The sequence below is a fragment of the Lampetra planeri genome, chromosome 60 (genome assembly GCF_965212315.1).
Source record: "Lampetra planeri chromosome 60, kcLamPlan1.2.h2, whole genome shotgun sequence".
Classification (NCBI taxonomy): domain Eukaryota; kingdom Metazoa; phylum Chordata; class Hyperoartia; order Petromyzontiformes; family Petromyzontidae; genus Lampetra; species Lampetra planeri.
The window spans coordinates 916,663-1,039,580 of record NC_136166.1 but is presented as its reverse complement, the minus strand read 5'-3'; the positions used below and the strand labels follow the sequence as shown (position 1 = coordinate 1,039,580).

At 48.5% G+C, this 122,918-nt stretch overlaps 2 protein-coding genes across 9 annotated transcripts; both read right to left on the bottom strand.

Annotated features, from left to right (window-relative positions):
- Nucleotides 1-2,123: 2,123 nt before the first annotated feature.
- Nucleotides 2,124-30,866, bottom strand: LOC144736313 (uncharacterized). The gene is made up of 7 exons (XM_078618961.1): nt 29,157-30,866; nt 25,187-25,583; nt 24,562-24,722; nt 21,782-22,000; nt 11,709-12,033; nt 11,122-11,255; nt 2,124-2,573 (listed from the first exon to the last, which is right to left on the bottom strand). Exons 1-7 carry the CDS (start codon nt 29,343-29,345, stop codon nt 2,295-2,297), a joined length of 1,704 nt encoding a protein of 567 aa, XP_078475087.1. The 5' UTR covers nt 29,346-30,866; the 3' UTR covers nt 2,124-2,294.
- Nucleotides 30,867-31,009: 143 nt separating this feature from the next.
- LOC144736314 (putative bifunctional dTTP/UTP pyrophosphatase/methyltransferase protein) lies at nt 31,010-65,993 on the bottom strand. Of its 8 annotated transcripts, none has more exons than XM_078618963.1 (10): nt 65,764-65,989; nt 63,035-63,141; nt 61,221-61,312; nt 59,199-59,330; nt 55,459-55,506; nt 52,394-52,458; nt 44,773-44,837; nt 44,092-44,197; nt 32,185-32,329; nt 31,010-31,371 (listed from the first exon to the last, which is right to left on the bottom strand). In XM_078618963.1, exons 2-10 carry the CDS (start codon nt 63,096-63,098, stop codon nt 31,234-31,236), a joined length of 855 nt encoding a protein of 284 aa, XP_078475089.1. In that variant the 5' UTR covers nt 63,099-63,141; nt 65,764-65,989; the 3' UTR covers nt 31,010-31,233. The 8 variants fall into 8 exon arrangements, with proteins under 8 accessions (XP_078475089.1, XP_078475095.1, XP_078475088.1 ...); XM_078618969.1 differs by lacking the exon at nt 63,035-63,141 and adding an exon at nt 63,396-63,483 and having other exon boundaries at nt 65,764-65,986; XM_078618962.1 differs by lacking the exon at nt 52,394-52,458 and having other exon boundaries at nt 65,764-65,993.
- Nucleotides 65,994-122,918: the final 56,925 nt, after the last annotated feature.

Here is a 122,918-nt window from a genome sequence, read left to right as displayed (position 1 = left end):
GGGTAATTGTTTGTGTTTGATACGTTTGCTTAATACAGAACTTTTCAGAAACACATCTATTCCCGTTAAACGAGGACTTACTTTACTTAGATGGATGAAGATTTGAGAATTAAACCTAGCATTCAATCTAGGCTGTTTTTCCTTCTGTAGTGTGTCAATTCAGAGACATTAATAATAGGAGGCATACACGTTAATTCTACACTTCCCACAGTATAGAGAATAACTATATACGGGTCAGGAAAGCCGGCACGCTGCCTGACCCAACACCGACGAGGAGGTGAAGACTTGTGAAGACGACGGGTTCCATTCCCAAACTGCAGCAGCCTCGAACCACAATCGGGGCCTCCCTTTTATCCTCCCCAGCGTGGCCTGGCTCCGCTCTCGGCCAAGCCCCCTTCTGGAACCCACCAGAAGGCTCTGGCTCTGCCCCACATTCCCTATGTCACCTTTACCCTACATCCGTGCCTATCACGTGACCTACTGGCAGACCGGCCACTGTATCCTTAAATGCCCTTCACTGCCAGCAACCGGCGCGACGTGCTCCAGTGGCACACTTCACCTGCCCTGCTGGTAGACCGGGCTATTACATTTATTTTACCAGGTAAGGCCCAGTTAGCGACATATCTATTTTTCAGAAGCGACCTGGCCACAAATGATAGCTCAACGAAGCGGCTTATAATGTGTAGCAGCTAAATACTAAGTGCATGTTGTTCAATGTGAAAGGAAAAACCAGAGGACCCAGAGAAAAATCCATGCGACCAAGATGTCAGGGTCGGGATCGAACCCACGACCTCATTCATACCAGGCAAGGTAGTTAACACCTCGAAATCATGCCGCCACTTCACCTTTCCGGACAGTGGTGGTTCGTGAAGGGTCATACCCAGGAGTGCTTTAGCTATCACCCGCACACCGATGTTAGCAATGGCCGGGAAATAAACTTAGGTTGGCGCTGGGTTCACAACTCAGTGCGCTAACCACTGTCACCGCTTTATCTAAAACATGAGCATATGTGTATTTTAAAAATAAAAAAACACTAATATGGAGCTGGGCAAAAAATCAGATAACTGCCAAGCTAAATCAACAAAGGAATAGAGATCGAGACCGTGGAAGCCCGATGCTTAAGTACCCGGTTTCATCAAGGGCAGCTGATTTCAATAATCAAACCAAAGATTCAATGGTGCCAGCTTGGCTCTCTGACATCTAAACCACCGGTCTCGATAAGGATCAATGTTACTCGACGGATTGATGGTTTGCTACAAGCCCAGTATAACAGCCACATGGATGCACTTGGCAGTGTCAACTGAAGCCAGGACTCTCTCGATGAAACCATCAATTGTGTTTTTCTTGTCATTTCCTCCCCAATTTTATCATGATTATGCCATAGGCTCTAGCACAGCAGTGCGGCCCGCTGTGTTAGAGAACAGCACAGGGTAGTAATAATAATTTACATTTGTAACGGCGGCACGAGGAACCAGACAAGCAGGAAGGCAGTCAAGCTGTGAGCCAGCGCCAAGCTCTGCTGCTAAGACCGCATATCCTCCACATACTAAGGTAAAACATAATTAGTGTTTACATGTGGGAATAAACCAAAGCACCCGGAGAGAACCCACGCATGCCAGGGGAAAACACTCCATTACATACAGATGGATCAGATGCAGTCCACATTTTGCTCTACGGCCTTCTCCTGGCGAGCCAGGCATTGACCCCTTGACGCCCATGGGAAGGAAGTTCTGCAACATTTGCGTGACGCACCGACCCTCGTCTTCAGTGCCGGACTGCAGGCCACGTGCTTAGCCACAACCGCCCAGCTGGCGGACATCCCAGAGCTATCCCTGAGATAATTGCAAGTAGAGGCCGACCGAAACTGAATTTCTAGTTTTGGCCGAAACCGAAAGTAAACCGAAAGTTAAAAATTGACTTTCGGCCAAAACCCGAAAGTTAAAAATTGACTTTCGGCCAAAACCGAAACAATGCCAAACGAGGCCATTTGCCAACTTTCGGCGCCGAAACCGAAACCGAATTTCGGTCGGCCTCTAATTGTAAATGACCTCTGGGGCAGCACTTTCCTATGTTGCACGACAGTCAAACCAATATTGCAATTTTCAGACCTGTAGTTCACCAAGTTGACCAGAGAGACACATTTAATGTGAAGCGCCAATTCTACTTCACAAATCTATTAACAGTTACAATCCACGCGCAACTCCCACACCCACGCACCTGGCCATCAAAGCGTCGACTGTCACTGATTCATCGTGATGTACTTCTTTCACACCTTATGTAGCCAACTATGCTTATCAGAGGTTACAGCAAGACCCACATGCCCGGGCACGCACCTGGCAGTAAGCACGCAGTGAGACGATGCCCGCCTCAATGAGCGGGCGGATCTGCCCGTAGGCCTCGGGCGTGACCGCTCCGCCCTTGCGTGCCTGGCGGATCATGTCGAGGCGGCGGCGAGGGCCGCGCTCCGCATAGAACTGGCGCAGGAAGGGCAACCCGTCGAGACGCACGCCGTGCTCGCGGTGAGCATAGCGCCCCACCAGCGTCTCCACATCGCCCACGTCGAACTGCTTCACCTGCAAATATGGGGACAGGGAAGACGAGGGTAAGAGGCGTGTCCGATTTGACAGACGAACGGGAGACGAGGCCGCGACACAAATCACAGAAATGCAAAAGCAGATCAATAAATGGATGCACATGTTTCTTAATACTGTACCGACAGAAAGTTCAACAGATGGGATTAGAGACACTGTACGGACTGTGCAGAAAAGCAGGCTTGTGCACGACATGCCACGAGAAGGGACAATGGCTGGTGGCCACACAGTAGCAGCCAAAGAAGGGAACATATCAGGGAAGATTTTCAACTTTTGAGATGGAGCGATTCTACTCTATTATTGCGTATGTCAGTAATATGTACAGGAACTAAATACCAATGTTGAAGTCTGATAGCCACAAGAGGGCTTCAGGAGAGAGCCTGTGTAGTTTTACCATCCTACTGTTGAATGAGCGCAGACTAAAGTGGTTTACTACATGGTCTAAAGTTCATAGCCACAATCGCAAAGCAGCGATGAAATCTTACACAGGAAGATGATCGTGACTGAGCCTAATTCTGAAGATGGTCTACGTGGGCTAAAGTGCTGATATTTGGCAGAGATAAAATAAAGGTGTAGTTCTAGATTTGAAGCTTTCGTGACTGCAAGGATTCATATTCTTAGGTTTTTTCGGTAAAGTCACGTAGGTAAAACATTAAATTAATAAAAGTAAAATAAAATAAAAAATAAAAATCACGACGTTTCGGAGGCAACACAAGCTTCCGTCTTCAGGTGGAACCGTCACAGCCACGACAGCTGTATCAAGTAAATGAGAGATTGCAGGAGCTACCACTCCGTTTATATAATGGTTGGAGGGGGGGGGGAAGGGCCAAGTAAAGCACACTTTTTATTCATATGGTAAGGTGAGGCTTAAGAGGGTGAGCCTTTGTTATGGAGAGGTACGGTTTGTGACTCAACCTGTGACAAGGAGACAACAACTAAACATGGTAAACCTGTAACAGTTGTCTGTCAAATAAGATTGGCCAAATAAGTGTAGTTAAATCTTTTTTGCATGGTTAATCACATCTTTCCAATGATTACTCAGCTTGTAACCATCATCACGGTTGAAATTATGTCGGTGTTTGTATATTTGTATGGCTTCGTGTACAAACCTTTGATTGTAGCCCATAGGTACCCCTATGGGCTCCCCCTTGTCACCAGTTATAGCCAACATGTTCATGGAAAAGTTTGAATCAGACGCCATCCAGACATCCACCCTGCGTCCTTCCCTGTGGGAGAGGTATGTGGATGACACTTTCGTCATCTGGCCACATGGCCTCCCAGCATTGAACCACTTCTCGGACCACATAAATTCTAGACACCCATCCATCAGATTCACCATGGAAGTGGAGAAAGACGGTAAACTACCATTCTTGGATATTCTGTTTGAGAGGAGGCCTGACGGATCCTTGGGACATTCTGTCTACAGGAAAGCCACCCATACAGATTCCTACTTGAAACCGGATTCCCACCACCACCCATCTCAAAAGAATTCTCTCATCAAAACGCTATACCACAGAGCCCATGGCATTTCTGACCAACACCACCTGGCCGGTGAATTAAGACATGTACATCGGGCCCTCAGGATGAACGGATACTCTGACCGCACTATCCGCCAAGCTGTTTCTCCCACCACACAGAAACAGCCACTTGAAACTCCGACCAAAACTATCACGTTACCATACATAGCAGGCGTGACCAAAAAGATCTCCAAAATTCTAAACAAACATAAGATCCAAGTCCGATTCAGTACAGTGCATAAAATCCGTGATCTGATTCCATCTGTGAAGGATTTCGTTCCTGACTCACAGTATCCTGGAGTCTACAAATTGAGTTGCATTTGTGGTGATTGCTACATTGGAGAAACGAAACGTCATGTTTCTGATCGTGTCCGCGAGCACAAGTCAGATCTGAAACACGGCAGAAGTGATTCTTCGGCCGTTGCCGATCATTGCTACAACTCGGTGGGCTCTCATGAAATTGTCTTTTCCGAGACCAAGGTTCTCTGCAAACCTCCTGGCTACCATCAAAGGTTTGTACACGAAGCCATACAAATATACAAACACAGACATAATTTCAACCGTGATGATGGTTACAAACTGAGTAATCATTGGAAAGATGTGATTAACCATGCAAAAAAGATTTAACTACACTTATTTGGCCAATCTTATTTGACAGACAACTGTTACAGGTTTACCATGTTTAGTTGTTGTCTCCTTGTCACAGGTTGAGTCACAAACCATACCTCTCCATAACAAAGGCTCACCCTCTTAAGCCTCACCTTACCATATGAATAAAAAGTGTGCTTTACTTGGCCCTTTCCCCCCCCCTCTCCAACCATTATATAAACGGAGTGGTAGCTCCTGCAATCTCTCATTTACTTGATACAGCTGTCATGGCTGTGACGGTTCCACCTGAAGACGGAAGCTTGTGTTGCCTCCGAAACGTCGTGATTTTAATTTTTTATTTTATTTTACTTTTATTAATTTTAATGTTTTACCTACGTGACTTTACCGAAAAAACCTAAGAATATAAAGGTGTAGTGTTGTTAATACAGTCACTACTGTTAGTACTGTCTACGCTCCGGAAGTGTTACCGAGCGCCGGAAGCTGGAGGGACACGTCATGGTGAGCCAGGGACTCCTGATTGGCTGAAGAGTGATCGTGGCCGACCCGAGGGGGAGACGACATCCAGGGGATAAAGGGAAGGGGGGCCCGAGGGGGTTCGTGGCTCGTCTCGGGGAGGAGTGCTGGGGTTCCAGGCTCTTCGTGCTCCGCTCTGGGGGCTTCGTCTTGGCATCGGGGATCAGCAGCGTGTGTGCTGACTGACCCGTCCGTTGATGGCTAAACCGCTCTCACATAGCGATAGCATAGCAACACATAACTATAGTACCCGAGGCAGTTACATAACATTTCGATATTTTGCTAGGTTATTAAATTAGTGTGTTCTTTCTCCCTCTCTCCTAATGTTCAAGCCTGCGTACTTTACAACGCGTTCTTCGTACTCATTGACATGTTAATTTTTTCTCTAACCCCTCCCTCTCTCTGCCTTCGCCCCCCTCTGTCTATTTAAGGCAACGCCACAGAGACGATCTCCCTCTCTGTACCTGTGTTACCCTCTCTATGTATCTTGGTGATATGTCTGCTTATATGTCTGTCTATAGTTTTCTGGTTGGATTTTTTGTTGCCATTTCATTTATACCTGATGATGATTGCTTGTGTTGCAATCGAAACATCGTATGCTATTATTTAATTTATTATTTTATCTTTATACGTGACTTTACCGAAAGAACCAAAGAATAGTGTTACCCCGTTGGGATCTTATATATAAAAGTGTTGACTCCAAGATTAGTGTGCCTCTGTACACCACACTACAACTGGTGTCAGATTGAAACAAATAGTTTGCGTTAGGCTACAGCGAGTATGTTGACTAGGCGGAAGATGCTCAACAAGTCGTCTTCAGACGAAGAGGAGGATGAGGGTGTCATCCCTCAGACGGCCCCGGGTGCTGGAGCCCGAGAGGGAGCATGGGGACGTCCTGCCAGCGGCGCAGCGTCGGGACCCGGAGCTTGCTTCGCCGCCGCCGCCAGGAGGAGAGCGTCGGGCAGGCTACGGACAACGGGACGCCGACACCACATTTCCCGCGCGCGGGAAACGCTGTCGCAACTCTCGCCGCCGTCCTACAGGCCGAGACGCCGCGTCTGTGGACCTCTACACATGCTGCTTCCCGCGTGCGGGAAACTACAGATGCGAGCGCTGCACGGGAGCCGCCAATTTTTCAAAAGCGCAGGAAGACGCTCCTACCAAATCGGACCTCTCGCCACCAGAGCTGATCCCCGCCGCCCACGGGTTGAAGTCGAGACCCCCCCATGTCCAGGAGTTCGCGGCGGTGGGTGGCGACTCGGAGTCATTTCGCCGCCGCTTCATCGCAGCCTGCAAGCTCGCGGAGTAGGCGGAGGAGGCGCTGCAGGCACTGCCCATGGCACTCGACGATGACGCGCTGGTGGCGTTCGATGCAATCCACGACACCAAAAAGGCAACCCTGACCCAAGCCCTGGCACAGATGGGGGCGATCTTTGCCCCACCGTCCACCAAGCGCCACAGATTTGCAACGCGTAGGCGAGGGGAGACTGAGGTGCCTCTCGCCTACCGCATCACACTCCAGGCGCTTGCGAAGTCGGCGTTTCCCGACATGGACAAGGTGGGGCGGGATTTCCTCATCTTGGAGAAACTACTGTCGCTGGCCCAGGAGCTTTAGGTCGTTCTGCCCGCCATAGAGGACGACGACCCGACATCCCTCAAGATCGCTCGGTGCCTGGAGGCACATCTAAACATCCGGCGGCAAGCCAGCATTGTGGCGAGCACGGGACCGTCCACGGAGGTGGGAGCAACCGCGGCCAAGCAGCACCTGCAGGCCGCTGTTGCTCGTCCCGCCACACAGTGGACGAGGGCCGAGGGAGACTGTCAGGTCGGGAGAGATGGCCCGATCCGGTGTTTCAAGTGCAACCTGCCGTGGGGTGCCGCGCTCCACAAGGAAGAGCCTCCACATCGGCGCAATCGGCGGATCGTCGCTCCTTCACTTCGCTGGGTCCTCAGGCAAGTCGCGGTGCACTTAACACACAGCCCTCTATTGCATCTCACCCATCGGATTTGGAGTCGTGTGCCGGGGATTTTTGTCGGGGTTCGTCGCGTACTGATCGGGTCCTTGCGGGCGACGGTTGGACGCGGCGTCCCATGCAACTATCGGCCCTGGCACGCCGCATAATCGTTGCAGCGGCAAGATCATCGGCCATTATCGGGACCGTCGTGGGGGTCGACGTGCGCATTCTGGTTGATACGGGTGCATCAGCAACTGTCATTTCGGAAGTTACTTTTGATAGCTTGCCGCCTAAATCGCGCACCATTTCGCCACCAACGGACAGTCCTTGGGGATTATTGGCCAATTATCAGCGACAGTATGTATTGGCGACATTCAATTGATGGGCCCGATCCTCGTTTTTAAACCCCTAGCCGTACCCTGCCTGCTCGGGAAGGATTTTCTCGGAAAAATGCCACTAAAAATCCTGGTGGATCAGGGATGCATAGAGTTACCATCTGGCCGCCGAATGGCATTTTTGTCATCGGCCACTCTATTTCGCACAGCGAACGCATCGGTCCTGGCTATGGCCAATCAATCTATTAAAATTCCCCCCGGTGCACAGATGCTCAACCCTTACGCCTGAAAAAACAACTCAACCCCAATTCGATCAAAGGGAGAATGATATTAGCCCCCTCTACCAAGGCGATCCGTGGCCATAATTTGCTGTACGCGCAGACGTTGGTGGCAGGCGATCAAAAACCCTTCATCCAAGTTTTGAATGTCGGTTCTGAGGCATCCGTGATACAAGAGGGCACCGTATTGGCTCACGCATCTTCCGCGTGTTATCAGGGGGAAAATTCTGAGACCATGGGTGTTGCTGCGTCTGTGGGGCAGGGAGAAAATGCGCGCAAGAGTGAGGATGGGGATGAGTCGTGGTTGGACAAGCTCTGCGTCGAGAGCAATGATTTATCTGTACCACAGACTCGAGTTACGCGCCCTTTTGAAGGAGTTCTCCGACGTTTTTAGCAAAACGAAATTCGATATTGGCTGCACGCCGCTTTTACACCACCACATCGATACGGGAGACTCCGCCCCCATTCGGCAAAACCTGTATCGCTTGAGTCCTACGGAGAAGGACCATGTAGGCCACGCGGTGGGCGAGATGTTGGCCGCTGATATTATTTATCCGTCCAATAGTCCGTGGGGGGCGCCCATTGTGCTTGTTAAAAAGTAGGACGGGAGTTTGAGATTTTGCGTGGATTTCCGCAAACTCAACAAATTCTCCGTGGCTGATGCGTATCCGCTCCCATAGATGGACAACTCGTTGGATGCTTTGTCAGGGGCGCGATTCTTCTCCACATTGAATTTGCTGTCGGGATTTTGGCAGTTGCCCTTGGACGACAGCTCTAGACCAAATACTGTGTTCCGCACACACCAAGGGCTCTTTGAGTTTAACTGGCTCCCGATGGGATTACACTCAGCCCCGGCCACTTTTCAGCGCCTGATGGAATTGGTATTGCCGGACCTACAATGGGACGTGTGCTTGATTTAGCTCGACGACGTTATTGTCTTTGGACGTACATTTAAGGAGCACCTACAGAGGTTGCGGGTAGTTTTTCTCAAAATGCAGGCAGCAAAACTTAATTTCAAACCACAGAAATGTCATCTTTTGCAAAGAGTGGTCTGATACCTAGGCCATATCGTTGGAAAATCCGGGATATCGACGGACCCAGACAAAACTGCGTGCGTGCGTACGTGGCCACGTGAAGTGCGTAGTTTTGTCGGGTTCACCTCATAATTATTGTCCCCGGGTTTGCCACGATTGCTAAGCCTCTCCATGTTCTCACGGCCAAAGGACAGAAATTTCAGTGGGGAAAGGAGGCGGCTGCGTTTACCACGCTCCGAGACGGCCTGGTCAATGCGCCTCCGCTGCGGTACCGATTTTTCTCTACCTTTCATCCTCGACACGGACACCAGCAACACGGGTATTGGCACTGTATTATCGCAGGTCATAGGAGGAGTCGAGTGTGTGGTTGTTTAAGGGAGCAGGGTGCTGTCTCCAGCAGAGCAGCGCTAATGCGTTACGCGCTGAGAGTTGCTGCCAATAGTTTACTTCGTCCAGCAAATATCATCCCTACCTCTATGGATGCAAATTTGAGGTGCGCTCCAATCTTGCGGCTCTGCAGTACGAGCTGCGTGTTGAAAAACCGTCAGGTCAGCTTCCCCGTTGGCTTGACGTCCTTCAGGACTATGTATTCGTAGTTTCCTATAGGAAAGGCGTTCGGCACATAAACGCTGACGCACTGTCACGATTGCCACCCAGTGCACATGCATTTCGGGCGCGGGACGATGCAAACCTGCTGGTACAGTACCGCCCCGGTCTGTCGTTGCTGCAGCTGACACTGCACACATCAACATGGCTGATATGCGGGATCACATGCTCGGTCTCACCAACACCGAGTGGAGGTGACTCCAGGTGGAGGACACCTCTCTACTCCCAATCAGACGCCGTGTTAAGGATTCCGAGGATGGCGGCAAACTGCGGGTCTTATCCTCGGTGATCCTCCGGGAGGGCCTACTCATGAAATGGGACAGGAAACTGCAAAAACACAATGTGGTCGTTCACACCATTTTGCGGGGCAAATTGACCTGGGTGACACACGAACGGTTGATGCACCTTGGGGTCCAAAAGACCTTCGCCTCAACTTTTTCTGGCCTGGGATGGCAGATGTGCAAAATATGTTGAGGGGATGTACTGAATGCGCTCGCCGAAAAATGGGTTGTCCCCCATTGCAATCGATTTCAGTTTCCCAGGTGAATGAGCTCGTCGCTCTCGACATGCTCGGTCCCTTTCCCACCACACCACGGGGAAATAAATATTTGTTGGTGGGTGTGGAATATCTGTCACGGTGGCCAATGACCTGGCCGGTGCCGGATCAGTCGGCTGCGACCATCGCGGACGTTTTCCTCCACGGGTACATCTTGGATAAGGGAGCCCCGGAATGCCTTCTCACAGATCAGGGCCAAAATTTTTAATCTAAATTGCTCAAAGAAGTGTCTGACCGGTTGGGTACCAAGAAGGGCTGCACCTCGCCCGATCACCCGCAAACTGACGGCATGGTGGAACGCCTCAACAGGACCCTGACATCAATGTTATGTCAGCAGGTTAATGCGGAACACACCGACTGGGACTTGCACATCCCTGGTGTTCTTGCTGCGTACCAGTTGGCCCCTCACGCTTCCACCGGGTTGGCTGGATATTATAAAGGGGGGGTAGTATAGTGTCGTTAATATAGCCACTACTGTAAGTACTTTCTACGCTCCGGAAGTGCTACTAAGCGCCGGAAGCTGGAGGGACACGTCATGGTGAGCCAGGGACTCCTAATTGGCTGAAGTGTGGACGTGGCCCACCCGAGGGGGAGGCGACGGCCAGGGGATAAAGGGAGGGGGGGCCCGAGGGGGTTCGTGGCTCGTCTGGGGGATCGGTGCTGGGGTTCCAGGCTCTTCTTGCTCTGCTCTGGGGGCTTCGTTTTGGCATCGGGGATCAGCAGCGTGTGTGCTGGCTGACCCGTCCGTTGATGGCTAAACCGCTCTCACATAGCAATAGCATAGCAACACATAACTATAGAACCCGAGGCAGTTAGTGTTACCCCGTTGGGATTTATTAATAAAAGTGTTGCCTCCAAGTTTAGTGTGCGTGTGCCTCTGTACACATTACAAAGGTAAGAAAAGTATATGAAAGAAAAGTAGACTTAGGCATGACACATTGCAAGAAGGGCTGATGGTCAGAGACACAGCGTTGAGATCAGCTGGTTTGCAAGGAGCTAGAATGTTGCATGGTAGATCATGTGAGATGGTGGCAGTTCAGGGAGATCTTCTTTCAGCAGTGGATAGATCATGGCCGAAGACATCCTATGAGCAGAACCCCTGCATATGCGGAGGGTGCAGTGCACACCTGCAGGTGTTTGCGCATGACCCAGGTGACGCTGCTGGCACCCGCCTCCACGGCCAGCAGGACCATGTGGGCACTGCTGAGGCCTCCACCTACCACCAGCACTTGCTCGTTCGGCTCGCTCACCACGTTCGCCACTGGGGTAGGGGGGAGGGAGGGGCCGCGTACAGCAGGGGTGCTCATCAGCAACAGTCTTCCACACGCAATACAAATATCCCCTGTTTAGCCTTCAACAGGCTGTCGGGAAAAATGCTATTAGCGAGCACATATTAACACACAAAGGGGTGGGTGGACAACACTACGCCCAGCCGCATTTGCCTCCCTGGTACTGATGTTTATACATCAGATTAGGTACTCATGTTTAAGGCTTAATTGACCTTGGGGTGGGCCAGGACCAGTTCATAAACTCTACACTTTTATTGAACGTGAAAGGGAATCAAACTCGGGTCTCTGGGTTCATAGCGCAATGCCACTACTCCCCACTACACAATGCACTCGCACATGCAAATAATATTCATAATATAATATAGCGGAGGCCCTTCCACCCTATGAATTGATTTCAATGGACTCGTCGCTCACGTTCTGCTCACCGGACCCGCCGGCGCGGCTGATGAACTCTGTGGTGTGGAGGAGCCGGTCCTCGGGAAATCGCTCCCCGATGGAGGACACCCAGTCTGGAACCACGGCCATGGCGGCACGTGTCGGGCCAGCCGCCAACACCACGTGGTGGGCGCGCACTGTTGAGCCGCCCTTCAGTGTCACGCGGAAGTAGTCGACGATGGGACCGCCTTTACCACCGCCGGCAGCACCGCCGGCAGCACCGCCGCCACCAGCAACACCAGCAGCAGCCAGGACAGGCAAGATCGCATCCACGGTGCCCGCCGTCACAGCGCCCGCCAGAGAGTAGTGCTCGATCTGGGAGGCAAGAGTGCGGCTAGCATGTGTTACCAACTGGCGGCGAAGTATGGTTAAACAACCAGCATGGTTGAAATATGCTCAAACAAGAAAACAACCGACGTGGTTGTAGTGTGGTAAATCAACCACTATGACGGGCCTGGCTTGACCAAGGCATACATTTAGCCGTGGCTGGACAAAGGGCTGCCATATGTGTGGTGTACATGCAAAGGCCCTTTTGTCAATCCAGAGCTTCCAAATACCATGCGGGTCTCATGAGGGTTATTTCACCGAAACGTCCCATGCTGATCAGTGTGGGCTGGTGAAGCCTGGGAAACATAGACATCAGGATACAGTATAGTATAGGAAACTCTTGAATATTGCAGGGGTTATGTTTTTTGAAAGTGCTGTGAAAGCCAAAACGGAGATGTTAAATATTTAAGCCTTACCTAAATAATGGGGTTCGGTACAAGGCAATCAAAATTAAAACACATCACAATTGAAACAAGTATTGTACTGTATTGCAAAAAAACTAAATAATTTTAATGAACATGTAAAAACCCTATAAAAAATATTCCCAGACAATAGTAGTATAACTACTGAATAAATACTATACTCACTGATGATGATCCAAAACGGGTGTTTGTCCGTGACGGTTAGCATACTGCGCTACGAACCCGGCGACCCGAATTCGATCCCTCTCACTACCAACCACCAGTGAAGATTATCTGAACCGGTTTGGGGCCTTCCCTAGGTCTACTCAACCTTAAACGACCACCTTGGGGAGACAAAGGCGGCCGGTCGTGGTGCTGGCCCTCCATTCCCTCGTTTGCCACGCCGGCCTTCATAGGTGCTCGCTAACAGCACTTTCCCCAACAGTCGGGTTAGGTTATATGGAGGATGTCTTTTTGTCCGCAAGATGCTTGCATAGCAATGATTGAGGTGCGACTGGCTGCCTCACGTCCCTTGGCCACCCCGCACCACGGTACCAGCCACGCAGTACTGTCACATGAGAAGCTTCTCAAGTGACGGTGCTTTTCGAGTGACGGTGCTGTGTGGCTGGTATCACTGGAGAAGCTTCGAGTGATACTTCCGTGTATACCCGTGAAAGGTCAAAACTAACTTCTGCGATAACTAAATTGGTATACATAGAGGTTGCACAATAAAACCGCGAACAATAAACCCGCAAAGGCCAAGGGTTTGCTGTACCATGGATTTTGCTGCGTGTGAAAACGCAGTGGCCCATAGTGTAATAAAGGACTCTTAGGCGATGTTGGTCTCCGTCTGTCCTTTATTGGGTTCTTGTCTCGCACCCCGCGATGTCCCTGGTCGGACCCGCACCTCTTCCGTCGCGTGCTCCCCCGCAAGCCGTTCGAGTCCTCCGCTCTCTCTGCAGCCACACCGCTGCCCGTGTGCCCCGCACACTCTGCAGCCACCCCGCTGCTCCGTGTGACTCCGCACACTCTGCAGCCACTCCGCTGCTCCGTGTGCCCCGCACACTCTGCAGCCACTCTGCTGCTCCGTGTGCCCCGCACACTCTGCAGCCACTCTGCTGCTCCGTGTGCCCCGCACACTCTCCAGCCACTCTGCTGCTCCGTGTGCTCCCGCACACTCTGCAGCCACTCCGCTGCTCCACGTACACCGCTGGCCGACGGTGCCATGACTCCAACCACGTGGCAATTCGTGCCACTCCTCTGCCAGCACCCCGCGTGGCTTCTCCTATCTTCACTCTCTCTTGACTCCCGATCCCCTTCCGGTTCTCACCCTATATCCTCCTCCTCACATGACCCTGACTCCTCCTCCTCACGTGACCCTGACTCCGCCCCCACTCACCCCGACGACCAGGCTCCACCTCCCCTAATACTCCGGCCCGTGTGAGTGGTGAAGGCAGCGCCCACCCTTTCCTTGCTCGCATTACAATAGCACCTATTACATGTGTAATGACTCTCGGACAACACGAACTGTTGCCTCCGAAACGTCATGATTTTTATTTTATTTTACTTTTATTAATTTTAATGTTTTACCTACGTGACTTTACCGAAAACACCTAAGAATATGAATCCTTGCAGTCACGAAAGCTTCAAATCTAGAACGAACTGTAGAGATTTCTCTCTGCGTCACGCAGATAACTTGGGCCAGGAATGGCACGCAAGTGGCGATGGCGTGAAGACAGCGACGACCCAAGGACAGCGACGGCATGAACAGTCAGCACCGATCATATGGCAGCCCCGAACCTTGCCTCTCGCCTAGTTTTATTCCCGGCATGGCCCTCAACCCGCCCCCGGCCTCGCCGACTTTCTCGAATTCTCTAGCTCATTCCTGAACTTTCCAGATGGATCCGCCTCCGTAATTACCCCTCGTGACCACTGGGCCATGAACTGTTTCCTGCACCCGCACTGTCTCCACATCACCCCCCCCCGCCCCGCCTCGAGAAAATCAGCCGTTTCGGCTCATATTGACAGTGTACCGCATCAGGGCCGAAGAACTGCATAAAGAAATAAATAAATGCAAAAAACCAGCGTCCGATGAACATTAGGGCAGACGAACTGCATAAATCCGCTTTAGCGGAATCGTAAACACTTTGACCGGGTCCTTGACGCTGGATGGATTTCTGTGCCTCTCCGGGCAACGGGGGCTTGCACAAAAGCCTTGAAGAGGAAGGCTCATCCCCTGGACTCTTCGGAGGAATTTGACCGGGCTCCAGCCAGCGGTCCATCGTACGTGGCAGCTTCTTGAGGTTCCCCGGACTTCAAGGACTTGGAAACTGTGGGCGGCACAATGCATTTTTCGTGAGGCACCTTTTCCTTCGCAGATTGCTCCGGCTCATCGGATACACCAGACATTGGCCGCACAGGGCTTGGGGGTGAGCTGTCTATAGGGGGATGAACATATGGTTTCAGGCGTGATGGGTGAACGAACCAACAATTTTCACACACTGTGGCCTCCTGACTTACACCACCTCGACGGGACCTTGCCATGGCCGATGTAACTTGGGGAACGTACCCAGCGGCACCTGTGGGAAATGCAACCAGGCCCTGTCCCCGATTGCCCATGGAAGCACGTGCTCAAGCCGCCCCGCGTTCTTTTCGTTAGCAGCTTGCACCTTGGCAGTGTTTTCTCTGGCCGCTTCACGAGCTTCAGAGCTATGATCCAGCGTGACCTGGATCAGGGGAACGGGCATGGCTGCTCTTTTCCTCCCCAAGGCAATACCCAATTGTGCCTCAATGGGGGGTTTGTTTTCCTTCCTGTAGATGAAAAAAAACAGGGAGAATCCCATGGAGGCATGTGGGGCCATCTTGTACGCTGTCAAGACTCCCGCAACGTGCAAATCCCAATCTGTCTGCATCTCATTAACTGCCTGACAGAGCATCGATGTTAAGGTTCTGTGCAGGCGTTCCACCATACCATCTGTTTGGGGATGGTATGACGACGTTCTAATCTTTTTAAACCCAGCACTTCGCACACTTAGCGGAGCAGCTTGGACGAGAAATTCCGATCCTGATCCGTGAGAAGCTGCTCGGGGGCCCCCTTTTATCCATCATGTAGCAGTACAAAAATGCATCGGCTATGGATGCAGCCGTTTGGTCGGGCAATGGTCAAGCCATTGGTCACTGGGAAAAATACTCAACCCCGACTAGGAGAAATTTATTCCCCTTTTGCGAAGCCGGAAAGGGCCCCAGGATGTCAAGCGCAACCAATTCATAAATTTGGGACACCGTGATGGACTGTTTCGATGGCAGCTTGCGGCACGCACAATCAGTGCAACCTTTGATAAAAATGGAAGACATCGTTTGACATTCCCGGCCAATAAAAGTCTCGCTGAAAGGTTAACAAAGTTTTCCGATGCCTGTGGTGCATCAACTTATTTTCGTGCACTGCCTGTGTTAATCTACCTCGCAGGGAGGTGGGGACCATAATGCCTAGATGTTGTAAAACCTCCTGCCACCTCATCAGCAGGCCTTCCTGAAGGACGAACTGGGAGACTCCCTTAGGCCCGGGGTTCATGTGGTCAGTTTCTGCACAGCGTCGCAAGTTCAACATGGAGACATCCGCCATCTGTAGCTGGCCCCATTCAGTATGTGTGAGGCCTAACGTGTTGTGTCCACCCCGGCTGGTGGCGGGTCACTCAAAGCCGCTACAAGCCCCGGTACTTAAACTGCAGGCTGTTTACACCGGCATGCGCCCGACGAGCATGCGCAACGTCTGTTCAGCAGCAAGCGAGATAATGCATTGGCATTAGAGTGCCTCACACCCTTGCGGTAAATTACTCGAAATGAATACTCTTGGGTGTACTTCTAACCAGCGTGAGAACTGGCCAAAAGGTTGGTCCACGCTCAGAGAGTCCTGGAGGGCCACATGGTCCGTGCGGACGACAAAGTCTCTGCCATAAAGATAAGGCCTGTTGGATGAAGTACACTATGGCCAACAGGTCCCTGTGGGTAACAAAGTACCGCTGCTCAGCGGTTGACAGGATACGTCTTCTGTCTGCGATCACCCTTTCCACCCCATTCTTCACCTGGGACACGACAGCCTCTATGTCCATCTCACTAGCATCAGTGCCCAGTATGCACGGCAGGGAAAAATACGTATAGTCAAGAGGATGCGCGTTGTAAAGGCGATCTCGCAGTGCAGCGTACGCGGCCTCCTCCTCCTGGCCCCATTTAAACTTCTGGTTTTTACCCGTCAAGGCATGTAAGAGTTTTGCAACCGTCGCAAACTGCGGAACAAACCTTCGGTAGTACGGCGCAAACCCGACGAAACTGCGTACTTCACCAACCGACTTGGGGGTTGGCCAATCGCATACGCACGCTGTTTTGTCTGGATCCGTAGCTATTCATTTAGCACTAACAATGTGGCCCAAATATCACACTGAGGTTTGTGGCAAATGGAATTCAGCGGGTTTCAATTTGAGATTAGTCCACCGTACCCTGGAGAACACTGCCCGCAACCTCTGCAAATACTCCTCAAATGTGCGGCCAAACACGATATCATCTAAGTAAATGAGGCAGGAGTCCCACTGGAGTCCTGCCAGGACCAACTATAAGTCGTTGGAAAGTGGCCGGTGCCAAATGAAATCCTATCGGGAGACAATTAAACTAGAACAGTCTGGGGTGCTCGGAACGCTGTTTTTCGGTTTGGATAACTCATCCAGGGTCTAACGTGGAAAAGAACCAAGCGCCCGACAATGCGTCCAGGAAATCGTCTATACGTGGCAGCGGGTAAGCGTCTGCCGAGACTTTGTTTAATTTACGGAAGTCAATGCAAACTGTAAGTTTCCATCCTGTTTCTTGACCAACACCACAGGGGCTCCCCAATGGCTGGTTAACGGTGAAATTATATCCGCTGCCAACATTTCCTCCACCGCCTGCTCTACATGTTCCTTTTCGACAGGACTCAACCGATGAGTTCTGCCGAATAGGAGCTGCGTCACCCGTATCGATGTGGTGTTGCAGCAAAGAAGTATGCCCAATATCAAATTATCCTTGACTAAATGTCAGAAAACTCCCTTAGCAACAATTGCAGTTCATTCCGTTGCGCCTGGGATAAATTTGGGTTCTCCTCACACAATTTATCCGCCCATGTCCCATCCGACTCAGCTCTTAGTTGCACCGCGTCTATGACAACCCCCGCGTCAGAGTCGACAACCTCACAACATGCCGATATCACATGAGCCAACACCATACCCACCTATACCACAGCCGTTCCCAGACCTACATGCAGGACCTGTAAAAACGGTTCCTGATTCACCCTAAGGGCTGTCTGTGTCCCCACTAGCGCGAGCCCACGGGTCGCTGTGTTAGATGGTGTAAGGTGGACTCCCGCCTCGGGGTCAGTTAACTGAAGGCGTTTGCAGGAGCACAAGCAAACTAACATTTGCATACCTAGCGGAATCTCTATAGATTCCCTTGCCAAGGCCTGAACTTTAACGTTCGCCACAGTGTTGCTATACAGGGAATCCAAAAATAACAATCGTTGTCCCGACGGCATCTCGAAAGATTCTTGATTCGTCATAATCTTCCAAGGAATCCTGCTAAATAAATCGGTCCCCAAGAGGCAAGGCACCGCCAGCGTCTTCGAAATAAAAACGGACCCCGACATCTCAATTTTCCCCACACTTACGCATGACTCTCTGCCCCACAATGCCCATCCTCCCCGTTAGCCACAACACACGCAAGCCGTATTGGCATAACGCAACGATTCCTTAAGGGCAACAAATTATAAATGACGTCCAAGATAATAGTAGCCAAGGACCGTTTGTCAATCAAGACAAGTACCTCTACAACCCTGGATGGAACAAACTCCTGCCGACGAACCTGCCGCGGCTGCTATCACTCGGCATGCCAATTTCCTCCACTGTGCTAGAATTTGGCCACCCATCTGTGGTCTGAACCCACTGTTCGCGCTCCCCAACCGGGGGGGTGGGGGGGGTGGGAATGACAGAAGGAATGCGTGAAGGCCTAGATGCGCGAGGCGGTGGTGGTTGGGCTGAGCTTCCAGTGTGTCGCGACTTGCCTGTTGGGGATGGGAAGTGGTCGTCGGCGGGATGGGGGATGTCGGCGAGGTTGTCGATGGCTGGGCGTCGTCCTGGCGTCCCTGCACAATGTGTCACGGCTGTCCACACCGGAAACAGGAGATGGAGGGTCCGTGTGGTGGAGGGGTCGCCTCTCCCCTTGGACCTCAACCTCAAGGCCGTCACGAGATGTCCCCTCGATGTCGAGGCCACCCTTGCACCGCTGCCATCTCCCTCCCGAGCTCTGGACCCTCTTCTGCCGGCCTTGCGTCGCTCCTTTTTGACCGGGTGGCCTAAGTGTCGCCTGACTCGGGCTCATCTGACCACGTCATTACCTGGGTCCACCTGTTCATGTTCTCGTGGGCCTGCAGGCATCTGGCCACCCACATGGACATCTGTGTCTCCTCCTCTACGACGGGCAGCACGATCCCCATCTCTTGTGCTAGCACCAACAACTTTTCCATCGTCAGGGAGTCTATTGCCGCTTGATCCATTCGTGAGCACGCTGCCTGCCCAAGCGCCATCAGTGCACTGCGGTAAGCGAGGGGTGTCTCGGCCTCCTCTCACCTTCGCTGTAGGAACTTCCTCTGCGCGTTGGATGGAGGATCAAAGACGGCCAACATCTCTCCGTACGGTTGTTGAAGAGTGGCCCGTTTTTCTGCTGGCATGGTTCGAAACGCTGAGAGAGCATCATCATCGAGAGCCGTCGGTAAGGCCCGCAGAGCATCATCTTCTGTCCATGCGACGGACAGGTATGCCGCCTCAAATCGGATGAAGGCGGCCCAATCGCCCCCCGCTGCCACGAACTCCCTGATGGGAGGCAACCACCTTGGCCGGTCTGCTGCTCATCCTCTCCTTCGTCCGAGGTCAATGCAGATGGGTTTTTCTTTCTTGAATATCTTGACATACTTCTGACACCAGTTGTAATGACTCTCGGTCAACACGAACTGTAGAGGTTTCTTTATTTCTTATATAGGGCGCTTCACGCAGGTAACTTGGTCAGAGATGACACGTATATAACTTGGTCAGGGATGACGCACAGATAACTTGGGCCAGATATGACGCACAGATAACTTGGGCCAGGGATGGCACGTAAGTGGCGATGGTATGAAGACAGGGACGACACGAAGACAGCAATGGAGTGAAGACAGTGATGGCGTGAAGACAGTCAACCCCGATCCCATGGTAGCCCTTCACTCCACCCCCGGCCACGCCCCCTTTCTCGAAATCTCAAGCCCATTCCCGAACTTCCCAGATGGTTCCCCCTCCGTAATTACCCCTCATGACCACTGGGCCACGTACTGTTCCTGCACCCGCACTGTCTCCACCCACGCACTGTCTCTATACATGGATGGTGATCACCCAATAAAGCATGGTCCAGATTCCAAATCCTGTTTAGCTTCCTAGGTATTACCGGTTGCGTTTTGGTCATCGGCATTAATGCTTATTTGTTACCTTACCAATGCGAAGCACAAGACATTTCATTCGTGTCAACCAAACCTGATAAATAAATGGCATGCTCCCCTGATGTGGCAGGCCGGGACACCAGCTGTGTTGCTCCAACTGTGGAATTCCTGGCTGGCCTGTGTGAGGGGCATCTGTTCTTTCAAGCATTCACCACGCACCACTGCGGGCATCTTCAGAAGTGGATTAATCTCACCTGGTCTCTGCCCTTCAAAGGGGTCTGTTTTTCTTAATGGTCGTTTGTCCAGACAACATATTGTTGCATACTTTATTTGGCCAGGAGATAAAATAAACCCCAATGAGATGAGTAAAACAGCAATGCCTAACTTACAAGTCCAACAAAATAAGACATACAATGCTAGACCAGTGGTAAAGTGCTTAACACGCTGTCTTATGTTGCCTGGTGAAGGCTGACATCATATTCTTGGTTCGTTCGGTAAAGTCACATAGATAGAAAAATAATAATACAAATAAAGTGAATACAAAATAAAAAAATAAAAATAAACACTAATGTAGACTGTGGCTTGGTTCTTAAGTATGGTGAGTGTACTGGCAGTCTATAATGTAGACTGTAGCAATCGTTATTAAGCTGGGTGAGTATACTGGCACTCTATAATGTAGACTATAGCCTGGTTTTAAGCTAGTGAGCATATTGGCAGTCTATAATTTCGACTGTAGCAATGGTTATTAAACCGAGTTAGCGCTATGGCAGTCTATAATGTCGACTTATTCTGGTTCTTTCGGTAATACAAATAAAATAAATTCAATAAAAACAACAAACCATGACGTTTCGATCGCAACACAAGCGGCCGTCATCAGGAAAAGAGGGGTTTAGCCTCTAAAGGAAAACTGTTTATAAAGGTTTAGAGATGGGCGTAACCCAAGTGTGTCAGCAGCATGGGCGGGGCAGCTGTTAATGTAGGAGAAAACAACGGATCCTGCGGCAGGTCTCCATCAATCAAAGGGCCGCCAGGCAATCATTATACCTCGCTTATTTTGATATTATTTGTATTACCGAAAGAACCAGAATAAGTCTACATTATAGACTGGCATAGCGCTCACTCAGTTTCATAACCATTGCTACAGTCTACAATATAGACTGCCAATACGCTCACTAGCTTAAAAATCAGACTACAGTCTACATTATAGACTGCCAATACGCTCACCGAGGTTATGAACCAGGCTACAGTCTTCATTATAGACTGCCAGTACACTCACCATACTTAATAACCAGGCTACAGTCGACATTATAGACTGCCAGTACACATACTCCGATTAAGAACCAAGCTACAGTTTACATTAGTGTTTTTTTTTTTTTAATAACTTTTTAAAAATTCTTTTTCCATCTACGTGACTTTACCGAAAGAACCAAGAATATGAATTCCTGCAGTCACGAAAGTTATAAGTCAAAATTTAAGGCTGACATCAGTTGAGTAATATCAGAACCGGTCTGGCACTCTGCCCGATTCCCCAATGTTCATCGACTAATATGGTGAAGTGTTATCAAAACACCCTCATAACCGACATCGCATTGGGAGACCTTTCATCTATTGCTGGACTGAGAATGCCTGAAGTGTATATTTAATTTCTAACGGCGAAGACCAGTTAAGTATGTGGCGAAATGGGGAGAGAACGCAGCAGGCTTGAGGATGTGGCCCAATCCGGGAGACCGCACCGCGTAGGCGTGAGCACCGATCCGGGAGACATTGTGTAGCCATGAGCACCGAACTGGGAGACCACATCGTGTAACCGCGACCACCGACGCAGACCGCGTGCGCCGCTCTCTGCACACACCTGGTGCGTGAAGAAGTCGCGAACGAGCCGCGTGCTGGGCAGTGTGAAGTAGAGCTCGTTCTGCCTGGCGCAACCACCCGCCGACAGCAGCCGGCGCTCGCGCTTGCCCACGCGCCCGTCGTTGAAGAAGGCGTTCTCGTCCAGGATGTGGAGCCGCCGGGGCAGCGCTCGCAGCTCCCCCTCCCTGTGTCGCTGCGTCGCAAACACCTGCAGTGCTCGCTGGAGCCGGGGGGGTGGGGGGCGGCAGTGTGAGCGTGTCGGCCGTTTAACTCACAAGGCTCTGTGATTAGGGGAAAAGAATCGTCAAGATGCAATAATCACGATTGAATAACCTTGGCTGGCAACGCGCCGCCGCATAGCGTTCGCTCACTCTTAGAGACGATGACTCATGAGGCGCTGGGGACCACAGACAAGCGGGTAGGCAGCAGCCACACATTGAGCTGGTGCCAACAATTGCCTGAGCTCTCTGTGGTCCTCTATAGCCAGGGGAAAGCACTTTGACACCCACAGGGAGTTTCTCACCATGTGTGATCCAACAACCCTCGCTGTCTCCACAGTGCTGAATTACAGTTGTGTAGCGCCACCGCAGCCCAGTGGCCAGGTGGCTCAAGAGATTGGAGGTGAGGTGGCACCAGTGAGATCCAGGGTTCAAAGTCAGGCATCCGCCCGTGATTAAACCAGACTCAAGTAACTTATATACAGACTCAGACTCACATGGAGACTCTCACAGAGCCCTACATACTCCTAAATACTAAGTTATTAAACCGAGTTCTCAAGTGTAGCGAGTTTATTATCTTAGCTCAGTCGCCAATGACTGCACAAGGAATTGTTTTCGAATGAGGGGAAGGTAGAAATCCCAAAACATATGGCATAGTTAGCTACGTGCATAAGAAGTTCAACGTACATACATATGGCCAACGGTCACAAGAGGCCTACTACTCTAAAGCGGCCCAATAACTGATATCCTTCCATTGCTGCAAGCATCTTAGCCACACCAATCGGGTGCTAGAGGAGAAAATGTTTGACCTGGCAACAATGCCGTGTTTAATCTATCACTATGTAGAGACATAAAGAGGTCTCTGCGTTGTTGTGCCAGCCACAGTTCTGGAAGAGCTCGGAGCGCCGGAAGCCTCCATTGGATGATTGAAGGACACGTGACCGGGAGTGGGGAGCCCCTTTCTTGATACAGCAGGGGGCGTGGCAGAGGGCAGGGTGAGGCAGCGGCCAAGGGATAAAGGGGGAGCGCCGAGGGGATTCGGGGCTCATTTTCGGATCAACTCAAGGGGTCGCTGCTCTTCGGTCTTCGTGCTTTGCTTGTCGTTCGCTGTAGAGTCTTAGCTGGGGATTGAGGGTCAGGCAGCATATATGCTGGCTGGCCCGTTCGTACAACTAATTCACACAAACATAGCGAACAGTCTAGGAACAGTATAGCCACAAATTATTACTTAAAGCTTTCGTGACTGCAGGAATACATAGTCTATGGGTCCTTCGGTAAAGCCACGTAGATATAATAAAATAAAAAATCACGACGTTTCGATCGCAACACAAGCAGTCGTGTTCAGGTGATTGAAGACGATTGCTTGTGTTGCGTTCGAAACGTCGTGATATTTTTATAATTTTCCTATCTACGTGGCTTTACCGAAAGACCCATAGAATAAGTACAGGTAGTCCCCGAGTTACGATGGTCCGACTTATGATATTTTGATCTTACGATGGCGATCGCGATACGACAAAATTTCCATCAACAACCTAACATCGTTCAAGTATACAGACGACGGACAGAATCTTGGCGAGTACAGTACAATATGAAACGTTATGATACGTTCAATACATGTATGATACGTAGCTTTAGCGATTTCATTTTAAGGTTACCATGATACAATACGTTCAATGCATGTTAAAAGTTTTTTTTTATAGCAGATAGGATTGTTTCCTGAAAAAACTTTCTATTAAATTGCAGTTCATATAGGTAGGCTAAGAATTTACCTTATTTTTTTTACTTCACATTTTACTGTGCAATACAGTATTGTAATTAATAAATACATACAGTATATAGTTTATACAGTACGGTACTGTAAATTGCTCTGTTTTGCTAAATTATCACCATTCTTTAAGACTCCAGGCTAGGCCATCTTCGACTTATGATATTTTCGACTTACGATGGGGTCGTCGTAACGCATCTCCATCGTAAGTAGAGGACTACCTGATAGCCACACTTAACTAAACGTGTTGCCTCCACCAAATAGTGTGTGCGCCTCTGTAATAACACACAACTACACTCAGACGTTGCAAGGTTTTTAGTTTACATAATTATTTAATTACGCTGAGGTATGCAATTTTATCTGGCCCACCAGTTTCCCTACCCCTTATATAAAGAATTTAAAATAAAGAAAATTGTACGTTTTGTCTGCTGATCCTGCTGTGGTGGAGTGGTGAGCACACTGGACATGCAATCCAGTTCGATCTCCCAGTGCGGCAGTTGAAACAATGGGGCCAGTTTCTTAAATTCCCCTGCCTCTGCTCAAGCAGCAGTACCACCAATGGATACTCGGCAGTTAGTCCATTGGCAGGTCCTGTGTGGTAGGGTAAAGTGTGGGTGACTCCCACCTCTTCAAAAACATCTAACCAACGTAGAATAGGACAAAAATACACCTTTAGAGGGTCTCTCTAGAGCCCGGAGCTCCTCCTAGCGGAGGCCCTTTCTCCGCAGATGGCACGAGCAAGCCATTACATGCGCTGAACCCTTACCGCCTTGCACCCCTGATCCTCACGATCCTGACCTTGTCAAAGGGGTCGGTGTGGACGAGCGCGTGCGAGCGTAGGTGCGGGATGTTGAGGGCCGTGAACTGCTTGTCCCACTGCACCAGCCACTGCCCGTACGTGTCCACCACCATGACCTCCAGCAGCTGCGGGCCACGCGGGGTCTCCTCTCCGTCCTCGGCTAAGGAGGCACCCGCATCAAAGCACACCCGGGGGTCAAACGCCAGGTCCACCGCTCAACGTGTAATGCTAAGATGGAATGGTTTGTGCACTCAACCCGGCATGGGTTACAAGTTAATATCAAGACTCAGGGGGCCAAGATGCAGCCAATGTTAAATAAACTTTCAATAAATGTTAACCGCTGAACAGAATGATGTTTGTATATGGCCAGTGGTGGCGCACACCTTCACCCGTCTACATTTCACTGCCATGTACTCATTTCTAAACCAACATTAAATTGGCCGCTCCATCTCCAAACCTCCAGTGCTTCCCCTAACCCTGGAAGTGGTCATCGAGTCCCAAGCGACAGTTCTTCCTTCGTCGTGAACCAGCCCACGTCTCGCCCGCTAGAGACAGTGGAAACGCGGCGGACATCCCCGTGGTGTGTGCGGGTTCCCATCTCGCTCCGCCTGCCTCGCCCCGCACCTGCCTTCTCCTCCAGGCCCAAGGAGGCCAACGCCGGCTCCACCTCTTCAGATCGCCCATCCGCAGCAGTCCCACGACTACCCCCCGCCTCCTCCATCTCCTTCACGGCCCCGGGCCCACGGCTCCTGCCGCCCGCCCTCCTGCCACCGCCGCCGCCTCGACCCTTGGCGGCGGCGCTGAGCTTCAGGCCCCCGAAGAGGCCGCTGAGCGAGTCCCAGGGCCGCGAGTCCGGGTTTCGCAGCAGCGTGAGCAGCGTGAGGGCGTGCGGGCCACTGCCCACGATCAGCACGTCCACGTCCCGCTCACTGTCGCCCATGGCCGCGTTTGCTCTCCGTCTCGGCTCCCTCTCTCGCCGTCTCGGCTCTCTCGCTCTCCGTCTCTTTCTCGGCTCCCTCTCCTAGAGGACCAACACGCGGCGGAGTCCTCGACTTGAAGCGACGCGCCCCCCCCCGCGCCCCCCCCCCCCGCGCCCCCCCCCCCCGCGCCTCCCCCCTCCCCCCCCTTGACCCCCCTCCCCCCCCTTGACCCCCCTCCTACCCCCCGCGCCCCCCCTAATCCCCCCTCCCCCGCGCCTCCCCCCCCCTCCCCCCCCCGCGTCCCCCCCCCCCCGCGCCCCCCCCCCCCCCCGCGCCCCCCCCCCCCCCCGCGCCTCCCCCCCCCGCCTCCCCCCCCCCTCCCCCCGCGCCTCCCCCCCTCCCCCCCGCGCCTCCCCCCCTCCCTCTCCTCCTCCCCCCCGCGCCTCCCCCCCTTGCTCCCCCTCCTCCCCCCCCGCGCCCCTCTCCTCCCCCCCCGCGCCCCCCTCCTCTCCCCCCGCGCCCCCCTCCTCTCCCCCGCGCTCCCCCTCATCCCCCCTCCCCCGCGCCTAACCCCCCTCCTCCCCGCGTCTCCCCCCCGCGCCTCCCCCCCTCCCCCCCCGCCCCCCCGCGCCTCCCCCCCGCCCCCCCGCGCCTCCCCCCCGCCCCCCCGCGCCTCCCCCCCGCCCCCCCGCGCCTCCCCCCCTTGACCCCCCTCCTCCCCCCCGCGCCTCCCCTCCTCCCCCCCGCACCGCCCCCCCGCGCCTCCCCCCCTCCCCCCCGCGCCTCCACCCCTCCCCCCCGCGCCTCCCCCCCTCCCCCCCGCGCCTCCCTCCCCCCCGCGCCTCCCCCCCTTGACCCCCTCCTCACCCCCGCGCCTCCCCTCCTCTCCCCCGCGCCTCCCCCCCGCGCCTCCCCCCTCCCCCCCGCGCCTCCCCCCTCCCCCCCGCGCCTCCTCGCCTCCCCCCCGCGCCTCCCCCCCTCCCCCCCGCGCCTCCCCCCCTCCCCCCCGCGCCTCCCCCCCTCCCTCTCCTCCTCCCCCCCGCGCCTCCCCCCCTTGCTCCCCCTCCTCCCCCCCCGCGCCCCTCTCCTCCCCCCCCGCGCCCCCCTCCTCCCCCCCGCGCTCCCCCTCATCCCCCCTCCCCCGCGCCTCCCACCCCCGGTCGGTGTCTTTTTATGATTTAGTAAAAGCAAATCGGTTCTTAGGTTCATAATGCTTTTCCGAAGTGATGTTCACACAGAGCTGTCATTGCAGCGACACTTTATATATTGTAGTGTAGACAGATCTCCCGTTCTGTAGCCTTGGACTGCTGGGGCAAGCGCTGTCAGCGGGCAGCGCCTATGAAGGCCGGCACGGCACACAAGGGGTGGGTGGCCAGCACCATGCCCGGCCGCCTTTGTCTCCCTAGTGGCGATGTTTACACACCGCACCAGGTACTCACTTCAGACTGAGTCGACCTAGAGGAGGTCCAGATAGTCGTCACTGGTGTTGGTGGCTGTGAGTGGGGGAATAGAGCTTGGGTGCCGGGTTCGTAGCGCAGCGCGCCCATTGCTGCACTACCGCATGGGCAAAGGCGCAACCCTGCAAGTGCCTTGCTCTCACAACTGCTGACAAAAGGGCCTCCACCGGAGGAAGCACGAGACACCCTCGCTTGGTGATTGGCCTACTCTTCTACGCTGGACGGGGCCTGGGAAGAAGTGGGAGTTACCTACACTTTATCCCACCATACGCGGCCTTCCGTCCCGATTGGTAATCTATGAAAGCAAAAAGTAACATTTTTATTGGACATGCGAGGATGGGCGAGGGCCTCTCCACACTGTTGACCCCACAGGACATTAGTTGACCATACTTCACCACGCTGGTCAATGCGGTGGACTGGGAGCAGAGATATAAACCTCCGATTAGCACGGTTGATTACGTGCGGTGCGAAAGAAGTTAATGTACAATGGATACTACTTCACTGTCCTCTGCTGCCACCACGTAGACCCGCAATACAAGGCTCCGTTTGCCATAACAACGTCCGTCAACAGCACTGGCCTTTAGAGGAAAAAATAAGACTTTTCAGGCGATTGCCCTTCTTCATAGCACATAGGCTAGAAGATAGACCACCAGGCTTGATGAGAATTATATTTTAACAATGTTTTAACACTTTTTAAATTGGCATGCAAAGTTCCCTATTGGCAGATGAGTTTTAATTATGGTTCCTTTAGTCTGTATGGTGATCATCCTTCCATGGACTATCCAGGATCAACTTTGCTTAGCTGCTGACACGAACGGGCGAATGAATCCAGGTGATTTCATCATCGGCATTTTTAAAATATAATTCAGTAAATAGTAAAACACAATACGCTTTATCTTCTTGGTTCTTTCGGTAAAGTCAACGAGCCGTCTTCAGATGGAGAAGAGGTCTGTCGAGAAAGCAGAGTCTGAATGCCTTCTCGACAGACCTGTTCTCCACCTGAAGACGGCTGCTTGCGTTGTGGCCGAAACGTCGTGAGAATTATTTAATTATGTTTTATTTTTATTATTTTATTATTTTCCTTCTACGTTACTTTACCGAAAGAACCAAGAAGATGAACCCCTGCAGTCACGAAAGCTTGAAATCGAAAAATACAATACGCTTTATTTAACCAGGAATGCTTCACCGAGTCTCAAGACTCTCTTTCAGGAGGCTCCTGCGTCAATGAGGAGTTTGACCAAGTTATCTCTCCAGCATTGGTTTGACTTTTTAGGATTGAAGGGGAAACCAGAGAATCCCCCTCCCCAATCAATGGTGTGCGAGCTCCACGTGTTTTACAAAAATAAATGCACCCTCATATAACCAGGATTATATTTTAATTGATACAGGTAAAAATTAATTACAATCAGGCTCGTATAGCTGTGGAATTGTACTGCCTGTGATTTGATTCTGTAACACCAAGCTCGATATCAGTATTCCTGCATTGAAATGGCTCTTCACAACATTTAAACTTAAAACTGTAAAACTGGTTATGCCCTTCTTCCAGACAGACTCAACTCCGCTTTGTGGGTAGGCTGATTGGCAGAGATACACAGGTGAACCACTCACTGCACACGTGCGGTACTTCCACCGAAGATGGTCTAAGCAAGTTTCCCAAAGAGGGAGCGACACTCAGGCACGCGGCAAGGATCGTGCAGCCCTCGCCACGTGGCCAAATATTTTGGTGTGGTGAGCCAAACCAAAGGTCCCTACCGAGATTTAGAATACCATACGACTACACTACAGTGAAACGCAGAAGAGAAAACTATTACAATACACAGGCTACAACCACTTACAAGCACAGCCTCGGACCATGAATTTCAAATGAAACCTCATGCAGGGTTCTTAAACTGGGGACCTACGAGACAAATTCAGGTCGTGAATACTCTTGGAGTCACCCGCCGAGAGATCTTGGTCGCTGACGTATCAAGAGAATACAGAGAGCTGTGAGATGAGAGACCTGGATATGGCATAAAGAAGAGATGAAGACACCTGGATACAGGAGGTACAGATTAGTGGTCACATGTACATGTGTCACGACGCCACGATGCCACGTAACATAATAACGTCTGTTGCAGTGATGCGTGACATCACATAGCCTTCACAAAACTTGAAACTGGCAGCGCATGCAAATTTGGTTACGTGACCCGCTGTTAAATCTACTTCAAGAACCCTGACCTTGAGGAGGCCGTGATGGCGTGGAGGCCGTGATGGCGTGGAGGAGACCGTGATGGCGTGGAGAAGGCCGTGATGGCGTGGAGAAGGCGGTGATGGCGTGGAGGAGGCCGTGATGGCGTGGAGGAGGCCGTGATGGCGGGGAGGAGGCCGTGATGGCGGGGAGGATGCCGTGATACACTCACTCATCATACGCCGACTCGCACATCATACACTCACTCACACTACCACTGACTCACTCATCATACGCTGACTCACAACATCATACACTCACTCACACTACCACTGCCTCACTCACACATCATACAATGGGAGTGTCATGCTGCCAGCTGTGGCTGCAAGTTTGGTCGTACATGTTATGTATATCGTTTATTGTTACATTTGAATCACAGTTCCTATGATTACTGTTGTTACATTGTCTTTATAGCTATATTTTGGTGATTTCGAAAACATATGGTTAAGCCATGTTTCTTGCGGAAGTGCGGAGTTGGCCTGATAAATTAAATCTAAATTGTCTTATGGTTCATCTTCTTGGTTCTTTCGGTAAAGTCAAGAAGATGAATCCCTGCAGTCACGAAAGCTTTAAATCGAAATGTCTTATGGTTGTTATTGTTTGACTTGCATCATACTGGGATTTTTGCACACAGCGTTGTAATACGGTGTATTTTTTTCTGGAGGATTTCCTGGTTTATCCAGGATGTTTCTGTTGCGCGTCGTCGCTTTAAGATGTTCTCTGTTCATATTTTGTTTGTTGCGGTTGCACCCGACTCAAGAGCCGCATGGCTCACAGGGCTATACCTAATAAATTAAACTTGAAAAACACGTCAACAGACACCAACATTACAACTATTAACAGGTAGTGGGTTCTGCTCACTCCTCATCAGCTTAATGGTCACAACTCCACCAGAGGCATATTATTTGTTTCACTGATGATTGTAATTGTATATTTTTTTTATTGTCTTGAGCGAGGCCAAAAGCAATGTCAAACGTTCAGGCTGATCCAGCCCTGCATAAAAGCAGGTTAATTCAGGCCATATTTTTTTGGGAGCTGAAATAACTTAAAACTAAACAAAAAAATGTTGCGTTTCAAAATTTCTTGATATATTATCTTCGAATCACTTATACTATTACCGTCGTCACCAGCCTTGATCAATCTACTGTTGAATGAAGATCTCCCCAAACTATTGCCATCTTTCCCGGCCTACTTTGTTTTTCTGTCATCTGTGTCAAAGGTCAGCGTCTCCCTGTGCAAACAAAATTAGGGCGGCACTCATTTCGATTGACAACCCTGAGCCATTCATGATTAATCCCACATTCCCATGGCAGGGGCTAATCTCTCTATAGAAGAACCTACTGTTAATTTCCCACAAACTATAGAGACCACATGCGGATTCACTCTGCAATTGGAATTTGGACTCGCTACATCCCAACTGTGAGTTGAGCTTTCTTAACTGCTGTACCACATGGCTGGACTGCGGTTGGTGTAAGTGATTATGATGGTGTTGTGTTTTGGGCCTATATTCCAAGATTTGACGCCGAAGAATTCTGCCACTTCGATTTGATGGCAGGAGATCACTTGAGACCTTTACAATTTAACCAATGGCCCTTTTTACATGAAATAATATGAATCGATTTAAAACAAGTTTTTTTTTTAAAATAAAACCTTAAAATAGTGATATCAATCATAATAATAATACCCTTTAGGAAGCATGTTCAAGAGGACCCTCTGAAGGAATATTTGGCCAATTCCATTTGTTTGGCCTGTGAGCAGACACTAATGTTCTCATAATCATGAGTTAATTTGGTATTTGCGCTGTTCTAATAACACAAGGCAATCAGCAAGCATTAGGCAAGTGCAGTGTTTAACGACTTTACTTGCATTTTACACGGATGGACACTGGCAGACACAGAAAGGTGGGGCATGGTGGATTTTCCAGGACTGCAGTTTGGGAAACCCTGGTTCAGCCTAATCAGCTGAACTGAATTGATTTCAACTTCATGCAAAAAGGACTTAATGATAATGGGGCGCCATATGCCGGAAGGCAGCACGACGATGACCCAACATCGGCCGGGTCGGTGCTCAGATAGACGTAGCCGTTGCCTCTGCTTGCGCCGCTGCTAGCGTTCGCCGGGCCGTCCCCTTTTTGTCTCCTCCCCCACACACGGCAGCGCCATTGGGCACGGCAGAGACAGGCCCAGCAGGATCGCCAACTAAGGGCTGCGTCAACACAATTGCACAATCAGCACTGTCAGCAGAGTCGTTGCAATACAACCACCAGAGCCAAGCACCGGTCAAAAGTACAATTCCTTTGCCACAGCAATCGAGTTTATTTCCACGGGTCCTCGCCATTATGTGAAATGCAAGACCCGTGTTTAAATGCAACTGTGGCTGTGGCATTTGAGATGCGGTTGCATCTGGATGCTGTTTAATTCCAAACTGTATTGTACACCATTAAAGTAAATTAACAAACTACAGCCCTTTATCAATTCGCTGCTGCTGGTTTAAGGCCTCCCAACTATCGGTCGTGAGGTTTGACCATACTTCACCACACTGGTCGATGCGGGTTGGTGAAAACCAGAGCCAGGACCAGTTCAAACTGTCACCGAGTTCATAGCACAATGTCTAACCAGCTTTGTTAATTATTAAAATGTACTGGGCAGATCGTTCAAGGAATGGCATGTCACTCACACATGGCATGATTCAGTCATAAATATAACTTGGACTACCATGCGAGAAACGTTGTTCTGAAACAGGGTAGATGTGAAAGTGCTGTCCCCCCACACCGTTGAATTAAGATCACTTGAAGGGATTTCAGAGGTAGCTCTGGCATGCCAAGTTCTACACAACCCACTACAGAGGTATCATGTCAGCACCACGTCCCAATACGTAGAATCCATTTGGAAATCTCACCAAGCAGTACACCCCAGTGCACTGGCCCTGGAAGAAATTTTTCACAGAGGACCTCTCCCAAAAATTCCTTCCAGGTTTATATTTGTAGTGGGCCGCGTGAAACTGGGGTGCGTTACTCACTGTGGCAGCTTCGCAGTTGTAGAGCTCTCCGAACTTGCGGAAGACGTGGTGGAGGGGCAACCCCACCACATTGAGGAAATCTCCGTGGATACTCTCCACGAACATCCCGCCCAGCGCCTGGATTCCATATCCGCCCGCCTTGTCCCTTGACAAGAAAAAACACGCATATCCATCACGTACAGGAATCATCCACTACAAATTATTGCAATTACGGAACATATTTCCTTATAAGTGTACCGTTTCGAATATGCGTTTTTTTTTTACTCGTAACGTACGCAATAAAAGCGGACTATTTTTCGATGCAATACCAACTGTTTTCAATTAGCGAGTACCACTGAAAATCCCTCTGCCACGTGGAGGACAATCCATCCATGTGGCAGAGTAAAGTTGGAGCTGGCAATGTCAAGAAGTCGGACATCATAGGGTTGCTCGAGTTCCACGGCGAGGATCTGTCAAATGAGGATCTGAAACGACCTCATTTCCTCCCCTGACATCATGATATTCTGAAGCAGAAGATTCATGCTGGATACAGCCACATTTGCCAATGTGATTTGTAAATTTTACTCTTAACAATGTATCGATAGTTAAATGTTTATGTACAATTTCATTGAGGGATTGTGTTGTCTTGGTGTGGTCAAGGACTGTTTTTGCTATTGTTTTACTGCCTTTACCAAGCTTTGGAATTGATGTACTGATGCAATTTGCTATGGTGGTGTGATGTTATGTTCCTCTCCTTGTATACAGGTCGAGAGTCCAATCCTGACCCTGACGCCTGCTCTCCCCATGGTCGCGTGGATTTTTTCTCCGGGTCCTCCGGTTTTTATAAATATGCATATAGATTATTTTGCTGCTATAAATTTCCACATGATAAACCACTTCGTTGAGCTATTACTTGTGGCCAGGTCGCTTTTGAAAGAGAAGCCAATAGCTCTGGGCTTTACCTGGTAAAATAAAAGTTTAGTTTTATTTGTATATTTTTTCAAAGTGAGTTGTTTACCTTTCCTACACTCCTTCTGTGTTTTTGTCTTATTTGTTGTAACATTCTGACCTGCCCTTACTGGACGTCTGTGTAAAAGAGCTTTATAGCTCATCGGATTCCTCCTGTATAAATATTTTGAATTATTTTTATGCAGTTGGGACAAGTACGAGCTGAGGAAGAGGACAATAAAACGACATCACCACCACCAAAAATATTAACTTTAAAAAGATTATCAGGAGGCTTTTATTTATTTATTTGGAAGCAGCAATAGACACCTTCAGAGAGGATGATCCAGAGAACGCAGCTCTAGAGTTAACAGGACATTGACCAGTAGCTTTCACTGCTAAAAGGAGCTGTGCCAACAGCAGAACAAACATTCTGTCCCAGCTGTCTTTGGATGGATTTGTAAACGTTCTGCAATCGAGCCAGAAGGGCCAGAGGAGAGCACAGAAGAGAGGCAGCTACCGTTGGTGAACAATCCTGTAGCTCCAGCTTAATCGTCAGATGAAGAGGCAGCTGATCCCACCCCTTAGTTTGCATAACTCCAGCATTGCTCACCCCAAGAGGCCTCAATTAGCAAGCTCTTCAACCATCTCGATTTGTATTTATTAAAATCACATGCATTTTTGTACACCGACATTTATTCACGTTTTTTTCCCACAGAAATTTCAGATAGGAACATAACCACTGATTTTAACATGATGTATATGGGAAAATCAGTGTAATTTAGAATCGGAACACAACAATGCACTACTAAAATTCCGATAAGGCGCCGTCCATAAATGACGTCATGCACCTGGGGGGGGGGGGGTCAGACATTCGTGACGATGTGACGAGGGGGGGTTTGAGAAATGTGACGTCACATCAAAATGTGCAACTTTAAATATAGACAACACGTTCTACTTAATTAAATAGACTTTTTAATAAATGTTTTCTCCTACAACATCAGGGTGCAGCGGCACATTAAATATGCACTACAATGACAATAGTTTAAAGCGATTTGAAGCATGTTTTATTTTTGGGGGGGGGGGGCAGCGTTTTGTGACGTCATATTTGTGGGGGGGTCTGACTTTTGTGACGCCGTGTGACGAAGCGGGGGGGGGGGGTCAAAAATCGTGTGACGTCATTTATGGACGACCCCTAAGGTCAGTGTCATGAAATGTGTTAAGGTTTAACACAAAGGGAAGCATTGTTACACTCATAATTAAGAAATATTGTAGATTTACATGCAACGCTGTAAAAAAAATACTGCTAGCTTGTCGGACAACAAGCTAGTCACCACAATTATACACACAGACACGGGGCACGCGCGCACACAGACACACACACACACAAAGACGCACACAATGATCTCCCGTGTAGCCTTAACAGGCTGTTGAGGCAAGCTGTTTGCGAGCAGCGCTGATGAAGGCCGGCACAGCACATGAGGGGGTGAATGGCCAACGCCATGCCTGGCCGCCTTTGTCTCCCCAGTGATGATGTTTACGCACCACACCAGGTACTGGTGCTGGCCATGAGCAAGAATTGAACTCGGGTCGCCGCTTTCGTAGCGCAGCACGCTAACCGCTACACTACCGCTTCGCACACAATCACACTTTCACACACGCGTAAACACTCCCAGTGCGAGGCCGACTCATTACACCTCATGGAGGATCGCTCCTCTGAACAAAATAGTTCCGAAGTTCAGTTTGGAATTGCGAGTTCGCGTTTCAAGTCAATGTTATATTTTTTATATTTCATGGAAGCTGGTTTGTAAGTACAGACGTTCATAAATGAAGCGTTCGTAAGTCGAGGACTGTCTGTAACATTTCCCAGGTACACATCCCTTATGTATAGCAGAGAATCCTGTACATATATATAATTCAGCTCAAGCATCTTCTTGGTTTTTTCGGTAAAGTCACGTAGAAGGGAAGTAATAAAATAATAAAAATAAAACATAATAAAATGAAACAATTATGTTTTATTTTTATTATTTTATTACTTCCCTTCTACGTGACTTTACCGAAAAAACCAAGAAGATGAATCCCTGCAGTCACGAAAGCTTTAAATCGAAATTCAGCTCAAGCATTCCTGAAATCTCGGGACTTGTATATGGCCACCCCTCCTCTCTGAATCCATCCTCGCTGCTCCCTGTAAAGACAGCTTGCTCCTTCCTTCTCTCTCCCCCCTCTCTTCCGATTCATATCATCACCACCATCACATCGTCAGTGACAACTTGGCCCAGTCATTCCTTCTCCCCTCCTCCTCTTCCTGCCTCGTGCTCCTTTGTCTGTCTTGGGGACTTCCATCCTGACGTCCGTTCCTCTTGCTTTCTCTGTAAATTATATCGACTCTACTCCCCTTCCCGTGGTGTGCCGTGGGTAAATTTTTTTAATGGATTCTAAAATGCTATCCATGACGAGTTACAACGCAAGATGACATCACACATGATGACATAGTCACACTGGCCAGCAAGGCGAATACATTTCGTGCTGTTTTCTATCTCCAAAGTTTGGCAACGCTTTGATAAGTTTGACCAGATTTCTACAACAAATTTGCTTGACAAAAGGTTTAAAGTAAAAAAAATCATGCTCGCAATACATGCCGCATTACATTGTTTAAGAACTGATTATTCACAATTTGTACAAATGAAGTACCGTTGATGACTCTTGGACACCGTTGGTGAGGCACACGTATTTATTCCGTACAAGTAGTCACAACTGTGGACATACAATACTAGAGGGGGTATCGGCCCCCTCACCCGGCTAGCTGGGAATACACTGCTAGCTATCTCTGACCTACCTCCTAGTCCTCCACTAACGGGCTAGGGGAGGCTGTCTGGCCCGACACTGGTAAGTCGGGCTACGGTACCCGGAGTCCCAGAGCACTAGCTCTGGTTCTCGGGACCACGCCGCTGGCTCAGTCCTGCGCGGCCCTGACAAGGGCGGCGTCCCAGGGGAGTCCAGGGCTCTAGCTAGACGATCTTCGGTCTTCACTGGTTTAGCTTTAACATTCTGCCCCGAGCCCTCTGACACATCCCCCTTTATACTCCACCCCCGCTGAGGGGTGGGGCCCCGGGCTGCCTGGTGCGGACGTCGTTGAGAGCACCCCCCCCGTGCACTCACGTAGCCCCGCCCACTGTGTTTGTTTCCCATAAGCTGCCATGCATAACGGCTCTCTCTCTAACACCCCTACATCACCCCCCCCGCATAGCTTGCAGCCGTCCCGGCTGCCAACATACAAAAAAAACGACAATAAAAGCGCATTTACCCCCTGACCGCGCGTGTGCCTCACTATTTTTCAACATAACGCGAAGAGAACAACAAGAACCAGAAAACCCAGAAGGGAAAACAACCCGACGCACCCCCCCCGAATAAATACGAATTCCGTAAAAGCAACGTATATACAAATCGCAAGGAACCCCCAACACACACACAACACAACACAATGTGCCAGGAGCACACCACCGACGCAGCGCACAGTAACCATACACGTGAAAATAAAAAATAAAATTCTTCTTTTTGTGCATCACAAGAGTCTGCGCATTCTTGCGCGCGTCCTTGCCGCAGGCCCGTCACACGGGGCAACCCCGGATGGCGGACCATCCGGTGGCAGCTGTCCATTTCGAAGTGAGTCTGCGCTTGATGTTGCGAGACCCTCGGCATCCCCCGTAGGGGTTGTTGGGCGGGAGCCCGTCATTCCTGGTGCACCTGGGGGCGGGACAGCCGGCAACACGTCAGGCGAGAGCAGCAGAGACGGACCCTTTGAGTCGGCCGACCCCCCACATGTTTGGCCACGCGTGTGTGGAGTGGGGCCTCGCACCGCAACGAAGGGTTTCAGCCTAGAGGGGTGCACAAACCACCGGCGCTTCCCCCATTTGATGCGAACGCACTGAGGCCGCAAAACCTCGACCACCTCGACGGGGCCCCGCCACGGCCGCACCAGTTTTGAGGAGGTCGCGAGTGGTACCTGGGGACAGTGCAGCCATGCCCTGTCCCCCGGCTTCCACTGTAGCACGTGCGCGCGACCCAGTCTGAGGCGCTCATTCGCTTTCTGACGCCTGTTGGAATTTAGCATGGCAGCATCCCGTGCCTCAGTCAATTTCGCAAGGTTAAATTTAACATGGTGGGCCAATTTAGTTTTTCCCAGCGGCGCGGGGATCTGCAGCTGTGCCCGAACAGGTGGGTCAGGTTCGCGGCCAGACATGAGGAAGAAGGGTGAAAATCCCGTCGCAGCATGGGGGGCCAATCTGTATGCTGCCAGGACCCCTTGAATTTGCAAGTCCCAATCGGTCTGTGAGTCCGAAACCTGCTGCGACAACATAGACGTGATGGTTCGATGCAGACGCTCGACCATCCCGTCAGTTTGCGGGTGATAGGGAGAGGTACAAATTTTTTTCGTTCCCAGGAGCTCACAGACCTGTTGGAGGAGTTTGCCGGAAAAATGTTTTCCCTGGTCGGTCAGCAGCCGCTCCGGAGCACCTTTGTCCATGACGTAACCTTGGACAAAGGCCTCCACGATGGCTGCTGCCGACTGGTTGGCCAGGGGCCAGGCCATACGCCAGCGCGTAAAGTATTCCACCCCGGTCAACAAATATCTATTGCCCCTAGGGGTGGCGGGAAATGGCCCCAGAATATCCAGCGCGACAAGTTCGTTCACTCTGGAGACTCTGATAGACTGCAAAGGCGGGTTTGACTCCCGTGCTGGTGGTTTTCGCTGCGCACACCGAGGGCATGATGCCAACAGATCTGCGACATCCCTCGTCATGCCTGGCCAAAAAAAATCAAGCTGGAGCAAGGCGAGGGTCTTTTGGGTACCCAGGTGGAGGAGGCGCTCATGAGCAGCCCACACCACCCTACCCCGTAACCCAGAAGGGACCACCAGCCGGTGTCGATGGGATTTCCCGTCCCAATGCATCAGCAACCCCGCGTGCATTTCCCATGCGTCGGCATCACCCGTCCCCCGCCCCGCCTCCCCGGCGCGACGACGCGACGCGAGGAGGGAGGTATCCTCCATCTGGAGGCGCCCCCATTCATTAACAGGCAAACCCAGCAGGGAATCTTTTCCCTGTTGTGCGATAGAATTTGGAAGCAATGTTTCGTCGGCGGCGGCGGCCGCCAGGACCGGAACCGGCATGTCCCCTGCTGGCTTGCAACGTCCCGACCCCAGGAGGCATGCACATTCGGAGGTGGTTGGCATGCGCGACAGAGCGTCCGCGTTGGTGTGGCGAACGCCCTTACGGTAGGTGGTTTCGAAATCAAAATCCTGGAGGATCTCCAACCATCGGGACAATTGTCCCGATGGCTGTTGAACTCGCAGGGCGTACTGCAGTGCCGCATGATCTGTGCGGACGGTGAAATGCCGACCGTACAGATATGGGCGATACTGTTGGATGAAATAGACAATTGCCAACAGTTCCCTACGGGTGACACAATATCTTTGCTCCGCTGGAGACAACACCCGACTGCCGTACGCAACCACCCGTTCCACGCCGTCAACCACCTGGGAAAGCACGCCCCCAATACCCGTGTTGCTCGCATCGGTGTCGAGCAAAAATGGTTCCGAAAAATCGGGGTAAATCAAGGGAGGAGCTTTTACCAGGGCGTCCCGAAGGGAGCAGAAAGCAGCCTCCTCCTCCTGACCCCAGTGGAACCGAACCCCTTTTGATGTTAAAGCGTGTCGGGGTTTGGCAATCGTCGCAAAATCAGCGACGAACCGTCGGTAATACGACGCGAAGCCAATGAAACTCCTGACCTCTCCCACCGAGGTGGGAGTCGGCCAGGAGCTGACACACTGCGTTTTGGCGGGATCGGTAGCAATACCTGAGCGCCCCACGATGTGCCCCAAATAACACACCGAATCGCGTAACAAATGACATTTTTGGGGTTTGAATTTCAAATTAGCAGCCCGCATCTTTAGGAAAACCGCCCGCAACCTCTGGAGATGTTCGTCAAAAGTTTTACTAAAGACGATAACGTCATCCAAATAAATCAGGCACGACTCCCATTGCAATCCAGCCAAAACCAATTCCATCAAACGCTGGAAAGTTGCCGGCGCTGAGTGTAAGCCCATCGGCAACCGGTTGAATTGGAATAGGCCGTGCGGTGTACGGAAAGCAGTTTTAGGCTTTGAATCATCGTCCAGAGGAAGCTGCCAGAATCCCGAAAGTAAATCCAGTGTGGAGAAGAATCGCGCTCCCGCCAAGGCGTCCAGCGATTCGTCCATCCGTGGGAGCGGGTATGCGTCGGCAACCGAAATTTTGTTAAGGCGCCGAAAATCAACGCAAAACCGCAACGAGCCGTCCTGCTTTTTAACCAGGACAATCGGCGCTCCCCAAGGGCTGGTGGAAGGAGAAATGATGTCGGTGGCTAACATGTCATCAATAGCCGATTTGACATGGTCCTTTTCGGCGGGACTTAACCGAAACGGATTCTGGCGTATTGGCGCGCTGTCACCCGTGTCAATATGGTGACGCAGCAGATGAGTGCAACCCAAATCGTATTTGTCCCGACTGAAAACGTCGGAAAATTCCCGCAGTAGCGTTCTAAGCTGTTGGCGCTCTGAATTTGACAGGTCCGTCGATCCCGCACAAAGCGCATCGAGCCACCCTCCATCGCTGTCCGAATGTGGGTGCGGCCGGGGAGCAGTGCCGACGTGATTCGCAACAGGTTCCTCGCAGGGCACCGGCGTCGCGTGAGCAAGCACCGTCCCTTGAGGAACTACCACTGTCTACGACCCCACATTGAGGACCGCGATGAAAGGGTCCCCGTCCCCTCTTACGACGGTCTGGGCCGGAATCAAATGAGGTCCACTAACCCCGGCCCTAGATGGTCCCAGCAGAATTCCCTGGTCCCCGTAACTCGGCTGCGCTTCGGCGCGAACGGCAGATGGTATCGCCTGTCGCAGCCGTGATGACGCTCCCTCCGCTGGCGGTGACGCGGCAGCCCCAGCGAGAGCGATGTTGGACCCGAGGTTCAGGCCGGCCACGCCCTCAGCAGCTGCTGCGGCGATGGCGGGAGATTCAAAGTTTGAATCCGTTGAGATGGCGGGAAGGCGCATCGGACGTCGGTTCTCCTCGCCCCGTGGTGGTCCACCAGCCCCCAGCCGCGTGATGTGTTCGAGTGTGGCGGCAGCGGCGTAAAGCAGCTCCGCCAGCCTCGCGTGAGCCAGCCTCAGCCCTTCTGATGGCGGCTCCTCTTCATCCTGATGCCCCGGTAAGAATGCGTCCGGCCCCGGCTACACGATGTCTTGTTGAGCCGTCTCGGGCTCGACAATTTCAGCGGTGTCCTCCACCTGCGGTACTCCGGCTCGAGCTGTCTGGCGCGTGTCCATGTTCGTAGTTGTTCTGACACCAGATGAAGTACCGTTGATGACTCTTGGACACCGTTGGTGAGGCACACGTATTTATTCCGTACAAGTAGTCACAACTGTGGACATACAATACTAGAGGGGGTATCGGCCCCCTCACCCGGCTAGCTGGGAATACACTGCTAGCTATCTCTGACCTACCTCCTAGTCCTCCACTAACGGGCTAGGGGAGGCTGTCTGGCCCGACACTGGTAAGTCGGGCTACGGTACCCGGAGTCCCAGAGCACTAGCTCTGGTTCTCGGGACCACGCCGCTGGCTCGGTCCTGCGCGGCCCTGACAAGGGCGGCGTCCCAGGGGAGTCCAGGGCTCTAGCTAGACGATCTTCGGTCTTCACTGGTTTAGCTTTAACATTCTGCCCCGAGCCCTTTGACACATCCCCCTTTATACTTCACCCCCGCTGAGGGGTGGGGCCCCGGGCTGCCTGGTGCGGACGTCGTTGAGAGCACCCCCCCCGTGCACTCACGTAGCCCCGCCCACTGTGTTTGTTTCCCATAAGCTGCCATGCATAACGGTTCTCTCTCTAACACCCCTACACAAATAATATAGCAGTGGTAAAATCGTAATACATGACACCATGTCATGAGATGGAGAATCCACGTGGGGATCTGACTCAGCACTGCACTCCTGTGATAGAACAACCCTTTTGCAGGGTGCCCAGGGTGCCGAATGGTGCGTGCATAGCAAAAACGTAACGAATTATGTACCCAATAATTTTAAAACTATAACTTATAAATAGGAAAATAACCCAGCAAACACATGTTGGGCCCACATCATGTGGTTGAAACGGTTGGACAAACGTTATATGTTTACTGGGAAGCTGAAACAAATGAGACAACATAAGAGTCAGACAATACAAATGAGATGGCACACATGCGACAAAACATAATAGATTATAAAATGAATAGCAACCCCAAATTGTTATGGTTCTCCGAATCGAGGTGAAGAATAATTGGGTTGTGGCTATTGCTGATACTGGACTTTTAACACAAAACATATTTTGCTCACACTACGTCACATGACAATCCAAGTTAACATACTTTGATCACACTAGGGATCAGAGTTCATGGGATGGTTTGGTAACCTAACATTTGGTAATGCTTAAAATCTGTGCATTGCATCTCACTGTATAAAGGTGAGGGGGCTTATGAGTCTGGTTACGCTACTGGCCAAGAGAAATGTAATACGATATCACTGTCCCATTGAACACTGACCCACGGTTGTTGTTAATGATAAACAGACGCACGCAATGATAACTCGGCTGAGAGTTACATGATAATGAAAATAAACATAACCAATGCCTATGTTTAAATAAAACTCAGAATCTAGTTTAGTTTTACTTTGGTTAATTGCATCATGCGAGCTGTCTGGGAAAACGGCATATCGATGTGCGTGCAGAACTTTTTCAGTGAGCGCATACTGCCAGCCATGACGCATGGATCAGAGGCATCGATACTGCAGGAAAATTAAATGAATGCAGGAAATGAAATTAAGTGAGGAGAGATGCGTGCTTGGAATTAGGGAAAGACAGAAGAAGTAAAATGAGTATCAGGGAACTCAAATACGAGAGATGCATCACGTTGACTATGAAGAGAAGTGAATGGGCCTGGGTAGGACGCGTAGCAGGATTGACTAATGGCCGACAAACAAGACCGGTGACCATGGAAGCCACGCAGAGAGAACGCATCCAAGGGGACGACCGCCGCTGAGATGGAGCGATGAGATCAGTTCTCATGTCGGGGTCAGATGGATAGTAAAGCAGTGCTGGATTGTAAAGGATGGCGATAGCACCGGGAAAGCCTTAATCCAGCAGTGCTAAAACAATGGCTGTCGATTAGGAATGACTGGGCCAGTAATAACTCGTTTATGAATAGAGGTATTATTCTGGACTTTAGTCCAATTATGCTATCGTAGTCACGACTTGAAACAAAGTCTACTTTCAGAACTCTTGCAATGCTCAACCCTGTGTGTGTTAGGGCTTGGCCTGCAGAAGGTGAAACCACAAAAGTACAATCAAGTGACCTCTGGTATACATAGCAGGGACCAGAGTACTTGGCAGTGAAACCTACGGTGGGGATTTAGCCAAAGTTAAGTGCAGATTCACCTGTAGTAAGCAAACTGCCCCCGGAGTTGCCATCGCAAAACCACTTCTGAGATCCTTCAAGGGTCTTCCTATCCAAACTAAGGGTGGTGCACCTTACCACATGCCGTGCAGTATGGATGATTGTTGTATGGCCGTAAAACCGAAATGTTGCAAAATGGAAAAATATAATCGTGCGGTGATTAGTTATTACGCTGAGACCACAGGTGCACTATACTTCAGAAGAACCTGGTTTAAACACAGGCAGTGGCTGAATTCGAACCCAGGATCTCAGTGGTGCCAGCCCAGCGCTCTAAACTCTGAGTCACCCAGTCACCTCAACTGTCCTGAATGTGAACAATACTTCATAATCATGTCCAACAGTCTGGGACACAGCCAATGTATGTATCTCCAAGATAATGATTGTGTTTCAGTTTCAAATTCAAACTGTCTATCGACAGTCGTCTAGGCTGTTCAAATGAGCAATAGTAGAACACTGCTCTCCGTGAGTGGCTCTGACCAGCGGTGGAAATGCCGTGTTTTTTTGGCGACAACAAACCTGACAATAGCCACCGATGACTTACTACAAAGTGGTATTTATTTTAATAACTTCAGAGGGATGATGGGCCGGAGCGGATACCCAAATGGGAATTTAACTAGCATGCTTCTGATTGCAAGTTGCGTGCTCTATCCAATACACCAGGCCAAACTGCTTTAACATAAGGGGTGATAATTTACAATTGGGTAAGTTGGTCAAAAGCAACTCTTGCCAGATGTAGGAAGCCAAGCAGGTTCAGCCTGGGAAGTGCTTGAATGGGCGACCACGATGTACAGCAGGTTGGCATAGGATGATGTGGGGCTACGATGTGGGCAGCAGAGGGCAGTGGAGACAACTATTAGATCTTTTAAAAGACTTCGAGACAAGAAGGCTCATCTGATCGAGTCACTCACTTTTCTGAAGAGATCTGCTGCTGTCACTTCTCCGAATGCTAAACGGATCTTGTTCAGGGCCGGCCTAGCCCTGATCTCAGAGAGAATAAGATTGCTCCGATTTGAACTAGGACAAGACTCTCTTGCAATCACATTTAACATTGACAGAAAAAATGTAAACATCTGATTTGGACCATGTAGATAACATGACAGCCTCTTCAGCTGCCACGTTAGATAAATGCAAAGATAACCTGTTTTTCTAGTTCAACCTCCTTTCCAAGAAGCCTGATTCACCTGATGACGATTGCTTGTGTTGCAATCTAAACGTATACATTTTCTATCTACGTGGTTTTACACAAAGACCCAAAGAATATGAAAGCCACTGTTCTGTATTCCTATGCTCACGTGTGTGCTCCCTACCTTCACCAACCAGCATGACAGAATCGCTGGGTGAAGCTACGTTGTTAAACACACCAACATTGAGCCAACATTTACATGTGGTTGAAACTGTTGGACCGTATTGGCCCAAAGTTCCAAATTTTATGTGTAATCACTACAGGCCTACTCGCTCACATTGGTTCTCCGCTGTCGATGTACTCCCAAAGCAACTCTTCCGAGAGCTCTGCAAACTTCACTCGCGTCTCCTCGTGAAACTGCACTACGCTGGTCTGTAACTTGCCTGCACACACGCACAGAAACACATCGGCACAAATGCACAACTGCCGCCACTCACCACTAAGCCACGGTGACATAACAAAGATTGTGGCAATTTACGTGCAACTTTGAGACCACGTGAAGTGTGGAAGATGTGCTGGCTGGAGATCATGGGAGAGACCCGGGTGTTATGGGTTAACAGAGATAGCAGACAGACCCACTACGCTTGGCATGGGCCAAGTAGTAGTGATGAACTGGCACCCCTTGGCCACCTTCCACCCCCTCTTAAACTGGTGCCTCGGTCCCTCCCGAATGAATGCGCGATGGAAATGCTTAATTGTCAGTATTGGAATTTAATTTAATTAAGTGAAAACCCGATTTTTTTTAATCTGCATTCATCTGTTTAGCGGCTGAGACTATCGGCTCACAAAACTTGATAACTTGCTTTCATCACAGGCGAATTAAGCCTAGATTCGAACCCAGGATCTCTGTGGTGCCGGCTTAGGGCCCCAACTGCTGAACCACCTGGCCACATCTTCTATGATACATTGTCCTGGACTGTCTGGCCAGCCTAGGAGAAACGGTCATGTTACGCCTTACCCTCGCGAACGCAGCACTCGACCAACGCCACGCCGGTGAACACGCTGTGCTCTCGCCCGCTGAGCCTGCCACATGCACGCATACAAACATAACAGACATCGAGTTGAGTGGACTTGGGATTTGAAATGCGGGTGTTATCAGTTGCTTAAGTAATTGATTACAAGTATAATGACCGAAATTAGGAAGCACTGACCCAAAGCAAATGTTCAGCCAAACGGACTTCCTACTGGCGTAGAGAGGCCCCCTACCTGGTTGATTATGTTCTTCCAAAGATTGCTAAATTTGAGAGAGAGACAAAACACAGACACAGAGACGCATAGACAGACACATAAGCAGAGAGAGATAACACAGAGACACAGAGAGAGAGAGACACACACATAGGCACACAGAGAAACAACGCCTCTGTGTCGAGGCCTTAGAGAGAGAGGGGGGCAAAGAGAGGGGGGGGTAGAGAAATTAGCATGTCATTGAGAGATTTGGAACTTTCGTGACTGCAGGAAATAAGAGCAACAATACGAGGACACACAGAGAGAGAGAAAACACACTTAATCAAACTTTGGAAATGTAATGCAATGCAACACAGAGAGTCGGTCAACACACAATTAACGCATAGCCTGGTTGATTACGTTCTTCCAAAGATTGCTAAATTAAAAGTTAAGTGTGAAATTTGAGAGAGTAATTCCTGCAGTCACGAAAGCTCCAAATCAAGTTTAGACAAGGGAAGTTGGTTAACAAAGTGACAGAGATAGGAGTGCCTACAACTGGTGCGAGAGAGTAATAAAGTGCAAGCAGGTGACTTGGATCAACGTGTCCGACTGAGTGATTCTACACGACACTACATTTGGTGTTAGAAGTGCCCACGAACCTGCGTCATGTCCAAGTCGGCGTCGAAATGAAGAAACCCACCTGCTGCGTCGTCGGACGATGAAGCGGAGCAGGACGTCGTCCCTCCAATGGCTCCGGTTGCCGGGGCTTCAAGCGGCCGCTCCGACGACGTGCTGCAGTCGGCGCAGGAGACTGTGGCGAGTCTAGCCCTGCCGCCTCCTCCGCAGAGCTGGCTGGACATTGCCGGTCATCTGGGGAGGCTGTTGTTGGCCGCCGCTCACCTGTTCGAGCGAATTACGGCTGCGTCGACCACCGGTCTCCAAGGCCTGCTTTCCGCCACTGTCGGGCCCGAGGCGTCGGGAGCGCCGGACTCGTCCGCCATTTCGGAGGCTGCAGCGGGGCTCCACGCGTCTGCCATTTTGCACGAGTGGCCCATGCCGCAGCAGCCGTTGCCGTCTCCCAAGCTGGAGGACGCCTCCAGGCTTTGACGACTGCTGCCGGTGCGACAGTTCGTAGCTGCGGAGGGCGATTGGCCTTTCGTCGTCGGCTCGAGGCTGCCTACGTCTCGGTAGGATGGACGCCCGGCGAAGTGCTCCGAGCTCTTCCCATGGCCCTCGACGACGACTCGCTTGCCGCCTTCTTCGCCATTCCTGAGGCGGATATGGCGATCCTCACACGCGCCTACACCGAGATGGCCGCTATCTACGACCCCCCGTCGAATGTGCATCGAAGATTCCGCCTGGGACGACAGGGCAAGAACGAGACGCCATTGGCGTTTCACAGTGCTCTCCTCACTCGGGGGCACGCGGCTTTTCCGAAAATGGACAGCCAAGCGCTGGCCTCTCTCGCCTTGGAGCGGTGACGGAGGACGACAACATCACCTCCCTGCAAGTGGCCCTCGGCATCCAGACACACCTCGACCTCAATGACCGGCTGGCAGTGGCGGCCACCAGCGCATCGGGGCCGGACGCGGATGCGCTCGGGGGTGCTTCCTTCGACCGTGGGTTGGAGAGGGGTACCGCACAGCACCCGCAAGTGCAGGAATGGTGCCCCAGGCTGCGCCAACCGACCGGTCGCCCCTACTGTACCTGCTACAAATGTGGCTGTGCGGGACACATCGCCATCGACTGCCGCCGCGGTACCAAGAGGGTCCCGCTGCATCCATCCTACAGCTTCAACGACTCCTCTTCCCGCAACGTACAGGCGAGTCCGGTTGCATCCGACACACGGCCGTCCTTTTCCCATCATCCATCTAGTATAGGTCGCGTGCGGCATCAGTCTGTAACATCTCATCCCGTCGCGAGTTGTACACGGAGTGTGCGTTTGTTCATGTGTTGGCCACGCGCCGCCGATCAGTGGGACGCACTAGCTCATCGTGTTATGGCCGCTGCGGCGGGTTCTTCAACAATTGAGGGGCTGATTCAGGGGATTCGAGTTTGGTTGTTGGTTGACACGGGAGCCGTTGTGAGGCCGTGTTCCACACGTTGCCTTCGTCATGCGATCCTCTTGCCCCCGTGGAGAACACTTGTGCTGCGGCTAACGGGGGGAGCCTGGATATTCTGGGGCAAATGTCGGTCACTGTTCAAATCGGGGAGGGTCAAATTTTGGTGTCACGAACGTTGACCGTGCCCTGTTTGTTGGGCACCGATTTTCTGAGCTGTTGACGAGATGCTAGCAGCAGACATTATTGCTTCGTCGAACAGCCCGTGGGGAGCGCCCATTGTCCTAGTGAAGAAGCATGATGGAAATTTGAGATTTTGCGTTGACTTTCGCAAATTAAATCAAATATCGGTTGCGGATGCGTACCCTCTACCTCGTATGGATGACTCGCTCGATGCATTGTCGGACAAGTCGATACCAAAGAACGCTTTTCGTATGCCCCAAGGCCTTTATCACTTTCATTGCCTTCTGATGGGATTGAATTCAGCGCCAGCCACCTTTCAGTGGTTAATGGAGTTGGTCCTAGCGGGGTTGCAATGGGATTCTTGCCTCATATATTTTTAGCAAAACCTTTGACGAACATTTGCAGCGATTGCGCTCGGTCTTCTAGAGAGTGCGTGCAGCCAAATTGCAATTCAAGCCACAAAAATGCCATTTGCTTCAGACGTTGGTTAAGTACTTGGGGCATGTAATTAGTGCGGCCGGTGTCTCCATAGATCCAGAAAAGACTGTGTGTGCGCACGTGGAAGGCGCCTAAATTGGTAGCAGACGTCCACAGTTTAGTTGGATTCACTCTTACTACTGGCGGTTAATTAAATATTTTGCCACCAATGCTAAACCACTCCATGCCCTTACGGCCAAGGGCCAGAGATTTTGGTGGGATAGGACTGAAGAGGATTCCTTCCTCGCCCTCCGCTCTGCCCTTGCCGATGCCCCCCCACTCGCGTACCCTAATTTCACTAAACCCTTCGTTTTGGACACCTGATGCCAGCGACACTGGCATTGGGGCGGTCCTTTCCCAGCTTATCGAGGGAATGAAGAGAGTGGTTGCTTACGAAAGTCGAGTTCTGTGTCCTGCCGAGTAGCGCTATTGCATCATGCGCAAGGAGCTCCTGGCTATGGTCTACTTTATTCAGCTCTATCATCCTTATTTGTACGGACGAGACTTTGTAGTCCACACGGACCATGCGGCCCTCCAGTATTCCCTGCGCATTGACCAGCCGTCTGGCCAGTTGTCCCAATGGCTTGAGATCCTCCAGGGATTCTCGTTCACGGTGGTGCACAGAAAGGGCACCCGGCACGTCAACGCTGACGCCTTGTCCAGGCCGCCTCCCCATGCCGGGGAGGCAGCCTGGAGGCGCCCATGGTGCTCGCGGCAGCAGGGACAATGCGGAATGAGGGCGCTCAGTCGCCATGTGATTCTATTCTAAATCTCAATCATGAGACGTGGGCTAAGCTGCAGTTTGATGATACTTCGTTGTTGACGTTGCGCCGGCAATGCTTCTCGGAGCCCGGGTCATGCGGTTCGCCCTTCCATCGTGCTGCGGGAAGGACTCCTCATGAGGTGGGAGGGGGAGTCCCAGCGATATTCTCTGATCGTACCCAGGGTCCGTAGGGGGAAACTTGCAAAGGCCGTACACGAAAAGTTAATGAATTTGGGTGTGCATAAAACGTTGACGACGTTGAAAAAGGACTTTTACTGGCCCGGAATGGAGAGTGATGTCCTCCTCCTGATTAAAAGTTGTGTCGATTGTGCATGCCGGAAATCTCCTGCCACGCAACCGCAGATTCCGCTACAGTCTATTGTTGTGTCACGGGTGAATGAATTGGTTACCCTGAACATTTTGGGTCCCTTCCCAATCTCCCGGAGAGGGCACAAGTACCTCCTCGTGGGGGTCGAATATCTGACTTGTTGGCCTATGGCCTGGCCCTTGGCTGACCAGTCAGCTGCATCTATAACCGACGCCTTTGTGAACGGCTATGTTCTGGATAAGGGAGCCCCGGAGCAACTGCTCACGGATCAAGATAGGAATTTCTCCTCCAAATTGCTCCAGGTGTGCGAGTCCTTGGGTACACAGAAAATACGCACCTCATCGTATCATCCGCAGACTGACGGGATAGTGGAGCGGTTGCATAGAACCCTCACCACTATGCTATACCAGCAAGTGACTGAGGGACAGTCGGATTGGGATCTGAACATCCTGGGGGTACTTGCGGCTTATAGGCTTACTCCCCATGCCTCGACGGGGTTCTCACCGTTTTATTTGATGTATGGGAGGGAGCCCAAACCCTCTGTGCAAATTCAATTGGGACTGAGTCCCCCGCGGAAAAGTTCGGCAGTGCCTGACCCCATGTTGAATACACTGGAGAAGTTGTGGTTGGCCAGTGAAGCCGCTAGGGTCAACTCGGCCCGCAGACAGGCCTGTAACGAGTGGCTGAAGGATCATGAAGGGCCCGGAATACCGTGGCAAGTGGGGGACAAGGCTTGGCTACATTGCCCCCAGGTGCCTGTGGCCACATCCTCGAAACTGTACCGTCCCTGGCACGGGCCCGTCGAAATCATTGAGGTTCGGCGGTCACAGTGTGTGCGTATCCGTTTGGGCCGGCGGTGCTTATTTGTGCATCCTTCGTGGTTAAAAACATACATTCCGTCCGGTCCAGTCGATTCATCCCCACATCCCTGCCGGCCGGTGTCTGATGCATTCGGTAAGCGGACCGCCACGCCTAAAGTAACAGGCCGTGAGGAGGAATGTTCTGTACCACCTGCAGGGCCGGAGGACCTAAGGACCATGGACGGAGCGTTGTGGACTTCCTCATCGGACTGCTTATCACACTCAAGCAGACCCGTCTCTACCCGCGGGGACGGGCGTTCTGCACATACCCGTTCGCGACGCGTCGTTTTTCGTTACTTCCCCATTCCCTTGTTCTTGTTATTTTTCATGGTCACTGCTTATGATTGTCTTGTAGTTAGGGGTCGGTCACTGGTCACTATAGAGTTGTGTTAGGGGTTGTCACGTTGTGTGCGCACGAGGGATATATATTACAGCCGGGACGGCTGCGTTTTTATCCGTGGGGGGGGGATGATGTAGTGTGGTAAAACACACGGTGCGCACTGCTGCCCGAGGGCAACCGAGGGCAGGCAGGTACGCGTGTGCAACATAAGGTTGCACGTGCAAACCGCCACCTCTTTAACAGGAGATTCGGTTGCAGACTGGGTTGGTCCGGGGTCGTACGCGGACACCAGAGGTGTCGCCTTGGAGATGTCCGATAATGAGTGATTGATGGCCTGGCAGGCACCAGCCTGCCAGCAGTCCTCTGCCTACAATGACGACGGCATCCACCTTTTCATCATCGGATGCTACATGACAAAACCAGGCGAGTCGTGACACCCCAGACACCCGGCTAGTGAACCCACCTCACTTTTCACAATACAAAAATAACAGAACATAAATATTAAAACTATTGAATAAGAAGAATTTTTTCTTGCCAGAAAGGGGAAAAACATATTAACATAATTTAATACTGGCAAAGGAGGTCCCATGATATAGCTGCTCGCGCCGAGTTCTCAATGTCCTGATAGTGCGTTGTCTTTGTGCTGTTCGCCTTTTGGCGTCCTCTGGTCTAACACCGTTTGAGACTAGGCTCTAAAGAAAGCTGTCTCTGGTGTGGACCAATCAGTTTCAAAGACAATGCACATACTGTCAGAGAATGTTTTTTGTTTGTTTGCATGTTCACCACAAGTATATGTGGTTAATGCAGTCATGATTCCTTGCAAAGGTTTCAGTTTGGTGTTTAAACATCTTAACACCTGTTTTATTGCCAGAAAGGGGAAAAACCTATTATCATAATATAATACTGGCAAAGGAGGTCCCATGATATTGAATAATAAACTTTTTTACCTTTTCAGGGAACTCACAAGAAGATCTGCTGCATGTTTGAATGACTAGCAAGGCGATGCGTAGGCGTTACTTTTGCACTGCAGGGGACACCGTGACGACGCAGCATCCCGGGTGCTTCTTATTTGATGATTTTGTGGCGTGTGGCCATAGTGAAATTTCGTTAATGCGGAAATTCGATTTTGTTAAAAAAAATGTGTCCGTAATTTGTCAATTGCGTTCACACTAAATTAATAAACCAACCGTTCGTAAATCGAGGGATACCTGTACTCTACCAATTGTCTGTATCAATACTCGACTATTCGGATAGCATGAACGTGGTTGGACATAATCAGAACCTGGAGTGTATTTCCCACTGAGTAAAACCCATTGAGCTAAGAAGCACTTTTTCAGGGCCGACTCTGCCAGCAGACATAAAAGCAATAAACAGCCTCCCTTGCCACATGTACTGCTGGACGTGAGGTGATGAGCGGGGCTTCCTGACAGAACTGGCCGCATTACGCTGGGCGTGGCTTCTGGCACGAGAACAAGTTTCCATAAAAACGAATGACACGATATACATGGCAGTGTATAATAATTATCTAAAAACGCCATGAGTCCAGCATTTTCTATTGAGTGGCGGGGTAGGTAGTGCTGTGATAACACTCGTTCATGTCTCACAGCAAGAAAGGCCTGGATTCAATTCCCAACTCAGGTGTCTTTCTGTGTGGCGTTTGTATTTTCTGCTCCTATTCTGCATAGTGTGTGAGTGGGGAGCGGTAGTGTAGCAATTAGCGCACTGCGATACGAACCTGCCGATCCGAGTTCGATTCCCGCTCACGGCCAACACCAGTGACAATTATCTGGTCGACTCAACCTCAAATGAATACCTGGTGCGGTATATAAAGCATCACCACTCGGATGCCAAAGGTGACCAGGCGTGGTGTTGGCCACCCACCCCCTCGTGTGCCGTACCGGCCTTCATAGGTGCTCGCTAACATCACTTGCCCCAACTGTCTGTTCAGGCTTTACGGGGGATCTTTGTTGTGTGTGAGTGAGACTGTGTAGGTGTGTGGAGTTTGTGTTTCTCCCTCTGATCTGCATGGGAGTCTTATGGGTTGTTTGGTTTCCTCCAATAGCTAAAACAAGCTATGTAACTGGCATTGGCTACACATTCCAAAGTGAAAAAATTACCTGCAAATTACTCAATTGGGAATACACTTAACATCACCCCATCCTGCCAAAACTTTGTAGAACCCTCCTAAAAAGGTGTCTAGAGACTCCGTGAGGCTTTTTTGGGTAAACAAGCATAATAAAAAAAATAAACAACAAGTTGGCAAGGTTATGGGATTGAGTGTTCATTGCATCAATGTACTGCAATATACCTTCGAGCGCTATTTGGCGAAGTGCGTCTGCGCGTGTTTTGTGTAAATCCTTTACACTGCAGCGACACTGCTGTAGAGTGGACCAGCGTTCTTTACCTTGACAGCATCCTGTATGCATCCGGTTTGTCTGCGGGCTTCTCCAGAATATCGCCATCAATCGCCTGAAAGCAGCAAATGTGTCACTATTATTGTTATTATTACTGTGCTTGTTTACCCAGGCAAACCTCCACCTCCATGCGTCTCAAGACTCTTTATCAGGCAGGTCCTGCTAAGTTTTTGTAGCAGGCTGCGATGTTGCTGTATGTAATCCCATGAGTAATTTGCAGGTATTTTTTTTTGCATTGAGAGGAAATCGAAGAAATTGGAGAAACCGGAGGAAACGCGTGCAGAACAGGGGGAGAACAGACAAACTCCACACAGAAAGCCGTCTGTATTGGGAGTTGAACCCAGGAATGTATTGCTGTGCAGCACAAATGTTATCATCGCACCACCCTGCTGTCTTGGCTAAGCCATTAACAGGAATATACAGCAATCTCTTGCCAACTGTGGACTTGCCAACCACGGAATTCATGTATGCACGATTTATTACCTGTATACCAATTTACCAAAAGTGGTCTGGGAATTTTGAGTATCCACGGGTAAGCACCGATCCCGAACACACGGTTCTCCTCCGCACCACCACACCACCCATGGTGCTGCGTAGCTTATCAGTTATCCATCTATTTGGTTGTGATTCTCGCAGCGCATAGAACGTGCCACATCGTAACCATACAGGAAGGTGTACCAGGACTTACACAAAAATACTGCAGCAGCCATCCATCCTAATTTTTTTAAAGAAAAAGAAGCTGCACCACTGGTCCAGCCAGCAGCACCACTGATCCAGCCAGCAGCACCACTGATCCAGCCACCAGCACCACTGTGCCTGCCTCTGTGCCTACCTCCTTACCTAATCACTCATGTGTCTTTGATGACCCAGTGGAAGAAGGTGGGCTGAGACCCTCCTCCTTCTATCCACCCCTTCCCCCATCATCTCATTGTCATCATCGTCGTCATCATAATAATAGACTTCTACCCTCAATATTAAAGGTATGTAAAGTAAATGTAGTGTTTATTTATGTTTTATTATGTTATTTTGTAATGTGCTGTATTTTATGCAGTGTTTAGTTAATACACAGGCAACTTAGTTAAGCTGTGATGAGAATTACCGCGGCCATGGTTCCTCTACCCCCTATTTCCCCTGTACTTTATCAACTCCAGATTTGCCTACCACGGCCTTTTCCAGGAACATAACCCCTGTGGTTGGCGAGGGATTGCTGTATAGTCCTGTCACCTTTAATGAGCAATGTGGGAGTATGTGTGGGGAGTGGTGGCATGGTTGTTAGTGTACTACTATATGAACCCAGCAATCCGAATTTGATTCCTGGGCACGGCTAACATCAGTGGCGCACAATATCTGAACCAGTTCTGGGCTTCCCTTAGGTCGATGTTTTTACGTGTGTTTGTTCGCATGTTTACACGTGTGGACCGGAAGTTTAGTGGTAAGAGCACTGTGCTACGAACACAGCCACCCAAGTTCAAGGCCCGCTCATGGATAACATCAATGACGAATATTTGAGCCCGTTCTGGGCCTTTCCTAGGTAGCCTTAAATGAGTGTGTACCGTATTTTCCCACATATAACCCGCAGGGTATACCACTTTTTACAAACAAAACAAGACCCTGTGGGGTATATGGAGGTGTGGGCTATCCCAAAAATATTTGACACGTGTGACATGTCATGTTTTCATGGTAGGACTATCCACTATGCAACACTTACCTTTGACTAAAGCACTGCTCAATAAACCACTCACACTAAAATTGCACGTGTTATTACGTTTTAAATTACTCGAATTGTTTGTACAATGAAAAGACAATGTTTGAAGTGGGCGCACTTTGTTTACCGTAATACTTTCAGTGGCTGTAGGGGGGTGTAAAAGTTTCAGCTGATTCTATGGATTGCATAATGGGAAGGGCCTTAACAAGCGTGTACCAGACGCGGAATCATAATTGCTGAGTCCCTTAGGCCGATGCTATTAGCTGAGCACTATACAGTCACGACCATGAGCTTTATTTCAAACTTCCAATGGCTTTGTTGCCAGGATGCAATGGCGGTACCGTAGTGCCGCTATTGTCTGCGCAGTGCGCAAACTACCAGTGTTAAAACTGTACAGGGGTAACTACTGGTCCAGTAGCTGTAATATGATGAGGTAGAATGCTGGTAAGCCTAACAGTATCTTACTTACAGTACTTATCTACCAGTTATGTGTTACTTATTTATTGGATATTTACTTTTGTTACTTATTTACTGTTTTAAGTTCACTCGTTTCCGGTTAGTTTGTTTTCTTTGTGCACGTTATGATGTTAATGTTAACAATTGATAGTGGAATGTATTACAAATGTAAACTTTGTATTAATATGATGGATTTAAGCTGCGGTAACGAGGTTAAAGATATGAATGCATGCGGGGTATATGGAGGTGCGGGCTATCTGAAATTAGTTTTACACAAAACGCTATTTTTGCGGGGTATATGTGTTTGCGGGTTATATGCGTATGCGGGCTATATGCGGGAAAATACGGTAAATATCAGCACCTGAGAGGCAAGTGGCCGGGGGCAGTGCTCGCCACACACGTCTGTCTCTCTTGTGCATCACTAATAGCACTTGCCCCAACAGCATGTATAGGCTATCTTTGTGTTTGTGTCAAACATGAACATGCTTAGTGGATATATGGCAACAAATTGATTCATCGACTTACACCGATTCTTAAGCTCATGATGCAGGATTTAGATCGCATGCATGAGAATCGATTGTTTATGAGCTACGCGTGTTACGGCGACGTCACGCTTAGGCTAATGGAGCGAACGAAACCATCCCGAAGAGACGGAAGAAAAGAGAAACAATACAAATGAGACGGTGAAAGCGAGTGCTGCAATGATTCACCTCACCAGCTGGGATTAGATAAATTGTTGACTCATACCTACAAAACTGAATACATGTGTCGCGAGCGTAAGAAACAAAATTAAGAAATTCATGCATTCATCAATCCATGTCTAATGTCCCAATGCTGAATTACACAAGAAAACAAATTGTAAGCGCATGTCTAACGATTGGCGTTTTAACTTACCACTACTGTGTCAGCTCCGATCACCAAGTCTGGTGTTTTCTGATGTCTCTGTTTAAATAAAACACACGCAGAACCTTGTTTAGTTTTTTTTGTCGCGAATTGCATCTCAGAAAGCTGTTGGGAAAGTGGTGTACCGATGTGTGTGAAGTATTCACTCAGTGCGTACTGCCAGGCATGACACATGGATCAGAGACATCAGCACTGACAAAGAGAATCAAACAAGAGCTGAAGAGGGAATTCCTCATCACGACCCATGGGCAGATAACCCATAGGTGTCCACTACACATTTTGTCATTTGTTTCACTTTACTGTCTTATTCTATGCATAACCTTCATAATTACATTTTGGGTCAGATCGTGCAAGTAAAATGTGTGTCGTAGCGCACACGCCGCTGAGCATATAGGCGGGTGTGCCAACAGGACGGAGGAACTAGGGCAAGGGTCATGGTCGACCTCGTGTGGAAGCCCCTGGAATCCTCTGGAAGGTTCCAGAAGGGAGGCCCGGCTAGGGCGGAGCCAAGCCGCGCCGAGGGGGATAAAAGCAGCAGAGAGCGAGAGCTCCGGGCTGCCGGTTCTGGTATTGGACTCGTCTCATCGTCGTCGTCGCCGCCCCCGTCGCTGCCGCTTTCGCCCAATCATTGCATGGCCGGACAGTAGTTGGCTGTCCCGGTCGATGCCGTTGGTGCAACGCAGACAGGGTTGTGTCTGGGACGTGTGTGGGAGAGAGAGGGGGCCCGAGTGGTGGCATGAGCTCGGCTCATGCCTCCTGCGACCACCTCGTCTCTGGCTGACTGTGTGTGCGACGCATGCCACCCGCACGCACAGACGACACTACATATGTATGTATAACTTCTTTTGTACGGTACGTTTGCTAACCATGCTAATCGGAGGTGCGGGGCAAGGACAAACTAAAAAAAAACGCATTTCTAAAGAAAAACATTTTCAATCTAGATTTAAAAATGCATATCTCCAGTGGCTTCCTAATATCGGAAGGAAGAGTGTTCTAGACGGCCGCAGAAGCGCATTTGAAAGTGCACAATGCAGTGACCGTGTTATTCGATGGCTAGCCAAAAGCTGCGGCAAGGATGACTGGAGTTAGCGTGATGGTTTATGCTCTTTGACAAGATCAGCAAGGTATTGTGGTTCATTTGTGGCAAGCACTTTGTGTGTAATGAGTGCGACCTTATAATGTGTTCGTTCGGCAACTGGACACCAATGCAGCACAGTGAGAACTGGACGGACATGATCGGATCTTGTAGTACCCATCACAAAAAGTGCCAGATCATTTTTTTGTATACACTGCAGCTTGGTCATGTTTCTGCCACACTTCCCGTAGAGTAGTGAGTTGCAATAATTGAGCCTTATCGATACTATGCCATGCTAATGTACATCGGACCCTCAGGATGAACGGATACTCTGACCGCACCATCCGCCAAGCTGTTTCTCCCACCATACAGAAACAGCCACATGAAACTCCGACCAAAACTATCACGTTACCATACATAGCAGGCGTGACCAAAAAGATCTCCAAAATTCTAAACAAACATAAGATCCAAGTCTGATTCAGTACAGTGCATAAAATCCGTGATCTGATTCCATCTGTGAAGGATGTCGTTCCTGACTTACAGTATCCTGGAGTCTGCAAACTGAGTTGCAGTTGTGGTGATTGCTACATTGGAGAAACGAAACGTCATGTTTCTGATCGTGTCCGCGAGCACAAGTCAGATCTGAAACACGGCAGAACTGATTCTTCGCCCGTTGCCGATCATTGCTACAACTCTGTGGGCTCTCATGAAATTGTCTTTTCCGAGACCAAGGTGCTCTGCAAACTTCCTGGCTACCATCAAAGGTTTGTACATGAAGCCATACAAATATACAAACACAGACATAATTTCAACCGTGATGATGGGTACAAACTGAGTAATCATTGGAAAGATGTGATTAACCATGCAAAAAAGATTTAACTACACTTATTTGGACCATCTTATTTGACAGACAACTATTACAGGTTATTGATAGACAGCCAGTATTGTTTTACCAGGTTTAGTTTTTTCTTTTTTCCCACTTTTGTTATGTAGGCTAGGCGTAGTCACAAACCGCACCTCTCCATAACAAAGGCTCAGTCTTTTGTTATGCAGTCTATTCTTAGTCTTAAGCCTCACCTTACCAATTCTAGATTTGAAGCTTTCGTGACTGCAAGGAATCATCTTCTTAGGTTTTTTCGGTAAAGTCACGTAGAAAGTAAAATAAAATAAAAAACAAAAATCACGACGTTTCGTGATTTTTGTTTTTTATTTTATTTTACTTTCTACGTGACTTTACCGAAAAAAACCTAAGAAGATGACTCACCTTACCATATTAATAAAAAGTGTGCCGTACTTGGCCCTTCCCCTCTTCAACCATTATATATACGGAGTGGTAGCTCTTGTAATCTCTCATTTACTTGATACAGCTGTCGTGGCTGTGACGGTTCCACCTGAAGACGGAAGCTTGTGTTGCCTCCGAAACGTCGTGATTTTTATTTTATTTTACTTTTATTAATTTTAATTTTTTACCTACGTGACTTTACCGAAAAAACCTAATTATATGAATCCTTGCAGTCACGAAAGCTTCAAATCTAGAACTATGCTACACGCCAAAATGGTGGCTATGTAACGACTCAACAGTAGTCGAATGTGTCGTAGAGCCCTGATATGAATATATTTTTAATGTGGTGATCAAACGACATATTCTGGTCGAGTATGGTACCGAGGCTCTTTAGAGGAGTAGAAAACTGAATTCTGAAGTCTGCCACACCTGATCCTCCCACACAATTTTTCGCCTGAGTACTAACCAGCAGAACTTCCTATTTTTTGGATTAAGCAGCATTTTGTTTCGTGCAAACCACACGTGCACCACTCGCGTACAATCTTCAAGATTACCGAGGCTTTCCATGTCTAACTTTGACTTCACTGCGGTGTACAATTGTGTATCATCAGTATATAATTTAAATGTCTGTCATGCGTTGAAATGATATCGGCGATCTGAGAGGCATATGTTGACAAAAGGAAAGGCGTGAAGATGGATCCCTGTGGTCCGCCAACGAGCCACGGCATAGGCGATGACTGTTTGTCTCCCAGCTTGACAAACTGTAATCAACCATAAAGGTATGACTTAATCCACCGCAGTGCTGTACCCGGTATACCGAACCTTAATCTTAGCCACCCGATAAGTATCTCATTGTTAATAGTATTGAAGGCGGCTGAGATATCGAGGCCAACCAAATCTGTGGCGTCCCTGTCATCCATGATCTTGTAGAGGTCATCTGTGGTCTTTAGTAGAGCCGTCTCAGTGCTGTGGAGCTTCTGGTACGCCGACTGCAATGGGTTGAATCGTCACAACAGTGTGGGGATGTAATCGCTTCAGACACAGGGACTTTATGCCCTTTGAAATTATACTCAGGATTTGAACTCGGGCAATAGTTTGCGGGGTCACTATGGCTCAAGCCAACTTTTTTCAGGAGCGGTGTTTCCTGCGTCATTTTTAACTGGTCTGGAAAACAGCCCTTGCCAAACGAAAGATTTGCCAAGTGGACAATCAGTGGCGCAAGCAAATCTGAGCATGATTTGACAATCAACGTGTGGATCTAGTTGAACGGCGATGTCTTATTTGGCAGCCGTGCAATGAACATTGACACCTCTGCCACCAACGTTGGTGCCAGGGTCTGGATATCCTGCCAGCCAGCCTGCGGCGGTACCCTACCTCGTGCATGCGCTTCGCCACCTCCAGGGCCTTGCGCACGGCAGTCTCAGTCGCGTATGCGTACGGCGCCGGGTACTCAGCCTTGCTCAGGTCCTCCGAGTACCATGATGGGACCACCTCAAACTTCAACCCCTGCAAACAGCAATCCACGACAACAGTCAGTCAAAAGGCAACCTTGCTGAGCCATGCTGATTATCCATACAGAAAGTGAAACCCAAAAACCTAGCTCAAGACAAAGAAGATCTTCGGCGTAGCCTTGATCTTCAGTGTAGCTGTCAGCAAGCACCAACCTTACCCTCTCTTATTAGGCCAAGCGTATTGGCCCTTATGGCCCATGGGCCCCGGTGCAGTTTCACCACCTGTGCACACAATAACTTCACCACTGGTTCCTATGCTAGTCTATGGGTTGTGATCATCTATAGGTGTTACGTATTTATATTATGGATCTCTATGAGAGTCTACGGGTAACTGAGTCTCAGACTTCTTTCGTATGGCAAATGCAAAGCAACAACTTCAATTTCACATTCAAGTGGTCAAGCCAGATAACCGCATCAAGAGCAGCAGAGTGTATCGCTGTAATGTCTCCTTCGTATATGTGGATCTGGCATTGTGTCGTTCTATGTTGTATGGTCTGTTCTGGATGACCACAGTCGCACACTGGAGAGTTTGACATTTTCCATCTGTGCGTCAGGTATCCGCATCTGCCATAGTTTATGTGGATGTGATTTAGGGTGCGCCATGAGCTTCGTGGAAGATCAAACCCAGGGATCTTCTGTATTGGATCTTTCATACCGAGGTGTTTGTGAGTTCTTTTGAATATCCATTCAGCTCTCCAAGCTTTATCAGGTTGAATTCTGATTGTTTAAGGTTAAGTGCATGGGTCCAAAAGGGCTTGTGTGACTTCAAGCGATAGGGAGGGATGTTATTGAGGTCCTGATGAATGGGAAGGTGACTGCTTTCCTTGATTTTCAGGATTTCCCAGAGTGTTACAGCATCATCGCAGATGGGTGGGGGAGAGATGTGTAATAGGACGGGCAGCTGGTGTGTTGGGGTTGACTTGAGAGTTCCAGTGATACACCGCATTGCATTGTTCAGCTGGGCATCAACAAGTCGAGTGGCTACTTCTGATACATAATGGCACACAGTATTCGGCCACAGAGTACACAAGGGTCATTGTTGATGTCTCAATGGCATAGCATGAATGCAATGGACTATGGTGCAAGGAATGAAATGGGGCACTCTATGCAACGCACCACCTCTCCGAAGCCCCACTTGCATACTCACCATTACACTGTGGTGGATTTCTAGTTTAGCAATGACCATTCCTCAGTGCTCGACAGACAAGAAGTGGCAGTGATGGATTGCTTGTGAATTCAAGGGTCGTGTGTGTCCAGGGTCAAAAGCGACCACAGTCAGCCAAACTCTGTTAAAAGTGCTGTGCTGTGCTTAGTTTAAGGACACACAGTTGATTCCTATTTACTTTGGAGAGTTGTGCACAAGAGGGATGGAGAGACAGACACAAATGTGGGGAGTGTGTGAGCAGTACTTGTAGTCTCGTTCATCTTATCAGTATTTTAATGCTTTATTTCCCTACCAATTTCTAGATCACACTCACTATCTTAAAGATTCCCCATAGAGTAGCTGCTACCTACCCCTCTCTTCAACGTTCGGAGCAATGCTTTTGCTGTAGCAAAACACCGCAAAGCAGGACCCTGACCCTCCTGAAAATGCGTGGCAAGCCTCAGCAAGGCTGTACTGGGTGGGATGACACTTCAAAAATATCATAGTTTCCCATTTCACTTATTCACCCAGGAAATCCTCACTGAGACTCATGCCTCTTTTTAAAGAGGGTCCACACCGTGGGCTATGCTTTGCGAATGACGTCACATGATCTTTAGCGTGAAGCAGTTAATATACCCCGTAGTAACAACCAGGGCAGCCACTGCATTAGAACCATAAACCTCTGCGGCAAGCAGCAAACACACTCTCTCTTGCTAGGCCGCGGCACCGACCAACACGTACAATGTTGGTGAGGATGTCCCGTCTGCGTGGAGAGGCACTGGCCAGCACCACGCACTTTCCGGTCAACTTGGCCACAACCGGCTTTAGCATTGCTACAGAGGGGGTGACAAAGACAGAGATGGTGCGGGGGTAACTGTCAGACCCCACATATATACACGTTACAACACATTCAAGCCAATACATACACATGTGAGCACACACACAAATGGCACAGACAAGAGATGGCCTGTCAGCCAACAGGAATGCACCTGAACACACAACCACAACCTCCATCCATCACAGAAATTCCTACATAAAAAAGTGGGTATAGTTAGTGGTGTTACAGGGACTTTAGGCTGGATGGCAACCTTTTTAACATCAGGAGGCTCCGAGTAGTCACGAAAAATAACATCTGCGCCTATCATCGAGCTGCAGTATGTTGATGACTGTGCGCTCGTGGCCCACACACCAGAGGCCCTGCAAGCTACCCTTGAAGCTGCTGTAAGTGTGTATGACAGATTGTGTCTCTAAGTGGACATAATAAAGACTGAGTAGTATGCCAGTGGGCATCTACTAATCCACCTTATTCACCCACCTTCACCGTCTTTGAGAAACCACTCACTATAGTGAAATCCTTTAAGCACATGGGCAGCTGTCGGGCGACTGCAGCATTAAAAGGGAAGTACAAAACCAAGTAAAGCAGGCGTCATCCATGTGGCAGTCAGAGAGGGATAGCTTTGGGGGGGGAGAAGGAGCGAGGGATGCGCGGGGCAGCATTGTGCGAAAGTGTTTGCAGGTGTGCGATTTGATCAGCTCGTGAGCATGATGGATTGGACTAATTTGAGCACGCTGCGCTAACCCATTTAGAGAACAAAGGGCTTCAACTCAATAAAGGGGCCCGCCGCGGAGACTGCCGGGGTCTTGACCGACGCGTCCGCTGTGCTGCAGACTTGAGACCACGCTGACCACGTGAAACTCCGCCTCGTTCACGGCAGGAAAGTCAGCCGTGTCGGTGTGTCATCCCAGCAACCATCATTTTGGAGCCAGGAGTGTTGGTGACAACTTGCTGCCCTGTGAGCGCGATCGACTGGGGTTCTGCTGTTGACTGCTGGTCTGTTCTCCAGTGTGTCATCCCAGCAACCCTCGTTGTGCAGCCAAGAGTGGATTGTCACAGAAAACCACCTGCAGCTGCCATGAAAATAGCCCTCCGCGAATGCTGAAGCCTGCGGGGCGTCGGCAGCTGGGACACTCACGGGGAATTAGGGAGGTGACCACCTGAGGGCTGTGAAGTTGTCCTTGGAACGTTAAATTTAATCTGTTCCAGAACTGGCGAACACTTCATACAAACCCTGGATGGTTGCTCCGCAGCTGTCTCCCGTCAGTGTTCGTATTTGAATAAATCCGTGAAACCGGTATTGTCGGGTCGTTGTATGATTGTATTATTTGTTGTTGCTGTTATGAGGGTGATTTGGGTTGCTATAATTGCTGGTGATATGTTCACTCCCCCAGAGAAGTAGCAAACTTGTTACCATTAAACAATTTAATGACTATAAAAATGTTTTATTCAAAGTAAATGCCATTATTTTGCAGTATACTGGCAGTGATCCTTCTTATACTCCGCACACGGTCATCGGGTGTGTCGCGTGAAACAGGGGCCCAACCATAAACTAAACCACAGTGGTGCGAGTACTGAGAGCTAGGATTTCAGTTATAGACCGAAACCTCCAAAGCTCACGTCGCAAAAATACACACCGTTACAATCCTTTTTTGGCATGCTCAGAAAAAGGGTATTCCAGAACAAGGACCTCAGCCTACATACTAAAACATCTGCTTACCAGACAGTAGTAATCCCAACACTCCTTTACAGCTGGGAGACGTGGCCTTGTACAGTTGTCCCATGAGGATGCTTGAGGCCTTCCATATTAGGTGTCTTCAAAGCATCCTGGGGATAACCTGGCATGACCGAGTGCCCCATACTGAGATACACTGCAAAACCAACTGCATCAGTATGGAGGCTACCATCATCCAGCACCAACTCCGCTGACTCAGTCACTTCATCAGGATGCCAAAGGAGCATCTTTCACGTAAGGTCTTGTATGGCCAACTGCACCTAGGCCACCACTCTACAGGGGGCCATAAAAGGTACTACAAGGACCAACTGAAGATGGCCATGAAAAAGTGCAGCCCGAACCCTACCCAGCTGGAGGACACTGCCGCAAAACGCTCCATCTGGCGCCAGCTCTGCCAGCAAGGAGTGTCGATGCTCGAAGAGGACTGAAGTGAGCTATGGAAAAGGAAGCATCATAAGAGACATGAAGCGAGAACCATACCTACACCTCCAATAAGCGGCTTCACCTACTCTGTCTGTAGCAGATGCTGTGGGGCGAGGATTGGACTTTACAGTCACACAAAATCCCACAAATAGAGGCAGAAGAAGAAGGTCATCATCGGATATGATGGATAACCTTGAAGATGAAAGACCCTGGAATATTGCCGGTTTATTGTTGGCAGTTCAACCTATCGCAGGTAACCTCTGTCCACCAATTGAGCTATCGCAGGGGTTGTTTTGGGGGTTAGTTTTGGCCATTCGCGGGTATACTGTACATGGAAGTACTGTATCATTGATAATACCGTGGGGCGGGCGAGGGACACAAGGCAGTCAGTGGCACCTCAACCTTTGCCGTGCAAGCATCTTGCGGACAAAGACCACCGTATACCCTATTAACAGACGGTTGGGGCAACTGCTGTGAGCGAGCACCTATGAAGGCCAGTACGGCATACCAGGGGGTGTGCAGCCAGCACCACACGCCTTTGTCTCCCAAGTGGCAATATTTACACATTTCACCGGGTACTTATGTGGCTGAGTCGACCTAGAGGATGCCCAGGACCGATTTAGGTAATCATCACTGGCGTTGGGCATGAGCAGAAATCGAACTTGGGTCGCCAGGTTCGTGGTGCTGGCCACTCATCAGTCATCACCTCGCGTGCTGTTCCGGCCTTTATAGGCGCTGCTCGCTAACGGCACTTGCCCCAACAGTCTGTGAAGGCTACAGGGGTATCGTTGTCATTGGTGTGTGTGTTTGTGCGTGCACGTTTGCCTGGTGTGTGTGTTTTATTTGTCTTTGTCTTTTTGTGTGCGCAATTGTGGTTACTTATTGCGACCCTTTCGACAAGCCATCCAGCATCAGGACTCAAGATATACTTTACTTAATGTTTTATTTACTATACAGTATTTTTCTAGTGTTGCATGCAAATGTACACTATTTGTATTGTTATTTATGAGTTTAACAACCGCAACACATTTCATAACACTGACCATTTGGCCATTTAAAGTACATTGTGTTCCGACTTACGAACGGGCCTCAGGAACGAATTGTATTTCTAAGTCGACTGTCCGTATTTCGGGAAAACATTAGTGTTGAATATTGCAGTTTTGGTTTTCGCGGCACTTTGCAAGAACGTAACCCCGCGATATTCAAGTTTCTGCTGTACTGCGTTTGGCAGTGCTGCAAGAGCTCAGATAAACAAAAACTCCAACACATTCTCCAATAACACTGTGTGGCCTTCAAGACCTCAGGATCGTGGGTTCGGGTAGGGGTAAGTTTTGTTGTCAAAACTGTGCGAGTCCACCGATGGTGGTCATGGGAGCTGTGGCCCAGTGGTTAGTGCAAAATAACCTGGCAACTTGAGTTGGAGTCCTGGTCAGGGATATCGTCAGTGGCGAGTGATGTCTGAACCGGTCCTGCCACCACCCCATTCAAAAACTCGCGCTGACCAGCGTGGAAAAGTATGGTCAAACCACCGTATATGCCCATAACGGTGCGGTGATTTGAACGACCTCGCCTGGTACGCAGGAGGTCGTGGGTTGAGACTCCGACTCTGACGCCTGCTGCTGTATATTTTGAGTTTGCATGTTCTCCTCGTGGTCGTGTGGATTTTTCTCCGGCTCCTCCGGTTTTTCCCTCTATATTTAGAAACATGCACTTAAGAGTATTTGGCTGCTGTAAATTCTCATAAGCCACTTCGTTAAGCTATCGTGTGGCCAGGTCGCTTCTGAAAAATAGCTACATAGCTCAGTGGGGCCTTACCTGGTAAAATTTAAAAAGTGTAGTTGAAGACTACACTATACTGTATTCACCATATCCACCACACAAACTGGCATGTCAAACAAGACCCAGGTGCTACCCATGCATACAGTACAGAGCACATATATAATGCTTTCGCGACCACATAAATATAAATGTGCCGTTCAACCCGCCACAACCAAGGTTTGTCGCGTAAACAGAACACCAAAGCAGCAGACATCGTGCTGCTTGTCACGGCTATCGCGATTTTCACCTGAAGACGGGCGCTTGTGTTGCGTCCGAAACGTCGTGATTTATTTTGTTTTATTTCTACCTACGTGACTTTACCAAAAGAACCAAAGAGTATGGATTCCTGCAGTCACGAAAGTTTCAAATCAAGATAGAACGTGTCAATTCGTTACAAGTACATCAAACCTATATTATGGCACATGTGAGGACATTGTAGGCACTGTTTAAGAGAGGCACTGTTTACCACTCACCGTAAGCTGTCGTCTGTGCACGAGAGGTTGAATGGAGTAGCTGATCGGCTGGACTTTTATATGTTTAAAACAAAATACAATGAAGATGAATTCGCGCAGCCACCGTAACTCAGCCGTGCCCTTCCTGCTACTGCCCTCAATGGTGTCCAGTACCCTTCGATTCCATAATCGATTCCTTGTGGAAGACGCGCCGCGACGCTGCAGTTGGGGTGTTTACGCTTTTGGAATCAAACGGAGAGCGGAGGGCAAAGAGTCCGCCATCTTACTCAGGGAAGCACGAGTGGATCTAGCATCCACCATCTTACTAGGGGAGGAACCGAACGTTGAGTGGAGGGCAGAGTCAGCCATGTAAAGTGGATCCAGCGTTCCCCATCTTACTCAGGGAAGCACCCACGTCGAGCCAAGTACAGAGTTCACCATTTTCCTCGGGGATGCCCCTCTACAGTTGATTAAAGCCGGGATCCATCATCTTACTCGGGGAGAAACCCGAGTTGAGTGTCGAGACGCTCTGCCATCTTACTCGGGGAGACACACAACGTTCGGTGAAGCCAGTCTGTGGAACACGTGTGCACAACTAAAACCGCCATTCGCCACGAACTGTGACGTCACCACGGTGCCTGTGCCAGGCGCACTTTTGAGGCCATGTGGAAGTGTCGAAGGTTCGCTGACAGGAGGTCTCGGGACACACCCAGATGCCATGGGTTGGCTGACTGACATTATCGGTAGATGCACCAGCTGTTCCCACTTTTGTGCCAACTTGCTGCGTTTTATTCGCCGGGCGCTCCGCTCGTTGTTGTGAGTGTCGCTCCTCTGCCTTCAGTTGTTTCAGTTTCATTTATTTGGTATAGCCCTGTGAGTCATTCGGCTCTTGAATCGGGTGCAACCGCAACCAACAAAAAACAAAAACATGAACAAGAAAACATCTTAAAGTGACTATGTGCAAACAGAAAAATCCAGGAAAAAACTGCAAAGTCTTCCAGAAAAAAAACACCGTACACCAACGCTGTGCAAAAATCCCAGTGGGATGCAAGTCAAACAACAACAACCACAAGACAACTTGAGATTAAAGCCATCATTCTAACTCCGTACTACAACAAACAAACATGGCCAAACCACAAAACGTTTTCGAAATCACAAAAATAAAGCCATAAACAATGTAACAGTGATCATGGGAACTGTGACCGAAATTTCACAATAAACGATATACACAACATGTACCACCAAACCCTGTAGCCACAGCTGGCTGCATGAGTCACTCCACAACAGCAGGAGCATCAGTAGGAGTATCAAAAAATTTCAAATACACCTTTAAAGATCAGCACACTAAATCAAAACACAAGATATACGTTGCAGCTGTCATCCGGAACGTAAACATTTCATTTTAGGCCACTGAATAGCAGTGGCAGCTAGGGGTGTACAACTCCTCTAAAGCAGTTTTGAGTGATGATGTCATAGGTAGTGATTCAAGTTGCAGTTTATTGGCAATTGCATTCCAGACCCTGGGGGCCTCAATAGCAAAGGCCCTTCCTCCAGTATTTGTACGGCAATAAGGAATGTAAAGCTGGTAAATGAGGTCACATTTGTTCTTCGAAACAGAGAGGAGATCCAGTAGGTAGTCTGCAGATTTTTTTGCAAGTACATCGTGAATAAATCAGATCTGGTGCACAAGCCGTCGAACATTAAAATATGTTAAGTTTAACCCAATGTAGAGATCTCAGTGGTGAGTCCTATATGGGCAGTTTAATGCAAATCTTAAGGCCGAGTGATAAATTGAGTCAAGCTTTCGATTTAAAGCTTTCGTGACTGCAGGGATTCATCTTCTTGGTTCTTTCGGTAAAGTCACGTAGAATGGAAATAATAAATTATAAAAATAAAACATAATAAAATAATTCTCACGACGTTTTGGCCACAACGCAAGCAGCCGTCCTCAGGTGGAGAACAGGTCTGTCGAGAAGATAGAGTCTGAATGTAGACATTTTTTGCATGCCGTATTTTTTTGACACATGTGTAATGTGAGGACATATCCGGGTTGCTGTTGGATTACACCTCGTACGATGATTGGCTCTGCCGGTCCTGGCCCATAGCCAATGGGGAGAAGTCTAGGGGCGTGGCTCTGACGTAATGGGAAGGTGACATCTGTAAGTAGAGGATTGGTTCTGCTGGCTTTAACCACAGCCAATGGGGGGACGAGTCAGGGGCGTGGTCCTGGGAGCGTACCATGGAGTCTAGAAGATTCCATAGAGGCTAACCAGGATTGGTGGAAAGGTACCACGTGACCCAGGTATTAAAAGGGGTGGAGACGAACAACACGTGATGAGATCTGGAACGAATGGAGGGTGAGGCCACGCTGGAGCGTGGTCCAGGCTGCCACGTGGCCGCGCGTGTCTCTCTCTCTCTCTCCCTCTCACGCTGTCTGTCAGCAGCGTGAAGGAGTAAGATGGGAGGGTTATGAACGAAAGACAAATAAAGACCGGATTCCAGAAGTCGCTTCCACGACCTTTATTACATTGGTGTCAGAAGTGCTTCTTGAGACCGTTTGGACAATTATTAGAAAATGTCCAAGTGCCTCAAGAAAAGAAACCCACCGGATCCTCCGTCGGATAAAGATGTCGAGGCAGACGAGGACGAGCTGCTGGAAGTCACGGGCCCTTTACAGCCGTCTGCCGCTCTCCCCGACACCGCGCATCGACGACAGGCCGGCGAGGCGACGTCTCCGGCTGCGGACGAGGGGTGGCGTCGGATGGCGGAGCAGATAGAGTCGCTCCGTGCGATCCTGCTAAATCTTGCAACGGCGGTCGTGTCATCAGCGGCCCTCGGTCGGCCGCGTGGAACTCACCCAAGGGCCGATGACCAAGATTTTCAGCAGGAAACGCCGTCCGCCATTACTCCTGCCGCGGAGGGGGAGGCCTCCATCTTGAGCGGGGCTGCTGCCACGCGGCCGCTGGACGCCATCTTGGGCAGGGCTGCTGCTACGCGGCCGCCGGACGCCATCTTGACGGAGCCGCGTGCTGCGCGGGGAGCGGGATCTGACACGCCCGAGGCCTCGGATATTTACCGCGGCCATCGCCTTCCTCAAATTGAAAAATTTGTCGCCTGGGGTGACTGGAGCGCGTTCACGTGGCGGTTCGAGTCAGCATTTCGGTCGGTGCGATGGACGGAGGCAAAAGCGCTGGAGGCTCTGCCCATGTTATTGGACGACGTCTCCTTGGCAGTCTTCTGCTCCATCCCGGCGAGTAAGAAAAAGACGCTGCGTGATGCTTTCGCGGAAATGGCGGAGTTCTACTAGCCGCCTACGGAGGCTACCAGGAAATTCATGCAGCGGCGTCGAGGAGCGGATGAATTGCCCTTGGCCTACCGAGGGGCGCTGTTGGCGCATGCCATGGCCGCCTACCCCGATTCGTCAGCCGATCTCCTGGATCCTCCCATCCTTTCTAGAATGATTGAGTTGTCCCAGGAACTTAACATATCATTACCGGTGTGCGGCCACAAACCGCTAACGTCTCGATGGGCGGCGCGCTGTTTGGACGCCAAGTTCAACCTCAAACGCTGGGACCAGATGGCTGCATGGATGGGAGATCCTGAGATAGACGGGTCACCGTTGGGATGGGCCCCACGTCGTGTCGTCCACGGCTCCAACGACTCCAGCGACGACGAGGTGATGGCAGCCGTTCCTCGCTGGGTCCTGAAACGCCGGCCACGCGAGCAGCATGATGGGGCCGTATGTCCACGAGCGGGGACCGGGGCGATCGACCGCCGGGCGGCGGTGGCCACATGTTTCAAGTGTGGCAGACGAGGCCATTTCGCCCGGGATTGCCGCTGCCGACTTCAACCTCCTCAGCTCCCGTCGGGCTGACTTCCATCTCCTCCACCGGACGCGGATCCACGGCACCCTCGGGCAAGTCGGCACATATCGGACACCCGGCAGGTCTTGACACATCACGCATCCACTCGCACCCATGTTTGCACTCCTGAAGGGAATTGTGGGTCACCTGGATCGATGCCACACTCAGTTACACAATGGAAAAAATTGGCTCGAAGGGTGGTGGCAGCCGCGTCGGGGTCCTCAACGATACGGGGTACTATCGATAGGATCGATGTCCGTGTTTTGGTAGACACCGGCGCGTCTGCAACCATCATTTCAGATGTTATTTTTCATCTCCTGTCCATTCCTATGTCGCGGATCCGACCGGCTAACGATGCATGCGTTGCTGCGAATGGGGGTAGCATGGGTATTTTGGGGCGAGTAGTTGTGCGCATTGCTATATGGAATATCACTGCGGTGGGACCAGTTTTGATCTCGCGTTTATTGGCCGTCCCATGCTTATTGGGCAATGATTTCCTTCGTCGGATGCCCATTAAAATACTCGTCGATCAAGGTTGCTTGGAAATGCCAGGGGGCCGTAGAATGTCCTTCCTGCCGTCCCTGCTGGGCCGTTCGCCCCCAGGAAACGCTATTAATGCGATTGTTGCTGTCACGGTAGAAGTACCATCAGGCTCATAAATACTTATTCCGCTGCGTTTCCAAAAGCGGTTGGAAGCCGCGGACGATGCGACGGGTGTGTTGTTGTCCCCGTCGAACTCTGTGGAAAAATTATTTTCCCTAGTGGCGGCTCAAACTATCGTTCGGCCTGATCAGGCCCCGTTTATACAAGTGTTAAATGGGGGCCCAGACCGGGTTGTCGTCCCGGCTGGCTCGGTGTTGGCTCACGCCACTACCGATTTCACCAGTTTTGAGAGCGACCAACCCACAAAAATGGCCGCTGGCGTGCCACGATCCGATCGTTCGGACGATCGATGGATCGCAGAATTGTGCGGGGAAAATACGTCCTTGTCGACCACGCAGCGGAGCGCCTTGCATTCACTATTGTCGGAGTACGCTGACGTTTTCAGTAAAAACTATTTGGATTTGGGCCATACCTCGCTCTTGTTGCACCATATCGACACCGGTGCGGCGGGACCAATTTGTATGCACCCGCATCGCATGAGCCCTGCAGAAAGGGAACACGTGCGTGGGGCGGTGGACGACATGTTGGCGGCCGATATTATTTCGCCGTCCAACAGTCCTTGGGGCGCGCCGGTGGTGTTGGTTAAAAAGAAGGATGGCGGAACGAGGTTTTGTGTAGACTTCCGCCGATTAAATAAGATATCCGTGGCGGACGCATACCCCTTGCCACGGATGGACGACTCGTTGGACGCTTTGTCTGGGGCAAATTTCTTCTCTATCCTCGACCTGTCGTCTGGGTTTTGGCAGCTTCCCCTCGATGATGCGTCCAGACCGAAAACGGCGTTCCGCACGCCGCAGGGCCTCTTTGAGTTTAACCGCCTACCTATGGGCTTGAATGCAGCACCGGCGACGTTCCAACGCCTGATGGAACTGGTGCTAGCGGGGCTGCAGTGGGAAACGTGCCTCATATATTTGGACGATATCATCGTATTCAGTCGCACCTTCGAAGAACACCTCCAACGACTGGAGACTGTCTTTCAGAGGATGCGGTCGGCTGACCTTAAATTTAAACCAAGGAAGTGCCACCTTTTGCAACGATCTATCCGCTACCTGGGACACATCGTCAGCTCTGACGGTGTGTCCACGGACCCTCAGAAACGTTGTGTGTCCGAGAGTGGCCCACGCCCAATTCAGTGGGCGACGTACGGCGGTTTATAGGGTTCGCATCCTACTATCGCTGATTTGTTAAGAATTTCGCCCCACCCTGTCCGGTCATGGGGGCGATGTCGAACAATGAAGGACAGGATGTACCCGTTGGCGCCGACGATACACTGCATTTGCCGCACTCGGTGTGGCTACGCGAGCAGGAGGCCGATGCCTCTCTGGATCCGCTGCGGAAACTGATCGGGAAACCAAGATCTCATTTGGCGGGATGGAAATGGCAGATTTTTCGGGGCCAGGCGGGATTATTGATGTGTACGGATGGATTGTCTGACCATTCACGCCTGGTTGTGCCGACATCCCTTCGCCACGACCTGCTCCGCGCTCTGCACGCCGACAAGCTGATGCATCTCGGCGTGCCGAAAACGTTGGCCGCGATGCAGCAGGATTTCTTTTGGCCCGGCATGACAGCAGATGTCACTAACTTCATCCGGTCATCCCATGATTGTGCAAAGAGGAAACCGCCTCGTCAAAATTATGTCCCGCCACTACATTCGATTGAGGTGTCCCGTATTAATGAGCTAGTTGCTCTGGACATCCTTGGCCCATTCCCTCCATCGGCTAGGGGAAACAAATACCTTTTGGTCGGGGTCGAATATTTTTCTCGCTGGCCTATGGCCTGGCCTTTGCCTGACCAAACGGCCTCGTCCATCACCGAGGCTTTCTTGAATGGTTACGTCATGGATAAAGGAGCACCCGAAGGGCTGCTCACGGATCAAGGACGTAACTTCTCCTCCAAATTGCTCAAGGATGTATGCGCTGCGCTGGGTACAAAAAAAATCCGCACTTCCCCTTACCATCCGCAAACGGATGGCATGGTGGAAAGATTTAACTGCACCCTGCTTTGTCACACGGTGAGTGAAAAACAAACCGATTGGGACCTGCACATACCGGGCGTCCTGGCGGCATACCGCATGGTTCCGCACGCGTCCACAGGATATTCGCATTTTTCCTGATGTATGGCTGTGACAATGTACCCCCGATTGATGTGCAACTGGGGGCAGCGGGGAAACAACTGTCCCCTTCCTTGCCTGATCACGTACGGGACTCGCTTAAACGGGTTGCGGAGGCACGAGAGGCCGCCAGATGCGCGACGGCCCGTACGCAGGCAAGGAACGAGAGGTATGCGCGTCGATCGCGAACTGACATGCCATGGTCTGTGGGCGATATGGCATGGCTCCATTGCCCTCAGGTGCCAGTGGGTACGTCCCCTAAGCTGCATAGGCCTTGTCGGGGGCCTGTGAGGCTGGTGGACATTCGGAATCCCCAGAGTGTTCGCATCCAGTACGGCAAATGTCGTTGGTATGTCCATTCGTCGCGACTGAAACCCTACATTGACCCGCGTGCTGGCCCTTCATCTGCACTTGTTGACCTGCCGGAGTCTGGCGTACCGAATGTGCCACTTGCCTCGCCCGTTGATCCCCAGCGGGGCTGTGTTATACCCCCCGCAGATGAACAGGTTTTGAGGAACGACGAGACCCTGGACGTCCCTCCTCCAACGGGACCTGTCCCAGATACTACAGAAACCGAACATTCTTCTTCCTCTTTTCCACGGCAACCACCTCCTGCTAAGCAGTCGGCAAGGCAACCACGCGTGAATAACGGAGAGGGTCAGGCGTCGCGCACGCGGTCGAAATCTCTCCCGTTTCGCTAATATTGATTGCCTTGCGGTCTGTCACCCTCTTGTTACTGCGCTACAGGGGCGCCCTAATGTATGTCTGTTGTTAAATGTTTTGAATTCCTCGGCGCGTTGACGCCTACTCCCCCCTTACCTTGTTAATGCGTCTTAGACGCCCTAATAATTATCTTAATGGAATTCGGCTTGTCACCCTTTTCCCAGCCGAGACGGCTGACTTTTTACACCGGGGGGGGGGAGGGTGATGTAATGTGAGGATATACCCGGCTCACTGACGTATCACAACTCGTCATGATGATTGGCTCTGCCGGTCCTGGTCTATAACCAATGGGGGGAAGCCTAGGTGTGTGGCCCTGACGTAATGGAAAGGTGACAGCTGTTAATAGAGGATTGGTTCTGCTGGCTTTGGCCACAGCCAATGGGGAGATGAGTCAGGGGCGTGGTCCCGGGAACTGATGAGGGAGCCTGGAATATTCCATGGAGGCTAACCATGACTGGTGGAAATGTACCACGTGACCCGGGTATTAAATAGGGGTGGAGACGAACGACACGTGGTCAGAACGGGAACGAACAGAGGAGGGGGGCCACTCGGGAGCGGGGCTCCGGGTTGCCACGTGGCGGTGCGTCTCTCTCTGTCTATCCCTCTCATGCTGCCTGTCAGCAGCGTGAAGGAAAGCTGTAATACAACTTGAATGAAAGACGGATTCCAGAAGTCGCCTCAACGACCTTTATTACACAATAAACCAAGATACCATACAACAATACAATATTACTATACAATACCACTTTACAACTGTGCCCCTTTTCCACTGGCGCATCCGAGCCGAGTCAGCGGCTTTTCCACTGGCACGGTGTGGGTGTTTTTTTCCACTGGGGCCATTAAGCAAGCCAAGACTGGAACCAAACTTTGATGTGCACGCTGCTGCTGCAGGCCTCACAAGAAGACAACATCTCAATCTCACTCGGGGCTAAGCAGGGCCAGGGCCAGAGGCAAGACTAATGACGCGTTTGTCGTGCACAATGTCAGTGAGCAGGCCGTGAGGGCTCCTCGTTATCCACGTGCATCTCCTCCGCTTGATCACCGCGTGCGACACCACTGGCACGGCTCGGCTTCTGCAGTGGAAAAAACAACCTGGCCCCTCCTGACCTGAGCCGCGCCGGGCTGGCTCAGCACGGCCCAGTTACCAAGTGGAAAAAAGAGGCATTGCGACAGCAATGTCACACATTTCCCTGACCGACTGACCGCCCTTGCGCACCCACTTACCCTGGCGTTCTGCCTCATGTCAAAGTCAAGTTTCCTTTCCAGTTCTCGGACCTGGTTCTCTAACTGCTGGGCCTTCTCCGCTGTGATGGAGCAAGACCAATCGCACATGAGGGTTGAGTGTGAATGAGTGCGAGTTTGTGTTTGTGAGCCTGCATTGGCTGGGCATTGGCTGGGTCATGTATGTAGCTGGCATGTTGGCTGGATAGATGGGGCTAAACGGGCGTGGCACGGGCTAGAGAAGAGATGGACTGATGCAGTACAGAAGGATGTGAGGCTGATCATACTTTCTGATGACAGGTACTAGCAGTGTCAAGATCTGCCCCTGTGGAGGACGTTCGTGAAGGACACTGCTAGGTAGTTAGAGACAGTCGCCCTCCAGGACCAATGTAGAGCAGAGGAGTGACGCTCACAACGAGCAGAGCGCCGAGTGGCTAAAACGCAGAAAGTTGGCACAGTGGGGAGCAGAGTTGGTGCATCTGTCAGTCATCTCAGTCAACCCAATTCACGTGGGTCTGTTCTGTGACCTTCTGTCACATGGCCTCAAAGTACAGCTCGCATGGTACAAGCGCAGTGGTGACGTCACTGGCACTTAGTGGTGAGTGGCTGTTAACATTGTGTACAAAAACAAAGTTATCCCGTGTAGCCTATACAAGTGCTGTTGGTGACCTGAGAGCCAGAGCCATATAAAATATTGGCCACCAATGTCAGCAAAGTTGAATCGAACTTCGAACTCTGGTCGCCAGGTTCATAACAAAGTAGCGTGGTGGTTGGAGAGTAGAGTACCTGGTGCGGTGTAAACAACATCACCACTGGGGAGGCAAAGGCAGCCGGGCATACGTGGTGCTTGCCACCCACCCCATCGCGTGCCGTGCCGACCTTCATAGGTGCTACTCACTAACAGCACTTACCCCAACAGCCTACATATGCTATATGGGGGATCTTTGTGTTTGCAAGGGAGGGGCTCTGCGTTTCACCTGCACACAGAAGTGAGGCTCTAATTTTGGCGAAGGAGACCCAGAACGTCGCGTGGAGCGATGGGCCAGGCAGGTGTTACTCGCCCAGCCGATGCAAATATAACGTGTGGCTCACCCAGTTTAACTTCCTGGGACTTCTGCTTGGTTCCATTCGCGACCCCCCCCCCCATGCTCCCCCTCACCTCTCTTTCCCCCCCTCTCTCGACCCTTCCCATACCCCCCCCCTGTTAACCCCCTGCCCGCCCATAGGACCCCCTCCATGCCCCCCCCGCCCATCCCCTCCCCCTCGCGACTCCCTCCCATGCCCCCTCTGGCTCCCCCCTTGCCCCTCCTCGTGACACCCCCTTGCCCCCCCTGCCCCCCTCGCGACCCCCCCTGCCCCCCTCGTGACCCCCCCTTGCCCCCCTCGCGACCCCCCCACATGCTCCCCCCTCGACCCCCCCCATGCCCCCCCCCTCACGAACCCCAAGCCCCCCTTGCCCCCCCTCAAGACCCCCCCCATGCTCCCCCATGCCTCCCTTGCGCGACCCCCCATACTCCCCCTCACTCTTCTTCCCCCCCCTCGCGACCCTCCTCATGCCCCTCCCCTGCCCCCCCTCACGACAACTTCCATGCCTCCCGCTCCTCCCCCTTGCGACCCCTCCCATGCTTCTCCCCATTGCGACCCTCCCCCATGCCCCCCCCCTTCCCCCCCCCTCATGAACCCCCATACCCCCCGTCCCCCCCCCTCACGACCCCCCTTTACCCCCTTGCCCCTCCCCCCTCGTAATCCCCCATGCTCCCCCTCGCGACCCTTCTTGCCCCCCCCCTTCGTGACTCCCCTTCGCACCCCATCGCAACACTCCCCCATGCCTTCCCTGCCCCCGTCCCTGGCAACCCCCCTCTGCCGCCCCTTCATGCCCCCATGCCCCACCCCCCTCCCCCCGCTGCTACTTCCGGTCAGGCAGGGGGCGAGTGGAGGCGGAACGCGCTGTGGATTGTGGGTGGCGAGCGGCTGATTTGGTTTCCCGCTCACGGCCACTGGCAGTGGGTCGCGAAAGCTTCTGAGGCGGCGGCTCGCTGGGCCTCCTCTACGTAAACTCAGCCTTAAGGTGAGAACCTCGCGCGGTGTGCACACATCAGCAGTGGCGGCGATGGCCGCGGTGGTGGGGGGGGGGACAGAGGAGGCGCCTGGCCCACAGCCGTCACATTCTAGATGCCTGCTGATTTCACGGCGCTGCTTCAAGCAGAGCCCGGCGCTGATGCTGATGAGGCGCTGACGGTGGAAACCGGACCCAGAGTGGCCCTCGTGTTGAGCCATAGCCAGGCACTCCCAGACGGCCGTGTGTTTTTATCTCTGGAGGGACGGGTTTGTTGTGGAGGCGATTCGCCTGCTGCTGGAAAAGGCATCCACTAGAGGCCGCTATATAGGGGCATTTGGTCTACTCTTCCACGCTGGTCCGGACCCGTTGGAGCGAGGTGGGTGTACCCACAACTTTACCCGCCACGCCCGGGGCGTCAGCTCACTGCACTTGCAATGATGCAAAGGTACAGGTTCATTTCCAACTCAGCCACTCACCCACCCACAGAGGGATAAAGACCCTTCATGCAGTGGTTGTGTAGTATCTGCATAAATGTTTTTCTATTTTTCTTTTTGGTTCTTTCGGTAAAGTCACCTAGAAAGAAATTAACAAAATAATAAAAATAAAACATAATAAAATAATTCTCACGACGTTTCGGCCACAGGTGAAGAACAGGTCTGTCAAGGAGACAGAATCTGAATGGAACGCGCCAGGTTTGGAGCGGTTATTTATGTTGGGATGGAGGGGCGAAGAGCGTCTTGACAAAATAATTTGCATATCAAGAGGAATTTAGCATATTTATGGGAAATGCAGAAATGCGATTAGTGCTACTTGTGAAATGCGTAGGGGGTTTGGCGCACTAATCGCATTTCTTCCCATAAATATGCTAAATTCCTCTTGATATGCAAATTATTTTGTCAAGACGCTCTTCGCCCCTCCATCCCAACATAAATAGTCGCTCCAAACCTGGAGCGTTCCATTCAGATTCTGTCTCCTTGACAGACCTGTTCTTCACCTGAAGACGGATACTTGCGTTGTGGCCGAAACGTCGTGAGAATTATTTAATTATGTTGTATTTTTATTATTGTATTAATTTCTTTCTACGTGACTTTACCGAAAGACCCAAGAAGATGAATCCCTGCAGTCACGAAAGCTTTAAATCGAAATGTTTTGTTGTTTGGTTATGGTGGTTGCTGTGGTGGTTGCGGTTATAATCGTGGCTTTAGTTTTGGTTGTATAGGTGGTTGTAGTGTTGGTTGTAATTCTGGTGGCTCTGGTTGTGGTGCCTGTGGTGGTTTTGGTTGTGGTTATAATTGTGGTTGAGTAGGTTGTGGTTATATGTGCGGTTGTGGTGTTTGTGGTTCTAACTTGATTTGAAGCTTTGGTGACTGCAGGAGTTACTCTTTGGTTCTTTCGGTAAAGTCACGTAGAAAGAAAATAAATTAAATAATAGAGTTCGACGTTGCGATTGCAACACAAGCAACCGTCATCAGGTATAACTAAATTTGAGAGAGAGTCAAAGCACAGACACGGAGACACGCAGAGAGAGACAACACAGACAGAGAGGGGGGGGCAGAGAGAGAGGTGGGTCTGCTGGAGCAGCTGCTGGAGCAGAGAAATTAGCATGTCAATGAGTCCACCCCAAAGCGACCGAGGGAAAGAAGATCGAATGGCCCTATGAGAGCCTGGTAAATTTTATAGAGAGAGAAATAGTTTGAGAAAACAAAATGTAGCAAATCTTTTGGAAATATAATGTAATGCAACACAGAGAGTCGGCTAACACACAGTTAACGCATAGCCTGGTTGATTACGATCTCCAAAGATTGCTAAAATTGGAAGTTAAGTGTGAAATCTTATGAACAGAGACACAGAGAGATGTGTGGAAATCCACCCAGAAGCGGCCGGGGGAGAGAAAGAGCAAATTGACCTATGAGAGCCTGGTACATTTTATAGAGAGAAATAGGCAATTTTCTCTCTCTGTGTGTGTCTGTGTTGCATTACATTACATTTCCAAAAGATTTGCAAAATTTTGTTTTCTTAAACTATTTTTCTCTCTAAAATTTACCAGGCTCTAATAGGGCCATTCGATGTTTGCACTCCTGAAGGGAATTGTGGGTCACCTGGGTCGATGCCACACTCGGTTACACAATGGAAAAAATTGGCTCGAAGGGTGGTGGCAGCCGCGTCGGGGTTCTCAACGGTACGGGGTACTATCGATGGGATCGATGTCCGTATTTTGGTGGACACCGGCGCGTCTGTAACCATCATTTCCGATGTTATTTTTCATCTTCTGTCCATTCCTACGTCGCGGATCCGACCGGCTAACGATGCATGCGTTGCTGCGAATGGGGGTAGCATGGGTATTTTGGGGCGAGTAGATGTGCGCATTGCTATAGGGAATATCACCGCGGTGGGACCAGTTTTGATCTCGCGTTCATTGGCTGTCCCATGCTTATTGGGCACAGATTTCCTTCGTCGGATGCCCGTTATAATACTCGTCGATCAAGGTTGCTTGGAAATGCCAGGGGGCCGTAGAATGTCCTTCCTGCCGTCCCTGCTGGGCCATTCGCCCCCAGGAAACACTGTTAACGTGATTGTTGCTGTCACGGTAGAAGTACCATCAGGCTCATAAATGCTTATTCCGCTGCGTTACTGAAAGCGGTTGGAAGCCGCGGACGATGCGACGGGTGTGTTGTTGTCCCCGTCGAACTCTGTGGCAAAATCCTTTTCCCTAGTGGCGGCTCGAACTATCGTTCGGCCTGGTCAGGCCCCGTTTATACAAGTGTTAAATGGGGGCCCGGACCGGGTTGTCGTCCCGGCTGGCTCGGTGTTGGCTCACGCCACTACCGATTTCACCAGCTTTGAGAACGACCAACCCACAAAAATGGCCACTGGCATGCCACGATCCGATCGTTCGGACGATCGATGGATCGCAGAATTGTGCGGGGAAAATACATCCTTGTCAGCCACGCAGCGGAGCGCCTTGCATTCACTATTGTCGGAGTACGCTGACGTTTTCAGTAAAAACGATTTGGATTTGGGCCATACCTCGCTCTTGTCGCACCATATCGACACCGGTGCGGCGGGACCGATTTGTATGCACCCGCATCGCATGAGCCCTGCAGAAAGGGAACTGTGATGCCGCCGCCGCGAAACCGCTCGGCGGGCGCCCCATCTACGACCTCGCCACCACCAAGCGATGGGGCCGACCCCGCTTCCCCCTCACCGCCCCCCACGGTTTCCTGCGGCCAGGGAATTGGGCGACCTCCCACGATGCTAATTTGCACCGCGGCGCTGTGACCAGGGTTGAGATTGCATGGGGGGCTGTCCAGGCAGGCAGGGGTCCGCAGCCACGAATAAAGGGAGAAGCCAGGGTTGGCAGCTGATTGGCGTAGAGGGTGTGCTCGGGGACCGCCGCCGCGCAGCAGCTCACGGCGAGCTTTTCTTACGGAAACCGCGGCTGATTAGCATAGCAAAGGCGCCCGTGGACCACCGCCGGCGCCGCAGTCAGCGGCGGACCCATTGTTAGGGAAGCCGGGAATGCGGCTGAACGGGCGCGGCGATCTGATTGGCCGAGAAGGCCCTCGGGTCGGCTTTCTTTGATGTAGGTTAACCATAAAAGGGGGGCACAGACAGGTAGAGCCCTCTCTTGCTCCGGAAGTCAGCGCCCGGGACGGTCCCCAGTTCGGCCACTCGAACGTCTGTGCGACGCGTCGACATGTGCGGAGAGGACGAGACCACCGGAGCGCCGTACGCATCTAAACTGTGAGTAAGAGGAAAGATAGTATTGGGATTGAGGCTAGAGAATCCAAAACCGCTTAGAGCCTATCAAATTAGATTAATCGGGTACAGACCCTTGGGCGATAGTGTAGGGCTGCCTTGCTGATCGATACTGACCCAACAGTGAATCACAGTCGGCCGATAATAAATCATTAATAACCCATCGCAGCCTCGTGTGGTTTGAACGAGCGGGTGAAAACGCGTGGTGCTGTGTGTGTGCGCACTCGTAACGTGGGTGGTCGGTGTTTTCGCGAGTGTGCGCTCCGTTCTGTCGCCGTGGAGACTCGTGCTGCGTGAGGGCTCACACCCACCGTAAACACCTGTTCCACGGCCCCTTTAAACGAGCGTTATCACCTGCTCACGGCGGCTGCGCGTGTGCGAGCAACGCTACTGCCCTCTGACTTCCGACCCCCAGCTGCCATGCCATTTCTAGAGCGTGCACGGAGTTGAGTAGTAGCGGGCGGGTAGTTATTACCAATGTTTGAGGGAAGGCGCGCGAAGGGTGTTTGAATGAACAAGGTGACCAGGGGGCCAGCCGAGAGCTATATCTCACAGAGAGGAATTGGGGGGCAGTAGCCTCCACGGAACACGTGCGTGGCGCGGTGGACGACATGTTGGCGGCCGATATAATTTTGCCGTCCAACAGTCCTTGGGGCGCGCCGGTGGTGTTGGTTAAAAAGAAGGATGGCGGAACGAGGTTTTGTGTAGACTTCCGCCGATTGAATAAGATATCCGTGGCGGACGCATACCCCTTGCCACGGATGGACGACTCGTTGGACGCTTTGTCGGGGGCAAATTTCTCCTCTACCCTCGACCTGTCGTCTGGGTTTTGGCAGCTTCCCCTCGATGACGCGTCCAGACCGAAAACGACGTCCCTTCGCCACGATCTGATCTGCGCGCTGCACGCCGACAAGCTGATGCACCTTGGCGTGCAGAAAACATTGGCCGCGATGCAGCAGGATTTCTTTTGGTCAGGCATGACAGCGGATGTCACTAACTTTATCCGGTCATGCCATGATTGTGCGAAGCGGAAACCGCCACGTCCAAATTATGTCCCGCCCCTACGATCGATCGAGGTGTCCCGTATTAATGAGCTGGTTGCTCTGGATATCCTGGGCCCGTTCCCTCCATCGGCTAGGGGAAATAAATACCTTTTGGTCGGGATCGAATACTTTTCTCGCTGGCCTGTGGCCTGGTTTTGGGGTATTTTCATCTGTTTTTAGTGGGTTTTTTTTCGGTTTATGGATATTTTTTCACTTTTTAGTGGTTTTGGGGTATTTTCATCTGTTTTTAGTGGTTTTTGCGTATTTTCATCTGTTTTTAGTGTTTTTGGGGATTTTTTTCCTCGGTTTTTGGGATTTTTTCAGTTTTTAGTGGTTTTGGAGTATTTTCATCTGTTTTTAGTGTTTTTTGGGGTTTTTTTCAGTTTTTAGTGGTTTTGGGGTATGTTCGTCTGTTTTAGTTATTTTTTTGGGGTTTTAGTGGTTTTTGGGTATTTTTTCAGTTTTTAGTGATTTTGGGGTATTTCCGTCTGTTTTTAGTGTTTTTCTTAACGGTTTTTAGTGTTTTTGAGTATTTTAAAGTTTTTAGTGGTTTTGGGGTATTTTCATCTGTTTTTAGTGTATTTTTTTCGGTTTATGGTTATTTTTTCACTTTTTTGTGGTTTTGGGGTATTTTCGTCTGTTTTTAGTGTTTTTGAGTGTTTTTTTAGTTTTAGTGTTTTTTGTTAGTGTTTTGAGTATTCATAATCAACGTTTTTGGGTTTAGATCGCGTTATTTATAAATGTGTCGTAACCCTCCACCACCCGACACGGCCAATCAGTAAAAAAGTGTCACGTTGACAAAAGACAATTAGTTCACTGCTTTAGCCCACCGGTGTGTTGAAGCGTGAAACCACAACAATTTACAATTTGAGTACGACGTTTCGCTGGTAATTGCATCCAGCATCATCGGGCAATTCGCCAGAATGATGAGGCTCTGCTGTGTCTCCCGTTCTTATATAGAGCAGCAGCAGGGTGATGTCATCATTAACTCGTTAACTCATCAAGTGCAAAGATTCAAGGGGGGAGTGATTGTAATTATATACTAGATTAGTAATCAGGCTATTGTTACGATGCGAGTTGTAGATTAGTAATTATTTGGAATGTGTTTTATTGTGATTATGCTACATTAGTAATCGGTTAGTGTTTGTTTCCCTTATAAGGAATTGTAATGTATCTTATTTAATAATACGCTTCCAGGCCGCACTAAGCCTGTAGCTGTCTGAGCGATTAAAGTTTCTGTTTCTCTCAATTTCAATCGATTCTCTAATTAGTCTTTGCCAGTAGTAACTAGTTTTACACAACACTTCAACGTTGTCAAAATCAATTGAGTGTCCCTGTTGGAGTAACTGACAAACTAGCCCGTGTTTTGCAAAAGCAAAACATTACAGTAAGATTTGGTACAGTACACAAAATTCAACAACTAGTAACGTGCACTAAAGACAAATTACCTAAATTATCAACAGAAGGTGTGTATCAGATTAATTGTGTATGTGGCAGATGATATATTGGACGGACAGGGCGTAACGTTAGTGTAAGACTAAAAGAACACCAGAGAAATATTAAACTATCGCAAACACAACTGTCGGCAGTGGCAGAACATGCATGCCAACAGGGACACTCAATTGATTTTGACAACGTTGAAGTGTTGTGTAAAACTAGTTACTCGTGTCAGGTCAGAGGTGTTAAGTCTAAATCTCTCGTGTCAGGTCAGAGGTTTTACCTCTAAATCTCTCGTGTCAGGTCAGAGGTTTTACCTCTATCTCTCGTGTCAGGTCAGAGGTTTTACCTCTCAATTTTCCGTGTCATGTCAGAGGTTTTACCTCTAAATCTCTCGTGTCAGGTCAGAGGTTTTACATCTAGATCTCTCGTGTCAGGTCAGAGGTTTTACTTCAATCTCCCGTGTCAGGTCAGAGGTTTTACCTCTAAATATCCCGTGTCAGGTCAGAGGTTTTACCTCTCAATCTTCCGTGTCAGGTCAGAGGTTTTACCTCTCAATCTTCCGTGTCAGGTCCGATGTTTTACCTCTCAATCTCTCGTGTCAGGTCAGAGGTTTTACCTCTAGATTTCTCATGTCAGCTCAGAGGTTTTACCTTTAGATCTTTCGTGTCAGGTCAGAGGTTTTACCTCTATATCTATCGTGTCAGGTCATTGGTTTTACCTCTTAATCTCTCGTGTCAGGTCAGAGGTTTTACCTCTAGATCTCTCGTGTCAGGTCAGAGGTTTTACCTCTCAATTTCCCGTGTCAGGTCACAGGTTTTACCTTTAGATCTCTCGTGTCAGGTGAGAGGTTTTACCTCTCAATTTCTCATATTAGGTCAGAGGTTTTACCTTTAGATCTCTTGTGTCAGGTCACAGGTTTTACCTCTATCTCTCGTGTCAGGTCATTGGTTTTACCTCTAAATCTCTCGTGTCAGGTCAGAGGTTTTACCTCTATCTCTCGTGTCAGGTCAGAGGTTTTACCTCTATCTCTCGTGTCAGGTCAGAGGTTTTACCTCTCAATTTTCCGTGTCATGTCAGAGGTTTTACCTCTAAATCTGTCGTGTCAGGTCAGAGGTTTTACATCTAGATCTCTCGTGTCAGGTCAGAGGGTTTACTTCAATCTCCCGTGTCAGGTCAGAGGTTTTACCTCTAAATATCCCGTGTCAGGTCAGAGGTTTTACCTCTCAATCTCTCGTGTCAGGTCAGAGGTTTTACCTCTAGATTTCTCATGTCAGCTCAGAGGTTTTACCTTTAGATCTTTCGTGTCAGGTCAGAGGTTTTACCTCTATATCTATCGTGTCAGGTCATTGGTTTTACCTTTAGATCTCTCGTGTCAGGTCAGAGGTTTTACCTCTAAATATCCCGTGTCAGGTCAGAGGTTTTACCTCTCAATCTCTCGTGTCAGGTCAGAGGTTTTACCTCTAGATTTCTCATGTCAGCTCAGAGGTTTTACCTTTAGATCTTTCGTGTCAGGTCAGAGGTTTTACCTCTATATCTATCGTGTCAGGTCATTGGTTTTACCTTTAGATCTCTCGTGTCAGGTCAGAGGTTTTACCTCTAGATCTCTCGTGTCAGGTCAGATATTTTATCTCTCAATCTCCCGTGTCAGGTCAGAGGTTTTACCTCTAAATCTCTCGTGTCAGGTCAGAGGTTTTACCTCTAAATCTCTCGTGTCAGGTCAGAGGTTTAACCTCTAAATATCCCATGTCAGGTCAGAGGTTTTACTTCTAAATCTCTCGTGTCAGGTCAGAGGTTTTACCTCTAAATCTCTCGTGTCAGGTCATTGGTTTTACCTCTTAATCTCTCGTATCAGGTCAGAGGTTTTACCTCTAGATCTCTCGTGTCAGGTCAGAGGTTTTACCTCTCAATTTCCCGTGTCAGGTCAGAGGTTTTACCTTTAGATCTCTCGTGTCAGGTCAGAGGTTTTACCTCTCAATTTCCCATGTCAGGTCAGAGGTTTTGCCTCTAAATCTCTCGTGTCAGGTCAGAGGTTACCTCTAAATCTCTCGTGTCAGGTCAGAGGTTTTACCTCTAGATCTATCATGTCAGGTCAGAGGTTTTACCTCAATTTCCCGTGTCAGGTCAGAGGTTTTACCTCTAAATTTCTCGTGTCAAATCAGAGGTTTTACCTCTAAATCGCCCATGTCAGGTCAGAGTTTTTACCTTCATATCTTTCGTGTCAAGTCAGAGGTTTTACCTCTAAATCTCCCGTGTCAGTTCAGAGGTTTTACCTCTAAATCTCTCGTGTCAGGTCAGAGGTTTTACCTCTAAATCTCTCTTGTCTGGTCAGAGTTTGTTACTTCTAAATCTCTCGTGTCAGGTCAGCGGATTTACCTTTAGATCTTTCGTGTCAGGTCAGAGGTTTTACCTCTAAATCTCTCGTGTCAGGTCAGAGGTTTTACCTCTAAATCTCTCTTGTCTGGTCAGAGGTTGTTACCTCTAAATCTCCCGTGTCAGGTCAGAGGTTTTACCTTTAGATCTTTCGTGTCAGGTCAGAGGTTTTACCTCAAAATTTCCCGTGTCAGGTCAGAGGTCTTACTTCTAAATTTCCCGTGTCAGGTCAGAGGTTTTACCTCTAAATCTCTCGTGTCAGGTCAGAGGTTTTACTTCTATATCTCTCGTGTCAGGTGAGAGGTTTTACCTCTCAATTTCTCATATTAGGTCAGAGGTTTTACCTTTAGATCTCTCGTGTCAGGTCAGAGGTTTTACCTCTATCTTTTGTGTCAGGTCATTGGTTTTACCTCTAAATCTCTCGTGTCAGGTCAGAGGTTTTACCTCTATCTCTCGTGTCAGGTCAGAGGTTTTACCCCTCAATTGTCCGTGTCATGTCAAAGGTTTTACCTCTAAATCTCTCGTATCAGGTCAGAGGTTTTACATCTAGATCTCTCGTGTCAGGTCAGAGGTTTTACTTCAATCTCCCGTGTCAGGTCAGAGGTTTTACCTCTCATTCTTCCGTGTCAGGTCAGAGGTTTTACCTCTCAATCTTCCGTGTCAGGTCAGAGGTTTTACCTCTCAATCTCTCGTGTCAGGTCAGATGTTTTACCTCTAGATTTCTCATGTCAGCTCAGAGGTTTTACCTTAAGATCTTTCGTGTCAGGTCAGAGGTTTTACCTCTATATCTCTCGTGTCAGGTCATTGGTTTTACCTCTTAATCTCTCGTGTCAGGTCAGAGGTTTTACCTCTCGATCTCTCGTGTCAGGTCAGAGGTTTTACCTCTAGATCTCTCGTGTCAGGTCAGAGGTTTTACCTTTAGATCTCTCGTGTCAGGTCAGAGGTTTTACCTCTCAATTTCCCATGTCAGGTCAGAGGTTTTACCTCTAAATCTCTCGTGTCAGGTCAGAGGTTTTACCTCTAAATCTCTACGTGTCAGGTCAGAGGTTTTACCTCTAGATCTCTCGTGTCAGGTCAGAGGTTTTACCTCTAAATCTCCCATGTCAGGTCAGAGTTTTTACCTTCATATCTTTCGTGTCAAGTCAGAAGTTTTACCTCTAAATCTCCCATGTCAGGTCAGAGTTTTTACCTTCATATCTTTCGTGTCAGGTCAGAGGATTTACCTCTAAATCTCCCGTGTCAGGTCAGTGGTTTTTCCTTTAGATCTTTCGTGTCAGGTCAGAGGTTTTACCTCTAAATTTCCTGTGTCAGGTCAGAGGTTTTACCTCTAAATCTCTCGTGTCAGGTCAGAGGTTTTACCTCTATATCTCTCGTGTCAGGTGAGAGGTTTTCCCTCTCAATTTCTCATATTAGGTCAGAGGTTTTACCTTTAGATCTCTCGTGTCAGGTCATTGGTTTTACCTCTAAATCTCTCGTGTCAGGTCAGAGGTTTTACCTCTATCTCTCGTGTCAGGTCAGAGGTTTTACCTCTCAATTTTCCGTGTCATGTCAGAGGTTTTACCTCTAAATCTCTCGTGTCAGGTCAGAGGTTTTACATCTAGATCTCTCGTGTCAGGTCAGAGGTTTTACTTCAATCTCCCGTGTCAGGTCAGAGGTTTTACCTCTGAATCTTCCGTGTTTAATATCAGAGGTTTTACCTCTCAATCTTCCGTGTCAGGTCAGAGGTTTTACCTCTCAATCTCTCGTGTCAGGTCAGAGGTTTTACCTCTAGATCTCTCGTGTCAGGTCAGAGGTTTTACCTCTAGATCTCTCGTGTCAGGTCAGAGGTTTTACCTCTCAATTTCCCGTGTCAGGTCAGAGGTTTTACCTTTAGATCTCTCGTGTCAGGTCAGAGGTTTTACCTCTCAATTTCCCATGTCAGGTCAGAGGTTTTACCTCTAAATCTCTTGTGTCAGGTCAGAGGTTTTACCTCTAGATCTCTCGTGTCAGGTCAGAGGTTTTACCTCAATTTCCCGTGTCAGGTCAGAGGTTTTACCTCTAAATCTCTCGTGTCAGGTCAGAGGTTTTACCTCTAAATCTCTCTTGTCAGGTCAGAGGTTGTTACCTCTACATCTCTCGTGTCAGGTCAGAGGTTTTACCTCTATATCTCTCGTGTCAGGTCATTGGTTTTACCTCTAATTCTCTCGTGTCAGGTCATTGGTTTTACCTCTCAATTTTCCGTGTTATGTCAGAGGTTTTACCTCTAAATCTCTCGTGTCAGGTCAGAGGTTTTACATCTAGATCTCTCGTGTCAGGTCAGAGGTTTTACTTCAATCTCCCGTGTCAGGTCAGAGGTTTTACCTCTAAATATCCCGTGTCAGGTCAGAGGTTTTACCTCTCAATCTTCCGTGTCAGGTCAGAGGTTTTACCTCTCAATCTTCCGTGTCAGGTCCGAGGTTTTACCTCTATATCTCTCGTGTCAGGTCATTGGTTTTACCTCTTAATCTCTCGTGTCAGGTCAGAGGTTTTACCTCTGGATCTCTCGTGTCAGGTCAGAGGTTTTACCTCTCAATTTCCCATGTCAGGTCAGAGGTTTTACCTCTAAATCTCTCGTGTCAGGTCAGAGGTTTTACTTCTAGATCTCTCGTGTCAGGTCAGGTTTACCTCTAAATCTCTCGTGTCAGGTCAGAGGTTTTACCTGTATATCTCTCGTGTCAGGTCATTGGTTTTACCTCTAAATCTCTCGTGTCAGGTCAGAGGTTTTACCTCTATCTCTCGTGTCAGGTCAGAGGTTTTACCTCTCAATTTTCCGTGTCATGTCAGAGGTTTTACCTCTAAATCTCTCGTGTCAGGTCAGAGGTTTTACATCTAGATCTCTCGTGTCAGGTCAGAGGTTTTACTTCAATCTCGCGTGTCAGGTCAGAGGTTTTACCTTTAAATATCCCGTGTCAGGTCAGAGGTTTTACCTCTCAATCTTCTGTGTCAGGTCAGAGGTTTTACCTCTCAATCTTCCGTGTCAGGTCCGAGGTTTTACCTCTCAATCTCTTGTGTCAGGTCAGAGGTTTTACCTCTAGATTTCTCATGTCAGCTCAGAGGTTTTACCTTTAGATCTTTCGTGTCAGGTCAGAGGTTTTACCTCTATATCTCTCGTGTCAGGTCATTGGTTTTACCTCTTAATCTCTCGTGTCAGGTCAGAGGTTTTACCTCTAGATCTCTCGTGTCAGGTCAGAGGTTTTACCTCTCAATTTCCCGTGTCAGGTCAGATGTTTTACCTTTAGATCTCTCGTGTCAGGTCAGAGGTTTTACCTCTAAATCTCTCGTGTCAGGTCAGAGGTTTTACCTCTAGATCTTTCGTGTCAGGTCAGACGTTTTACCTCAATTTCCCGTGTCAGGTCAGAGGTTTTACCTCTATACCTCTCGTGTCAGGTCATTGGTTTTCCCTCTAAATCTCTCGTGTCAAGTCAGAGGTTTACCACTAAATCTTTCGTGTCAGGTCAGAGGTTTTACCTCTAGATCTCTCGTGTCTGGTCAGAGATTTTACCTCTCAATCTCCCGTGTCAGGTCAGAGGTTTTACCTCTAAATCTCTCGTGTCAGGTCAGAGGTTTTACCTCTAGATCTCTCGTGTCAGGTCAGACGTTTTACCTCAATTTCCCGTGTCAGGTCAGAGGTTTTACCTCTATACCTCTCGTGTCAGGTCATTGGTTTTACCTCTAAATCTCTCGTGTCAAGTCAGAGGTTTTACCACTAAATCTTTCGTGTCAGGTCAGAGGTTTTACCTCTAGATCTCTCGTGTCTGGTCAGAGATTTTACCTCTCAATCTCCCGTGTCAGGTCAGAGGTTTTACCTCTAAATCTCTCGTGTCAGGTCAGAGGTTTTACCTCTAGATCTCTCATGTCAGCTCAGAGGTTTTACCTTTAGATCTTTCGTGTCAGGTCAGAGGTTTTACCTCTCAATTTCCCGTGTCAGGTCAGAGGTTTTACCTTTAGATCTCTCGTGTCAGGTCAGAGGTTTTACCTCTAAATCTCTCGTGTCAGGTCAGAGGTTTTACCTCTAGATCTCTCGTGTCAGGTCAGACGTTTTACCTCAATTTCCCGTGTCAGGTCAGAGGTTTTACCTCTATACCTCTCGTGTCAGGTCATTGGTTTTACCTCTAAATCTCTCGTGTCAGGTCAGAGGTTTTACCACTAAATCTTTCGTGTCAGGTCAGAGGTTTTACCTCTAGATCTCTCGTGTCAGGTCAGAGATTTTACCTCTCAATCTCCCGTGTCAGGTCAGAGGTTTTACCTCTAAATCTCTCGTGTCAGGTCAGAGGTTTTACCTCTAGATCTCTCGTGTCAGGTCAGAGGTTTTACGTCAATCTCCCGTGTCAGGTCAGAGGTTTTACCTCTCAATCTTCGTGTCAGGTCAGAGGTTTTACCTCTCAATCTTCCGTGTCAGGTCAGAGGTTTTACCTCTCAATCTCTCGTGTCAGGTCAGAGGTTTTACCTCTAGATTTCTCATGTCAGCTCAGAGGTTTTACCTTTAGATCTTTCGTGTCAGGTCAGAGGTTTTACCTCAATATCTCGTGTCAGGTCATTGGTTTTACCTCTCAATTTCCCGTGTCAGGTCAGAGGTTTTACCTTTAGATCTCTCGTGTCAGGTCAGAGGTTTTACCTCTAAATCTCTCGTGTCAGGTCAGAGGTTTTACCTCTAGATCTCTCGTGTCAGGTCAGACGTTTTACCTCAATTTCCCGTGTCAGGTCAGAGGTTTTACCTCTATACCTCTCGTGTCAGGTCATTGGTTTTACCTCTAAATCTCTCGTGTCAGGTCAGAGGTTTTACCACTAAATCTTTCGTGTCAGGTCAGAGGTTTTACCTCTAGATCTCTCGTGTCAGGTCAGAGATTTTACCTCTCAATCTCCCGTGTCAGGTCAGAGGTTTTACCTCTAAATCTCTCGTGTCAGGTCAGAGGTTTTACCTCTAGATCTCTCGTGTCAGGTCAGAGGTTTTACCTCAATTTCCCGTGTCAGGTCAGAGGTTTTACCTCTAGATCTCTCGTGTCAGGTCAGAGGTTTTACGTCAATCTCCCGTGTCAGGTCAGAGGTTTTACCTCTCAATCTTCGTGTCAGGTCAGAGGTTTTACCTCTCAATCTTCCGTGTCAGGTCAGAGGTTTTACCTCTCAATCTCTCGTGTCAGGTCAGAGGTTTTACCTCTAGATTTCTCATGTCAGCTCAGAGGTTTTACCTTTAGATCTTTCGTGTCAGGTCAGAGGTTTTACCTCAATATCTCGTGTCAGGTCATTGGTTTTACCTCTTAATCTCTCGTGTCAGGTCAGAGGTTTTACCTCTAGATCTCTCGTGTCAGGTCAGAGGTTTTACCTCTAGATCTCTCGTGTCAGGTCAGAGGTTTTACCTCTCAATTTCCCGTGTCAGGTCAGAGGTTTTACCTTTAGATCTCTCGTGTCAGGTCAGAGGTTTTACCTCTCAATTTCCCATGTCAGGTCAGAGGTTTTACCTCTAAATCTCTCGTGTCAGGTCAGAGGTTTTACCTCTAAATCTCTTCGTGTCACGTCAGAGGTTTTACCTCTAGATCTCTCGTGTCAGGTCAGAGGTTTTACCTCTCTTTTGTGTCAGGTCATTGGTTTTACCTCTAAATCTCTCGTGTCAGGTCAGAGGTTTTACCTCTATCTCTCGTGTCAGGTCAGAGGTTTTACCCCTCAATTTTCCGTGTCATATCAGAGGTTTTACCTCTAAATCTCTCGTATCAGGTCAGAGGTTTTACATCTAGATCTCTCGTGTCAGGTCAGAGGTTTTACTTCAATCTCCCGTGTCAGGTTAGAGGTTTTACCTCTCAATATTCCGTGTCAGGTCAGAGGTTTTACCTCTCAATCTCTCGTGTCAGGTCAGATGTTTTACCTCTAGATTTCTCATGTCAGCTCAGAGGTTTTACCTTAAGATCTTTCGTGTCAGGTCAGAGGTTTTACCTCTATATCTCTCGTGTCAGGTCATTGGTTTTACCTCTTAATCTCTCGTGTCAGGTCAGAGGTTTTACCTCTCAATCTTCCGTGTCAGGTCCGAGGTTTTACCTCTCAATCTCTCGTGTCAGGTCAGAGGTTTTACCTCTAGATTTCTCATGTCAGCTCAGAGGTTTTACCTTTAGATCTTTCGTGTCAGGTCAGAGGTTTTACCTCTCAATCTCTCGTGTCAGGTCAGAGGTTTTACCTCTAGATCTCTCGTGTCAGGTCAGAGGTTTTACCTCTAGATCTCTCGTGTCAGGTCAGAGGTTTTACCTCTCAATTTCCCGTGTCAGGTCAGAGGTTTTACCTTTAGATCTCTCGTGTCAGGTCAGAGGTTTTACCTCTCAATTTCCCATGTCAGGTCAGAGGTTTTACCTCTAAATCTCTTGTGTCAGGTCAGAGGTTTTACCTCTAGATCTCTCGTGTCAGGTCAGAGGTTTTACCTCAATTTCCCGTGTCAGGTCAGAGGTTTTACCTCTAAATCTCTCGTGTCAGGTCAGAGGTTTTACCTCTAAATCTCTCGTGTCAGGTCATTGGTTTTACCTCTAATTCTCTCGTGTCAGGTCATTGGTTTTACCTCTAAATCTCTCGTGTCAGGTCAGAGGTTTTACCTGTATATCTCTCGTGTCAGGTCATTGGGTTTACCTCTAAATCTCTCGTGTCAGGTCAGAGGTTTTACCTCTATCTCTCGTGTCAGGTCAGAGGTTTTACCTCTCAATTTTCCGTGTCATGTCAGAGGTTTTACCTCTAAATCTCTCGTGTCAGGTCAGAGGTTTTACATCTAGATCTCTCGTGTCAGGTCAGAGGTTTTACTTCAATCTCGCGTGTCAGGTCAGAGGTTTTACCTCTAAATATCCCATGTCAGGTCAGAGGTTTTACCTCTCAATCTTCCGTGTCTGGTCAGAGGTTTTACCTCTCAATCTTCCGTGTCAGGTCCGAGGTTTTACCTCTCAATCTCTCGTGTCAGGTCAGAGGTTTTACCTCTAGATTTCTCATGTCAGCTCAGAGGTTTTACCTTTAGATCTTTCGTGTCAGGTCAGAGGTTTTACCTCTATCTCTCGTGTCAGGTCAGAGGTTTTACCTCTAGATCTCTCGTGTCAGGTCAGAGGTTTTACCTCTCAATTTCCCGTGTCAGGTCAGAGGTTTTACCTCTAGATCTTTCGTGTCAGGTCAGAGGTTTTACCTCTATATCTCTCGTGTCAGGTCATTGGTTTTACCTCTTAATCTCTCGTGTCAGGTCAGAGGTTTTACCTCTAGATCTCTCGTGTCAGGTCAGAGGTTTTACCTCTCAATTTCCCGTGTCAGGTCAGAGGTTTTACCTTTAGATCTCTCGTGTCAGGTCAGAGGTTTTACCTCTAAATCTCTCGTGTCAGGTCAGAGGTTTTACCTCTAGATCTCTCGTGTCAGGTCAGACGTTTTACCTCAATTTCCCGTGTCAGGTCAGAGGTTTTACCTCTATACCTCTCGTGTCAGGTCATTGGTTTTACCTCTAAATCTCTCGTGTCAAGTCAGAGGTTTACCACTAAATCTTTCGTGTCAGGTCAGAGGTTTTACCTCTAGATCTCTCGTGTCTGGTCAGAGATTTTACCTCACAATCTCCCGTGTCAGGTCAGAGGTTTTACCTCTAAATCTCTCGTGTCAGGTCAGAGGTTTTACCTCTAGATCTCTCGCGTCAGGTCAGACGTTTTACCTCAATTTCCCGTGTCAGGTCAGAGGTTTTACCTCTATACCTCTCGTGTCAGGTCATTGGTTTTACCTCTAAATCTCTCGTGTCAAGTCAGAGGTTTTACCACTAAATCTTTCGTGTCAGGTCAGAGGTTTTACCTCAAGATCTCTCGTGTCTGGTCAGAGATTTTACCTCTCAATCTCCCGTGTCAGGTCAGAGGTTTTACCTCTAAATCTCTCGTGTCAGGTCAGAGGTTTTACCTCTAGATCTCTCATGTCAGCTCAGAGGTTTTACCTTTAGATCTTTCGTGTCAGGTCAGAGGTTTTACCTCTCAATTTCCCGTGTCAGGTCAGAGGTTTTACCTTTAGATCTCTCGTGTCAGGTCAGAGGTTTTACCTCTAAATCTCTCGTGTCAGGTCAGAGGTTTTACCTCTAGATCTCTCGTGTCAGGTCAGACGTTTTACCTCAATTTCCCGTGTCAGGTCAGAGGTTTTACCTCTATACCTCTCGTGTCAGGTCATTGGTTTTACCTCTAAATCTCTCGTGTCAGGTCAGAGGTTTTACCACTAAATCTTTCGTGTCAGGTCAGAGGTTTTACCTCTAGATCTCTCGTGTCAGGTCAGAGATTTTACCTCTCAATCTCCCGTGTCAGGTCAGAGGTTTTACCTCTAAATCTCTCGTGTCAGGTCAGAGGTTTTAACTCTAGATCTCTCATGTCAGGTCAGAGGTTTTACCTCAATTTCCCGTGTCAGCTCAGAGGTTTTACCTTAAGATCTTTCGTGTCAGGTCAGAGGTTTTACCTCTATATCTCTCGTGTCAGGTCATTGGTTTTACCTCTTAATCTCTCGTGTCAGGTCAGAGGTTTTACCTCTCGATCTCTCGTGTCAGGTCAGAGGTTTTACCTCTAGATCTCTCGTGTCAGGTCAGAGGTTTTACCTCTCAATTTCCCGTGTCAGGTCAGAGTTTTTACCTTTAGATCTCTCGTGTCAGGTCAGAGGTTTTACCTCTCAATTTCCCATGTCAGGTCAGAGGTTTTACCTCTAAATCTCTCGTGTCAGGTCAGAGGTTTTACCTCTAAATCTCCCGTGTCAGGTCAGAGGTTTTACCTCTAAATCTCTCGTGTCAGGTCAGAGGTTTTACATCTAGATCTCTCGTGTCAGGTCAGAGGTTTTATTTCAATCTCCCGTGTCAGGTCAGAGGTTTTACCTCTAAATATCCCGTGTCAGGTCAGAGGTTTTACCTCTCAATCGTCCGTGTCAGGTCAGAGGTTTTACCTCTCAATCTTCCGTGTCAGGTCCGAGGTTTTACCTCTATCTCTCGTGTCAGGTCATTGGTTTTACCTCTTAATCTCTCGTGTCAGGTCAGAGGTTTTACCTCTGGATCTCTCGTGTCAGGTTATAGGTTTTACCTCTCAATTTCCCATGTCAGGTCAGAGGTTTTACCTCTAAATCTCTCGTGTCAGGTCGGAGGTTTTACTTCTAGATCTCTCGTGTCAGGTCAGAGGTTTACCTCTAAATCTCTCGTGTCAGGTCAGAGGTTTTACCTGTATATCTCTCGTGTCAGGTCATTGGGTTTACCTCTAAATCTCTCGTGTCAGGTCAGAGGTTTTACCTCTATCTCTCGTGTCAGGTCAGAGGTTTTACCTCTCAATTTTCCGTGTCATGTCAGAGGTTTTACCTCTAAATCTCTCGTGTCAGGTCAGAGGTTTTACATCTAGATCTCTCGTGTCAGGTCAGAGGTTTTACTTCAATCTCGCGTGTCAGGTCAGAGGTTTTACCTCTAAATATCCCATGTCAGGTCAGAGGTTTTACCTCTCAATCTTCCGTGTCTGGTCAGAGGTTTTACCTCTCAATCTTCCGTGTCAGGTCCGAGGTTTTACCTCTCAATCTCTCGTGTCAGGTCAGAGGTTTTACCTCTAGATTTCTCATGTCAGCTCAGAGGTTTTACCTTTAGATCTTTCGTGTCAGGTCAGAGGTTTTACCTCTATCTCTCGTGTCAGGTCAGAGGTTTTACCTCTAGATCTCTCTTGTCAGGTCAGAGGTTTTACCTCTCAATTTCCCGTGTCAGGTCAGAGGTTTTACCTCTAGATCTTTCGTGTCAGGTCAGAGGTTTTACCTCTATATCTCTCGTGTCAGGTCATTGGTTTTACCTCTTAATCTCTCGTGTCAGGTCAGAGGTTTTACCTCTAGATCTCTCGTGTCAGGTCAGAGGTTTTACCTCTCAATTTCCCGTGTCAGGTCAGAGGTTTTACCTTTAGATCTCTCGTGTCAGGTCAGAGGTTTTACCTCTAAATCTCTCGTGTCATGTCAGAGGTTTTACCTCTAGATCTCTCGTGTCAGGTCAGACGTTTTACCTCAATTTCCCGTGTCAGGTCAGAGGTTTTACCTCTATACCTCTCGTGTCAGGTCATTGGTTTTACCTCTAAATCTCTCGTGTCAAGTCAGAGGTTTACCACTAAATCTTTCGTGTCAGGTCAGAGGTTTTACCTCTAGATCTCTCGTGTCTGGTCAGAGATTTTACCTCTCAATCTCCCATGTCAGGTCAGAGGTTTTACCTCTAAATCTCTCGTGTCAGGTCAGAGGTTTTACCTCTAGATCTCTCGCGTCAGGTCAGACGTTTTACCTCAATTTCCCGTGTCAGGTCAGAGGTTTTACCTCTATACCTCTCGTGTCAGGTCATTGGTTTTACCTCTAAATCTCTCGTGTCAAGTCAGAGGTTTTACCACTAAATCTTTCGTGTCAGGTCAGAGGTTTTACCTCAAGATCTCTCGTGTCTGGTCAGAGATTTTACCTCTCAATCTCCCGTGTCAGGTCAGAGGTTTTACCTCTAAATCTCTCGTGTCAGGTCAGAGGTTTTACCTCTAGATCTCTCATGTCAGCTCAGAGGTTTTACCTTTAGATCTTTCGTGTCAGGTCAGAGGTTTTACCTCTCAATTTCCCGTGTCAGGTCAGAGGTTTTACCTTTAGATCTCTCGTGTCAGGTCAGAGGTTTTACCTCTAAATCTCTCGTGTCAGGTCAGAGGTTTTACCTCTAGATCTCTCGTGTCAGGTCAGACGTTTTACCTCAATTTCCCGTGTCAGGTCAGAGGTTTTACCTCTATACCTCTCGTGTCAGGTCATTGGTTTTACCTCTAAATCTCTCGTGTCAGGTCAGAGGTTTTACCACTAAATCTTTCGTGTCAGGTCAGAGGTTTTACCTCTAGATCTCTCGTGTCAGGTCAGAGATTTTACCTCTCAATCTCCCGTGTCAGGTCAGAGGTTTTACCTCTAAATCTCTCGTGTCAGGTCAGAGGTTTTAACTCTAGATCTCTCATGTCAGGTCAGAGGTTTTACCTCAATTTCCCGTGTCAGGTCAGAGGTTTTACCTCTATACCTCTCGTGTCAGGTCAGAGGTTTTACCTCTAAATCTCCCGTGTCAGGACAGAGGTTTTACCTCTAGATCTCTCGTGTCTGGTCAGAGATTTTACCTCTCAATCTCCCGTGTCAGGTCAGAGGTTTTACCTCTATACCTCTCGTGTCAGGTCATTGGTTTTACCTCTAAATCTCTCGTGTCAAGTCAGAGGTTTTACCACTAAATCTTTCGTGTCAGGTCAGAGGTTTTACCTCTAGATCTCTCGTGTCTGGTCAGAGATTTTACCTCTCAATCTCCCGTGTCAGGTCAGAGGTTTTACCTCTAAATCTCTCGTGTCAGGTCAGAGGTTTTACCTCTAGATCTCTCATGTCAGCTCAGAGGTTTTACCTTTAGATCTTTCGTGTCAGGTCATTGGTTTTACCTCTAAATCTCTCGTGTCAGGTCAGAGGTTTTACCACTAAATCTTTCGTGTCAGGTCAGAGGTTTTACCTCTAGATCTCTCGTGTCAGGTCAGAGATTTTACCTCTCAATCTCCCGTGTCAGGTCAGAGGTTTTACCTCTAAATCTCTCGTGTCAGGTCAGAGGTTTTACCTCTAGATCTCTCATGTCAGGTCAGAGGTTTTACCTCAATTTCCCGTGTCAGCTCAGAGGTTTTACCTTAAGATCTTTCGTGTCAGGTCAGAGGTTTTACCTCTATATCTCTCGTGTCAGGTCATTGGTTTTACCTCTTAATCTCTCGTGTCAGGTCAGAGGTTTTACCTCTCGATCTCTCGTGTCAGGTCAGAGGTTTTACCTCTAGATCTCTCGTGTCAGGTCAGAGGTTTTACCTCTCAATTTCCCGTGTCAGGTCAGAGTTTTTACCTTTAGATCTCTCGTGTCAGGTCAGAGGTTTTACCTCTCAATTTCCCATGTCAGGTCAGAGGTTTTACCTCTAAATCTCTCGTGTCAGGTCAGAGGTTTTACCTCTAAATCTCTACGTGTCAGGTCAGAGGTTTTACCTCTAGATCTCTCGTGTCAGGTCAGAGGTTTTACCTCAATTTCCCGTGTCAGGTCAGAGGTTTTACCTCTAAATCTCTCGTGTCAGGTCAGAGGTTTTACCTCTAAATCTCCCATGTCAGGTCAGAGTTTTTACCTTCATATCTTTCGTGTCAAGTCAGAAGTTTTACCTCTAAATCTCCCGTGTCAGGTCAGAGGTTTTACCCCTAAATATCCCGTGTCAGGTCAGAGGATTTACCTCTAAATCTCCCGTGTCAGGTCAGTGGTTTTTTCTTTAGATCTTTCGTGTCAGGTCAGAGGTTTTACCTCTAAATTTCCCGCGTCAGGTCAGAAGTTTTACCTCTAAATCTCTCGTGTCAGGTCAGAGGTTTTACCTCTATATCTCTCGTGTCAGGTGAGAGGTTTTCCCTCTCAATTTCTCATATTAGGTCAGAGGTTTTACCTTTAGATCTCTCGTGTCAGGTCAGAGGTTTTACCTCTATCTCTCGTGTCAGGTCATTGGTTTTACCTCTAAATCTCTCGTGTCAGGTCAGAGGTTTTACCTCTATCTCTCGTGTCAGGTCAGAGGTTTTACCTCTCAATTTTCCGTGTCATGTCAGAGGTTTTACCTCTAAATCTCTCGTGTCAGGTCAGAGGTTTTACATCTAGATCTCTCGTGTCAGGTCAGAGGTTTTACTTCAATCTCCCGTGTCAGGTCAGAGGTTTTACCTCTGAATCTTCCGTGTTTAATATCAGAGGTTTTACCTCTCAATCTTCCGTGTCAGGTCAGAGGTTTTACCTCTCAATCTCTCGTGTCAGGTCAGAGGTTTTACCTCTAGATCTCTCGTGTCAGGTCAGAGGTTTTACCTCTAGATCTCTCGTGTCAGGTCAGAGGTTTTACCTCTCAATTTCCTGTGTCAGGTCAGAGGTTTTACCTTTAGATCTCTCGTGTCAGGTCAGAGGTTTTACCTCTCAATTTCCCATGTCAGGTCAGAGGTTTTACCTCTACATCTCTTGTGTCAGGTCAGAGGTTTTACCTCTAGATCTCTCGTGTCAGGTCAGAGGTTTTACCTCAATTTCCCGTGTCAGGTCAGAGGTTTTACCTCTAAATCTCTCGTGTCAGGTCAGAGGTTTTACCTCTAAATCTCTCTTTGTCAGGTCAGAGGTTGTTACTTCTACATCTCTCGTGTCAGGTCAGAGGTTTTACCTCTATATCTCTCGTGTCAGGTCATTGGTTTTACCTCTAATTCTCTCGTGTCAGGTCATTGGTTTTACCTCTAAATCTCTCGTGTCAGGTCAGAGGTTTTATCTCTCAATTTTCCGTGTTATGTCAGAGGTTTTACCTCTAAATCTCTCGTGTCAGGTCAGAGGTTTTACTTCAATCTCCCGTGTCAGGTCAGAGGTTTTACCTCTAAATATCCGGTGTCAGGTCAGAGGTTTTACCTCTCAATCTTCCGTGTCAGGTCAGAGGTTTTACCTCTCAATCTTCCGTGTCAGGTCCGAGGTTTTACCTCTATATCTCTCGTGTCAGGTCATTGGTTTTACCTCTTAATCTCTCGTGTCAGGTCAGAGGTTTTACCTCTGGATCTCTCGTGTCAGGTCAGAGGTTTTACCTCTCAATTTCCCATGTCAGGTCAGAGGTTTTACCTCTAAATCTCTCGTGTCAGGTCAGAGGTTTTACTTCTAGATCTCTCGTGTCAGGTCAGAGGTTTACCTCTAAATCTCTCGTGTCAGGTCAGAGGTTTTACCTGTATATCTCTCGTGTCAGGTCATTGGATTTACCTCTAAATCTCTCGTGTCAGGTCAGAGGTTTTACCTCTATCTTTCGTGTCAGGTCAGAGGTTTTACCTCTCAATTTTCAGTGTCATGTCAGAGGTTTTACCTCTAAATCTCTCGTGTCAGGTCAGAGGTTTTACATCTAGATCTCTCGTGTCAGGTCAGAGGTTTTACCTCAATTTCCCGTGTCAGGTCAGAGGTTTTACCTCTAAATCTCTCGTGTCAGGTCAGAGGTTTTACCTCTAAATCTCCCATGTCAGGTCAGAGTTTTTACCTTCATATCTTTCGTGTCAAGTCAGAAGTTTTACCTCTAAATCTCCCGTGTCAGGTCAGAGGTTTTACCCCTAAATATCCCGTGTCAGGTCAGAGGATTTACCTCTAAATCTCCCGTGTCAGGTCAGTGGTTTTTTCTTTAGATCTTTCGTGTCAGGTCAGAGGTTTTACCTCTAAATTTCCCGCGTCAGGTCAGAAGTTTTACCTCTAAATCTCTCGTGTCAGGTCAGAGGTTTTACCTCTATATCTCTCGTGTCAGGTGAGAGGTTTTCCCTCTCAATTTCTCATATTAGGTCAGAGGTTTTACCTTTAGATCTCTCGTGTCAGGTCAGAGGTTTTACCTCTATCTCTCGTGTCAGGTCATTGGTTTTACCTCTAAATCTCTCGTGTCAGGTCAGAGGTTTTACCTCTATCTCTCGTGTCAGGTCAGAGGTTTTACCTCTCAATTTTCCGTGTCATGTCAGAGGTTTTACCTCTAAATCTCTCGTGTCAGGTCAGAGGTTTTACATCTAGATCTCTCGTGTCAGGTCAGAGGTTTTACTTCAATCTCCCGTGTCAGGTCAGAGGTTTTACCTCTGAATCTTCCGTGTTTAATATCAGAGGTTTTACCTCTCAATCTTCCGTGTCAGGTCAGAGGTTTTACCTCTCAATCTCTCGTGTCAGGTCAGAGGTTTTACCTCTAGATCTCTCGTGTCAGGTCAGAGGTTTTACCTCTAGATCTCTCGTGTCAGGTCAGAGGTTTTACCTCTCAATTTCCTGTGTCAGGTCAGAGGTTTTACCTTTAGATCTCTCGTGTCAGGTCAGAGGTTTTACCTCTCAATTTCCCATGTCAGGTCAGAGGTTTTACCTCTACATCTCTTGTGTCAGGTCAGAGGTTTTACCTCTAGATCTCTCGTGTCAGGTCAGAGGTTTTACCTCAATTTCCCGTGTCAGGTCAGAGGTTTTACCTCTAAATCTCTCGTGTCAGGTCAGAGGTTTTACCTCTAAATCTCTCTTTGTCAGGTCAGAGGTTGTTACTTCTACATCTCTCGTGTCAGGTCAGAGGTTTTACCTCTATATCTCTCGTGTCAGGTCATTGGTTTTACCTCTAATTCTCTCGTGTCAGGTCATTGGTTTTACCTCTAAATCTCTCGTGTCAGGTCAGAGGTTTTATCTCTCAATTTTCCGTGTTATGTCAGAGGTTTTACCTCTAAATCTCTCGTGTCAGGTCAGAGGTTTTACTTCAATCTCCCGTGTCAGGTCAGAGGTTTTACCTCTAAATATCCGGTGTCAGGTCAGAGGTTTTACCTCTCAATCTTCCGTGTCAGGTCAGAGGTTTTACCTCTCAATCTTCCGTGTCAGGTCCGAGGTTTTACCTCTATATCTCTCGTGTCAGGTCATTGGTTTTACCTCTTAATCTCTCGTGTCAGGTCAGAGGTTTTACCTCTGGATCTCTCGTGTCAGGTCAGAGGTTTTACCTCTCAATTTCCCATGTCAGGTCAGAGGTTTTACCTCTAAATCTCTCGTGTCAGGTCAGAGGTTTTACTTCTAGATCTCTCGTGTCAGGTCAGAGGTTTACCTCTAAATCTCTCGTGTCAGGTCAGAGGTTTTACCTGTATATCTCTCGTGTCAGGTCATTGGATTTACCTCTAAATCTCTCGTGTCAGGTCAGAGGTTTTACCTCTATCTCTCGTGTCAGGTCAGAGGTTTTACCTCTCAATTTTCAGTGTCATGTCAGAGGTTTTACCTCTAAATCTCTCGTGTCAGGTCAGAGGTTTTACATCTAGATCTCTCGTGTCAGGTCAGAGGTTTTTCTTCAATCTCGCGTGTCAGGTCAGAGGTTTTACCTCTAAATATCCCGTGTCAGGTCAGAGGTTTTACCTCTCAATCTTCCGTGTCAGGTCAGAGGTTTTACCTCTCAATCTTCCGTGTCAGGTCCGAGGTTTTACCTCAATCTCTCGTGTCAGGTCAGAGGTTTTACCTCTAGATTTCTCATGTCAGCTCAGAGGTTTTACCTTTAGATCTTTCGTGTCAGGTCAGAGGTTTTACCTCTATATCTCTCGTGTCAGGTCATTGGTTTTACCTCTTAATCTCTCGTGTCAGGTCAGAGGTTTTACCTCTAGATCTCTCGTGTCAGGTCAGAGGTTTTACCTCTCAATTTCCCGTGTCAGGTCAGAGGTTTTACCTTTAGATCTCTCGTGTCAGGTCAGAGGTTTTACCTCTAAATCTCTCGTGTCAGGTCAGAGGTTTTACCTCTAGATCTCTCGTGTCAGGTCAGACGTTTTACCTCAATTTCCCGTGTCAGGTCAGAGGTTTTACCTCTATACCTCTCGTGTCAGGTCATTGGTTTTACCTCTAAATCTCTCGTGTCAAGTCAGAGGTTTACCACTAAATCTTTCGTGTCTGGTCAGAGATTTTACCTCTCAATCTCCCGTATCAGGTCAGAGGTTTTACCTCTAAATCTCTCGTGTCAGGTCAGAGGTTTTACCTCTAGATCTTTCGTGTCAGGTCAGACGTTTTACCTCAATTTCCCGTGTCAGGTCAGAGGTTTTACCTCTATACCTCTCGTGTCAGGTCATTGGTTTTACCTCTAAATCTCTCGTGTCAAGTCAGAGGTTTTACCACTAAATCTTTCGTGTCAGGTCAGAGGTTTTACCTCTAGATCTCTCGTGTCTGGTCAGAGATTTTACCTCTCAATCTCCCGTGTCAGGTCAGAGGTTTTACCTCTAAATCTCTCGTGTCAGGTCAGAGGTTTTACCTCTAGATCTCTCATGTCAGCTCAGAGGTTTTACCTTTAGATCTTTCGTGTCAGGTCAGAGGTTTTACCTCTCAATTTCCCGTGCCAGGTCAGAGGTTTTACCTTTAGATCTCTCGTGTCAGGTCAGAGGTTTTACCTTTAGATCTCTCGTGTCAGGTCAGAGGTTTTACCTCTAAATCTCTCGTGTCAGGTCAGAGGTTTTACCTCTAAATCTCTCGTGTCAGGTCAGAGGTTTTACCTCTAGATCTCTCGTGTCTGGTCAGAGATTTTACCTCTCAATCTCCCGTATCAGGTCAGAGGTTTTACCTCTAAATCTCTCGTGTCAGGTCAGAGGTTTTACCTCTAGATCTCTCGTGTCAGGTCAGACGTTTTACCTCAATTTCCCGTGTCAGGTCAGAGGTTTTACCTCTATACCTCTCGTGTCAGGTCATTGGTTTTACCTCTAAATCTCTCGTGTCAAGTCAGAGGTTTTACCACTAAATCTTTCGTGTCAGGTCAGAGGTTTTACCTCTAGATCTCTCGTGTCTGGTCAGAGATTTTACCTCTCAATCTCCCGTGTCAGGTCAGAGGTTTTACCTCTAAATCTCTCGTGTCAGGTCAGAGGTTTTACCTCTAGATCTCTCATGTCAGCTCAGAGGTTTTACCTTTAGATCTTTCGTGTCAGGTCAGAGGTTTTACCTCTCAATTTCCCGTGCCAGGTCAGAGGTTTTACCTTTAGATTTCTCGTGTCAGGTCAGAGGTTTTACCTCTAAATCTCTCGTGTCAGGTCAGAGGTTTTACCTCTAGATCTCTCGTGTCAGGTCAGACGTTTTACCTCAATTTCCCGTGTCAGGTCAGAGGTTTTACCTCTATACCTCTCGTGTCAGGTCATTGGTTTTACCTCTAAATCTCTCGTGTCAGGTCAGAGGTTTTACCACTAAATCTTTCGTGTCAGGTCAGAGGTTTTACCTCTAGATCTCTCGTGTCAGGTCAGAGATTTTACCTCTCAATCTCCCGTGTCAGGTCAGAGGTTTTACCTCTAAATCTCTCGTGTCAGGTCAGAGGTTTTACCTCTAGATCTCTCATGTCAGGTCAGAGGTTTTACCTCAATTTCCCGTGTCAGGTCAGAGGTTTTACCTCTAGATCTCTCGTGTCAGGTCAGAGGTTTTACGTCAATCTCCCGTGTCAGGTCAGAGGTTTTACCTCTCAATCTTCCGTGTCAGGTCAGAGGTTTTACCTCTCAATCTCTCGTGTCAGGTCAGAGGTTTTACCTCTAGATTTCTCATGTCAGCTCAGAGGTTTTACCTTTAGATCTTTCGTGTCAGGTCAGAGGTTTTACCTCAATATCTCTCGTGTCAGGTCTTTGGTTTTACCTCTTAATCTCTCGTGTCAGGTCAGAGGTTTTACCTCTAGATCTCTCGTGTCAGGTCAGAGGTTTTACCTCTAGATCTCTCGTGTCAGGTCAGAGGTTTTACCTCACAATTTCCCGTGTCAGGTCAGAGGTTTTACCTTTAGATCTCTCGTGTCAGGTCAGAGGTTTTACCTCTCAATTTCCCATGTCAGGTCAGAGGTTTTACCTCTAAATCTCTCGTGTCAGGTCAGAGGTTTTACTTCTAGATCTCTCGTGTCAGGTCAGAGGTTTACCTCTAAATCTCTCGTGTCAGGTCAGAGGTTTTACCTCTAAATCTCTCGTGTCAGGTCAGAGGTTTTACCTCTAGATCTCTCGTGTCAGGTCAGAGGTTTTACCTCAATTTCCCGTGTCAGGTCAGAGGTTTTACCTCTAAATCTCTCGTGTCAGGTCAGAGGTTTTACGTCTAAATCTCCCATGTCAGGTCAGAGTTTTTACCTTCATATCTTTCGTGTCAAGTCAGAAGTTTTACCTCTAAATCTCCCGTGTCAGGTCAGAGGTTTTACCCCTAAATATCCCGTGTCAGGACAGAGGTTTTACCTCTAAATCTCTCGTGTCAGGTCAGAGGTTTTACCTCTAAATTTCTCGTGTCAGGTCAGAGGATTTACCTCTACATCTCCCGTGTCAGGTCAGAGGTTTTTCCTTTAGATCTTTCGTGTCAGGTCAGAGGTTTTACCTCTAAATTTCCCGTGTCAGGTCAGAGGTTTTACCTCTAAATCTCTCGTGTCAGGTCAGAGGTTTTACCTCTATATCTCTCGTGTCAGGTGAGAGGTTTTCCCTCTCAATTTCTCATATTAGGTCAGAGGTTTTACCTTTAGATCTCTCGTGTCAGGTCAGAGGTTTTACCTCTATCTCTCGTGTCAGGTCATTGGTTTTACCTCTAAATCTCTCGTGTCAGGTCAGAGGTTTTACCTCTATCTCTCGTGTCAGGTCAGAGGTTTTACTTCAATCTACCGTGTCAGGTCAGAGGTTTTACCTCTCAATCTTCCGTGTCAGGTCAGAGGTTTTACCTCTCAATCTTCCGTGTCAGGTCAGAGGTTTTACCTCTCAATCTTCCGTGTCAGGTCAGAGGTTTTACCTCTCAATCTCTCGTGTCAGGTCAGAGGTTTTACCTCTAGATTTCTCATGTCAGCTCAGAGGTTTTACCTTTAGATCTCTCGTGTCAGGTCAGAGGTTTTACCTCTATATCTCTCGTGTCAGGTCATTAGTTTTACCTCTTAATCTTTCGTGTCAGGTCAGAGGTTTTACCTCTAGGTCTCTCGTGTCAGGTCAGAGGTTTTACCTCGAGATCTCTCGTGTCAGGTCAGAGGTTTTACCTCTCAATTTCCCGTGTCAGGTCAGAGGTTTTACCTTTAGATCTCTCGTGTCAGGTCAGAGGTTTTACCTCTCAATTTCCCATGTCAGGTCAGAGGTTTTATCTCTAAATCTCTCGTGTCAGGTCAGAGGTTTTACCTCTAAATCTCTCGTGTCAGGTCAGAGGTTTTACCTCTTGATCTCTCGTGTCAGGTCAGGGGTTTTACCTCAATTTCCCGTGTCAGGTCAGAGGTTTTACCTCTAAATCTCTCGTGTCAGGTCAGAGTTTTTACCTTCATATCTTTCGTGTCAAGTCAGAGGTTTTACCTCTAAATCTCCCGTGTCAGGTCAGAGGTTTTACCCCTAAATATCCCGTGTCAGGTCAGAGGTTTTACCTCTAAATCTCTCGTGTCAGGTCATTGGTTTTACCTCTAAATCTCTCGTGTCAGGTGAGAGGTTTTACCTCTCAATTTCTCATATTAGGTCAGAGGTTTTACCTTTAGATCTCTCGTGTCAGGTCAGAGGTTTTACCTCTATCTCTCGTGTCAGGTCATTGGTTTTACCTCTAAATCTCTCGTGTCAGGTCAGAGGTTTTACCTCTATCTCTCGTGTCAGGTCAGAGGTTTTACCTCTCCATTTTCCGTGTCATGTCAGAGGTTTTACCTCTAAATCTCTCGTGTCAGGTCAGAGGTTTTACATCTAGATCTCTCGTGTCAGGTCAGAGGTTTTACTTCAATCTCCCGTGTCAGGTCAGAGGTTTTACCTCTAAATATCCCGTGTCAGGTCAGAGGTTTTACCTCTCAATCTTCCGTGTCAGGTCAGAGGTTTTACCTTTAGATCTCTCGTGTCAGGTCAGAGGTTTTACCTCTAAATCTCTCGTGTCAGGTCAGAGGTTTTACCTCTAGATCTCTCGTGTCAGGTCAGACGTTTTACCTGAATTTCCCGTGTCAGGTCAGAGGTTTTACCTCTATACCTCTCGTGTCAGGTCATTGGTTTTACCTCTAAATCTCTCGTGTCAAGTCAGAGGTTTTACCACTAAATCTTTCGTGTCAGGTCAGAGGTTTTACCTCTAGATCTCTCGTGTCAGGTCAGAGGTTTTACCTCTAAATCTCTCGTGTCAGGTCAGAGGTTTTACCTCTAGATCTCTCGTGTCAGGTCAGACGTTTTACCTGAATTTCCCGTGTCAGGTCAGAGGTTTTACCTCTATACCTCTCGTGTCAGGTCATTGGTTTTACCTCTAAATCTCTCGTGTCAAGTCAGAGGTTTTACCACTAAATCTTTCGTGTCAGGTCAGAGGTTTTACCTCTAGATCTCTCGTGTCTGGTCAGAGATTTTACCTCTCAATCTCCCGTGTCAGGTCAGAGGTTTTACCTCTAAATCTCTCGTGTCATGTCAGAGGTTTTACCTCTAGATCTCTCGTGTCAGGTCAGACGTTTTACCTCAATTTCCCGTGTCAGGTCAGAGGTTTTACCTCTCGTGTCAGGTCATTGGTTTTACCTCTAAATCTCTCGTGTCTGGTCAGAGATTTTACCTCTCAATCTCCCGTGTCAGGTCAGAGGTTTTACCTCTAAATCTCTCGTGTCAGGTCAGAGGTTTTACCTCTAGATCTCTCATGTCAGCTCAGAGGTTTTACCTTTAGATCTTTCGTGTCAGGTCAGAGGTTTTACCTCTCAATTTCCCGTGTCAGGTCAGAGGTTTTACCTTTAGATCTCTCGTCTCAGGTCAGAGGTTTTACCTCTAGATCTCTCGTGTCAGGTCAGACGTTTTACCTCAATTTCCCGTGTCAGGTCAGAGGTTTTACCTCTATACCTCTCGTGTCAGGTCATTGGTTTTACCTCTAAATCTCTCGTGTCAGGTCAGAGGTTTTACCACTAAATCTTTCGTGTCAGGTCAGAGGTTTTACCTCTAGATCTCTCGTGTCAGGTCAGAGATTTTACCTCTCAATCTCCCGTGTCAGGTCAGAGGTTTTACCTCTAAATCTCTCGTGTCAGGTCAGAGGTTTTACCTCTAGATCTCTCATGTCAGGTCAGAGGTTTTACCTCAATTTCCCGTGTCAGGTCAGAGGTTTTACCTCTAGATCTCTCGTGTCAGGTCAGAGGTTTTACGTCAATCTCCCGTGTCAGGTCAGAGGTTTTACCTCTCAATCTTCCGTGTCAGGTCAGAGGTTTTACCTCTCAATCTTCCGTGTCAGGTCAGAGGTTTTACCTCTCAATCTCTCGTGTCAGGTCAGAGGTTTTACCTCTAAATCTCTCGTGTCAGGTCAGAGGTTTTACCTCTAGATCTCTCATGTCAGGTCAGAGGTTTTACCTCAATTTCCCGTGTCAGCTCAGAGGTTTTACCTTAAGATCTTTCGTGCCAGGTCAGAGGTTTTACCTCTATATCTCTCGTGTCAGGTCATTGGTTTTACCTCTTAATCTCTCGTGTCAGGTCAGAGGTTTTACCTCGATCTCTCGTGTCAGGTCAGAGGTTTTACCTCTAGATCTCTCGTGTCAGGTCAGAGGTTTTACCTCTCAATTTCCCGTGTCAGGTCAGAGTTTTTACCTTTAGATCTCTCGTGTCAGGTCAGAGGTTTTACCTCTCAATTTCCCATGTCAGGTCAGAGGTTTTACCTCTAAATCTCTCGTGTCAGGTCAGAGGTTTTACCTCTAAATCTCTACGTGTCAGGTCAGAGGTTTTACCTCTAGATCTCTCGTGTCAGGTCAGAGGTTTTACCTCAATTTCCCGTGTCAGGTCAGAGGTTTTACCTCTAAATCTCTCGTGTCAGGTCAGAGGTTTTACCTCTAAATCTCCCATGTCAGGTCAGAGTTTTTACCTTCATATCTTTCGTGTCAAGTCAGAAGTTTTACCTCTAAATCTCCCGTGTCAGGTCAGAGGTTTTACCCCTAAATATCCCGTGTCAGGTCAGAGGATTTACCTCTAAATCTCCCGTGTCAGGTCAGTGGTTTTTCCTTTAGATCTTTCGTGTCAGGTCAGAGGTTTTACCTCTAAATTTCCCGCGTCAGGTCAGAAGTTTTACCTCTAAATCTCTCGTGTCAGGTCAGAGGTTTTACCTCTATATCTCTCGTGTCAGGTGAGAGGTTTTCCCTCTCAATTTCTCATATTAGGTCAGAGGTTTTACCTTTAGATCTCTCGTGTCAGGTCAGAGGTTTTACCTCTATCTCTCGTGTCAGGTCATTGGTTTTACCTCTAAATCTCTCGTGTCAGGTCAGAGGTTTTACCTCTATCTCTCGTGTCAGGTCAGAGGTTTTACCTCTCAATTTTCCGTGTCATGTCAGAGGTTTTACCTCTAAATCTCTCGTGTCAGGTCAGAGGTTTTACATCTAGATCTCTCGTGTCAGGTCAGAGGTTTTACTTCAATCTCCCGTGTCAGGTCAGAGGTTTTTCCTCTGAATCTTCCGTGTTTAATATCAGAGGTTTTACCTCTCAATCTTCCGTGTCAGGTCAGAGGTTTTACCTCTCAATCTCTCGTGTCAGGTCAGAGGTTTTACCTCTAGATCTCTCGTGTCAGGTCAGAGGTTTTACCTCTAGATCTCTCGTGTCAGGTCAGAGGTTTTACCTCTCAATTTCCTGTGTCAGGTCAGAGGTTTTACCTTTAGATCTCTCGTGTCAGGTCAGAGGTTTTACCTCTCAATTTCCCATGTCAGGTCAGAGGTTTTACCTCTACATCTCTTGTGTCAGGTCAGAGGTTTTACCTCTAGATCTCTCGTGTCAGGTCAGAGGTTTTACCTCAATTTCCCGTGTCAGGTCAGAGGTTTTACCTCTAAATCTCTCGTGTCAGGTCAGAGGTTTTACCTCTAAATCTCTCTTTGTCAGGTCAGAGGTTGTTACTTCTACATCTCTCGTGTCAGGTCAGAGGTTTTACCTCTATATCTCTCGTGTCAGGTCATTGGTTTTACCTCTAATTCTCTCGTGTCAGGTCATTGGTTTTACCTCTAAATCTCTCGTGTCAGGTCAGAGGTTTTATCTCTCAATTTTCCGTGTTATGTCAGAGGTTTTACCTCTAAATCTCTCGTGTCAGGTCAGAGGTTTTACATCTAGATCTCTCGTGTCAGGTCAGAGGTTTTACTTCAATCTCCCGTGTCAGGTCAGAGGTTTTACCTCTAAATATCCCGTGTCAGGTCAGAGGTTTTACCTCTCAATCTTCCGTGTCAGGTCAGAGGTTTTACCTCTCAATCTTCCGTGTCAGGTCCGAGGTTTTACCTCTATATCTCTCGTGTCAGGTCATTGGTTTTACCTCTTAATCTCTCGTGTCAGGTCAGAGGTTTTACCTCTGGATCTCTCGTGTCAGGTCAGAGGTTTTACCTCTCAATTTCCCATGTCAGGTCAGAGGTTTTACCTCTAAATCTCTCGTGTCAGGTCAGAGGTTTTACTTCTAGATCTCTCGTGTCAGGTCAGAGGTTTACCTCTAAATCTCTCGTGTCAGGTCAGAGGTTTTACCTGTATATCTCTCGTGTCAGGTCATTGGTTTTACCTCTAAATCTCTCGTGTCAGGTCAGAGGTTTTACCTCTATCTCTCGTGTCAGGTCAGAGGTTTTACCTCTCAATTTTCAGTGTCATGTCAGAGGTTTTACCTCTAAATCTCTCGTGTCAGGTCAGAGGTTTTACATCTAGATCTCTCGTGTCAGGTCAGAGGTTTTACTTCAATCTCGCGTGTCAGGTCAGAGGTTTTACCTCTCAATTTTCAGTGTCATGTCAGAGGTTTTACCTCTAAATCTCTCGTGTCAGGTCAGAGGTTTTACATCTAGATCTCTCGTGTCAGGTCAGAGGTTTTACTTCAATCTCGCGTGTCAGGTCAGAGGTTTTACCTCTAAATATCCCGTGTCAGGTCAGAGGTTTTACCTCTCAATCTTCCGTGTCAGGTCAGAGGTTTTACCTCTCAATCTTCCGTGTCAGGTCCGAGGTTTTACCTCTCAATCTCTCGTGTCAGGTCAGAGGTTTTACCTCTAGATTTCTCATGTCAGCTCAGAGGTTTTACCTTTAGATCTTTCGTGTCAGGTCAGAGGTTTTACCTCTATATCTCTCGTGTCAGGTCATTGGTTTTACCTCTTAATCTCTCGTGTCAGGTCAGAGGTTTTACCTCTAGATCTCTCGTGTCAGGTCAGAGGTTTTACCTCTCAATTTCCCGTGTCAGGTCAGAGGTTTTACCTTTAGATCTCTCGTGTCAGGTCAGAGGTTTTACCTCTAAATCTCTCGTGTCAGGTCAGAGGTTTTACCTCTAGATCTCTCGTGTCAGGTCAGACGTTTTACCTCAATTTCCCGTGTCAGGTCAAAGGTTTTACCTCTATACCTCTCGTGTCAGGTCATTGGTTTTACCTCTAAATCTCTCGTGTCAAGTCAGAGGTTTACCACTAAATCTTTCGTGTCTGGTCAGAGATTTTACCTCTCAATCTCCCGTATCAGGTCAGAGGTTTTACCTCTAAATCTCTCGTGTCAGGTCAGAGGTTTTACCTCTAGATCTCTCGTGTCAGGTCAGACGTTTTACCTCAATTTCCCGTGTCAGGTCAGAGGTTTTACCTCTATACCTCTCGTGTCAGGTCATTGGTTTTACCTCTAAATCTCTCGTGTCAAGTCAGAGGTTTTACCACTAAATCTTTCGTGTCAGGTCAGAGGTTTTACCTCTAGATCTCTCGTGTCTGGTCAGAGATTTTACCTCTCAATCTCCCGTGTCAGGTCAGAGGTTTTACCTCTAAATCTCTCGTGTCAGGTCAGAGGTTTTACCTCTAGATCTCTCATGTCAGCTCAGAGGTTTTACCTTTAGATCTTTCGTGTCAGGTCAGAGGTTTTACCTCTCAATTTCCCGTGCCAGGTCAGAGGTTTTACCTTTAGATATCTCGTGTCAGGTCAGAGGTTTTACCTCTAAATCTCTCGTGTCAGGTCAGAGGTTTTACCTCTAAATCTCTCGTGTCAGGTCAGAGGTTTTACCTCTAGATCTCTCGTGTCTGGTCAGAGATTTTACCTCTCAATCTCCCGTATCAGGTCAGAGGTTTTACCTCTAAATCTCTCGTGTCAGGTCAGAGGTTTTACCTCTAGATCTCTCGTGTCAGGTCAGACGTTTTACCTCAATTTCCCGTGTCAGGTCAGAGGTTTTACCTCTATACCTCTCGTGTCAGGTCATTGGTTTTACCTCTAAATCTCTCGTGTCAAGTCAGAGGTTTTACCACTAAATCTTTCGTGTCAGGTCAGAGGTTTTACCTCTAGATCTCTCGTGTCTGGTCAGAGATTTTACCTCTCAATCTCCCGTGTCAGGTCAGAGGTTTTACCTCTAAATCTCTCGTGTCAGGTCAGAGGTTTTACCTCTAGATCTCTCATGTCAGCTCAGAGGTTTTACCTTTAGATCTTTCGTGTCAGGTCAGAGGTTTTACCTCTCAATTTCCCGTGCCAGGTCAGAGGTTTTACCTTTAGATTTCTCGTGTCAGGTCAGAGGTTTTACCTCTAAATCTCTCGTGTCAGGTCAGAGGTTTTACCTCTAGATCTCTCGTGTCAGGTCAGACGTTTTACCTCAATTTCCCGTGTCAGGTCAGAGGTTTTACCTCTATACCTCTCGTGTCAGGTCATTGGTTTTACCTCTAAATCTCTCGTGTCAGGTCAGAGGTTTTACCACTAAATCTTTCGTGTCAGGTCAGAGGTTTTACCTCTAGATCTCTCGTGTCAGGTCAGAGATTTTACCTCTCAATCTCCCGTGTCAGGTCAGAGGTTTTACCTCTAAATCTCTCGTGTCAGGTCAGAGGTTTTACCTCTAGATCTCTCATGTCAGGTCAGAGGTTTTACCTCAATTTCCCGTGTCAGGTCAGAGGTTTTACCTCTAGATCTCTCGTGTCAGGTCAGAGGTTTTACGTCAATCTCCCGTGTCAGGTCAGAGGTTTTACCTCTCAATCTTCCGTGTCAGGTCAGAGGTTTTACCTCTCAATCTTCCGTGTCAGGTCAGAGGTTTTACCTCTCAATCTCTCGTGTCAGGTCAGAGGTTTTACCTCTAGATTTCTCATGTCAGCTCAGAGGTTTTACCTTTAGATCTTTCGTGTCAGGTCAGAGGTTTTACCTCAATATCTCTCGTGTCAGGTCTTTGGTTTTACCTCTTAATCTCTCGTGTCAGGTCAGAGGTTTTACCTCTAGATCTCTCGTGTCAGGTCAGAGGTTTTACCTCTAGATCGCTCGTGTCAGGTCAGAGGTTTTACCTCACAATTTCCCGTGTCAGGTCAGAGGTTTTACCTTTAGATCTCTCGTGTCAGGTCAGAGGTTTTACCTCTCAATTTCCCATGTCAGGTCAGAGGTTTTACCTCTAAATTTCTCGTGTCAGGTCAGAGGTTTTACTTCTAGATCTCTCGTGTCAGGTCAGAGGTTTACCTCTAAATCTCTCGTGTCAGGTCAGAGGTTTTACCTCTAAATCTCTCGTGTCAGGTCAGAGGTTTTACCTCTAGATCTCTCGTGTCAGGTCAGAGGTTTTACCTCAATTTCCCGTGTCAGGTCAGAGGTTTTACCTCTAAATCTCTCGTGTCAGGTCAGAGGTTTTACGTCTAAATCTCCCATGTCAGGTCAGAGTTTTTACCTTCATATCTTTCGTGTCAAGTCAGAAGTTTTACCTCTAAATCTCCCGTGTCAGGTCAGAGGTTTTACCCCTAAATATCCCGTGTCAGGACAGAGGTTTTACCTCTAAATCTCTCGTGTCAGGTCAGAGGTTTTACCTCTAAATTTCTCGTGTCAGGTCAGAGGATTTACCTCTACATCTCCCGTGTCAGGTCAGAGGTTTTTCCTTTAGATCTTTCGTGTCAGGTCAGAGGTTTTACCTCTAAATTTCCCGTGTCAGGTCAGAGGTTTTACCTCTAAATCTCTCGTGTCAGGTCAGAGGTTTTACCTCTATATCTCTCGTGTCAGGTGAGAGGTTTTCCCTCTCAATTTCTCATATTAGGTCAGAGGTTTTACCTTTAGATCTCTCGTGTCAGGTCAGAGGTTTTACCTCTATCTCTCGTGTCAGGTCATTGGTTTTACCTCTAAATCTCTCGTGTCAGGTCAGAGGTTTTACCTCTATCTCTCGTGTCAGGTCAGAGGTTTTACTTCAATCTACCGTGTCAGGTCAGAGGTTTTACCTCTCAATCTTCCGTGTCAGGTCAGAGGTTTTACCTCTCAATCTTCCGTGTCAGGTCAGAGGTTTTACCTCTCAATCTTCCGTGTCAGGTCAGAGGTTTTACCTCTCAATCTCTCGTGTCAGGTCAGAGGTTTTACCTCTAGATTTCTCATGTCAGCTCAGAGGTTTTACCTTTAGATCTCTCGTGTCAGGTCAGAGGTTTTACCTCTATATCTCTCGTGTCAGGTCATTAGTTTTACCTCTTAATCTTTCGTGTCAGGTCAGAGGTTTTACCTCTAGGTCTCTCGTGTCAGGTCAGAGGTTTTACCTCGAGATCTCTCGTGTCAGGTCAGAGGTTTTACCTCTCAATTTCCCGTGTCAGGTCAGAGGTTTTACCTTTAGATCTCTCGTGTCAGGTCAGAGGTTTTACCTCTCAATTTCCCATGTCAGGTCAGAGGTTTTATCTCTAAATCTCTCGTGTCAGGTCAGAGGTTTTACCTCTAAATCTCTCGTGTCAGGTCAGAGGTTTTACCTCTTGATCTCTCGTGTCAGGTCAGAGGTTTTACCTCAATTTCCCGTGTCAGGTCAGAGGTTTTACCTCTAAATCTCTCGTGTCAGGTCAGAGTTTTTACCTTCATATCTTTCGTGTCAAGTCAGAGGTTTTACCTCTAAATCTCCCGTGTCAGGTCAGAGGTTTTACCCCTAAATATCCCGTGTCAGGTCAGAGGTTTTACCTCTAAATCTCTCGTGTCAGGTCAGAGGTTTTACCTCTAAATCTCTCTTGTCAGGTCAGAGGTTGTTACCTCTACATCTCTCGTGTCAGGTCAGAGGTTGTTACCTCTATATCTCTTGTGTCAGGTCATTAGTTTTACCTCTAATTCTCTCGTGTCAGGTCATTGGTTTTACCTCTAAATCTCTCGTGTCATGTGAGAGGTTTTACCTCTCAATTTCTCATATTAGGTCAGAGGTTTTACCTTTAGATCTCTCGTGTCAGGTCAGAGGTTTTACCTCTATCTCTCGTGTCAGGTCATTGGTTTTACCTCTAAATCTCTCGTGTCAGGTCAGAGGTTTTACCTCTATCTCTCGTGTCAGGTCAGAGGTTTTACCTCTCCATTTTCCGTGTCATGTCAGAGGTTTTACCTCTAAATCTCTCGTGTCAGGTCAGAGGTTTTACATCTAGATCTCTCGTGTCAGGTCAGAGGTTTTACTTCAATCTCCCGTGTCAGGTCAGAGGTTTTACCTCTAAATATCCCGTGTCAGGTCAGAGGTTTTACCTCTCAATCTTCCGTGTCAGGTCAGAGGTTTTACCTCTCAATCTTCCGTGTCAGGTCAGAGGTTTTACCTCTCGTGTCAGGTCATTGGTTTTACCTCTAAATCTCTCGTGTCTGGTCAGAGATTTTACCTCTCAATCTCCCGTGTCAGGTCAGAGGTTTTACCTCTAAATCTCTCGTGTCAGGTCAGAGGTTTTACCTCTAGATCTCTCATGTCAGCTCAGAGGTTTTACCTTTAGATCTTTCGTGTCAGGTCAGAGGTTTTACCTCTCAATTTCCCGTGTCAGGTCAGAGGTTTTACCTTTAGATCTCTCGTCTCAGGTCAGAGGTTTTACCTCTAGATCTCTCGTGTCAGGTCAGACGTTTTACCTCAATTTCCCGTGTCAGGTCAGAGGTTTTACCTCTATACCTCTCGTGTCAGGTCATTGGTTTTACCTCTAAATCTCTCGTGTCAGGTCAGAGGTTTTACCACTAAATCTTTCGTGTCAGGTCAGAGGTTTTACCTCTAGATCTCTCGTGTCAGGTCAGAGATTTTACCTCTCAATCTCCCGTGTCAGGTCAGAGGTTTTACCTCTAAATCTCTCGTGTCAGGTCAGAGGTTTTACCTCTAGATCTCTCATGTCAGGTCAGAGGTTTTACCTCAATTTCCCGTGTCAGGTCAGAGGTTTTACCTCTAGATCTCTCGTGTCAAGTCAGAGGTTTTACGTCAATCTCCCGTGTCAGGTCAGAGGTTTTACCTCTCAATCTTCCGTGTCAGGTCAGAGGTTTTACCTCTCAATCTTCCGTGTCAGGTCAGAGGTTTTACCTCTCAATCTCTCGTGTCAGGTCAGAGGTTTTATCTCTAGATTTCTCATGTCAGCTCAGAGGTTTTACCTTTAGATCTTTCGTGTCAGGTCAGAGGTTTTACCTCAATATCTCTCGTGTCAGGTCATTGGTTTTACCTCTAGATCTCTCGTGTCAGGTCAGAGGTTTTACCTCTAGATCTCTCGTGTCAGGTCAGAGGTTTTACCTCTCAATTTCCCGTGTCAGGTCAGAGGTTTTACCTTTAGATCTCTCGTGTCAGGTCAGAGGTTTTACCTCTCAATTTCCCATGTCAGGTCAGAGGTTTTACCTCTAAATCTCTCGTGTCAGGTCAGAGGTTTTACTTCTAGATCTCTCGTGTCAGGTCAGAGGTTTACCTCTAAATCTCTCGTGTCAGGTCAGAGGTTTTACCTCTAGATCTCTCGTGTCAGCTCAGAGGTTTTACCTTTAGATCTTTCGTGTCAGGTCAGAGGTTTTACCTCTCAATTTCCCGTGTCAGGTCAGAGGTTTTACCTTTAGATCTCTCGTGTCAGGTCAGAGGTTTTACCTCTAGATCTCTCGTGTCAGGTCAGACGTTTTACCTCAATTTCCCGTGTCAGGTCAGAGGTTTTACCTCTATACCTTTCGTGTCAGGTCATTGGTTTTACCTCTAAATCTCTCGTGTCAGGTCAGAGGTTTTACCACTAAATCTTTCGTGTCAGGTCAGAGGTTTTACCTCTAGATCTCTCGTGTCAGGTCAGAGATTTTACCTCTCAATCTCCCGTGTCAGGTCAGAGGTTTTATCTCTAAATCTCTCGTGTCAGGTCAGAGGTTTTACCTCTAAATCTCTCGTGTCAGGTCAGAGGTTTTACCTCTTGATCTCTCGTGTCAGGTCAGAGGTTTTACCTCAATTTCCCGTGTCAGGTCAGAGGTTTTACCTCTAAATCTCTCGTGTCAGGTCAGAGTTTTTACCTTCATATCTTTCGTGTCAAGTCAGAGGTTTTACCTCTAAATCTCCCGTGTCAGGTCAGAGGTTTTACCCCTAAATATCCCGTGTCAGGTCAGAGGTTTTACCTCTAAATCTCTCGTGTCAGGTCAGAGGTTTTACCTCTAAATCTCTCTTGTCAGGTCAGAGGTTGTTACCTCTACATCTCTCGTGTCAGGTCAGAGGTTGTTACCTCTATATCTCTTGTGTCAGGTCATTGGTTTTACCTCTAAATCTCTCGTGTCAGGTGAGAGGTTTTACCTCTCAATTTCTCATATTAGGTCAGAGGTTTTACCTTTAGATCTCTCGTGTCAGGTCAGAGGTTTTACCTCTATCTCTCGTGTCAGGTCATTGGTTTTACCTCTAAATCTCTCGTGTCAGGTCAGAGGTTTTACCTCTATCTCTCGTGTCAGGTCAGAGGTTTTACCTCTCCATTTTCCGTGTCATGTCAGAGGTTTTACCTCTAAATCTCTCGTGTCAGGTCAGAGGTTTTACATCTAGATCTCTCGTGTCAGGTCAGAGGTTTTACTTCAATCTCCCGTGTCAGGTCAGAGGTTTTACCTCTAAATATCCCGTGTCAGGTCAGAGGTTTTACCTCTCAATCTTCCGTGTCAGGTCAGAGGTTTTACCTCTCAATCTTCCGTGTCAGGTCAGAGGTTTTACCTTTAGATCTCTCGTGTCAGGTCAGAGGTTTTACCTCTAAATCTCTCGTGTCAGGTCAGAGGTTTTACCTCTAGATCTCTCGTGTCAGGTCAGACGTTTTACCTCAATTTCCCGTGTCAGGTCAGAGGTTTTACCTCTATACCTCTCGTGTCAGGTCATTGGTTTTACCTCTAAATCTCTCGTGTCAAGTCAGAGGTTTTACCACTAAATCTTTCGTGTCAGGTCAGAGGTTTTACCTCTAGATCTCTCGTGTCTGGTCAGAGATTTTACCTCTCAATCTCCCGTGTCAGGTCAGAGGTTTTACCTCTAAATCTCTCGTGTCAGGTCAGAGGTTTTACCTCTAGATCTCTCGTGTCAGGTCAGACGTTTTACCTCAATTTCCCGTGTCAGGTCAGAGGTTTTACCTCTCGTGTCAGGTCATTGGTTTTACCTCTAAATCTCTCGTGTCTGGTCAGAGATTTTACCTCTCAATCTCCCGTGTCAGGTCAGAGGTTTTACCTCTAAATCTCTCGTGTCAGGTCAGAGGTTTTACCTCTAGATCTCTCATGTCAGCTCAGAGGTTTTACCTTTAGATCTTTTGTGTCAGGTCAGAGGTTTTACCTCTCAATTTCCCGTGTCAGGTCAGAGGTTTTACCTTTAGATCTCTCGTCTTAGGTCAGAGGTTTTACCTCTAGATCTCTCGTGTCAGGTCAGACGTTTTACCTCAATTTCCCGTGTCAGGTCAGAGGTTTTACCTCTATACCTCTCGTGTCAGGTCATTGGTTTTACCTCTAAATCTCTCGTGTCAGGTCAGAGGTTTTACCACTAAATCTTTCGTGTCAGGTCAGAGGTTTTACCTCTAGATCTCTCGTGTCAGGTCAGAGATTTTACCTCTCAATCTCCCGTGTCAGGTCAGAGGTTTTACCTCTAAATCTCTCGTGTCAGGTCAGAGGTTTTACCTCTAGATCTCTCATGTCAGGTCAGAGGTTTTACCTCAATTTCCCGTGTCAGGTCAGAGGTTTTACCTCTAGATCTCTCGTGTCAGGTCAGAGGTTTTACGTCAATCTCCCGTGTCAGGTCAGAGGTTTTACCTCTCAATCTTCCGTGTCAGGTCAGAGGTTTTACCTCTCAATCTTCCGTGTCAGGTCAGAGGTTTTACCTCTCAATCTCTCGTGTCAGGTCAGAGGTTTTATCTCTAGATTTCTCATGTCAGCTCAGAGGTTTTACCTTTAGATCTTTCGTGTCAGGTCAGAGGTTTTACCTCAATATCTCTCGTGTCAGGTCATTGGTTTTACCTCTAGATCTCTCGTGTCAGGTCAGAGGTTTTACCTCTAGATCTCTCGTGTCAGGTCAGAGGTTTTACCTCTCAATTTCCCGTGTCAGGTCAGAGGTTTTACCTTTAGATCTCTCGTGTCAGGTCAGAGGTTTTACCTCTCAATTTCCCATGTCAGGTCAGAGGTTTTACCTCTAAATCTCTCGTGTCAGGTCAGAGGTTTTACTTCTAGATCTCTCGTGTCAGGTCAGAGGTTTACCTCTAAATCTCTCGTGTCAGGTCAGAGGTTTTACCTCTAGATCTCTCGTGTCAGCTCAGAGGTTTTACCTTTAGATCTTTCGTGTCAGGTCAGAGGTTTTACCTCTCAATTTCCCGTGTCAGGTCAGAGGTTTTACCTTTAGATCTCTCGTGTCAGGTCAGAGGTTTTACCTCTAGATCTCTCGTGTCAGGTCAGACGTTTTACCTCAATTTCCCGTGTCAGGTCAGAGGTTTTACCTCTATACCTCTCGTGTCAGGTCATTGGTTTTACCTCTAAATCTCTCGTGTCAGGTCAGAGGTTTTACCACTAAATCTTTCGTGTCAGGTCAGAGGTTTTACCTCTAGATCTCTCGTGTCAGGTCAGAGATTTTACCTCTCAATCTCCCGTGTCAGGTCAGAGGTTTTGCCTCTAAATCTCTCGTGTCAGGTCAGAGGTTTTACCTCTAGATCTCTCATGTCAGGTCAGAGGTTTTACCTCAATTTCCCGTGTCAGGTCAGAGGTTTTACCTCTAGAGCTCTCGTGTCAGGTCAGAGGTTTTACGTCAATCTCCCGTGTCAGGTCAGAGGTTTTACCTCTCAATCTTCCGTGTCAGGTCAGAGGTTTTACCTCTCAATCTTCCGTGTCAGGTCAGAGGTTTTACCTCTCAATCTCTCGTGTCAGGTCAGAGGTTTTACCTCTAGATTTCTCATGTCAGCTCAGAGGTTTTACCTTTAGATCTTTCGTGTCAGGTCAGAGGTTTTACCTCAATATCTCTCGTGTCAGGTCATTGGTTTTACCTCTAGATCTCTCGTGTCAGGTCAGAAGTTTTACCTCTAGATCTCTCGTGTCAGGTCAGAGGTTTTACCTCTCAATTTCCCGTGTCAGGTCAGAGGTTTTACCTTTAGATCTCTCGTGTCAGGTCAGAGGTTTTACCTCTCAATTTCCCATGTCAGGTCAGAGGTTTTACCTCTAAATCTCTCGTGTCAGGTCAGAGGTTTTACTTCTAGATCTCTCGTGTCAGGTCAGAGGTTTACCTCTAAATCTCTCGTGTCAGGTCAGAGGTTTTACTTCTAGATCTCTCGTGTCAGGTCAGAGGTTTACCTCTAAATCTCTCGTGTCAGGTCAGAGGTTTTACCTCTAAATCTCTCGTGTCAGGTCAGAGGTTTTACCTCTAGATCTCTCGTGTCAGGTCAGAGGTTTTACCTCAATTTCCCGTGTCAGGTCAGAGGTTTTACCTCTAAATCTCTCGTGTCAGGTCAGAGGTTTTACGTCTAAATCTCCCATGTCAGGTCAGAGTTTTTACCTTCATATCTTTCGTGTCAAGTCAGAAGTTTTACCTCTAAATCTCCCGTGTCAGGTCAGAGGTTTTACCCCTAAATATCCCGTGTCAGGTCAGAGGTTTTACCTCTAAATCTCTCGTGTCAGGTCAGAGGTTTTACCTCTAAATTTCTCGTGTCAGATCAGAGGATTTACCTCTAAATCTCCCGTGTCAGGTCAGAGGTTTTTCCTTTAGATCTTTCGTGTCAGGTCAGAGGTTTTACCTCTAAATTTCCCGTGTCAGGTCAGAGGTTTTACCTGTAAATCTCTCGTGTCAGGTCAGAGGTTTTACCTCTATATCTCTCGTGTCAGGTGAGAGGTTTTCCCTCTCAATTTCTCATATTAGGTCAGAGGTTTTACCTTTAGATCTCTCGTGTCAGGTCAGAGGTTTTACCTCTATCTCTCGTGTTAGGTCATTGGTTTTACCTCTAAATCTCTCGTGTCAGGTCAGAGGTTTTACCTCTATCTCTCGTGTCAGGTCAGAGGTTTTACCTCTCAATTTTCCGTGTCATGTCAGAGGTTTTACCTCTAAATCTCTCGTGTCAGGTCAGAGGTTTTACATCTAGATCTCTCGTGTCAGGTCAGAGGTTTTACTTCAATCTACCGTGTCAGGTCAGAGGTTTTACCTCTCAATCTTCCGTGTCAGGTCAGAGGTTTTACCTCTCAATCTTCCGTGTCAGGTCAGAGGTTTTACCTCTCAATCTCTCGTGTCAGGTCAGAGGTTTTACCTCTAGATTTCTCATGTCAGCTCAGAGGTTTTACCTTTAGATCTTTCGTGTCATATCTCTCGTGTCAGGTCATTGGTTTTACCTCTTAATCTTTCGTGTCAGGTCAGAGGTTTTACCTCTAGGTCTCTCGTGTCAGGTCAGAGGTTTTACCTCTAGATCTCTCGTGTCAGGTCAGAGGTTTTACCTCTCAATTTCCCGTGTCAGGTCAGAGGTTTTACCTTTAGATCTCTCGTGTCAGGTCAAAGGTTTTACCTCTCAATTTCCCATGTCAGGTCAGAGGTTTTATCTCTAAATCTCTCGTGTCAGGTCATTGGTTTTACCTCTAAATCTCTCGTGTCAGGTCAGAGGTTTTACATCTAGATCTCTCGTGTCAGGTCAGAGGTTTTACTTCAATCTCCCGTGTCAGGTCAGAGGTTTTACCTCTAAATATCCCGTGTCAGGTCAGAGGTTTTACCTCTAAATCTCTCGTGTCAGGTCAGAGGTTGTTACCTCTAAATCTCTCGTGTCAGGTCAGAGGTTTTACGTCTAAATCTCCCATGTCAGGTCAGAGTTTTTACCTTCATATCTTTCGTGTCAAGTCAGAAGTTTTACCTCTAAATCTCCCGTGTCAGGTCAGAGGTTTTACCCCTAAATATCCCGTGTCAGGTCAGAGGTTTTACCTCTAAATCTCTCGTGTCAGGTCAGAGGTTTTACCTCTAAATTTCTCGTGTCAGGTCAGAGGATTTACCTCTAAATCTCCCGTGTCAGGTCAGAGGTTTTTCCTTTAGATCTTTCGTGTCAGGTCAGAGGTTTTACCTCAAAATTTCCCGTGTCAGGTCAGAGGTTTAACCTCTAAATCTCTCGTGTCAGGTCAGAGGTTTTACCTCTATATCTCTCGTGTCAGGTGAGAGGTTTTCCCTCTCAATTTCTCATATTAGGTCAGAGGTTTTACCTTTAGATCTCTCGTGTCAGGTCAGAGGTTTTACCTCTATCTCTCGTGTCAGGTCATTGGTTTTACCTCTAAATCTCTCGTGTCAGGTCAGAGGTTTTACCTCTATCTCTCGTGTCAGGTCAGAGGTTTTACTTCAATCTACCGTGTCAGGTCAGAGGTTTTACCTCTCAATCTTCCGTGTCAGGTCAGAGGTTTTACCTCTCAATCTTCCGTGTCAGGTCAGAGGTTTTACCTCTCAATCTCTCGTGTCAGGTCAGAGGTTTTACCTCTAGATTTCTCATGTCAGCTCAGAGGTTTTACCTTTAGATCTTTCGTGTCAGGTCAGAGGTTTTACCTCTATATCTCTCGTGTCAGGTCATTGGTTTTACCTCTTAATCTTTCGTGTCAGGTCAGAGGTTTTACCTCTAGGTCTCTCGTGTCAGGTCAGAGGTTTTACCTCTAGATCTCTCGTGTCAGGTCAGAGGTTTTACCTCTCAATTTCCCGTGTCAGGTCAGAGGTTTTACCTTTAGATCTCTCGTGTCATGTCAGAGGTTTTACCTCTCAATTTCCCATGTCAGGTCAGAGGTTTTATCTCTAAATCTCTCGTGTCAGGTCAGAGGTTTTACCTCTAAATCTCTCGTGTCAGGTCAGAGGTTTTACCTCTTGATCTCTCGTGTCAGGTCAGAGGTTTTACCTCAATTTCCCGTGTCAGGTCAGAGGTTTTACCTCTAAATCTCTCGTGTCAGGTCAGAGTTTTTACCTTCATATCTTTCGTGTCAAGTCAGAGGTTTTACCTCTAAATCTCCCGTGTCAGGTCAGAGGTTTTACCCCTAAATATCCCGTGTCAGGTCAGAGGTTTTACCTCTAAATCTCTCGTGTCAGGTCAGAGGTTTTACCTCTAAATCTCTCTTGTCAGGTCAGAGGTTGTTACCTCTACATCTCTCGTGTCAGGTCAGAGGTTGTTACCTCTATATCTCTTGTGTCAGGTCATTAGTTTTACCTCTAATTCTCTCGTGTCAGGTCATTGGTTTTACCTCTAAATCTCTCGTGTCAGGTGAGAGGTTTTACCTCTCAATTTCTCATATTAGGTCAGAGGTTTTACCTTTAGATCTCTCGTGTCAGGTCAGAGGTTTTACCTCTATCTCTCGTGTCAGGTCATTGGTTTTACCTCTAAATCTCTCGTGTCAGGTCAGAGGTTTTACCTCTATCTCTCGTGTCAGGTCAGAGGTTTTACCTCTCAATTTTCCGTGTCATGTCAGAGGTTTTACCTCTAAATCTCTCGTGTCAGGTCAGAGGTTTTACATCTAGATCTCTCGTGTCAGGTCAGATGTTTTACTTCAATCTCCCGTGTCAGGTCAGAGGTTTTACCTCTAAATATCCCGTGTCAGGTCAGAGGTTTTACCTCTCAATCTTCCGTGTCAGGTCAGAGGTTTTACCTCTCAATCTTCCGTGTCAGGTCCGAGGTTTTACCTCTCAATCTCTCGTGTCAGGTCAGAGGTTTTACCTCTAGATCTCTCGTGTCAGGTCAGAGGTTTTACCTCTCAATATCCCGTGTCAGGTCAGAGGTTTTACCTTTAGATCTCTCGTGTCAGGTCAGAGGTTTTACCTCTAAATCTCTCGTGTCAGGTCAGAGGTTTTACCTCTAGATCTCTCGTGTCAGGTCAGACGTTTTACCTCAATTTCCCGTGTCAGGTCAGAGGTTTTACCTCTATACCTCGTGTCAGGTCATTGGTTTTACCTCTAAATCTCTCGTGTCAAGTCAGAGGTTTTACCACTAAATCTTTCGTGTCAGGTCAGAGGTTTTACCTCTAGATCTCTCGTGTCTGGTCAGAGATTTTACCTCTCAATCTCCCGTGTCAGGTCAGAGGTTTTACCTCTAAATCTCTCGTGTCAGGTCAGAGGTTTTACCTCTAGATCTCTCGTGTCGGGTCAGACGTTTTACCTCAATTTCCCGTGTCAGGTCAGAGGTTTTACCTCTATACCTCTCGTGTCAGGTCATTGGTTTTACCTCTAAATCTCTCGTGTCTGGTCAGAGATTTTACCTCTCAATCTCCCGTGTCAGGTCAGAGGTTTTACCTCTAAATCTCTCGTGTCAGGTCAGAGGTTTTACCTCTAGATCTCTCATGTCAGCTCAGAGGTTTTACCTTTAGATCTTTCGTGTCAGGTCAGAGGTTTTACCTCTCAATTTCCCGTGTCAGGTCAGAGGTTTTACCTTTAGATCTCTCGTGTCAGGTCAGAGGTTTTACCTCTAAATCTCTCGTGTCAGGTCAGAGGTTTTACCTCT

Bases quoted from the DNA above. Each gene is read 5' to 3' on its own strand.
- LOC144736313 (XM_078618961.1), bottom strand. From the start codon at position 29,345: ATGATGAGTGAGTGTATCACGGCATCCTCCCCGCCATCACGGCCTCCT. The intron at 25,584-29,156 runs GTCAGGGTTCTT...TTGGTCCTCTAG, and splicing joins GCCATCACGGCCTCCTCAAG to GAGAGGGAGCCGAGAAAGAG. The intron at 11,256-11,708 runs GTGAGCAGAACG...CCCCTACCCCAG, and splicing joins CAGCCGCGCCGGCGGGTCCG to TGGCGAACGTGGTGAGCGAG.
- LOC144736314 (XM_078618962.1), bottom strand. From the start codon at position 63,098: ATGGGACAACTGTACAAGGCCACGTCTCCCAGCTGTAAAGGAGTGTTG. The intron at 59,331-61,220 runs GTACGTGTTGGT...TGCTGTTTGCAG, and splicing joins GGGACATCCTCACCAACATT to GGGTTGAAGTTTGAGGTGGT. The intron at 44,198-44,772 runs GTAAGGCGTAAC...GCGTGTGTGCAG, and splicing joins CGAGTGCTGCGTTCGCGAGG to GCAAGTTACAGACCAGCGTA.